Source organism: Ursus americanus, chromosome 22 (assembly GCF_024610735.1).
Source record: "Ursus americanus isolate L20-20 chromosome 22, mUrsAme1.1.p, whole genome shotgun sequence".
NCBI lineage: Eukaryota > Metazoa > Chordata > Mammalia > Carnivora > Ursidae > Ursus > Ursus americanus.
Window position 1 is genome coordinate 53,131,628 of NC_142148.1, and position 144,179 is coordinate 53,275,806.

General features: G+C 48.0%; 2 protein-coding genes and 1 long non-coding RNA gene across 4 annotated transcripts; all 3 read right to left on the reverse strand.

Moving 5' to 3' along the window:
- Positions 1-11,962: 11,962 nt before the first annotated feature.
- Positions 11,963-79,439, reverse strand: LOC148108189 (focal adhesion kinase 1-like). Its single transcript, XM_087853873.1, has 5 exons — positions 77,332-79,439; positions 65,924-66,053; positions 56,923-57,020; positions 22,162-22,388; positions 11,963-12,133 (listed from the first exon to the last, which is right to left on the reverse strand). Exons 4-5 carry the CDS (start codon positions 22,354-22,356, stop codon positions 11,963-11,965), a joined length of 366 nt encoding a protein of 121 aa, XP_087709999.1. The 5' UTR covers positions 22,357-22,388; positions 56,923-57,020; positions 65,924-66,053; positions 77,332-79,439.
- Positions 79,440-105,519: 26,080 nt separating this feature from the next.
- Positions 105,520-117,436, reverse strand: LOC123800935 (DENN domain-containing protein 3-like). The gene is made up of 6 exons (XM_045810882.2): positions 117,399-117,436; positions 116,372-116,486; positions 114,025-114,167; positions 110,946-111,057; positions 107,009-107,128; positions 105,520-106,653 (listed from the first exon to the last, which is right to left on the reverse strand). The coding sequence occupies exons 5-6, from the start codon at positions 107,117-107,119 to the stop codon at positions 106,162-106,164; spliced, it is 603 nt and encodes a 200-aa protein (XP_045666838.2). The 5' UTR covers positions 107,120-107,128; positions 110,946-111,057; positions 114,025-114,167; positions 116,372-116,486; positions 117,399-117,436; the 3' UTR covers positions 105,520-106,161.
- Positions 117,437-121,914: 4,478 nt separating this feature from the next.
- On the reverse strand, positions 121,915-125,332 carry LOC148108190 (uncharacterized). Of its 2 annotated transcripts, none has more exons than XR_015721170.1 (3): positions 125,183-125,332; positions 123,096-123,231; positions 121,915-122,202 (listed from the first exon to the last, which is right to left on the reverse strand). It is a non-coding gene; the product is annotated as an uncharacterized LOC148108190 (long non-coding RNA). The 2 variants fall into 2 exon arrangements; XR_015721171.1 differs by lacking the exon at positions 125,183-125,332 and adding an exon at positions 124,332-124,577.
- Positions 125,333-144,179: the final 18,847 nt, after the last annotated feature.

The following is a 144,179-nucleotide window of genomic DNA, read 5'->3' on the forward strand; positions in this document are numbered from 1 at the left end:
CATGAGAAATTAAAAGCAGGATTAGAGGGATCATTATTCAGTCCAGTAATGTAGCCCAACTCATCAGTAGTATTTCTTGCAGGACTATGCGCAAAAGAACAAGAACAAGTCTCCTCAATTTCATGAACTTATCACACACACACACACACACACACACACACACACACACACACACACCTGCGTTAGCAGATGTCACCTATCCGGGAGCTGAAGAAGCCACACCAATTCAAAGTCCCATCAGCCTGGGGTGTTCTGGATCCTCTCCACCCCCACCTCCACCCGGCATTTCTCTTTCACCGTGGTCACTGATATTTACGGCAGTAAGTGTAGAGAGGACTGGGAACACCCTCATTTGATGACTGGCCATTTTGGAAATCTCCTTTTGTGAAACACCTGTTTTTTCTAAAGAGTTGTCATTCCCCCTCCCCAACCCCCATCTGACCTGTAGGCATGCCTTACATATTCAGGGCACGAGGCCATTGTTAGACTCCTATCTTCTGCCACTCCAAGACCTGTCTTTCACTCTCTTGGTGGTATCTTGCAAAACTTATTTTAAAAATCTTTTTATTTTAATGTTATCTTTTGAGGAAGAAAGTTCATAATTTTTATGCAGCCCTATTTATTCGTTTCCTTTTTAGGAAATTCTTTTAATGTTTTGTTTATAAAATATTTGCCTACCCAAACGTTATAAGAAGATCTATTTTTTCTAAAGTTTTATTACTGACGTTTAAAAAAATGTAATAGTCTCACAAGGAAAACATGCAAACAAAGTAGTAAATACAATTCTTTTGGTTCAGTTAAGGGTGGAAAAAATGCAAGGTACACACAAGTTCTGCTAAGAGTCTTAAGTGTCCATCTTCATTAAAATACACAACTGCTGAACAACGAGTTTCCCTTCTACATCTACTCAGAGCGAGGTCAACAATTTACTGCAGATATTCTGCGTGGGGCGGTCATTTGTGGAAGCACACCAGAGTTCGTTTTGAACCGAGGACTTACCAGGCACTTCACATGCACTCTCTCCTAAGCCATGCAGCTGTCAGAGAACAGAGTGCAGTGAGCCACGCTTGGCAGGCCAGGAATCGGTGCTCTGCAAGCAGCAGCGGTCGGTCCCGAGCCACGCCTGGCAGGCCAGGAGACGGTGCTCTGCAAGCAGCAGCGGTCGGTCCCGAGCCACGCCTGGCAGGCCAGGAGACGGTGCTCTGCAAGCAGCAGCGGTCGGTCCCGAGCCACGCTTGGCAGGCCAGGAGACGGTGCTCTGCAAGCAGTAGCGGTCGGTCCTGAGGCTGCACGCTCAGGGTCAGACAGGACACAGGAGGCTTTCACTAGGAATGTCATCTCATTTAATGATAAGGAAACAGACTCTGGATCAAACACTGGGCAGCCTGGCTGCACACCCCTGCTGTGACCAGCCAGCACCCTGACGATGCTGACGATGGCCTCAACGGACACATCATGACTACTCAGGGCCTGACAGTGATGGTTATGAGGACGTGACCCACAGCCTCCTTGTAGTCAGCCATGGCCCTGACAGAAGCAGGAAGGACGTGGGCTCTGCACCGGGACCGCCTGGGCTGGGACTCTGGCTCCGTGGCCCATCCATGGTCTGCCATCACCTCTCTGCACCTTGGTGTCTTCGCAAGGTTGTCGGGAGCGCAGAACACCGAGCACATGCACCGGCACACAATAATCGCGGGCTCCACGGATTACTTATCACCCTAGTAGTCACTCCACAAATACTGACTCCAGCACCAACCCCATCCTAGGTACAGCTCCCGGGGTTGGGAAGACCCAGTGAACAGAGCAGGCAAAGTGCCGGCTCTCTAAAAGTTTATATACAATTTGTGGTGAAAGTCAGACAGCAGATACACAAACATCCGTGGGCTGGCAGGAAGCGTGACAAAGACAAATAAGCGAGTTAAGGGTGAATAACAAGTGAGGAAGCATTATTCCACACAGGGTAGCTGGCAGAGGACACTCTGATTCAGTGACATCTGAATGAAGATCTGAGGGGAGGAAAGGAGTTGTTCAGTCATGTGCAGGGACAAGAGTTCTGACCTGTTGGAAGAGAATGGGCGACGGCCCTGAGGCTAGAGGATGTGTGGGAAGGCAAAGGCAGCTCGAGCCCAGAGCACAAGCACTGAGTAGGAGGGCTGCAGGGAGAGGTAGGATCGGGAAGTGGCAGATCACAGAGGGCCCTGCACGTCCTGACTACGGAGCTCGGAGCACTGGGAGCACAGCAGGGTCGTCACACGATGTACGTTTCTCAGACCAGGCAGGTGACAGTGTGTAGGACAGACAACAGGGCCCAGAGGAAGAAGCAGGAGGCCCGGAGGCGAGCACAGTACCCTGGCTGAGAAGTAATGAACCAGGTTAGTATCTCACCCTGTTTTCACTGATGGGAAAAACGCTTCAGGGCTTTAGGTAAGTGGCCCAAGGTCCCACAGGTAGGAAGAGGCAGACAGGGATTCCTCTGCAGCAAGTACATGCACAAATGCCGCGGAGCAGAATGAAACTAAGAGAAGGCCCCTGTGGCTCAAAAACAGAGGAAGAGAACTGACCTTACTCTTGTGCTGGCAGGCTAGCTCTTCAGATCGTGGTAAGGATTCTGGTCCCTGCTTCAATCGGTACAGTCTGGCTTGTCTGTCCCCCCACAGCCCTGCTGAACTGCCCAAGGTTGCCTGATCTAATCGCATTCCATCACCCTGGTTCAGTCCTTAAACCACAGCACCCAACCCCCACAGCCTACTCGTCCACGAGTGCTGACATCCCCACTCCCCTCTCGTCCATGAAACTTACCATTCTCCTTACCCTTCCGTTACCATTCTAAGAGCCTGGCTGCATCCTGAGACACATTTCCACTATTCTGCTGTCTGCCATTCCATGGATTTCTGCATAGCAGCTAAATATAACAGGCCTCAAATAAATCATCCTTTTGCTTCTTCTAAGAAATAACTTCCTATTAAGACCACTGACACTAACCTCCTCAATCTTACCACCAACAATGAGCACCAAGATATCCATAAGCTAATCAACTAATGGCGAGGTGGAGTAGGAAGTGTTTGGACAAAGAATCTGTTAACCTTGATACTGAGAAGGGTCAGCTAGCCAGTCTGTGTGTAGGAAATAAACAAACCACAATCTCCAGAAACAACACAGATATTGTTGTTTCTTGAAGGGTCCTGCAAATAACGTGGTACTGGACAACTCTTTCTTACAACAGACTTCCATTTAAAAATCCTCAAAGAAGGATGGAGATAGAAATTCATCGTTAGGAAAAATTGCAGCAGTAATAGCTGTAAGAAAGAATCATCAATAGTACTGAGATTAATGGGTGAAAATCAATGAGAAACAGAATACCTGCATAGTCTCAATATATCCCCCAGCACGTACTTCTAATTACAAAAGAGAAAACAGTAACTTCACAGTGGAGAAACCTGGCCAGCACCTTAAACCAAATGATCCAAGTGCAAATCACCTGTAAAAAGGAGTCGCCTCATCATCACAGACTTCCCGATAAGCTGTGCTGTGACGGCTTCAACAGCCTGGCTGTCGTACTCTTGCCAACAACACGCAACGTCAATATAACCATGAAAAAAAACCCCAGACCAACCCCAATTGGCAGACACGGTACAAATAACCAGCCACTATTCTTCAGAAGTGTCAAGTTCATGAAGGACATAGACAGACTGAGGAACTGTCCCAGATTAGAGAAGACGTAAGGAGACCGTGAACAGCCACATAGTATCCTAGACCAGGAAAGGGATGGTAAGTGGGACACCTGTGGAAATCTGAGTAACATCTGTAGATCAGTTAATAGCACTGTATCCATGTTAAGTTCCTGGTTTCAATTACATACTATGTTTATGAAAGTTTCAACATTTTAGGGGAGCGAGGTGAAGAGTATGCAAGGCTTCTGTCAACTATTCTTCCAACTTTTGATACATATTGAGAATCAAAAGAAATTCGCAGACTGATTGTTCCATAACCGTGGTAACAACACCCGTAACACCCACCAGAACCGCTCTCCAGCCAGCCTCTCTGGAGCCAATCTGTGGCCGCAGACCCACCGGAAACGGACGGACACTGACCTATCTCCCTGCTGCTCGTATCTGGTGCAGAAGCATCCAGTACATGTTTAACACCAGCAAACTGAAAGTCCGTCCTCATTTTAAAGGCATCACTTCCAAACCTGTCAGAGCGCTCCTCTCTTTGTTGTCTTTCTGCTTTAAATCTCAGCAATGCAGGATTACAATGAAAGACTTACTTTTAAATGAAGGCATGAGCAGAGGCAGTGTCATTTCAAGGTAACACAGGAAACCATGAAGCATAAATGAAAGCTTCCTAAACTATCATTATTCATTTTCACTTGTCATCTTTGAAAAATGGCACCTTTCCTCTCTATAAAAGACTTTTTCTCCTGCCAAGGTCTGAAACCAGTGGTGTCCTTGCAGAGCGAGGGGCTGCTACACGGCAGGGACAGAGCAGTGCTAAGTAGGACCGTGTCTTGGTAACAATGAGGAGGGTACTCTGCACTTGCTCGGCAAAGCCCCACAACACTTTCTCAAAGGCCACACGAGCCATGTCTCAGACCTGGCCCTCAAAGCCCTGGATTCGACAATCAAAAGGACTGGACCATTTCCCCCAAAGCTCAGACAGTCTATTTATACCTGACTAAGCCAAACAGACCACTCTACACAGGTGACTCCAGATACCCAAATTTAATTACCAAAATTTGGTTCATTAGAAAGATCTAAGTGCTAAACTTCGAAGTTGAAATATGTCTGGTGGAAATCTCTCAAAACTGCAGGACACTGTTTGCTGCAGTATCGATTAGGACGGTATTGTGACGTCCTGGGGTGTCTCCCTTATGGAGACTGGGGGGCAAGCTGCTCCTCCCAGAGAGGCTCTGGATGACTTCCCTCTGGTCCTTTACTTACATGAGCCACATTGTCTTACTTAACTGATGTGTTCCCAACAATATTCTTTTAGGTTTTTTTTTCTTCACTTTACAAAAGCTTATCATGCTGTATGTCATCTTCTGGGACTTACTTTTTTTTTTAATTAAGGTAAAATTCACATAACAAAACATTAGCCTTTTTATAAAGTGTACAGTTCAGTGGTACTTAGTGTACTCACAACACTTTCCTGGAAGACTCAATTCTGCCACGAAGTTACGTAGGTAAGATTCGTCCATACTGCTACACATCCCTACTGTTCGTTCATTTTTACTTGCATGACGTTCTTGCAACTCTAGCCCGGAACAGACACCTAAGAGTCTCTCAAGGACAAAATCTGCAGTGGAAGTGCATAGAGTGGGCAACGCCCGATTTTCAAGCTGTTCACCAGATGGCTGTACCCATTTACCTTCTCACCAGCAGTGCAGGCAAGAGCCTGCTGGAGCCACCGCCTCTCCACTGTCAACAACTTACTTTTGGCCACGCGGAGAGTGGCAGACGGATCGTGCGGCCCAGATTCCCATCTCCCTAATGGGCGAATGAAGCCGACAGTGGCTGCCTATGACTACTGGCCAGACTTGTGTTCTCTTTATGACGATACCGTCGTGTTTCTGGCCCATTTAGTGAATTGTCTGCAATTTTCATATCAACCGGAAGAACTCTTGACACCGTCTTTTGTTCATTACATATGTGGCAAATATCACCTCTCACTTGCAACTTGCTTTTTGCACTTTTAAAAATATACCTTTTGATATACAGAAGTTCTTTATCTTAATAAAGTCAAATCTGCTTTCTTTCCTTTTATAGTGAACACTTTGGGGGTATTAAATCTTCCTACTGCAGGACCAGAGACACAGTCAACTCTATTTTCCATGAAACTTTGTCTCACTTGATCCATCTCAAGTGGGTGTCTGTGTATTACTTGAGGTAGGATCTAACTTTGTTGTTCTTCCCACAAGGAGAGCCATTTATCAAATCAGCCCTTTCATTTCCCCAGTGGTGAGTCATGATGCCTCTGTGAGGTCACACTGCCTGCTTCAGTTACAACCCACTGTGTGCTGCAAGCTAGCTCACAGAGGTGTTTGAAGAGCTGAGGACTCAGGAGAGCACGCTTCTATCTCAGGATTACTGGACCATATCAACAGAGCCTATAGCAGAGAGTCCAAAAAGAAAAAAAATCTATGTTCAAAAACCTCCCGAGAATGGAGATTGACATCCAATTATTCTGGTGAGTCCTTTGACTAAGACCTTACTTCTCAAAACTAAAGCCAGGCGTGCGGCTGCCCTCACAAAGCCACCCATGAACTGAGAAGATGCCTGCTAGCGAGGAGAAAACACTATCAATCGTTCATTTCTTGTCCGACCTGTCTTACACAGGAGTAGACAAGAAATAGGTGAGTACATGGACTCCACTCTCTACCCTCCACCAGTGGAAGCTGTAGGATGTCAAGGAAGCTGTTAATAAACCTCTCAGAACAGCAGGTTTCTCACAAGTAAAGTGGAAAAAGGTGAGTACCCACCCACTTGATAAAACTATCATAGTAAGAATTAATTTTGGTAAAGTAAGCCAAGTGCTTCGCACAACGCCCTCCACATAGTAAGCAACATGTGTTAGTGTGAAAACACTGCAACGGACACACACTAGTAATGAATACACGTTACTATTCCACCATACTGTGTTTCCTCTTACTTGACACTCTCACCACCACTAATTCACTTCTCACTTAAAAAGTTTTTACTGGGGGGCGCCTGGGTGGCACAGCGGTTAAAGTGTCTGCCTTCGGCTCAGGGCGTGATCCCGGCATTACGGGATCAAGCCCCACATCAGGCTCTTCCGCTATGAGCCTGCTTCTTCCTCTCCCACTCCCCCTGCTTGTGTTCCCTCTCTCGCTGGCTGTCTCTATCTCTGTCAAATAAATAAATAAAATCTTTAAAAAAAAAAAAAAAGTTTTTACTGGGTGCCTACTACTTACCAGGCACAACTAGCTAGAAACGAGGCACAGATCAGACAGTAAGACCAAGGCCCTGTGGGAGAAAAGTCATCCAGTGGATCGGCAGTGGGCCCTACAGACAGAACGGTTGGAGAAGACCACAGGAAGAGGGGAGAGCAGAGCACTCGCCCTAAATGATGGGAGGTCTAAGCCATGCTGGAAACGGCAGGGGAGCACATTCACCAGAGTCCCAGCAGGTACAAAGACTCCAAGGAGCAATACACACTTGGCTTGTTCAAGAACCAGGAAGAGAGCCATGTGGCTAGGGTGGAGCAGGTGGAAAGTTCTCCAAGATAAAAGTCTGTCCCATTCACCAGGCAAGAAAGCTGGCGGCAGAGAAGATCCTGACCCAGTACTTTTGAAAAGGGAACACTGAAATGTCAGAGTGCAAGCCGCCGGAGTGCAGGAAGGGGAGTGAGAGCAAAAGGAGATGGGGCTGAGAGATGATCAGGACTCTCGAGTTGGCTCCACGGATGATGAGGAACTACTGGAAGCCTCTGCAGAAATGATTTACATATTTCCCTGGATGTGTATACTTTTAAAGACTTTTCAGCAAGTCCTATGAGCTCTACCTTAAAAAATCCTTGTATAACTGCTTTTCACTCCTTCTATTACTGCTCCCCCAAGCTACCAGCTTTTAGGATTTTTGTCTGGTTAGGCAAAAATTGGTTTATTGGTTTCCTGTAGGTCTATTGAATGAAAGTGTGATTTCGATGCCAAAGGCTGGTCTATAGAGACAAGAACGAGGAAAAAAGTTCACTGGAGCAGCCCCCAAATTTAAATGCTAAGCAGAAGACAGTGAATCGTCAGTAAAGTAGGAGGGTTGGGCACGCAAGAGGTGAAGCACAGAACATTGTTAGGTAAGAAATGACTGACAGCATCAGCTCCTAAAGGAAGGTGGACTGCAGTGCGAAGGGGAAGAGCCCATGGGAGGTATAGAAAAAGGCAGCAAGCCAGATCCTCAGCAAACTGGGAGTTTTACTTGGAACTATGAACTATTTAGGAATGTGTTTTCAAACTGATTAACACATTGCCATGTGCAGGCCTCTGTATTTCCATGTTAAAAAGGATAGTGAAAATCATAATTTAAAAATTGTTTACTATTGTTTGTTTTCTTTTTAATTATTAGGAGAGCTAAGTTTTAATCTTTTATTACTATTTTTGCTTTATGTATTTTGAGAAATGTTTTTAGAAACTTACAAGTTTAATTGTTCCATCTATTTCTACTCTTCATAAATTCTTGTGAAATGAGCCTTTTATTACTATGTGGTTGTTCTCCATATCCCTAAGAATGTTTTTCTGTCTTGAAACTTTTAAAACAGGGTTTTAATAAAGCAATACCAATCCCCTCATCCCCCTGGTGAGTAGGTAGGAAAATTCTTCTGTCTATTCATCCATCCATCCCTCTCCTATCTATCCATCCACCCATCTCTCCAGCCAGCCAGCCATCTATCCTTCTATCCATCCATCCATCCATCCATCCATCCATCCATCCATCCCTGTATCTATCCATCCATCCATCTTTCTACCCATCCATCCACCATCCATCATCTCTATCCATCCATCCATCTTTCTATCCATCTATCTATCCATCCATCTCTTTGTATCTATCCATCCACCCATCTTTCTATCCATCTATCCCCCCATCCACCCAACTTTCTATCCATCCATCTACCCAACACCCATCCATCCATCTCTCCAAACACCCATCCATCCATCTTTCTATCCATCCATCCTTCTATCCATCCATCCCCTTCTCTAACCACCCATCCACCCACCACCCATCCATCTTTCTATCCATCTACCCATCCACCCACCATCCACCCACCCATCCATCCATCTTTCCATCCATCTATCCATCTTTCTATCCATCCACCCATCCATCCATCCACCCACCCACCCATCCATTCATCCACCTGCGCACCATCCATCTATCTAAATAAAATTAAACAGAATAGAATGCCTCTGGATGAAAACCTTAGAATTCAGTGTTCTAGTGAGGCTGGGTATGGTTTTGTGAAGTACATATGTAGACCTATATGTACATAGTTCTGAGACACGTACATGTATATGTGTACCGCATCTTAAGGTAAAATATTTCTTCCTGTAAGTCACATAAAAATGTCTTCATCATCACTGTTTTAGATACCTGTCATAAAGAGCAGATAGCTGGACTCTATTTTTTAATCACACACTAACAATCTCTGACCAGTTACTGTTAGTCTGCTTGAGCTTATTTCCAAAGTCTAGTCTGTGACTCCTCTTTGTCCTGCTTTCCAGTCCCTTCCTTCTCTCCTTGCTGTGTGTCCCTAAAACTTACTCACCCACATATTACTTAGCTTATAAAATCTACTTCTAATGTTTCATGGCTGTCTTAATATACAATTTTTTTATTTTTTATTTTTTAATACATAATTTTAAAACGTGGTTGATAGCTTCAATTCTGACAGCCTCTCTTCTGACATGCATCCAGTATTTGGGTTCTACTTTTTTAATATAAAAAAATCAGTTCTTATCATTATTTGTTTTTAGAGCCAATGCTTACTTTGAACCACCCAATTTTTTCCCTAGTACTCCTTCTTGTATCTGAAAACCTCCTTCGGAAATCACTTTTCTTTCTCCTGAAATATGTTTGTAGGATGGCAAACTCTCTGAGGAAAGTACCTCTGTCACCCTGCTCTTGAATGGCAACTGAATCTGACGAACAAATACAGGTCGCCAGTTACTTTTTCTCACCACTTGGAGAGAAATGTGGAGAATTGTGAATTTTTCCCTGGTTGCTTTTAGCATCATCTCTTTTTCTTTTGTACACTATTTGACTAAAATCCACCAAAGTGTAGATTTATTTCATTAACCCTGTTTGGGATCTTACGTTAGTCCTATACCTGAGGACTTCTGGTATTTGCCACTTCTAGAAAATTCTCAGCTATTGCCATTATCTCTTTGGAGTATTTCTTTTTCCTCATTCTTTCTATTCTCTTTGAGAGCCCTGCCCAGAAATGGGTTGACATTCTCATTCTTCATGCTACATAACGTGTTTTCATACCTACCACATGTTTATCTCTGTGGGTTATCTTTTGGGAAAATTTTCTCAGATCCACACTTCTGTTTACTAATTTTTCAGCTATATCTAATTTGCTGTTTTATCCATCCAGTGGTTTCTAGAACTTGTGTTTGGCCTTTTTTCAAATATACTTGGTTCTTTTTAGAATAGTCTCCTGTTTCTTACTGACACTTTACGTTCCGCCTCCTTTGGCATGCATGGACAGGCAGTATAAAGCCTAACCCTCCCAGAAGCACCTACAGGGCCCACCTGTGCCTCCAGCCTCTTGTCCACACACCTTCACTGGTGCAGACAGTGCACTGTCAGACCACTTCTTGGAGCTAAAACCGCAGCAGTCCTCCTGAGATGGGCACGTTCATTGAAAAAGCCTGCACTGTGAAGTCAGCTACATTCAAGTCAAAGCTGTGTCCCGAGCTCTGTCCGTAATTGGAACTTAAATCAAGTTTGTTGCTTGTTTCCTCCGTCTTCACCTTATAAGACTGGGGAGAGCTATGTGACATACATATTTTACAGGCTGCAAATGTACAAAGAGTGCACAGCTGGCCTGGCGCCTGGCTCCAGCCACGCCTCGGTGACGATACAGCAGTGGCGGTATCTTCACCACCTCCGTCAGCGTCAGGTTCAGCACTGCGTGTGGCAAAGTTCTACCTCGCCCAGTCTATGCTTGCCTTACTTTTGAGGGTTCAGGCTCCATGAAAAAGAGTAGTGCCCACTCACCTTTACTTGATATCAAGCAAAATAAGTTGGCTTAAAAGAACAGAAACAGAGCTTGTATATGCAGCGGTCTACACTCCGCATCTTACTGAGCACTAGGGCTACTGTCATAATGCACTGTGCCTCTGACTTGTCCATATAAATTAAGAAGGTAATAGAATTGTATGGAATAAAAATACCTGCAGGTATTTTTAACTAACTTCTAGGTATTCCTGGCTTTTAAACACTTATTTGATTGACTGGCAAAAGAGCTGGAGGTCAAATCTCTGCTAGCCATTGATGTAACCCAACCAAACTATATTATCACGGAATATCCTGTTAGCTTGTCAGTTCCAGCTGTTTGATAAAGCTGAAAATACAAGCATATTTCTCTGGTAAACTGTAACTAGGACAAGATCGCATTTGACTAGAGATTTATTAACCTTCACATGTTTGTTTTTCTTTTCGAATGTGTCTTCTAATCGATTTGGGTGCTGAACTGAAAGTGACCAACACTGAGTACCGTCCCCAATCCACAACCACCTTTGTCTCTGTGACTGTGTCTACAAAAACAAGGGTGCCTGCGCACGGGGCTCACCTCCTCTCACACTCTAGTGTTTTACACATATGGTTTCCGGCTAACGTGTTGCTCTGCTTAACAGTGGAAAAAATTATTATTTTTTGGAGAGAACCAGAGAAAGGACAATTGTAGAGAATCCTTTTAATTCACTTTCAGTCACAGCAGTCTCACTAAGGTCAGGACGAGTCACTACCTCATTTAATTGTAGCACGTGAACGTCAAGTACACACCCAGTCCTCTCAGGCGAGCCGGAGCGTACCGGGCTCGCCAGCCGTGCTGCCCGTTCATGAGATAATTAGATGTGGTCTCCTCAGGGCTCAGGAAGTCCTGCTGCACAAAAGAATGCTAACAGGCCAGATAGGAAAAGAATGAGGAATTGAGCTCTTCGAGCCGAGGCTGAAACAAAGGAGTCCTGACAAGAGAAGTGTGACTAGCCAAAGGCCATCACCACAGAACCCCTGAGAAGCTCAGGCAGTCCAGAGTCGGTGGTGCCACAAAGACAGACGGAACAGAAGTCTAGAAGAGATCACTGGTTAATCATTACCAGCCAATTGTATTTACACAGGAGTCGTAATTACAATCAGTAAGAAAATTAAGCAAAGACGTTCATCCTCTTGTGTGTGATTTAATATGCAAACAAATCAAGTGTGAGTCACACCAAAGTAGGTATGTAATCTTACTTCCACTCCTCTGGTGGGTGTGCAAGTTCATACTTCTCCCTCACATTGGAGACACCTATATCCAAATGGAGCCAGTGAACCTCCTCTGACCGCAGGTGACTGAGGCGAAATCCATAGCAGGCCACGTGCTTTACTTTGTGACTGTCCACTATCTTCTGAATGATGCCCTAAAACATACCCCCCACAAAAATGACTGTTATAAACAAACAGAAAAAAAACAACTGTATGCTAAAAATTAATGCAATGTGCATTTCTTTTAGTTAGTTAGCAGAAATCTTTGGTAAAAAGAGTATCAAGTTAAATAAATTACTTCATTTTTCTCAGGAATCTTTTTTCTCAAATAGTATTTTTATGAACAAGGAAGAGTTCTGAATAAAACACAAGAGGCTCTTCCCTTTTCATTAGTGATAACCGAGGCACGGAAACGTAACATGCATTTCTGCAGCTCTACCTCTGCGGCACCCCCAAAACCTGACCAAGCATTCCGGCCGCCCCCTGGAGGTCACGTGCTGAGAACTAGACCTAAGGAGGGGGTCCCACTTTCTGAACCCAGGACAGCATACTGGTTTAGACCAGGCTACAACTTCATGTCATTTCTTAAGAAACACAGTTAGAAACATACAATGAAGGCCACGCTTCTGATAGTATCGATGATGTAGGAGAAGTTACTGGAAGCTAGGCCTACCCAATCTACTATGAGCTCTCTGTCGCTTACAATGCAGCAATCTAAAATAGTCCCCAAACCTAATGCTCCTGACACACGTGCCCATGAGTTCAGAGTTGAAGGCGGCAGGGAAGGCTGCCTCGCAAAGATGAAGCTTATCCTGGGACGAGGGCAAGGAAGCCGTAACCCCGAGTCTTGACCTGTGCTCTCACGGTTGTGGAGGTCTCGTGCGTACAGGGATGTAAATGGGCAGCACATATGGAAGACTCACATGGGAATACAGCAGAGACCATCCGCTCCCTTACGTGAAGGTGTGCTCATGATAACCACTGCACTCTTCTCAACACTTCAGGCCATTCATAATTTTTAATGAGGCTGCTATTAACATGCAAATGACTGCTAAAGAAAATCACTGTTTTTTTAAATTAGCAATTAACTGAAAGCATCATATTACTTGTAATATAAGGCACATCTTAAAAAGTTCCTACGTATACTAAATATGTCTATATTAGGGCATGATGCTGTTGATAATAAGAATGTTCCTATCCCTACTCATGAGAAAAGATAAGTAACGTGTCCTATATATGCAAAACCTGTCAAGGACCCAGTGTGTCCACACTAAAGGCATCATCACCTGCCCGTGGTCAGCCTCCCCTTCAGACTACTGGATCCCAGGAGAAGGTTGTGTATCAAGCACGGGAGAGTGACATCATCGGGGAGAAAGCACGGACAAAGGACAGGCTGGAGGAGTCAAAGGCAGATGAGCTCTCTGTGGGACAGGAAGGATGTGTGCAGCCTACAGATGTCTGGGTGAAACTGAAGTAAGCATAAATGTCCTTCCTGGCTTTTGATTCAAGGCCCAGAATTTCTGTCAGGCCACCACGAAAGACGCTGCAGGTTGTGTCTACCCAAGGGCACCCAGCCACGGGGCAGCGGGAGCCGAAACCCAGCCCGCCCCCTAGTCTTCACCTCTTGTGCTCTGGGGCAGGGGATCTGCCTAGGGGGAAGAGACAGCCATTTCGAGTAATTCTTTCAGCGGCAACTTCTGCAGCTTCTCCTTGCCAACAACACAAATCCCTGAGCTGCACAGGACAGGCACTGGCACCGCTTTCGAATTCCCACGAAAGCGCTTTGTCTTCCTGTCCCAGCTCTACCAATTCACTACCGAGAGCACACCGACACCGGTGGCCCTCACTGAAGCTCGGGTTTTAGCACATCTCTTTACTCCACAGCAGCTCCCTGCTAGCACAGACTCCAGAGCTGCCTCTCTGCTGTTAGGGCCGAAGTTGATGTTCACATCTGTCCCCAACCCTCTGTCTCAGCAGGTCTATCCTTCGGGGACAAACGGTTTCTTACTGTTGATGTACCATCCACAGTCTGAGGGAAATCCCACCCTTTCTGGATGCCCTCCCTGATGACCCCTAGCAAAGGTTATCTTCATGACCTCTCAAGGAATGGGCACACAGATGCCTACCTGCAGAGAGGCAAGTGTACGGACGCTTAGTCCAGAGCTGCGGAGCCCAGGGGAAAGACAGGCTCCCAATCTGGAGTTTTATGGGATAGATACAGTTTTAGTCCATTCACTTGATCACGCCACCTGAAGACACCCAGTGTGACCTCAGGTTGGGTTCTGTTGAACAAAGAGTTCCCATCCTGCAGGACCTCCTCATTAAACAAGGTAGCAACTTTCACTTTCCACTAAAAAATTAAAAGCAATAAACACACAGACATTTCCCTTTATTTCACGTTTTGCTTTTTCTTTATGCTTCCATACTGTGTTCTGTCCTGTTTCTCTAGAACTCCTGAATATCTCACTGCTGACTCAGTTTGAATGGTGGCCAAGATTATGAATACACAGGACTTCTATATTTGAAGCTCAGTACATACACTCAGTAACTTAAATAATTTTGAGAACCAAATAGTTGGTTCTGCATAACTGAAAAATAACTTTGAGGACTAGGTATTTAGTAAGGAATGCACACTCAAAAAAAAAAAAAAAAACCCCAAACCCAACATTACTACCATATGGAAAAGTATGCATGTATTATTTCTGGAAGACGTACATTCAGAAAAAGATCTCTAGGGAGATAACAGGACAAGGCTTTATAATTTGCCACTAACGGCAGCTGAATTACATTTAAATTTCTCATCCTGGTTTGATGTCCCAGGACAATCCTACCCTACAGTATATAAACCTACACTTTGCTACTCTGAACTATCCCTTTACTCATCTGTATCATATCCCAGAATTTGGAAATATATAATTTTCCTGATTAATTTTCACATGAGATATTCGCAGGAAAAGAATTCTTCTTGAGGATGAAAAGACACTAGCCAGTGTGTACACGAGGCTTCCATCTTATCAGGAACATAGCACGTAGCCTCAGAGCCATTCTACTACGGGTGGACAGTTATTTTCTTGTCAGCTTCCTTGCTCTAGTGGAGAAAGGGAAGTGGAGATGCACGCAATTCTGCTATGAACGAGCTTCTAGCTGGCATCGTACACATGCAGCAGCACTGCTTAGAAACAGACGCACTGGGTCAAAAGCTACTTTAAAATGTGACGTTTTGGAAGTATGGCCACCAGGGAAACTATACCAATTATACTTGGCACACAATGTTAGAGACTGTCCTTCACCTCATGCCAATGCTGGGTAAAATTAATCTTAAAGTGTTTATCGATGTGACGGACCATAGAAGGGGGGGCATTTCATTATTATAATTTACATTTCCCTCATTATATACTAGTGAGATGACACTGTACTTTCATTTCTAAAAGTTCTTTTTATGATTCTGCTTGGTTCCACTTGGTCACTTATCTTTCAGACTATGCTCTAGAAAGAAATAATGACCTTTCCACTGGTAGAAAGAAATCCTGCAAACCATTCCTTCATGTTCATCCACTCTTGAATGTTCACTCACTCTTTTGGTCATTTGCATCTAGCCTACATCTGGTGGTAAGACAGCACCCTTAGCCTCCAAAGCCTTAATCTAGAAGGAGAGAGGTGAGCATGAACAGTCTGTGGGGAAGGTGGCAACAAGATAACAAGAGATACTTGCTGTGTCTAGCTGTCTTCTCACAGTGATTTGCAAGATGTCTTTATTCTGAGAGAGATCTAAAACCACACACTGTGTTGTGAACAGTGCTCGTGTCTCTACTTCCCCCCAGGAGTTACAAGTGCACTCATCACTACTGATCTGTTTGTTACAACATCCAGCCGTTATTTTTCTGCGTCTCTCTTTCAGATGCTCCTCACAGTAAGGAAACTGACAGCTGTTACTGTCCTCGGCTCCTCCTGTGCAGGTCTTTCTGTACCACAAAGAAGGCGTGGAGATCCACACCCTGCTCTCCAACATGAGTGCAGCCCTTCTGTCGGCTCAGCACTCACGCAGAAGTCGGCCCCAACTCGGCCAAGACAAAGCACGCCTGTGTCTATCTGCTCCCTACTGCTGCTGTAACCAATAACCACACACGGAGGGGCTTAAAAGAACACAAACGTATACTTCTCCGTTCTGGAAGATCCCAAATCTGAAATGGGTCTCACTGGGCTAAAATCCAGGTGTTGGAAGGGATGTGCTGCTTTCTGGAAGATCTCGGCTGGCTTTCTCCAGCTGCTAGAGGCCCCTCTGTGCGTCTGCACTGCAGCCAACCCTTCATCCGCAGTCCCCTCCCTCGGACCACAGCCAGAAAAGGTCTGCGGCTCCTCATCTCCCCCATCTCAAGGTCCTCTTCATCTCGGTAACATCTTCAAAGTCCCTTCTGCCATGGAAGGTCACATATACACAGGTTCTAGATTAGGATGTGGACGTCTTTAAGGGCCATTCTTCTCCCTACCACAATCGCCACCTCTAAGCATCTAGTGATAAGAGAATTCTTTCTCATGCTCTTACTGTCCCATATTCTTCTTAACACTGCTTTTGAGTCTGTTTTTTTCCTTAAGGATTTTCTTTCTAGTTTCTTCCTGGACGATACTCTCCCTCCATTAAAGGAATAATTTAACTAAAATCTCTGTAGTCCTTTCCTGCACCAAAGTTATCTGAAAAACCATAATCAGTGTTCGAGCTTTTAAATGCGCATTCACCCGATCCTCTATCAGACAGAAGAAGTTTACGTCTGAGACACACATAAGGCATCTGTGACACCACCTAGCAGTGAACACTGGAGACCACGGGACTACCACACACGGAGTTCCCCAGGCAGCCCTCTGGGCTGAACTCAGGGAAAACTGCCCGCTGGCTGCCTTCCCCTACAGCCACTAGCCATTCTTAGCACAGCACTGTTCACAGAGCTCCTAACTCCCACAAACTCAGAGAATCCCACACTGTTCACGTGTCTGCCCACTCTGGTCAGCAAGCCGGTTTTAAATTGGTCAGAATGCTTCTCTCTACTGTTATTCTTCCTACTACCAGCTTGGTTACAATAGTTAGTCCTAATCCAACCAACTCCATTCACCTTTTAGCAAACTACAGGACTGAATTTCTTGTGTTCACTTCCTCTTGCAGGTTCAGGTAATTACATCACCTTCCTCTAGAGGCTCACGACGAGCACTGAAACCTCGCAGTGTACTACGTAGTCAGGAAAGGGCACTGGGCCTGTTAAACTTGAAGATAACTTTGAAGGTGACAAGAATATTGTCCAACAACTCAACTGCAACTTAATCTTTAGCAGCATTATATGGTATTTGCCCAGATTTGGTGTCTGGGTAGAAAATGGATTATTCTAGACCCTGTGATTTAAGGAAAATAGTAACAAGGTAGGAATGAAGGTCTAACAGAAGTTATCAGTAAGGACAGGTATGGTTTTCAATAGGTGTAATCTCTGATTATCAATTCAATTTCTTTTACGGTCATCAGTCTACTACTTTCTACTTCTGCAACCAATGTTCCTAATTTACATTTCTGTCAGAAGTACTCCATTTCATCTAGGATTCGTGTAGTTACTCCAATGGGGCTCTGTCAAGCACCAGTCTGTGTGCCTGCTAGGCCCTGCTGAAGATGCCGGGGACAATACCAGGAGGCAGAAAGGCCCCTGCTGTCACAGAGCTTATGGTCTAGGGAAGAAAGCAGAGAATAAAAGAGCAAACCAATCAAGAAACAAGACAATCTCAGCAAGGACCAATCACCATCCAAATGGGGTGACGGGCAATAGAAAAGGTGGCAGAGAGGGAGCTCTCCGGGGCTGGGAGGCCGAGGGAACGAGGGCAGTCACTGGAAATAAGAACAGGCCACAAAGAGCCAGATCCTGTAGGTCCTCGTAGGCTGCTGAAGGAATCTGGCTTTCCTCTGAGAGAAATGGGGAGTTGCTGGAGGTTTTGAGCAAATGACTGATTACAAGACTGGCATGTTAGAGAAACAGCGCAGGAAGCTGAAAGTCAAAGGGAGCGAGCTGGAGGAGAGAAGGTCATGGGGCGTGACAGGGAGAGGAGAGTCAGGGGCTTCTGAAGGACCTGAACGTTCACCCTACATGAGACAGGAAGCCACAGGAAGGTTCTGAGTTGAGGAGTGACACGCTCTGGCTATCGTTTTCATAGGGTCACCTGGTTGCTGGGCTGTGAACAGACTCAGGGGTTCCAGGGGGACAGCGGGATGTCAGGAGACCATGTGGCTCGAAGAAGGTGTCGCAGTAGGGGTCAGATGAAGTGGGAGGATTCTAGGTGCATCTGGTGACCGTGTGGCAGGACCGTCTAACGTACTGGGTGTAGGACGTAAGCAAAGGAGGAGGAACAGATGATTCTAAGTGTCTGAAAGAAGGGAAGCCCTCAGACTGACACACAGTCCTTTCAGAGTCAGAAGCGTAGAGACGGAGGAGAGGGGCAGATGCAGCTGGGCGGCACACAGGTCCCAAGTTCAGAGGGAGACCAGTCAGAATGAGGGCAGGTGTGGAAAAGGCAGAGCTGGATTAAACGGTGGTCACAGCTTGAAGAGACCAAGAAGATGGAGGAGAGGTGCACGGGGGCTGCACGGAGACCACAGCACGGTGGTGACCTGTGGCCGCCTGCATCCCTACAGCACTTCTTTCTGGGTTCACGGATCTGTTCTATTATGTCTCCTGTTTTCTTAAAGACAGCCTGTGGGATTAACGGTCTACACCCTTATTTCTCTAAAGACATCTTCATTCCCAGTCTTCATGATTGGTAGTCTGTCTGGAAGACTTCTGCGGTACAACTTACTTTCCTGAGCCCTGAGAAGATGCTGTTCCAGTGTTGTCCTGCATCCAGCATTGCTGATGAAAAGTAAATGTCATTCTGTTTCCCAAGTAGGGGATTCCTCTGGTAGAATCTGGAATTTTCTATACACCCTTATTATTCTGAAGTACCACTACAATGTTTCTAGATGACCATTCTAATTCAATATAGTCCAGCATGAGTTAACCCCAATCTGAGCTCCGGAGCTGCCTGGGGCCTGCTACTGACCCGGGGCCAACGCTATGGCCGAGGTAGGTGATGTCTGCCTCCGTGGGCTGCTGCTTATTTAGGGGCAGGATGCACCAGTCTGCCAGCACTTGGCAGGAATCATGACCGGCGTTATGACTCGCACCTGATTTTGGTCGCATCTGGGCAGCCACACCAGTCAGGTTGAGGCAGATGACGTAGACAGAACGTGCTTACGTGCCCATCTCACAGACCCCCCCCCCCCCGCCCGAAGAAGGTGCTGGGCCTCCTCCTACACAGGTGGCCACGTGGGCCAGGGATGGCCTCCGAGTGTCCGAGGCCATGAGGCCTGCACCTGAGACACTGCTTTGTACGCTTTGCCTATAAATGGTGGAGTCCTAGGAATCCTTTCAACAACCAAACATTTAAATTAATTAAAGTAGCACATATCTGTAAAAGGAGTAAAATTACTAACTGCAGCATGAGAAATAAAACCTCTATAATGAATTACAACAAGAATCCAGATATTTTCTCAACATCTCCAAAGGTGCTGGTTCTTGAGTCAAGCAAATTACTTTCTACTGAGCACAACTGTCTAGCAGAAATGAAAATGCAAGCTGTACATGTTCCTTTAAAATTTCTAAAAATAAATAAATAAATAGAAATGGGTGAATTCCATTTTAATAACATTTTATTTCACCTACTATATGTCAAGAACATGATCTTTTCAACAGGCAATCAAAACAGGTTATTAATGAGATATTTTACCTTCTTTTTTCACACTAAGTCTTCAAAACCTTGTATTTTTACACTTACAAGACATCGGCTGAGACTGGCTACGCCCGAGTGTCCACCTGCTGCACACGGCGACCGGAGCAGGCAGTGCAGCAGGGTGGGGTCTGAATCGAATTATTCAGCTCCTTTGGGTTGTTTTCTAATATTCAGTTACTTTGGATAACAGTAAGTGATCTCTTTTCAGAAACTGGGCGGCCTGGCTTCCTCTTTGCTACCATTATTAAATGGTCTGTTGCTTTCTACCAAGTGCCTATGCTTCCACTCTGAACTCAGCCCCCCACCCCATTTCTGCCGGAGGTCACTGGGCCTCAAATGCTGCCACGTTCCTTCCACTGTACCCCTAACGATATATGCCGGTTCCTTTATCTGTAGTGTTCCTTGTGTGGTGCTTCTTGGGGAGAAAGACTGCATGGACATGTGCTTCAGTACTCTTCTGTTCAGTTGTGCAAATCCATTACTTTAGAATTAAACTACTGCATTTTCAAATGTTATAGCATTAAATGAATGTGAGTGATGAATAACGCCCACCTTCCATCACAGGAAAAGCTGTGGTGAACCAATGCCAACTCAGAGTTCTTTGCCTCAAGGTGAAAATCATCAACTGATGGGACTTATTTAATTTCAAACATTTATCAATTACTATGAAGTAAAACCACCTGGTTCTCAGGCACATGGATTTGCTCATACTGATCTTCATAAAAGTCCGACAAATATGTTCTCATAACTTAGGAATGTGAATCTGGTTTAAGTTCTTCTTCACAATATAAATGTTTTCATCTGGTAAGTTTGTAACATTGGCTAAAGGCTTGACATGTGCCCAGGGATCATTGGTTTTCTCCTTGATATGGATCCTCTTGTGTATAGTAAATTTGATACCAAAACACCTTTGTCGCGGAGCCTTTCCACGGTGCATTTTCAGTTATAATCAATCTTGAATGTTTGCTAAATGTCTTGTCAAATTCACATCTCTGAAAGGGCTCCCCTCCTGTACAAATACTCGGAAGTTTATTAAGGCTAATGCAGTGCTTTAAGAGACTTCCTCATTCACTGTAACTGAAATTCACAAAGACTAGAACATATACTAAGAGCCTTCCCGTAAGCTCTACATTTGCAAGGTTTCTCTCCAATATGAATCTTCCAGTTAACATTAAGGTAGAACACTGGCTGCTGGCCTTTCTACCAAGTGACTCTGTTTATAAAATTAAATATAAAATAAAACTATGGGAAAGCTAGAAAAAGCCATCAAGCTTCATAAAAAGTTGAAGCTTTTTAAAACAAGAGACTACTATATTTCAATTATACCGCAAGTAGATGTTAGTACATATTTAAACCCTGAATGAATTATTCACCTTTGAATAATCCATCTGAACAGTGAGTACTGCAATATTATAGAGGTAATGGAAATTACATAGAACTTCAATGTAATACTGTGCCCTTCAATCTAAATTCTGTCAATCCCTTTAATTTGCTTAAAAGTACTTAAGGCATATAAGTTTAAGAGCAGCAGATTAAATAGCTTCATTAGTATAAAAAGAAAGGGGGGAAAAAAGATGTATCTGTTCATCCTGGCATTGGACACTGTCCTCCTTAGAGATGAACACGGAGTAGGCAGAGGGAAGGAAGGAGCAGTTTCTCTGTAACACCTGGCCAAAGTAAACACCTGCTGAAAACTGGCGTCCTGAACTCAGTTTTCTGAAACCACACCGCTACCCTCTCATCCCCCACTCTCAGCAATCTTGGCCCACGAAGCGCCTCTCACCTCTCTTGGCCACGATGCTCACTGACCGCCCACAGGCTACCACCTACACTCAACATTACTCACACAGGCAACCTCGCCACCAGGATTGCCTTGGGAAGCACACTCTGCACTGCAACTAAGGCCATGGGTGTCTCCTCCCCACCACAGTAGACAGTAAGCTGTATGAGCAGGGACCCTTTATATCCCCAGAACCTTGACAAATGTCTGGTGTGTGGAACCAATCAGTTTTTGAAGAACCTATCCTATCTGGAGTCATGCAGATACCTTCAAAATTCACTTTATAGAAAATAATTTATTTCCTAAGTATTAGAGGTTGTTTTAATTGCTTTGTTCTCTTATGTCCTAAGAAGTTTAAAAAAAAAAAAAAAGGAGAGAAAAACATCAATAGCATTATATGAATAACATGATTCAGTTATTATTTTCCTAAGATATTTTACAATTAAAATTCTGTCAGTCACATATTAAGTGAATAAATAATATAAAGAAAAAGTTAACATCACTGTAATATGGCAATAAAAATTTTTATCTTTTTTGGTGTGTGCCATTAACCTAGGCCCATGTAACTTTAATGTCCATGAAGGGTCTCTCCCAGGAAAATGCACTTACCCTGACATCGGTAGCATCTCCATGCCTGATCATACTGGCCCAAGTGGCTGGCTCACTGCTGTTTTCAAAATAATGAAAGACCTTCAACACTCGCTCCATTGCCCCAGGGGAACGTTCCACTCCGGTACCCAGGTGAGTTTTGGTACTCGAATTTGGTGTGTGATTCAAGTTTGGGTCAAGGTAAGCAGCTGCCATTATTTTGCTAGATGCTATGTATCTGTCATACTCTAGAAGGGGGAAAAAAAAGCTGTCAGTGTACCATATTTGAAATCTATTAAAATGTGGTTAAAATCTATTAAAACATGATATACTGATCCTTATATTAACAACACTGCTCTATGTTCTTCCCCTGTGGTCATGTCATATGCAGAAGGTGAGCATCGGGAGAGCAGAGACCTGACTGACCAAGATAATCGCTGTACTCTCCTGCACCCGGAGCACTACCGAATTCACGATAGCATAACAAATATTTGTTAAATTTTCTTAACAAATTAAAAGACCAGGAGTCCTATTTTAGCTCTGTCAAAAATTCACCATGTTATCTATGAACAATGTCACCTCACCGTCCACCCTTTTAAAATCATAGCCTTTAAATCTGTGGGAAAACCTCACAGGAAAGCCAAATATGTTAATTTTGCTGACTACTTCTGAAAACCTATACATGAGATGCAAGTTCTTTCTTCATACAATAAAAATGCAATGAGTGGTCATGACACATACTAGGCACTGGTGACAAAAACCCCAGAGTTAAAACCAAGTCCTCCCACTTATCCAGTCCCTCAGCAGGAGGAGAGTCAGACAAGTCACAACTGAAAATAAAACGAAACCAGAAAGCACAAACCAACCACTGTCTGGTCTGTCGGTGTGATAGGAAGACTTCCATTTGAATGTGGGGCAATAGCTTGGCGAACATGAACACTCCCACTGAGAAAAGTCAGGTTAAAAACCAGACCAACGGGGCGCCTGGGTGGCACAGCAGCTAAGCGTCTGCCTTCGGCTCAGGGCGTGATCCCGGCGTTGTGGGATCGAGCCTGACATCAGGCCCTTCTGCTATGAGCCTGCTTCTTCCTCTCCCACTCCCCCTGCTTGTGTTCCCTCTCTCGCTGGCTGTCTCTATCTCTGTCGAATAAATAAAAATCTTTAAAAAAAAAAACCAAAAAAACCAGACCAACGTTTGGAGTCCAAGATGTTGTGAGGCAACCAGGACAGCAGGGGACATAGGTGGAGACATGAAGAGACACTGAACAACAGCTGCCTCTTCCCAAAGGGCATTTGCCAATTCTGGGCCTTCAAGAGCCTGAAGATCCAAGAAAAAGCCACCAATGAGAGAGAAACCGGCTGAGCTTTTGGCAGTGAGAGACCAAGTTATGAGCATGGGGACCCTAGGACTCTGGTGAGCAGGACAGGGTGGAGAACTGAGCCACACACTCCGCTAGTTGTCCCTTTAAGATAGTTACCAATCCTGAAACCAAGCCCAAAGGGAGCCATTAGAAGCTCAGTGAAGCTGAAGACAGGCAGAAGAGACTAGGAGTCCACCTGGGCCCAGCAGACAAAACGGGAACAGCATGACAGACAAACTCAATCTAACCAACAGAAAGCACTACACCCAAGCGCAATTCACCTCCGCAAGAGAAGTACCCACTAACTACGCACAGGAGGCAGTCACTAAAATTGACCACGTGGCGGGTGAAAGAGCAAGATTCAATAAATATCAAAGGACTAAAATTATTAAAAGTATATTCTGTCTCTAGCATTAAAGCTGGACAACAACAAAATAATTAAAAAATCACCAACTGTCTGGAAAAAAATCACCGTTTGGAAATTAAGCAACATATTTCAAGTAACCCATTAGCCAAAAAGAAACTCAAAGTATTCTCAATTCAACAATACAATTAAAAAGAAAGATCAATACTACATGCAGACAGAGCTGTGATTAGAATAAAATCTACGCTTTTATTATTTTTTTTAAAGACTTCATTTTTAAGTCATCTCTACACCCAGCCTGGGGCTTGAACTTACAACCCTGAGATCAAGTGTTGCACGTTCCACCTACTGAGTCAGCCTGGCGTCCCTAAGATCAATACTCTTAAATGCATGTATTAGAAATGAAGATTGGAAATTAATCATCTAAATATCCATATTTCGCAGTACAATTTGGAAGTTGAACAAAATCAAGGTTTGGTTTTTTTTTTTAACAAGAATAATGCAACTGATAGACCTCTAGCAAGACTAATCAAGGAAAAAAAAGATAAGGCGAAAACTAATGACAGCAAGAATGAAGCAGAACAGATAACAGAATGTTAATAATAGGAAGTAATGATAGAATATCAGATATTATTAAGAGAATATCATGACTATGTCAATGAACATAAAAGTTGAGATGCATACACAATTCTTTTTTAAAAGATTTTATTTATTTATTTAACAGAGAAAGAGAGAGCACAAAAGCTGGCAGAGGGGCAGAGGGAGAGGGAGAAGGAGGAGGAGGCTCCCCAGTGAGCAGGAAGCCTAGCTTGGGGCTTGATCTCAGGACCCTGGGATCAGGACCAAAGCCGAAGGCGGACACCTAACCGACGGAGCCACCCAGGTACCCTGAGATGGGGCATACACAATTCTTTGCAAAGTACAACTTAAGCCCAAGCCATTAGAAACTGCTGCTGTACGAAACCAAAACCATAAATATAAAGCCTATTTAAATAGACCTATTCCGTTAAAAATGGTCAATCTGCAATTAAAATTCTTCCCACAAAGGAATATCTGAATTCTTCCAATAATTTCAGGAAGAATAATATTAATCTTACAGAAATTCTTCCACTGAACAAATAGGGAACATTTCCCAACTTATCTTATGAAACCAGCAAAACACTGATACAAAACCAGTCAAGGACAATATGAGAAAGGGTACAAATCAATCTTTCTTATAAACACAGGTGCAAAAATCTTAAAAAAAAAAAAAAATCAGCAAATGTCATCACGCAATATTTCATAATGTATCATGACCAAGAGGGATCCGTCAGAGGAAGGCAAGGGTGGTTAAACACTCAGACAGAGGTCTCTGTTTGCGGCAGTCTTCGTCACACTGTCAGAGCACGGGAGCCACGAAGACACCCTACAGCAGGTGAAAGGATAAAAAACACTGTGGTCTATCCAGGCAGTGGAATATTTAGTGCTAAAAAGCAATGAGCTACCAAACCATGAAAAGACTTGGAGGAACCTTCAATGCGTATTACTAAGTGAGAGAAGCCGATCACACTATATGATTCCAAATACATGACATTCTAGGAATGGCAAACCCACAGAGACAGTAAAAATTTCAGTGGATGCAGAGTTTGGGGGGGGCAAGGATGAAAAAGTGGAGCAAAAAGGACTTTTCGGGCAGCAAAAAGATTATGTAGGACAGTATAATGAGGATACATGTCATTATATATCTGTGCAAACCCGCAGAACGTACACCACAAGAGTGACCCTACAGTAAACCGTGGACTTCGGCGATAACTGATGTGTCCATGTAGGTTCACCAGTTATAACAGATGTACCACTCTGCTGGGGGATGCTGATAATGGGGAAGTGTAGCAAAAAGCCTCGCTTGGGACTTCTCATTCCATAGTTGAGACCTGCTCAGGCATCAGAGCTCTGACACTCAGCACACTGCCCCAGGCAGCACTGCGGGGAGGGTGGGGGAGGGGGGTGCAGGGCAGGGCTTCCTAAAACGGAATGCTAATCTCGCTGCTGACTATCGGAGCCTCGGCTCTCCCTTGAACACAGGAGATAGACACCTTATCTGCTCTTGAAAGAAGTAGGGCAGTCCCAAGTCAGGGTGTGAGGAAACAAGGTGCTGACAAACCTTGGAGTTCAAGCTGAGCCTCACCCCACAGTCTGATATAAATACTCCATAAAATAGCACAGATGCAAGAGAGGAAGCAAAATACTCCCAGAGTTCCCTAGATGATACTCACTATAACACACCAAGATCCCACCAAGACAGCAAACTGATTCTCCTTGAAATATGCCAGCCCTTTAATAAAACTTGAGATGTCTGCCAGAACATGAGAGAAGGAGCAAAGAATGCAAACTGATACAGCTCAATTTTAAAAACTTCAGACATAAACAAGTTTGGAGAGTTTTTAAGAAGTTGGTGATGACCCTAGTTACAGTAAATCCTTAAACAAACTAGACTGCTGTAAAATCTTTCCTCTCCCAAATGTTGTTCTTTCATACAAGATTTGGGTTTCTCTTCTCATCAAGAGTCTAATCTGAATACACTAAATTTCCTATATTGATTTTACTTAACAAAGAGCTAACGTTACTTAAATATTTAATGTTATATCAATACGTGACGGCCTGTATTTTCCAAAAGTCGCTGTGAAAGTGCCTCCTGCTCCAGTGTGACTCTGCCTCTCTCTTCCACAGGTGGAGGCCACGTTCCTTCCCCTCACATCTGGGGGGGCTCCTGACTCACCTAAGAAACATCCCGCGCCAGGTATTAAGAGGCAAACTAGGTTCCCTTGGTTCTCTTGGGCTGCTCGCTCATGAAACCCAACCACATGCTACCCAGAAGCGCAAGAAGCCCGAGAACTGAGCTCCAAGAACCAAAGCCTGAGCTGAGCTGCCCGCTGACAGGCAGCATCGAGTTCCGAGGCCCGTGGCAGAGCCAGCCTCCGAGTGGGCCCTCTGGCTGCCCGCTGTGCCTCCTGAGCTCCCGCCACATGGAAACAGCTGTCCCTCTGGAGCCCTGTCCAGACAACAGATTGGAACAAAATAATTCTTGTCATTTTAAGCCACTAAGTGTTGGGATGACTTGTTATCAGCAAAGATAACTAATATCGCATGGATCCCAACTAAAGGAAGCACAGGTGGTTCTCGCTTTGCACAGGAGCGTGGGGCCTACGATGACTTGACAAAAGTGGTTTGAACAGCACTTGCCTTCTTCTTCCCCTCGCTCTATGACTAAAGACACAGAGTAAGTATCTTTCCAATGCCTTGGCAAACTGTCATGCTCCTTTCTAAGTTTTGGGTCAGCCTCCATCATCGTAGCCTCGTACATTCAGTGTCAAAAGCCACCTCCGAAACCGCCTCTGCTACGAACTTTCTTGCCACGTCTCCTCCTCCGGAACATCCTCTTTTTTGTCACAACTCTCTTCCTCACTTGTCAATAAGTTCACCTTTATTTGCAAAGCTCCTCTGACCACACAACTAGAAAGTCTGGCTCCACAGCAAAGTCAACATTCCTACAGTCAGCTATGTGCTTCTGTGACCGTCTCAGTCAGAACGCTGCACGGTGATCCGCACGGCGCAGGAAGCTTCTGCCGCACCGCACACCACACACTTACACTCTCCGTTACTTCCCGCCGCACGGCTGGGATTTCTGCGTCCGCATCACCTCCAGCTGTAGCACGCAGAGCCTGCCCAAACTCCACACACCGGCTTTAAGAGCTGAAATAACTGCTGGGTCCACTGGCCAGAGTAACGCAACTAAGTCCGCTGGTTCCTGGGGCGGCTTCATGCAAGCCGAGGGCTCGGCTGCTCCCGCTCCACGGTCACCAGCTTCACAGGACCTCGGCCCGTTCGATTTCACTTCCAGTGTGACCATTTCCTGCTTCAACGCTGCAACTCATCTTTGTTGTCCAATTCCCTCCTATGATGATCCATTTTTGTAAAATGTCACAAGGGTTTATCCCTGGCAAACAAGAAGGCACCACGACTACACATTTGCTGTCTGTGTATAAACTGAGTAACAGACACAGGGTGGCCAGTCAGCAGCAGACTGGGAAAGAGCTACCGTGACCGGCCGCTGGTCACACTTCACATCTGTTGTTTCTATAGTGATCTGCAGACCGAGTCTGTACTTGATGCAATTGCCCACAGGTGATAACCTGTGTTAACTAAAACGGAACCATTCTGTTGAGGACGGGCATTATTTAAGCCACAGAAACTGATATTCGTACATACTGGAACCATGCAAAGCATGGACTGCCGGCATAACAATTCAACTAATATCTTCATTACACAGACTGTTTTTTGGATTTCGGATAATATGGCAAACTATGTAAATCATTTACTTTACTTGAGATATCACTATAAAAATTTTAATGCTATATATCTGATGAAAATATTCAACATTAGACTTTAATATCAACTATAAATTAATTTCTAAGACTGCTAACACCGAGACCTTGAAAGTAATTGGTGAATAATTTTTGGAGACTTAAAAAAATTCCTAAGGAAATGAGGAATGGCAAAATATAAAGAATACAACTGTGCTGAGTTACATACAGTCTTACTTAATTCAGCCAATTTAAACATATGTTATTTGTAAAACCCACATTAACAAAGTGTTGTTAAGATGAACATGTTTTAAATCTAAAGTTAATGTGACAAGTGTAGTTAAGTCATAGCAGTTAAGTCATCATAACCTACTTGTGTTTGTTTATGTATTTATGTTTTAAAGATTTTATTTATTTACGAATGTAGGTTATGGGAGATTACTGACTCAATGAAATGATCCAATGTCAGAATCATCGGCATCCCCGAGGGGGTGGAGAAAAACAGAGGTCTAGAAGAGATATTTGAACAAATTGTAGCTGAAAACTCCCCTAATCTAGCAAGGGAAACAAACATTCGTGTCCAAGAGACAGAGAGGACCCCTCTCAAGCTCAACCACGACAAACCTACGCCACGTCACGTCATAGTGCAAATCGCAAATATTAGATCCAAGGATACAGTATTGAAAGCGGCCAGAGCAAAGAAATTTCTCACGTACCAAGGCAAAGGCATCAGAATTACGTCAGACCTGTCTACACAGACCTGGAATGAGAGAAAGGGTTGGGGGGGGGGCATTTTAAAAGCTCTTTCAGAGAAAAACATGCAGCCAAGAATCCTTTATCCAGCAAGGCTGTCATTCAGAATTGATGGAGAAATAAAGACATTTCAGAATCGCCAGTCATTAACCAATTTCGTAACCACGAAACCAGCCCTACAGGAGATATGAAGGGGGGTTCTATAAAGGTAAAAAGGCCCCAAGAGTGATACAGAAAAGAAAGTCACAACCAATACAAACAAAGACTTTACTGGCAACATGGCATCATTAAAATTCTATCTCTCAGTTCTTAGTGCCAATGTAAATGGTTTAAATACTCCCATAAGACGCCACAGGGTTGCAGACTGGATAAAAAGAAATGACCCATCCATTTGCTGTCTACAAGAGACTCATTTCGAACCCAAAGATGCATTCAGACTGAGAGTAAGGGGATGGAGTTCACGCAAATGGACCTCAAAAGAAAGCTGGGGTAGCAATTCTCATATCAGATAGATTGGATTTTAAACTAGAGACTATAGTTAGAGATGCAGAAGGGCACTATATTGGGGCGCCTGGGTGGCACAGTGGTTAAGAGTCTGCCTTCGGTTCAGGGCGTGATCCCGGCGTTGTGGGATCGGAGCCCACATCAGGCTCCTCTGCTGTGAGCCTGCTTCTTCCTCTCCCACTCCCCCTGCTTGTGTTCCCTCTCTCACTGGCTGTCTCTATCTCTGTCAAATAAATAAATAAATAAACCTTAAAAAAAAAAAAAAAGAAGGGCACTATATTATTCTTAAAGGAAGTATTCAACAAATGGATATGACAATTATAAATATATATGCCCCCAACAGGGGAGCAGCAAGATACACAAGCCAACTCTTAACCAGAATAAAGAGACATATAGATAAAAATACATTAATAGTAGGGGACCTCAACACTCCACTATCAGAAATAGACAGAACACCCTGGCAAAAAATAAGCAAAGAATCAAAGGCTTTCAATGCCATACTCGACGAGTTGGACCTCATAGATATATATAGAACACTACACCCCAGAACCAAAGAATACTCATTCTATTCTAATGCCCATGGAACATTCTCAAGAATACACCATGTTCTGGGACACAAAACAGGTCTCAACCGATACCAAAAGATTGAAATTATCCCCTGCATATTCTCAGACCACAACGCTCTGAAATTGGAACTCAACCAGAGGAAAAATTTGGAAGAAACTCAAACACTTGGAGACTAAGAACCGTCCTGCTCAGGAATGACTCGATAAACTAGGAAATCAAAAATCAACTTAAACAATTTATGGAGACGAACGAGAATGAAAACACAACGGTCCAAAACCTATGGGATACTGCAAAGGCAGTCCTAAGGGGCAAATACACAGCCATCCAAGCCTCACTCAAAAGAATAGAAAAATCTAAAATGCAGCTTTTATATTCTCACCTCAAGAAGCTGGAACAGCAACAGAGGGACAGGCCTAATCCACTCACGAGGAAGCAGTTGACCAAAATTAGAGCAGAAATCAATCAATCAGAAACCAGAAGTACAGGAGAGCAGATCAACAGGACTAGAAGCTGGTTCTTTGAGAGAATCAATAAAATTGACAGACCACTGGCAAGACTTATCCAAAAGAAAAGAGAAAGAACCCAAATTATTAAAATTATGAATGAAAAAAGGAGAGGTCACGACCAACACCATTGAAATTGGAAGGATTATTAGAAATTTTTATCAACAGCTATATGCCAATAAACTAAGTAATCTGGAAGAGATGGAATCCTTCCTGGAAACCTATTAACTACCAAGATTGAAACAGGAAGAAATTGATTTCTTAAACAGGCCAATTAATTATGAAGAAATTGAGTCAGTGATAAACAACCTTCCAAATAACAAAACTCCAGGCCCGGATGGTTTTCCTGGGGAATTCTACCAACCATTCAAAGAAGAAATAATACCTATTCTCCTAAAGCTATTTCAAAAAATAGAAACAGAAGGAAAGCTACCAAACTCATTCTATGAGGCCAATATTACCTTGATCCCCAAACCAGGCAAAGACCCCCTCAAAACGGAGAATGACAGACCGATTTCCCTAATGAATATGGACGCCAAAATCCTCAACAAGATACTTACTAATAGAATCCAACAGTACATTAAAAGGATTCTCCATCACGATCAAGTGGGATTCATACCTGGGATGCAAGCGTGGTTCAATATTCGCAAATCAATCAGCGTGATACATCATATCAACAAGAAAAGACTCAGGAACCATATGATCCTCTCAATTGATGCCGAAAAAGCATTTGACAAAATACAGCATCCTTTCCTGATTAAAACCCTTCAGAGTGTAGGAATAGAGGGTACACTTCTCAATCTCATAAAAGCCATCTATGAAAAGCCTACAGCAAATATCATTCTCAATGGGGAAAAGCTGGAAGCCTTTCCCTTAAGATCAGGAACACGACAAAGATGCCCACTCTCGCCACTATTATTCAACATAGTACTAGAAGTCCTTGCAACAGCAATCAGACGACAAAAAGGGATCAAAGGTATCCAAATCGGCAAAGAAGAAGTCAAAATGTCTCTCTTCACAGATGACATGATACTCTATATGGAAAACCCAAAAGAAGCCACTCCCAAACTATTAGAAGTTATAGAGCAATTCAGTAATGTGGCGGGATACAAAATCAATGCTCAGAAATCAGTTGCATTTCTATACACGAATAACGAGACCGAAGAAAGAGAAATGAGGGAATCCATCCCATTTACAATAGCACCAAAAACCATACGTTACCTTCAAATTAACTTAACCAGAGACGTAAAGGGCCTATATTCTAGAAACTATAAATTACTCTTGAAAGACATTGAGGAAGACAGAAAAAGATGGAAAAATATTCCATGCTCATGGATCGGAAGAATTAACATAGTTAAAATGTCCATGCTACCCAGAACAATCTACACTTTCACTGCTATCCCGATCAAAATACCGAGGACATTTTTCAAAGAACTGGAACAAATAGTCCTTAAATTTGTATAGAAACAGAAAAGGCCCCAAATCTCCAAGGAACTGTTGAAAAGGAAAAACAAAGCTGGGGGCATCACAATGCCGGATTTCGAGCTGTACTACAAAGCTGTGATCACAAAGACAGCATGGTACTGGCACAAAAACAGACACATAGACCAATGGAACAGAACAGAGAACCCAGAAATGGACCCTCGGCTCTTTGGGCAACTAATCTTTGATAAAACAAGAAAAAACATCCGGTGGGAAAAAGACAGTCTCTTCAATAAATGGTGCTGGGAAAATTGGACAGCTACATGCAAAAGAATGAAACTTGACCACTCTCTCACACCATACACAAAAATAAACTCCAAATGGATGAAAGACCTCGATGTGAGACAGGAATCCATCAAAATTCTAGAGGGGAGCACAGGCAGCAACCTCTACGACATCGGCCAAAGCAACCTTTTTCATGACACATCCCCAAAGGCAAGAGAAACAAAAGATAAAATGAACTTATGGGACTTCATCAAGATAAAAAGCTTCTGCACAGCCAAGGAAACAGTCAAAAAAACTAAGAGGCAGCCCACAGAATGGGAGAATATATTTACAAGTGACACTACAGATAAAGGACTGGTATCCAAGATCTACAAAGAACTTCTCAAACTCAATACACGAGAAACAAATAAACAAATCAAAAAATGGGCAGAAGATATGAACAGACACTTTTCCAATGAAGACATACAAATGGCTAACAGACACATGAAAAAATGTGCAAAATCATTAGCCATCAGGGAAATTCAAATCAAAACCACACTGAGATACCACCTTACGCCAGTTAGAATGGCAAAAATAGACAAGGCAAGAGACAACAATTGCTGGAGAGGATGTGGAGAAAGGGGATCCCTCCTACATTGTTGGTGGGAATGCAAGTTGGTACAGCCACTCTGGAAAACAGTGTGGAGGTCCCTTAAAAAGTTAAAAATTGAGCTACCCTATGATCCAGCCATTGCACTACTGGGTGTTTACACCAAAGATACAGACGTAGTGAAGAGAAGGGCCATATGCACCCCAATGTTCATAGCAGCAATGTCCACAATAGCTAAATCGTGGAAGGAGCCGAGATGCCCTTCAACCGATGACTGGATTAAGAAGTTGTGGTCCATATATACAATGGAATATTACTCAGCTATCAGAAAGAACGAATTCTCAACATTTGCTGCAACATGGACGGCACTGGAGGAGATAATGCTAAGTGAAATAAGTCAAGCAGAGAAAGACAACTATCATATGATTTCTCTCATCTATGGAACATAAGAACTAGGATGATCAGTAGGGGAAGAAAGGGATAAAGGAAGGGGGGAGTAATCAGAAGGGGGAATGAAACATGAGAGACTATGGATATGAGAAACAAACTGAGGGCCTCAGAGGGGAGGGGGGTGGGGGAATGGAATAGACCGGTGATGGGTAGTAAGGAGGGCACGTATTACATGGTGCACTGGGTGTTATACGCAACTAATGAATCATCGAGCCTTACATCGGAAACCGGGGATGTACTGTATGGTGACTAACATAATAAAATAAACAAATCATTAAAAAAAATAAAAATTTTATTTATTTGACAGAAAGAGAGAGAGAGCACAGCAGGGGGAGGAGGAGGGGGTAGGGGCACAGGGGAGAGACAGAAGCAGACCCTGATGTGAGGCTCTATCCCAAAACCCGGAGACCATGACCTGAGCCGAAGGCAGACCAACTGAGCCACCCAGGTGCCCCCACTTGTATATATTTAAACTCAGAAACAGAGAGGTGGCCACTGGCCAACACTGTCATCTATAAAAGGAGGAAAACCTAGAAACAATCAGAAATAATCTTTTCCATGGATCCAATTAGCTAAACACCTAAAACAAATATGAAAGAGATTCTATCTTGGGATCCAGATGGAAAACTGATCTTTTCCTTTCTGAATATTATAGTAACTTTCTACATTGGACATTTCTAACATTGCTAAACCCTTCTCATTTTTTGTACTTGACAAAAACCAAAACTATACAACTGCTTTGTCAATTTAGAATATTAAAAATAATTAAGGCATACCCTGTGCTGGATTTCCTAAATTTTTTTAAAGATGTATTTATTTATTTGAGAGAGGGAGGGAAGGGGAGGGAGGGAAACATGTGAGCAGGGTGGGGAGAGGGCAGAGGGAGAGAGAGGATCTCACACAGACTCCCTGCTGAGTGCAGAGCCCAACAAGAGGAGGGATGCAGGACTCATTGCCGGGCTCAATCCCATGACCCATGAGACCATGAACTTAGCGGAAACCAAGGGCTGGACATTCAACCATCTGAGCCACCCAGGTGCCCCTGGATTTCTAAACTTCTGATTGCTATGTTACGGAAGCCACCTCTGTGAGCTCGGGTGGCTGCACTGATGGCTCTAACAGGCATATGTCCTCCCATTTAAAGCCTGAAGCCTGTACTAACACCTGTGAAGGTAAAAGGAGAATCCCGGAGGCCCTACACACAACAAGCAGGTCTTATGTTTCTACTATTTCCGGTATCATGAAACAGTTGTCCAGTTCGATTTAATGAAGCCAGAAGGACTTCAATCAGATAACCCAACTGACCCTACCAAAACTCACAGATACTAGACATCTTTATCTTATGTTGGCTCAGTCTACTAACCAGTTCAGTGACCGTTCCAGTCCTCTCTGCCCTCCTACTATCTTTCCCTTTCCCTGTCTTTCCAAAACAAGCACATTAGCGGACAATCTGTCCAACTGTCTATTTGATTCTCTACCCCTACAACTTTCTAACAAGGACCTTAGAACTGAAGCTAGGAACACAAATGGTACTGTACTTCACCCCAAATCTAAGAATCACATTTCCTTTCACCTCCGATACCAGAATATTATTAACCCCAAGACACCTAAACTAGGCTCCAGGCGCCACTAACTAACCAACAATACTGGTATTTCCCTGAGCCCCAACAGAGCTCAGGGACTCTGAGGAATCGGGAGAACACGTGACCCCGAGGATCAACAGTCTGGGCCAGCAGCCTTCCTCAGAGAACTACACCGACACTAGTATGGCTCTATTTAAATTCTCTCAGGGTATCTGTATGCCCCACCGAGACCAATTTAATTACAGACTGACTGTTAAAAGCCAGGTATCACATGCAATAGATGTATATCCTCTCAAAACATAACCACCCAACTATTCTTTGTGGAATCAGGTGATCGCCCCCAGCATACCTGATCAAATGAACTCTGCAGTTCCTTGTATTTAGTAACGGTCGGAGGGTCTGAAAACCTGTAGTTCCCCGGTCTGTAGGAGGGTCTCTATGCTGGCTAGGAGCTCCCAGCCGAGAGCACGGGACCATGTTACCGGTAGCTACGGCCCACGGAACACGACACCAGCCCAAGCTCTAAGGGCTCACCTCACCAGCAAAAGTTCATCGGCTCACAGGCTTAGATGTTATAGTCATTCTCGACCATTCACTGGATAGCCAAGGCGGAACTGTACAACAGGTATACTGGGTCAATAATTTAGAAAAGGGGAAATAACTGACGGATACGAGGGGGAAAAAAAGTCCACTTTGTTATCCAAGACGGACCAACCTGATCCAAGAGACTTTTTCTCTCAGGCCTTAAGCGAACTAGAAAACCAGCCATAATGAAGGTTCCCCCAGTTTCTCGTGACTGTTGTGTTAGCATCTTCTTCTGTGTTAGGTAGCTAGATATTTAAATATTGTAACAAAGCCACTGTGCTGAGCTAAGATCCAATTAACGCTACAGTAACAAAAGGAACCGAAATGGATAAAAAGGTGGTCTGGAGAAACCATGATGAGGAAAATGGCCCAGAAGTGGCCTAACTAAAGAAGAAGGGCCTCCAAGAGGCCACTAGCCGAAGTCACCCAATAGAGGAACATGTCACGCACACTGCACTGTTTCTAGGAGCACCCGCAGGGAACTGAGGCTGCCTCCCAGACGCCATCCATGTGCTCCAAGCAAACTTCGATAAACTGCAGCCAATCAGCCAGAGGTCAGATCAAGACACAAATGTAAAGGTGCTGCTTAATAATTTCCATCTTCTCTATTCTAACAGAACAATAACATTTAGTGATATGAATGCTGAAACAAACTGGCCTATCCATACAACAGAGCAGAAGAGCATTCAGCCATAACAAGGACAAAGTCCTGGTACCACTACACCATGGATAAACCTTGACGTCATTGGGATAAGTCAAAGAAGCCAGACAAAAGGCCGTATGTTGTAGGATCCATTTATATGACAATCCCAGAAGAGGCAAATCCAAGGGGACAGAAAGCAGGTACGTGCTTGCCAGAGGCTGGAGGGAGGGAGATGAGGAGTGCCTGGCTATGGGTATTGGGTCTCTTTTTGGGGTGACGGAGCCGGAGAGCGGCGATGGTCGCACAACCCTGTGTGTATACTTAAAACCACATGGAGAATTTCACGTCACATGTGAAATTCTGTTATGTGAAATTTATCTCCATTTTTAAAATTTATTTTTTTTTAAGTATAGTTTTTCTATGGCTCCAAAATCTTAAACACCAACAATGCTAATAAGCGTGGCAAAGATGTGGAGCAAATAGAGCTTTTCTATGCTGGTAGCTGGGCTATAATCTGATACAGGCATGTCGGAAACGATCTCTGCTACAGCTGGAGAGCACCGGGACACACACTACAAGCAGCCACTTCACTCTTAGGTACATGCCGAAGAGACACCCAGGCGCAGGGCCACCAGAAGACGCATGCAGGGGGCGCCTGGGTAGCGCAGCGGTTAAGCATCTGCCTTCGGCTCAGGGCATGATCCCAGCGTTCTGCGTTCGAGCCCCACATCGGGCTCCTTCGCTAAGAGCCTGCTTCTTCCTCTCCCACTCCCCCTGCTTGTGTTCCCTCTCTCGCTGTCTCTGTCAAAAATAAATAAAATCTTTAAAAAAAAAAAAAAAGACGACGACGACGCATGCAGTATTCATAGCTGCGCCATTCACATAGCTCAAAACTGGAAACAACCCAACCATCCATCAATAATAAAACAAACTGTGGTATATTCTTAAATGGAATACTATATAGCAATGAAAAATGAGGAAGTGCTACATGCAACAACTTGGATGAATTTCACAGACATTATGATAAATAGGCAAAACAGAGTCATGGTGACAGAAATCAAAATGTTGGTCACCTTCCCAGGGATATTGATTGAAAGGAACCATGAGGGAGGCTGCTGGGGCTGGTGACGTTGTAAACACTGATATGGAAGGTAGTAGTTAAACCTATACCAGGATACACAAGATGTATGCATTTTACAGTACACACACACACACACACACACACACACACACATTTATTTACAAAATGAGAACAAAAATTTTTCCCAGAAGACAAATGACCAAAAGCAACATGCCATGCCAAATGCACTGGCTAAAATCAACTGCCTGAGCCACAATTATCAACCTAACAAAGAAACGATTCACGTGGGCACATTTCATAAACGGCAACTGTTCTTGATTTTTACGTTTCTGCCTAGGCCTCTCTTCTAATTGTACATGAACATGTTATTGTGCAAAACAGGTAAAATGAATGATGCTTGCAAATACCAAATTACCATTCATTTACCATCTTCTATGAAAGGAGTTCTTTACACACGTACTGACATACATATGACAGAGATCTTTGAGAATCTGTTGAAAAATATGAACATTTTCAAGAGAAAATGCATATACATTAAAACACACAAAATTTTGTATATGATTGAAAAGTTCATGGATCCCCTAAAACTCAAACTTGGACCCCAGCTCTAAGACCAACAGTCCAATCAACGGAGGCAAATGTCTGCCACTGCCAACACTCATTACAAACAAAATTACTACTTCCTGGGTGACTCTACATGCAAGGAAGACATAGGTCATCTCGTTTAATTTCATTTCCACCTCAACTGCTAGAGGTGGGTGGTGCTTGCCTGGTTACAGCGACATAAAAGTCTAAGATGAAAGACGCTGCATGTTCCAAGGACATAAGTCTCCTCCATGGCCAGGTGGTGACAGTGTGACACTGGGGCTCTGAAGTCCTTTCAGTTAAGGTACACCATACATCTAAACACTAGGGAGCCCTTTCACCCCCACCTAACAATGTTCTCTGCCCCTGAAACCCTCGACCTGGGGGAAGCAGCCCACTTTCATCAGTATGCACACATGCGTGTGCACACACACAACTACTGTAGTCCCCACACTAGGAGTAAAAGAGTGTACCCTGATGGGTGCGGCACATCTTGTCACACCTATGGCAGGAAAGGCCAGAGAAATCTGGCACATCCTGGAACGGGGCTTCCTACTGCAGCTTCCCCGCGACTGACTGGCAATGGGAAGAAGAAGGCAGGAAGACATCTTTTTCCTTATCACTCAATCAATGGTAGCTAACGTGATGAAAAGAAATAGAGGAAGTATGGCCAGATGGAATGGGTGGACGGCCGGTGGGAGCCTGGATTGGTGTGTCTGTGTCACACGACAGGACCCCCAGGTTTCCTGGAAATCACAGCAGTAAGGGCTGTCCCCTTAAAGCCAGGCTGAGGAGGTCCATGCCTGGTTCCTAATTACTTCTACTGAGCACATCAATCAATGATACACATTCTCGAGCACATCTTTGTTACTAATTGCAAATCTCCCAGAGAAAAGAAACACAGCTAAAGTATTTTTCTATAATATTACTTTATAATTGAATTATATGTTTAAAAATGTAAAATAAAACAGAGTTAATGCAGGCGTTCAAAATCCATGCAGAAAACGTACATTAACTAATTCCTCCAGCACTGCAACATTTCTGAGCTTGTATCTATCATTGTGCATACTGCATCCAAACACTTTCCTTACAAAGAAACTATCTCAATACGAGGCCTTCGAAGAGCGGAAAAATCACGCTTGTAGCCGGGGGCAGGGTGCTCCTCCGGAACCTCTTCTCTACAGGCGTGAGCACTTGGCCTACACCGGCTTCAAGCACCCACGTTCTCCTCGCCATGTTCCACAGCCGTACTCCAGAGCAGTCTTCCCTAACAGGGCTCTCATGCTTCCCCCACTTCCTTGCTACCTCCTGTTCTTAGTAATGGTTCAAGCTTGGCTCCTGGATCCCCTGTGATGAGCCCTGCTAGGCAATGCGCCCTGTACTGGATCCCTGAGCCCTGGGAGGGTTACAGATGCTGAAGCGTCATGTCTGTTCCCCTGAAAGCACTTTCCAACTTGAAAGAGGTGTGACAACAGCGCCTAGCCCTCTGTGATGTCTAGAGACAGACAGGGAAAGCTCCTTGTTACCAGAGGAAACGAAGAAGCTGCACCCAGTGGGCTAGGAGGTAAACCGAGAGGCTGAGAGACCAAGTCAAGGAAGGAGGTGCCAAACGCACGACCTGGTCAAAGGAAGAACCTCTCTCTGCACCCCAGTGCAGTGATGGGGGGAGGAAATGCCTGCTGAGAGGGAGTTCCACAGAGCTTATAAAGAAAGGAGGTGCAGGCAGGACACGCAAGGAACTCATGGCATTTTGCTGAAAAGGGAGAATGAAGACATGGGGACCCACCTGCAGAGAAGGCAGGGACTTCTGCTGGCCCTGTGCATGGCACATGAAAGCCACACAACAGATATACCAACTGGAAACAGGTCAGGTCAGGTTTTGCAGATGTTCACTGAATACATGACTAAAATCTCACTGTACTCGAACACAGTATATACTCAGCCTCTACTAAATAAGAAAAAACCTGGGGCGCCTGGCTGGCTCAATCTGTAGAGCATGAGACTCGAACTCAGGGTTGTGAGTTCAAGGCCCACATCGGGGGTAGTGTTTACTTAAAAAAAAAAAAAAAGGCAAAATTGAGTCTAGTATTACAAGACAAAAAACAAAAAGCCTTTTACTTAATATTGCCAATGTGCTAGCCACCTAAGCAGTTTTTTATATACATTACTCACTTAATGTAATCCCGATACAAATCCTAACAAGTACACATTAACCCTCCCAACACAGGAGAGAAAAACGAAGACATAAAAATGAGGGAGGAGCAGGGTCTGGATGGACCACCCTCCTCAATAAGCAGCTAGAAAACTGCACAGAACATGGGAAGCAGCTGCTTTTACCCCGACACACGCAGCACCTCACCATGACCTCTGAAGGAGGGGACAGATGGAGTGAGACCTGGCTCTCTGCCAGGGGGCAGTTTCTGGACAGCAGCACAGGGACGGTAACCCAAACAGAGCCTGATGAGCTCAAGAAGAACAGAGAGGCAGGACAACTAGAATTTGCCAGAAGTCGTGCAGAGAAAAAGTTCCAAATTCTCCATGGAACTCCCCTTGAACATTTGGGTATTTGAATTCATTCGTTCATTAAAATAGTCCTGTCCAGTGGTTCACAAAGAAAAAATTAATGTTTTTAATGGGCTTGGATCATCATCTTAACATTTCAGTCTCTTAAAACTAACTCCAGAACTTAGTGTGAAAAATTAAGTTAGGAGGGGCTACGGTATCACAGTGCTGAGACAGAGGTCTGGGCTGGCTTCAAATCCAGCTCCACGAACATGCGGTTAACATGCCAACAGGACATTTAACCTAGTTGTGAACACCAGTGTGCTGACAGCAGGACAGCAGTGACTTCACAGGACTATCACACGGATTGAATATAAAAACATATACAAAGACAATGTGATCTAGAATGTGCTACATACACAACGAGGAAGCCAATGCCAATGATTCATTTGGTCATGAACACTTGTCCACCAGGCAGCAGGAACTGATGTGCTCGGTCTGAGGGTCTGATCTGCAACCCCACCCCACACGGCAGCTCCCAGGAGTAGCCTCATCTGGGGGCGCAGACAGTGAGCGGCTGCACGACTTGCCCCAGACCCTGCGACTCCCTGTGCTGGCTCACAGTCTGTCTTTCCCTTCCGCACTAGACACCCGCCAATCCGAGGACGGTCCACGGACTAGCAGCACAGGCATCCTATCATCAAGAGGCTGTAAGAGCCCTACCACAAACCTACTTAAGAAGAGTCTGTGCTTTAGAGACGCCTCGGGGGGGGCTCAGTTGGTGAAACATCTGCCTTTGGCTCAGGTCATGGTCCCGGGGTCCTGGGATCGAGCCTGGAGTCAGGTGCCCTGCTCGGCGGGCTGCTTCTGCCTCTCCCCTCTACTTGTGCTCTCGCTTGTGCGCTTACTCTCTCCAATAAATAAAATCTTAAAAAAAAAAAAAAAAAAGAATCTGTACTTCAACAAAACTACCATGAGATCCCTATGCAAGTTTTGTCTGGGAGCCACAACATTAGGTACCTGTATCAAAACAAAGAAACGTTCTAATTTTCTTTACTGTATTTATTTACTTCCCACCTACTCATTCATCCCCTCGCCCCAACCAAAACGTATTATAGTAGACTATAAGGTGCTTTCCTGGGCATCAGGGTATCAGGACAGACTGATACTAGGAAAGAGACAGACTGGTCATCAGGACAGAGCAGGACACAGGAAATAGCCCCTGCCCCTATGGCCCTTATAAGAAAGACCAGCACAGACAAGTACATGAAGAACATGGTGTTAGGGGTGATGCCGGGAAAACAGGTACCGCCCAGACATGGGGCATGGTCGAGTTCCTAGAATATGAGTTCCAAGCCGGGATCTTGAGAATGGGTACGTCTAAAGTTACACCCAACAAAAGACATGGCTGCAGGTGTATGTTAGTGATCCAGGGAGTCAATGCAAAGGTCAACACGGCTTTAATTCAAACAGCAGAGAAGCTAGACAAGGCCCAGCTCCAGAGGCAGGTGGGGAGCCTGAACGGTCTTAGGATTTGCACCTGGGCAGCAATTAAGCCCATACAGACCAATCTGAAAGCTTCTGTTATAATCCTGACAGCACTAACTATGGCCCAAGAAGTGGAAAGATTTGAGAGCTATAAAAAAATCAAGAGGACAGGGAGTGACTAGATTGCCCACATACAATTAAAGGAAAGTCAGCAACCATTTTTCTTGCTCAGGTAACTGAGTGGAAAAGTGATACCATTCCATGGAGATATAGAACACAAGAGGGGCAGAAACTGTCAGAGAAATGAGGATGAGCAAGAAACAGAAGAGTTACTTCGGTTTGGTATTTGTTACTGGGAACAATACAGCCCCACATGCCTGAACTCATGCGAATAGAGATGCTTCCTGCTTGGAGTCAAGGAGTGGGGAGCAGGGAGCTGGACTTCTGGAAGCTAACTCTGGGAAACGGAATAAGGCTTGGTGGACCCCATCTGCTCTCAGGCTGGGGGGTGAAGGGGGAGGCATCTGATATTCTGACTGGGGCACTTTGAAGTCTTTCAAAAAAACCCTATAATTTCACAGCTATAACAGAGTCTTTGTACTCCTAAGAAAGAGACGTAAATTTACCTTTGGGAAAATATTTCCATAGGTTCTTTCTTTGGCGAGCATTTTGCAAAAGCAAAACAGCATAATGACAAAGACTCCCAATGTGGAGTTAAACTGCTGTGCCTAATAAAAGAGCAATTTCCCTACTATACAAACACTGACCTGGACCTCATCATGGTAAAAGCTGCTCCTGAGACAGGAAGGTTTGCATCTAGACTCAGGGCTTCCAGAGGTTTCTGTAGGTAATTGTTGATGCAACATTACCATGCCAGGACTGTTCTAAAAACTTAAAAATGAAATAATTTAATCCTCATAATAACCTTATTTTGGGGGGCGCCTGGGTGGCTCAGTAAGTTAAGTGTCTGCCTTCGGCTCAGGTCATGATCCAGGGTTCTGGGATCAAGTCCCACATCGGCAAGGAGCCTGCTTCTCCCTCTGCCTGTCCCTCCCCCTGCTTGGGTTCTCTCTCTCTCTGACAAAATAAATAAAATCTTAAAAACAAAACAAAGCAAAAGACCTTCTTTTTCCCCACCTTCCACATGTGGGAACAGAGAGAAGTGACCCGCCCAAGGCCACATGCCTCCTACATGAGCCTCACAGCCAGGCAGTCTACCTCAAGACTGGGCTCTTGCTTGCCAAGCCCTGCTGCTGCTGGATTCCCATCCTCTCTTGAAAACACTGTCACTGGCGGGTCTCACTCCTGCGTGGCAACACACAGTGGAGTGGCAACAGGTATTCGCCCATCATGTTGTTACCACACACCCCTGTCCTGGGCCAAGGGTCAGCTGGATATGCTATTGCTACTGCCCGCTTTTCCATGGCCACAATGCTTCATGTAGTCATCCAGCCATGCCTGTCCCCCAGGGGCAAATGAATGTGCCACACCACCCTTAGATTAGTTAAGTTGAAAATACTTACTTTACCAAGTACTAGGCTAGGCACTGGAACAGATGTGTGGATATATATATATGACCCTACCCTGCAGAGCTCTCAGCCTAGTCAAGGGAGATACACACATGTGACTAATTACAACTGTAATAAATATTACTAAAAAATGGCAAGAGTAGGAAGAGTTGTAAAGGAAGAGACCTCACCCCTTCCACAGTTAGAACGTCACAGCTGCACAGGTGCCGCAAGGCCGCAAGGAGGCTGTCTTGCCACGGGAAGGGCGGAGGAGGAGAGGCCCAAGGGGTAGCCACGGGGCTTCAGTATCCAGGAACCTGCAATCTGGAAACCCTTACCCTTTGCTTCCAGAAAATGTCCTTGTATCAGATCTTTGATGATTTAATCCTTTTGTCTCTTTCTACAACTCTTATTATTTGGATGTTGGACCTTCTCAACTCATCATCCTACTTGCTTTCTTTTCTCCCTCATTTTTCTTTCCTACACATGTTCTGAGAGATATCTTCCACATTATTTCCCACTGCTCTTACTGAGTTTATGTCTACTTTGGTGCTTTCAATTTTCCTCTTCTTTGAATGCACTTTTTGAAAGAATTCTAGGGGTGCCTGGGTGACGCAGCTGGTTAAAGCATCTGACTCTTGGTTTTGGCTCAGGTCGTGATCTCAGGGCTGTCGGAGCGAGCCCTGCGTCAGGCTCTGCGCCCAGCAGCAGAGTCTGCTTGGGACTCTCTCCACCTCTCCCTTTGCCAACCCCCCAAAAATAAATAAATAAATCCTAAAAAGAAAAAAAAAAAGGATTCTGTTGGTCTTTCATGGATGCAGTTCTACTGACATTTAAATTTTTTATCTTCTTTTAGCTTCTTTCTGCTTGTGGTTTCCTCTTTGTTACTCAAAACTGTTTTCTCTCTCTGTTTTGGCTTCACATTTTGAAAGCAAAGGCTGTCTTTATTTTTTTTATCGAAATATAATTGGCATACAACAAATTAGTATTAGGTGTACATGTAATGATTTGACATTTGTATACAATATGAAATGATCACCATAACAAGTCTAGTTACCACTTGTCACCATAAAAAGTCACCCAAAAAAAGAACTTTTTTCTTGTGATGAGAGTTTTTAAGATTTACTCTCTCGGCATCTTTCAGGTATACACTACAATATTATCAACTACAGGGAGCATGCTGTACGTTATAGCCCCACAACTTATTGATAACTGGAATTCTGTACCTCTTGACCCCCTCACCCATTTCGCTCACCCCTCCAAGCCCCCCTTGAGCAACCACCGTTCTTTTCTCTGTATCTAGTTTTATTTGTTCGTTTGTTTTGGTTTTTTTGGTTCCACTCGTTACTGAGATCACAAGGTATTTGTCTTTCTCTGAAAGATTAGTCTTATTTCATGTAGCATAATGTCCTCACAATCCATCCCATGTTCTTGCAAATGGCAAGATTTCATTTTAATGGCGGAATAATACTCCACGGTATGTATTTATATGTGTGTGTACGAACGCACACACAATCTTCTCCACCTATTCACTCATTAATGGACACTTGGGTTGCTTCCATGTCTTGGCTATTGGAAATAATCCTGTAGTACACATATATCTGTTCAAATTAGTATTTTCACTTTCTTTGGATAAATACCTCATAGTGAAACAGCTGGATCATATGGTTAATTCTACTTTTAATTTCTTGAGGAACTTCCATACTGTCTCCACAGTGGCTGCACCAGTTTGTATTCCCACCAGCAGTGCATGAGGGCTCCTTTCTCTCCACATCCTCAGCAACACTTGTTATTCTCGTCTTCGTGATCACAGCCATTCTGACAGGTGTGAGGTGATACCTCACGGTCGTTTTGATTCGCATTTCCCTGACGATGAAGGATGCTGGGCATATTTTCACGTATCTGTTGGCCATCCGGATGTCCTCTTTGGAGAAATGTCTACTCAGATCCTCTGCCCATTTTTTTCAACACTTTTTTTTTTGGTATCGAGTTGTATGAGTTGCTTATATATTTTAAATATTAGTCCTTTATTAGATATATGATTTACAAATATTTTCTCCCATTCTTCAGGCTGCCCTTTTCTTGCCCTTTGGTTGATGGTTTCCTTTGCTGCACGGAAATTTTTAGTTTGGTGTTGTCCCACTTGTTTCTTCTTGCTGTGCTGCAGACGCTGTCTTTAAACACCTGGTTGTCGAGGAGCCCTGTACATGCGGGCGACCTGATGATCTCTGCGCTGAGCAGAGAATCAGCTGCTTGGCTAGAGACCCCAGAACGTTAGTCTGCCTTTTCTCTTGGACCAGTCCCCTTATAAAAGAACGTTTCCATCTCCTGCTAAGATCAGGTAAAAGACTCCTCACAGGATTCTGGGAGCCAAAGAGAAAGAAAGTGTGGCTAACTTCACTTAATCCCCAATTTTGAGTGCAAGAATGCAATTTCCAGGGGCGCCTGCGTGGCACAGCGTTAAGCGTCTGCCTTCGGCTCAGGGCGTGATCCCGGCATTATGGGATCGAGCCCCACATCAGGCTCCTCTGCTATGAGCCTGCTTCTTCCTCTCCCGCTCCCCCTGCTTGTGTTCCCTCTCTCGCTGGCTGTCTCTATCTCTGTCAAATAAATAAATAAAATCTTAAAAAAAAAAAAGAATGCAATTTCCATAGTAACGCTGTTAACAACCTACGATGGGGAAAATAATGTACTACAATAGCATTTCAACTATTATGGCTTTGACGACTTTCAGTGGTTAGGCAGGCACATCCCTTGGATTATCAAGACTATTAAAGCATCTCTGCCTTGAGCCATCCATTTACTTTCTATGGGCAAGACACCCTAGAGATTATAGGACACCTAAAACTTCACCTAAATCACACAAATAAACCTTTAAAAGAATGAGCCCAATCTAGTCCCTGAGCCTATAACTGAAGAAGGCTGTGAATTCTACCGAAGAGACAAGTCTCAGTGACGGTTCCAGAGGCCGTGACTTCTGAGCAAGATCCCGACTGAGAAGCAGTGCGTGTTACTAATGTTAAAGACTATACCTGCCTCCCCCGCTCCCAACAAGTGACTCTTAAATTATTAGAGGCTCCTTGTCTGCAGAGCACAAGCAGTAACACCCACCATCCTAGAGGAGATAATGAAGGTAGAGTGCTTATTACCAAGATATATTAGAGACGATGTCAGCATCCAATCCGCGGCAGCAGTGCTTAGGAGGGATAACCTGAATTCTCTAGGCCGATGAAAGGGAAATGCTAAGATTGTTTTCAAAATGGAAAGCCTAAAAGGCCCCCCCCATTTAATTAATACTTCAAAAGTCCCATCATAGCCCTAAAAAGCATCTTTCCTGCCACACTTCAAAGCTTTATGAATCCTTGTCAAAAAAAGAAAACAACAGACTATCATTCCCACTATAATACTATCTGGTATGTTTGAAATCTGTAATTAAACCCAATGACCAAATGAAGCACAAGTGTTCCAAGAATTTTCCGCTAAACCTTGCCCTATAAAAAGACAATATGCATTTTTCTAAACTGAAAATATACCAGCAGTACACCATTCCATCATGATCTTACATAAAAGTTAAAACAAACAGAATACCCGACAGTCTGATATTATCTTCTCAATGATTCTGTCAACTTTACAATAGGTAAGATTTTCACAGTAGAAAAGTAAAGTTAGTATATGATATTCTGGAAGTATTTTGTTTCTCTTAAAAAAATTTGAAATGGTTAACAAAACAGACCTTGGGGGAAATACAACATACGGCCTCATCCTGCTTAACAAGGTCCTAAGTTTTTTCCTTGGTTTTTGTTTGTTTGCTTTTAATATAAGACAGACTACGTATATCTTTCAATACAACATTTTTCTGACCAACATAAATATAAGGAAAGTTTATATTCACGTCCCCTAAACTCATTACATAACATTAAACAAGACTGTGTGAAAAAGTCTCAAGCTGCAATCCAAATAAAATCTGCAGGTCACTGAAACCACCTACAGTCTGAAAAGCAAGGTGTCCGAAAATCAGGGGAACCCTCCCTGTGGAAGTGACTGCTGCAGAGCTCTTTCTTCCGTCAACATCCTGACACCTCTCACAGCACCGCACAGAGACATTACAGTATAAGCGATGGGGGTGTAAACACAGCTCCGGTCTGAAATGTTTCCACCTGCAGCATCAGCCACTGACGGAAGCTCATCAGATGTTCCCAGCAGCAGAGCCACACAGAAGGAAGCACTGGGCCTCTCTGGCACCCGCTCCAGTCCGACTCTGCAGGAGCCGCCCTTCATCCCCTGAATCCCTGCCCAGCGGCTCTCGGCCCCCTTCCTCAACATTCAAGCCTCAATTCTTCTCCTTGCTCCCTGGTTCTAGGAAATGGTTTCCTTTTCTGTTATAAGTTTTTGTCTGCATTTTTTTCTAACAAATTCCTTTAACGCTGTACCACTTTATTACACGTGTAATATTAGGGTATTTTTAAGCATTTAAAATCTCGTATCTCAGATTTTATATATACTCTTTTCCCTGGGCTTTAGGAACCTGGCTTAAGATACCGTGTTGATGCGTCTGATCTTCCCTTTCCAAACTGAGCACAATGCCAGACCTCCAGAGCTGCATCGCTGCGTGGGGGCTGCACACACGGTCCAATTCTGCTAGTCTGGACTGGAGCCTAACGTGTGAGATGCACAAATCCCGAGCGCAGAGCTCCACGGCTTTCTACATGAGCACACGCATACATGCGTGTGTGCATCCCCATCCCTGGAATACAACTCCACAAGACATAACACATTCCTGTTGCTGCTTTACAGCCCTTTGTGACTAGTACCTCGCCACCAAATGGGACTAAGACTCCCAGTACTGCCACGAGAGATTAGTGTCCCTAACTTTACATACACTGGTCATGCAAACGGAAACGTAAGGGGACACCTCCCAGCTTGTTCTATGAGAATGGCGGTACTTGAAATGAGAGCACCACAAAAAGGTCACAAGAAAAAAAATGACAGATTGATACCCCCACGCAAATAGATACAGATTTCCTAAACAAAATATTGCCTATCGATCTAACAATATATAAAAGGATAATACAACATGATCAAGTGGGATTTACCTCAGAAATGCAAGGCTGATTCAACAATCGAAACGTAATTCACCCATTATTTTATAAAACAGAAAATTTCTACAAGCAATTCAATACACACCGAAAAAGCACTTGACAAAATGCAACACCCTCTCACGATTTAAAAACAAAAACAAAAACACAACACCTCTCAGAAAACCAGGAGTTAAAAGGAAAATTTTTACATTCAGCGGAGGACCTCTACCAAAACAAAGACAAAACGAGGACTAAACCCTACTCGACACTGAGAACTTGCTCCCTGAGGCCAGCACATGACAAGAACACTGTAATGAAGGTGCCGGTCAAGGCGAGAGGGCAAGACAGAGAAATAAAAGACATAAAGATTGGACAGAAAAGGTTATTTTCAGATTACACGAGCATAGATTTCTTTGGATTTTCTACTTGCTCCAGTAAACCACCAGAACCAATAAGTGAATTTATATTAAGGCCACGAGATAAACGAACAAGATGAACCACTGCCACACATAAGCCAAGCGCTGCCCCTTACAACAGCGTTGGAACAGCACGAAGCCCTCCAAACTGAGACGTACCGCACACAACTGAGGGAGCTCACAGACCTCGCTACCTGGACAGGTTGACCAGAAGTCACACTATTGTTCACAGGCCAGTTCGCCCAAATCGATGCACAGATGTGACAGGGCCCCAGGTGAAACAGAAGGGAACCCGAAGCCTGTCAGCTGCGGAAGCTGCTGTCACTGGCAAAGCACCGCCCCCTGACCAAAGACTCCGCCGCAGACTGTGCGCAGAGGGCGACACGGACACACACTCCGGAGCGTCAGAGCACAGGAAAGAAGCCAACGGCACGCTGGTCTTCACGCTCAAAGGAAAAACTTACCACCACTGCTTGGTTTTCAACATCAAACTCCTATACAACATTTAGAATAGGACTCATTTTCTACAACTTTTCAGGAGAAAGGTATAGAAATGCCGACATGTATCATCTGAAGAAGGTAAAGAAGATAATGTAGACGGGCATATAAACCTCCGCTCTGGGAGCTGCAGTCAATCACACTACCATTTATACAAATATTACTCAAAGGCAAAACAAAACCACTCAGTGATAATTGTTTCAAAATGGATTTTTCTCTTTAACTGAAAACAGATAAAGTTATGAAATACAGAAAACTGTTAAATTTACAATAAATTCCTAATAGTTTGAACAATTACAGATGAATTTGAAAGGAAAGATTTGTGAAATCTGCTTTAAAAACTCAGTGTCACTAACCATTCAGGCACTACAAAGAAGTTTTTTTAATTTTCACAAAAACCTCCATGACCCTTCTCATCTGCCTCTAGTGATGTGAACCTCTGTCTCTGCAAGCAGACAAGGTGACTAAATCCATCAATCTACTCATCGGCTCACTACAGGAGTCTAGTAGTGTGAGGCCCTGGGGGTGCAGCATTAATCTGGAATGAGCAGTTCCTTGCCTGGTGGGGGGCGGTGCATTTCACTGCAGGACAGCAAACAGCGCAAACAAGTAGACCCCAGAGTGTGCCGGCTGGTGAGAAGGGCGAGCAGGAGCGGGCGCCGGGACAGATGGGGACAGTGGTGCCGGGAGGAGGGTGATCGGGGGGACGACACACTCTACGGGTTCATATAATTACTGCTCAACCAGGAGACTGGGGGCGGGGGCCATGACAGACGGACGGAAGCCTGCGATAAAGCATCAGCTGGTGCACACATTTCCTGGCGCGCGCTACGTGAAACGAAAGGTCCTACGTGAAACGAAAAGCTCTAAAACTGCACATGAAAAGAACACGGGGAAACCAGCGGCTTCTTCTCCAAACACAATGAGGAAAGTGAAACAATCTGAGAGACAAATTATAATACCCACCATATTATTTCTGTGCATGAGGAAGTTGATGTTAATAATATCCAAACTAGGGCTGAAAGGGGGCTCACTGTACTCTCTCGGTTAAGACCTCAGAAGCAAAGGTGAGCCCTTCACGGAGAACACGCTGGCCAGGCTGTGCTCCCGTCTCTGTCCAAGCACTGCCCTACTGCGGTGCTCCACCCTGCACCATGTGTTCAGTCCCCTAGCCCAGCCCGCCTCTTTGCAGCACCAGAAAGGCCTACTTAACACGAACTCCCCTCTTCTGCACACCTACCACATGCTGGGGGCGCAAGCACATTCCACTGACGCTTACCAACAATTCGGATTGACAAGGAAAGGAGCACACACTAGGAATCTAAGCTAGAATGGCTTGGTGGTTTCCAGGGTGTCCCCAGGTACAGGGGAAAGGCACTGGTGACCAGGCAGCGGGGGACAGAGGTAGACAAGGTGTGCAAAGCCAAATGGTGGGTGAGCCTCCCAGGAAAAGAGAGAACAGTGTCAAGTGGGTGGACAGGGATAAGACAAAAAGGCTGGAACCACACCTGGGGAGCACAGATCTTTAGGGGCAGGGTAAAGGCTTACAAGAGCCCCGCCCTCACCCCTTAGAGACAGTGGGCGGAGGAGCAAGCCTTCCCTACTCACCTCTCTCCACGAACCTTAACGCAGCCTCCAACTATAATCAGCAGGAAAGCCCATGTTTGCCTAAACACTCCACACACAAGTTCATTTCCCAGTGCCTTTGCCCCCAGAATTCCTACAGTATGGAAGACTCTCCCCACCGTCTCCACCGGCATGAAACAGCACCTCCTTTAGAAAAATGCCCCAGATTTCAACAATTCGGGATTATTTTCACTCAACAATCACTGAGTGCTGATAACATGTCAGATCACATGGATTCAAAAAGCAGTAACGTTAGAACCTGGCCCACGAGAACTGACAACCAAGGAAGTGAGACAAGCAAATAAAGAAAGTTGAATGAGTTACCAGCTAAGCCTGTGTGTGCAGAGCTGATGCACAAAGATGCCAAAGCCCAGCCCTGTGGTCCAAATGAGAGAGAGGGAGACAGGCAGACACACACACACACACACAGCCATGCCCTAGGGCAGAACCCTCAAAGTTTCCCCTTTAAAAAGAATGAATGTTCCAAGCAGAAAAGGAGAAACAAAAGCATAACGGGGGGGGGGGTGGCATGAAGAGGCACCAGCCGGCAGTGCTGAGGCTGGAGCCCTTCAGAGCCGAGCTGAGGGCGAGGCCCGTGCAGAGGAGGCAGTGTCTCACAACATCGCTGGCATCAGGGCAAGCGGGGGACAGACTGGAGCTCAGCATTCATTCTCACTGAGGGGCTACTGTGTGCCAGGCACCACGAGCTGTTCCCTCATGCTGGGCACTCATAAAACTTCATCACTCTTCTGGAAAGCATTTAACACCTTTTACTGTAAACGTATAGATGTCCAGATTATTTACATAAATACAATTATAAAATAAATTCACACGCTCACATATAAATGTATTTTTAATCTGTCTTCCCCACAAGTCAATTAGCAACTTAAGCTGTCAGACCGGATGGCCACGATCCCAGAGGAGTGGCAGAGGCCCACGGAGATTAATTCCCAGGGAAGCGATCAGGCCCTGGGAGCCCAACCGAGGCCCATCTGTTGAGAGAGCTAGAATGCGGTGTGTGCTGCTATAGGAAGAGACTCAACCACCAATCTACAACTCGCACCACTGCACGATGACTGGCTAGGCCGCCTCAGTGACGGGATATCCATAAAGATTTTTCCATGAACAAATACATGGAATCAACAGTTTAAGATGATCTCTTGGATTTAAGTGTCATGATATATTCTATGCTCAGGTTTTAAGAAAATATTAAAATTTATGACGGGGGACCCTGGCTGGCTCAGTCAGTAGAGTGTACGACTCTTGACCTCGGGGTTGTAAGTTTGAGCCCCACATTGGGTGTACAGATTACTTAAAAAATAAAATCTTTCAAAAAATAAAAAATTTATGACAGATGTTTAACGATCTGAATTTCACATTTTCCATGGAAATCTATTTAAAGGTCTTAAAGGAAGAGTCAGTAACTAAGTTAACATGTACCACCTAGCGAGGCGCCACAATACAGGCTTTGTAGGTTAACAAAAAGTAACCGATCTCGTCCCGCTCTGCTTTTTCTCACCTTCTCCACCTGGAATGCCTTTCCCCAACTACCGCGAGCCCCACTCACCATGCCCGGACCTGCTCTCTCAGGAGGACACCGTCCCCCTCCCTCTGAGCTCCCCATCACTGTCTTCCCCATCAGGATTCTCTACCTGGTCTCGCCTGCTCCTGCAGGATCTGCCCTACGCACCTCAACCCTGCTACCATGGGAGAGTAACCTGTCCAGCATGCAAGAAAACAGATGTCCCTGGGGGTGAAGACAGAAGGAATACACATGAGCAGATGGCAAATTTTATTAAGAGGCCTTACTGTCAGGGAGAGTGAGAACTCTTAAGAATATCAAGCAAACAGAAAAAAAAAAAAGTGGCAACTGTTAAGCTCAAGAAAACAGGAAAACAAAAAGTTGAACTAAAAGGGAATATAATCATGCTACATTCACCAGCTCAATAGTGAGCAACATTAACAAAGTCAAAACAATTCGCCAAATTATGGTTCTAAACAAAAATTGTGCTACAACTATGTGGGGAAAGATGGGAGTTCAAAATGTAACTTTTTCTAAAAGTGACGCATCGATGGCCCTGCCTCTACATAGATATTGCTGGGAACCGTGGACAGAAATGCTACAAGAAACAGATAAGCAGGATTCCAGGCAGCTCTGGGAGGCGGATGGTGGAGGCAGGACAGCAGCCCGCTGGGTTCTGCATGAACCATTCAACACTGTTTTACTTTTGAACACATGCACGTACCACCCTCTGATAGAAGTGAAATTTCTAAGTAAGAAAAAGAAACAGAATCTCTAACAGAAGCACTTCCAGCAGGACATAAGTGTTTTCCTACAATTTTACAACCACGCTACCCCCTTTCCCCTTCAACAGTGTCTCTCCACCCTCAGGACGCAGGGCAGCTGAGGACAGCGTGCATGGCCTGAGACCTGGCGTCAGCCTGCCGGCTCCGTACTCTTGAGAAAGCTACTGTAAGCTCTGAACCTGACCTTTCCCCGCCCGTGACATGAAGACACCACCACGGACCTCAGGGACCCGGCTGCGTTGCTCAGCACCCAGATGGTGAGTAAGTGTGAGGATGACCGTACACCCTGGACCTAAGTCACCCAGATGCAATCTGTCTCACTACCCTCTCCCCCTTCACACCACCGTCCAGGCGGGCTTTCATTCTGACCACGCCCCCCACACTGCGCCAAGCACTTGCCAGAGTGTCCTCCAAGTCGCCAAACCCGAAGGCCAAACCTTAGTCCTCATCATGACCTTTCCTGACACTTCAGAGAGTTGATCACATCCTCCTCCTGGACACTTCTTCCCTTCTTCCCATGGTGCCAGTGCTTGTGGTCTTCTTCACACCTGCTCTGTGCCAAACACTGCTCATGTTCGTCCTTGAGCACTCGATGGCAGAGTGATCCGAGGCTCAGGCTTGCTTGTCTTCTCTGTGCTCACTCCCTCGGTGACCACAGACCGTCACTGCGTTTTCATGGCCACTTCCAGCTCAGACTTCTCTTCCAACCACCAAATGCCTATTTACAACTGCCTACATGACATCTCTACTTGGATCCCTAACAGAATCACAAACTTAAAACGCCTACAGTGAGCTCCCCATCTGCCCCTCTAAACCAAGTTCCACCCACAGCCTTCCCCCCATCTAGTTGCCCAGGCCAAGAGCCTTCTAGTCAACTCAACTCCTCCCCTTTGTCCTCACATGCCTTATCCAATCTGTCAGCAAATCCTACTGGTTCTACCTTTGAAATACATCCAAGGCCCAACTGCTTCTCACCACCTCCAGTTTTCCTGCTCCAATCCCAGCCTCCGCTGCCGCTCACCTGGTTCCCTGAACAGCGTGCCGACAATCTCCTGGTTGTCCTCTACTCTCCCCCACCCTCCAACCCCCACCACCAGTGTCTATTCCCAACACACTAGCCTTTCAAACCTCAGCCGAATCTCAGGGCTCAACACTGAGGGAGGGACAGCTGGCCTCCGGAGCCGACAGCCAGCACCGCCTTACCCTAGCGACTCTTTGTTTGGACAAACAGCCCCAGAACCTCACAGTTCAATCTATGTCGATTGTTCTCAGCTGCCCTGACGCTAAATAACCTATCTTTATTCACCAAATGGGGGGTTTCAGATGGGTCTCCGGGCAACCTTCTTTTCTGTCTACTGCCTCCCCACACCCCATTAACCCTGAAAATAATCTCCATACATATTTCAGCAATTCAACTCCTCCAAAACTTTGCTTTGCTTTCCTAGAATTCTGATTGTAAAACACCTCCATCCCAAGTTCTGCCTTAAGAATGCAACACCCCAAAACAAATCAAGAACCAAGAACCTGATCCATCCTGCAGGGGCTCAAGTGGACCAGGGCACTCAGGTACATCAAGGGCCCCGGATCTCAGAGGAACACCATTAAGTCGATGCTGTACAAAGCCAGGCTTACTCGTGTGGCCTCACCAGTTGTCCAGAATTGGGGGAAACAATTATAGAAACACTGGTTATAAGGTATTTTTCCTGGGTTTACATATTTTCAAACGGGGGGGAGGGGAGGGGAGGGCCAAACTAGAAGCAGCAGATTATATCTCGGTGTTCAAAGTTCCAGTGAGCCAAGAACGGGCTCTCAGTTCCCTGTCAGGCCTTCGTTCCGCTGCACATCCCATTAAGAAGAAAAATTTTGTGTAACTTCTGCTAAATATGAAACTGTCTTGGGCTCTACCATGACGAACGATTTTTAATAGCTAATGCTGATGAAAAGTTATACTTGATATTCTCCCTCTTGTTTGGATCCACTAAGAAAAGAGAACTTATTTTGTGGCAAGCATTAAACACTACTTCATCCAGCATTTAGTGAAAACTACCCATGGGTCAAGCAGAAAACATGCAGAAACGAAATAACAAAATCTTTGCTCTTAAAGATGCAGAAACAGACTTGTACCCAATAAATATAGCCCACTGTTACAGGAAGAAACATTGAAATGTGCAGGGAGGGTGGGGAGGAGACAAGGGATGTAAACAGCTGGGCATGGCCTTCTCCAAAAGACAGCAGAGTCACACCTGGCACAGCACACAGAACAGGTGCCTCTCATAGCCAAGAAAGGGTAGAAGGAATCAGAAAAAAGGAGCAAGACTTCCAGGCCTTACTTGGAAACTGAAACTTCGTGACACAATTTCCCTTCCCTTCCCTAATACCTAATCCTGGCAGAAACAAAAGTGGGTTTGGGGGAGAAAGGAGAACAAAGGAGGAAAGTGAACTGACCCCCAGAAGGAAATGGAAAAACAATCCAGGGTCCTGCCCCTTGGACATCTAAGACAAACACACTTGCCAAAGTCAAATTCAACGTAATTATAATGATTCTGAATTCTGAATCCATGAAGTCTAAGTTTATGGGGCTTTTACACCAAAGCAATGTATTGCTAAAATCTTACCAATGCTAATACCACAAGACAGATTGATGAATCTTCTATCAACGATCTGTCCTCGATTTACCACTAGGCCTACCAGAAAGAGCAGTCTTTGGAAATAAGACAAACTGGAATAGAATCTCAATTCTATAACCTCCCAACTGTGGAGTGCAGCACAAGTGCCAAGGTTACAAATTAACAAATCACAAATAACCCAATCTCTGGAGCTTAGTTTTCCTCTCATTAAAGTGGGGGAACTGCCACCGAATAGCAATTGCTAACATTTGTGAATGCTGAGCACATTTCACATTTCTTATGGCATCTTCACCACAACCCTGGGAGAGCGGTCCCATCACCAGCACCCTTTGTCAGAGGAAAGAGCTAGGTTTAAGTAGTCAGTGAAGAGGGGCGCCTGGGTGGCACAGCGGTTAAGCGTCTGCCTTCGGCTCAGGGCGTGATCCCGGCGTTATGGGATCGAGCCCCACGTCAGGCTCCTCCGCTATAAGCCTGCTTCTTCCTCTCCCAGTCCCCCTGCTTGTGTTCCCTCTCTCCCTGGCTGTCTCTATCTCTGTCAAATAAATAAATAAGATCTTAAAAAAAAAAAAAAAGTAGTCAATGAAGAGTTCGCATGGAGAGAAAGCTAGGTTTCGGTAGTTAGAGAAGAGTTAGTAAGTAAGCAGCCAAGCCAACATCTGAATCCAGAGCCCATAAGAATAAAACACGAGTAAAAAGCACAGGCTCCAAAGCCAGACTGAGTCTGAATCCCAGCTTTGCTTTTTACTAACTTAGTAACCTTTAACCTCTGTTTCAGTTATGCAAATGTGAAACGGGCAAAGTGTAGCCTCATTCAGGGGATTACTGCCAGAGACTCACCTAGGAGCTGGATGGCCCAGTGCTGACCCTGTTGGGCCACTCTTCTAGGGCACATGCTGCTACTGTCACAACTATCAGGGACAGGACTGTCATCCTGCCTGCCTCTCTCCACACATAAAAGGCACTAAACAACTGATACTTCTTCCCTCACCTACTCTGCAAAATCAACTAGCTTTTATTTGTTTCTAGTATATGTCAAAGAAACCTTAAGACAGATGAAAGAAAAATCAAAACAAAAGGAAAAACCAAAACACAAATGTAGCAAGAGAATTATACTCACAGTTCTGAAGGCCACGATACCTCTGTGAAGAAATCAAACGTGGGTTTAAAGGAAATGCTCCCGGTTTCTCTTTCCTCTTTCCATAGTCCTCAGAGAACCTGACAAGGAGAGACAACATGCGCATTAAAACCCCCTTCCTTTCACTTCTTGAAGCTCTACTGAACTCACCCCTCAGCCAGTTCCATCACCTCCCACACAAGCCTACTGGGCAACGCCTGGGATGAGGGGTGAGAAGAGGGCACCATGTCCCTGTCTTCAAACCTATTTCTACTTAAGAAACACACAGGAAGGAGTGCCTGGGTGGCTCAGTCGTTAAGCGTGTGCCTTCGGCTCAGGGCGTGATCCCAGAGTCCTGGGATCGAGCCCCACATCAGGCTCCTACGCTGGGAGCCTGCTTCTTCCTCTCCCACTCCCCCTGCCTGTGTCTCCTCTCTCACTGGTATCTCTCTCTGTCAAATAAATAAATAAAATCTTAAAAAAAAAAAAAAAAAAAGAAAAGAAATACATGTCAAGCAACTGGAAACTATTCAAACATATCAAAAATCATAAATTAACAGGGTGTGGTTGGCTAATAAGTGCATGATACAATGACAGAGTATAGACATCTGTTCCACTGCCTTCCATCAAAACTATACTAAAGAGATATTTTTTAAAAATGTTCTAAACAGGGGCGCCTGGGTGGCTCAGTCTGTTAAGCATCTGCCTTCAGCTCAGGTCATGATCCCAGGGTCCAGGGATGGAGCCCCAGGTCAGGCTCCCTGCTCAACAGGGAGTCTGCTTCTCCCTCTCCCTCTGCCCCTCCCCGTTTGTGCTCTCTGCTCTCTCTCCTGTGCAAACACTCACTCCCTCAAATAAGTAAATAAATAAAATCTTTTTAAAAAATGTTTGAAACAGCACAGGGAGAACTGAAAGGAGAAAAAAGCCAAGATTTTTGAAGTACTGAGGAAATCTTCTAACATGGAAGATTGAGACCCAAACAAAAAAGTAAAAAGAAGAAACCTGGAGGAGACAGAAACTATAACAGACTGAAGTAGAGTAAAGGAGGCAGCAGGCCCAAGAAAGCCAGGTCCTAATTCAGCAGTGGAACACACGGGAACCACTTCCACTTGCACAGCAGTGTCCTAGAAGACCAGAAGTGGCAGCAGCAGTGTAGACAGAACGGGGGTAAAAAAGGCATAGCCCCAAATACAGAGGAGCCGGGGAAGGCCATGGAAGCTGAAACCAGAACCTCAACACCAGGCACAACGTGATGCCCCCTCACTCTGAAAGAAGATGGGAGGGGGCATTCCCCGGAAAAGTAGAGGCGTCTATGGACTGAAGTCACCCTGCCCAGCTGCACTGAACAGAGCTGGACTTAATGACCGTATATACAGTGAACAGTGAATTCTCCAGCTCTCCTACAACAGACCACACACGCACACCGCTGGCTTCCAGATTCTGAAGTCAGAATTGTGCCGGAAAGAGACTGGAGAATATTTCTGGGGAATCTGATCAGCTCCAAAAGACAGATCTAAAGATACTAACCCTGGGGACCCCCAACACATGGCCCACCCAGAATACCCTGATGTAAAAGTCAAAGGGCCCCACCACGTCAGACAGGAGAAGGAAGGAAACAACCTAAAAGAAACAGAGACTATACAAACTATCAATAATATAGAGGTAAGACAACACTGCAATCAAGAAAGAAAAACAGGATGTTCTTCTAGAAAAATAGAAAAAGAGCCCTTGGAAATCTAAAGAACCTTTCTGAAATCAGAAATAATAAACTAAAGAAAAGGTTAAGTCAAACTGAAGTCATCTCCCTGAATAGAGAATAAAAAGACCCCCCCCCAAAAAAAAGGCAGAAAAGGAGGAGCAAAGGAAGGAAGAAGAAGAAGAAGAAAAAGGTATTAAGATAATTACAACCTTTGCCCAGGACAGCCAAGTTCTGGATAATAAGACTTCCAGAAAAACAAAATAAGGAAAAGCAAGGGAGAAAACCTCAGCACAGTAATGCCAAAGAGTATTCCCAGAACTGAAAACTCCCAGGTACCAGAATGAAGGGACCCGCTGAATATGCAGCACAGTGGATGAAAACCGACCACACAAGGTACACCATCACGATATTTCAAAAGACTTGGACAAATTGTAAAACTCCTACAAGCTTCTAAAGATGGGAGGGGGGAAAAGTTACATACGAAGGAAAATGAGAATAGCTTCTGAATTCTAAAACAGTAACATGAAAACAAGAAGGCAATGGAGCAATCTTTGAATTTATGAACAAAAATGAATTCCAATACAGAACTCTGTACCCAGCGAAACCATCAATCAAGTTTCAATCATGCATGGTCCCAAAAGGTTTGCCTCCTAAGCATCCTATGTCAGAAAGCCCCTGGAGAAAGTCTTCCACCAAAACACGAGCATCAACAAAAAATGAGCAAGGCATGAGCTTCCATCAGAAGGGATAAGGGAATCCCCAGGACGACGATGAAGGGAGATTCCAGAATGGTGGCTGTGCACCAGGAGAGAGGGAAACAAGTCCAAGCCGGAGCAGTGTTGCTCAAGAGGAGGGCATGCTGAAGGCTGTCTTCAACTTGTCCAAAAACACTGTACTATCTTTTTAAAGTAATTAACGCCACCAAAAGGAAGAAGTCAGTGAAGAAAGACAAAGACAAGAGTTGCCACAAACATAAAATCCAACTCTGGACAAAAGCCAAACGATGAGAACAAAGGAACATCCAGGGACAACACAATAAAAGACCGAAGGAGCAAGCAGCTTGGAAAAGAACAGAACAGAGATCTCCAGGAAACTGTCTCCCAGAAATCAAATGTGAAGAAGAGATGAGTCTGTATGACCATGAAGAAAAATTACTAAGAGGCTACTGGATGGTATGGGGAAAATAGGTCTGGGGTAGGGGGTAAATTACAATAGGTATAAAAAGGGTTAAGAATGTGGGGGACTGATGGGGCACCTGGGTGGCACAGTGGTTAAGTGTCTGCCTTCAGCTCAGGGCGTGATCCCGGCGTTATGGGATCGAGCCCCACATCAGGCTCCTCCGCTGGGAGCCTGCTTCTTCCTCTCCCACTCCCCCTGCTTGTGTTCCCTCTCTCGCTGGCTGTCTCTATCTCTGTCGAATAAATAAATAAAATCTTTAAAAAAGAAAAAAAAGTGGGGGACTGAAGAAAGATAAGTACCCATCATAATGCCCTGGGCGCACCTCTATCACAGGACTTACCCACTGTACCATCATCACTGACTGACTTCTCTGTCTCCCTCCCTCGGCTGCAAAGACCTTTTGGAGAGGATCATTTCTCATCCAGTTATCACCCTGCAGAGTCCAGTACAACGCCTGCTACAAGAGTATACACAAAAGTAAAGGGTTTTTGTATTTTTTTGCATTTATTAGGGTACTATCTACTACATATACCTGCTATCCTCCGGAGAACTAGAATTCAAAGACATATGGACCTTGCTTGCCTTTAAATTTAAAGAGTTTCAACTTTTTTTCACACCTGAGAAAACAAATATTTCTCCTATATCCTCACTCTCCCCAAAAGATGAAAAGTTCACCAGGGGCTTACAGAACTTTAATAGTCCGGCTATCACTAATGGATATGGAACCCAAGACCTGATGACACTTGGTTGACATTGTACGCATTGTGTAATATGAAAAGAGTGCCGGCTTGGGTATCAGGACACCTGGTTTCTAGTACTTTAGAATTACTCCTTTTGAAGAAGAGGAAATCCCAACTCCTTGATATGACCTGTCGGTCCCTGAATGATCAAGCCCAGTCTGACTGTCATGCTATCTCCCGTGAATCCTACAAAGCAGCAACATTAAGCCATTTTCGGTGTACAGAACAACCTGTGCCCTCCTCGACACCTCCTCCACCTGGACCTTCTTCCCCGGGATGACCTGGACACATGTGCGGTGGGAGCCGTGCCCTTCCCCCAGGTGAGACACCTCTCTCCTGTCCCCCTCAGCACGCCTTCACATGACACCAGTATCTGTGGAGTCGCTGACAAATGCCATGCACGGCCCCAGGACACAAGGCAATAGACGAGAGAGACGCAGGACTCTCCGGTGGTGGAGCTTCCCGTGCAACAAACTAGAGCGGATGTTAAATCTGGCCTGTCAGTGTCTTCCTCCACCCAAGCAGCAAGATTCTGGGGACAACGACAGCCTAAGTTCCGCAGCCTCAGCACCGCCATCCCAGACAAATATTTAAAGCACTATTAAATAAAACCAAAGTGAAGGTCAAAAAGCCCCAGTGCCTGCAGCAGGTGAGTACCATTTGCTCTTTAAAAGCCCTCTTTTTCTACTGTCGTTGTTTGTTTGTTTGTTTATTGCCTCTTGTCTGTTAGGAGTATAAACCTGAAAATGTCATTCAGGGAAATCTTGCGAGTCCGCTGGAACTGGCTTTATTCTCCTTACTAACCGCAAACACAAGACAGCCCAGTTACTCCCCACGTCTGGTTTCTGTTCGCCACTCTATAACCAACAGCGCGCACTGGACCGAACACCTAAAACACACGATCAGAACACATGCACTTGATGCGTGAATGAACTGATGATGAATAAATGAGCGTATACACTGGCTTTGAGGGCCTTATAATTGCTCCTCACTTTAGTTTCTATTTTAAGGAGAATTCAAGCAGATAGCAACACCGCATTTATCAACACTGGACCTGCTGGATGTCTGCCATTGGAACTGCGGGCAGCTTAGGGCCACGTCCAGCATGGAACTACTAAAATACAAGCATAACAATTTGAACTAGTTCAACTAGGGCAGAAAACTAGGTGTTTCCCCAATCCTATAATTAAAATGCTTAAATTCTTTTGCTCCAAAGAAAAATTAAACTTGGCTCATTATACAATGAAATAAATTGCCAGCTCCTTGAAGGTATTTGTAAGATGGACAATCTCTACGTTTCTGGCGTAAGTGGGGACATTTATACGTACACGGGGTCCTCAGGCTACTCTGAACTCTCTTCCCCCTAACATGCAAATGAGAATTTCCCACCAGTCACAACACACTCTGAATCTATGCTTCCTGAACAGGTAACATACTCCACACGATCACTTTGCTTCTAATGGTCTCGTTTCAGTGCACAGTCCAACCTGGACAGTCCCTGACACCCACCTCTCACTCACCCGGACAACAGTGACAACCTGCCATCTGCGGAGGGTGTGGTGTCATAGCAATCTCTCCCAAGTGCTTTACAAGCACCAGCTCTGGAATCCTCACAGCCCTAACTGATTACTACTCTTGTTCCATTTTGCATGTGAGAAAACAAAGTCCAAAAAAACTTAAGACATTTTCCAAGGTCACACAGCAGACAAGGGAGAGAGAGATCAGGCATTCAAACACCAGCTTACCTTAGAATCACGATGCTATTCTGGCTTCCCAAGTTACCCAGATCTTATTACTGTTAAAACAATGGACATGATTTGGGCTTTCCAAAGCAAACATGACAGAAAGATTCTTTCTGAAGCTGACTAACAGTCAACATGACACACTGCCATATTAGAAGATCTCTGGCTTGAATTAACCATGCAGGCTGAGCCCCTGGCAGGAAATGGTCCGCTTGATGCTAACTGCCAAATAAAGCCCAAAACCACTGTTTCTCAATGCACAACATTCTAACCATTTAAATTATCTGTGAAGGTCTCTAATGTCCAAAATATATAACCACTTCACACAGGTGTCCCTTCCTCTAAGCTCAGTGTACCAAAGGTTTCTGCACTCAGGCAAGCCGTAGTAACCTGTACTCTGAAGAACACAGGTCAGAAGAAACTTTCTGAAAAACCAAAAATGTATAAAGAACGCAAACATGATTATGAAAGTTATCTGGGCAAACAAAAGCTTCTTTACGCTTCAAAATAATTTTCTAGTCAAACACATTCTAATACTAGACAGTGGAGCAGCTCATAGGTCATAGGTCACTGCATCCCATTCATCTGTGTGCCAGCGCATGGAACAGGGTCTGCGGTCCAACCGGTAGTAAGCTACTGATGATGTGAATACATTAGGGAAATGAAGAGGCAATATTACTAATTGCTGAAAAACCGGTATTAGGAACAACAACAACAACAATAAATCGCCCGTTCTACATGCAGAGTACACGGTGAATACCAACTGCTTGCACTTCTTAGATACGCTGGTCAAACTCATCAGGGAATAAGATTAGCTTTTAAATCCCCACAACAGAAATAACTACATCACTGGGAACTGTATTTGCTGAACCTCAGGCTGATTCTTCTCTAACTAGCCATGTACTAAGAACTATGTTCTGTCACATTTGTCAAAGAGTTATGATAATCTCCACTTAACAGATAAGAAAACAGATTTAGAGCTTAAGGAACCTGGTCAACATGCAAGGAATAAGAATCGAATCTGAGGTTCAAAGCAAGACCTATCCAACACCCATCCTCTTAACCACCATTCTGTTCTACACTGTAAATAATATCCATAGAAAATTCCACTGCGCAAAGGCTCATTAAAAATACGAAAGAAACACTATTCTACTCAAATTAATTAATAGGCACAGTTAACATATTCAAGACAAGACAACGCTTCAATTGTACACAAATGAACGAATGGGCTACTAAGGTATACCTAAGGGTCATTCTGTCTACCTGAGAGAGGCACCAAAGGAAGGACCCATGAACCAAATGCATGCAGTACTTAGCAGGAAATCTCCTGCAAGGCCTGGGAGTGGTAAGTGATCAAGAGACACAGTCGTGCGGGCATCACTGGCCTCGGTGGAACTGGAGATCACTACCTGGACAAATGGAAGCAGTTTGCAAAGCGAAGGGTCCCAGATCTAGGTAAGGAAGACGAAGCACATTCCCTCCTGCCTCTCCTAGAAAGAGCAACTAGGAAGGCTGGAAAGAGTAACTGCAGAAGCTCTCTGACCACTCTGAAAAGTAAACTGGAGCAGGGGGATTAGGAAGCAAGACTGGATTTAAACCACGACCAAAATCAGCAGATTTCAATACAATGGAAAGTCTCCTTGCATGATATCCTAAATGGGGAGGGCACACCCCAAACTTATTCAGCATAGGAAGAACCAGAAAAGCGTCAATTCCCGTGGGAGGAGAAAATCAACACAAGCCAATATCAAGAAGGGAACAAATATGACAATCAGCCCAGAGGGACTTTAAAACAACTACTGTACAAATAATTCCACAAACAAGCATACACAAAACATACTCGATATCGCAAATTCTTCTTTTCCTTTTCTCTCTTAAACCCACTGGCTCTGGCCCCCACCACTCCACGAACTTCTCCCTCTAAGACTACCAACGACCTCTGCACTGCTCAATCCAATCATTAGAGCCCAGGGCTCGTCCTTTCGACAACTGACAAGAGCTGATCTCCCACTCATGTTCTCGTGATTTTCTTCTTACCCCACCGATGGCTCCCTCCTTCCAGAGTCGCCCAGGGCTCTGTCCTTTCTCCTCTCAGCTATGCTTACCTCCCAGGCAAGCTCATTCAAATGCTGCTTCTATGCTAACAAAGCTAAAACTTGTCCCTCCAGCTCAGCCCGACTGCCTGGCCTTGCGCTGGACTGACCGCTGTTCACTCTGCACCGCAGCCCCACCGCGGCCTGCTCCTGCGCATCACCGAGACGGCAGAGCTACTTCTCCCAAAACCCCTTCCCGCTACAGCTCAGGGCGGCGGGCAGGGAACGCTAATAAGAGGCAACGTGGGCAAAATGAAGAGAAACATCATTCTCTTCAACTCTGCCAGCCCTCCCAGAGGTAGGGATGGATTCTAATTCCCCGTACGACTAATTGTCGAGAATGGCCCGGGTTTTCCTGACCAAACCCTGGCAGGTGTACCCTCTGCCGGGCCTGCTTGTAGGCCCCTTGGGGAAGTGGAGCATCACCGAAGAGAACTCAGTGAAACGTCCGACACCTCCAAGCCCAGGTGCTGACTGGCCCGCCCCCTCCACAAACCTTCCTACACACAGCCTTCTCCGTTCACGACAACGTCCGCCTTCCAGCTGCTGAGGCGAGAAACAACGGACGTCATCCCTGCCGCCTGTCTTCCTCCCACATTCCCCATCCGGTCTTGTCAGCAAGTAATGTTGGTTCTTCCCACAAAAGAGGCCCAGACGCTGTCCCCTCGCCATCATGCTCACCAACACCATCGTGACCGGAGCCACCATCCCTCACCGAAATGACTACAGCACTCCGGAACAGGCCTCCCCGCTCCCAGCCCTGCCACCCTAGCACACACGCTCACCACGGCAGACCGATTCCAAGCCTAGATCAGACGGCATCGCTTCTCTGCTCCAAACCCTAAATGGTCCCTCATCTTACATGGATGACAACAGAGAGTCAGTGAAGGAACGAGGCGAAGGACTGAGCCAACTGGTGTTCCCCACACTGCTAGGCTGTTTGTTCAAGGGGTCAATGGGACTGAAGAAGGGGCCTCTGAGGGCAGTCAGTGTGGAACTGCTGGTGAGAACACTTTTAAAGATATTAAGAAAACCCTGATTTAATACAACCTGGAGTAGAATCTGCTAAGACACATTATAACTGATGACAGTAAAAATATCTGCAGAGCAGAAAAAGGGTTAGCTGGAAAATTTACAATGATGAAAATATAAGTTGCTTAAAGCATTTAAACTATGGTTATTCAGTCTATCATTCATGAGCAGGAGCTTTCTGGAAAGTATTCGAACCCATCATGTGTTACTGAGCCAGTAGTACCAACGACAACCTCATGAAATAGCCTGACTTGTCCTACCACACTGCAGTTCAATGGTTTGTGCAAGGCTCTGTTGTGACTTTTCAACCGCAGAGCCAAGACTGAAATCTACTTGAAAAAGACCCCCCCCTTTACTCATCACTATTACCAAACACTCAATTGCTTCGGAAATTAGCTTTTGCTCCTACATGTTAACATTTCTTCATGAGCTCAGCCTAAATTGACAAGGCACAGCAGCGCTCATATGAGGGACTTCGGGCAGTGACGGCATTTCAGTGGCTGCAAGCATCTTACTCACAAGCAACGTCCGACGCGGCCACACGGCTCCCCCGCCGCCACAAGTTAGAGCAGCGCCTGCTGACTCACTCGGAGGAGCGTGCAACTCCTGACCTCAGGGTGGAGTTCACGCCCCACGCTGGGCATAGCGGCTAATTAAAAATGAAAAAAATTAAAAGTTAAAGAGAGAAGTGTATTTATGTCCCCACACAAACGTGTAGCAGATGTGTTTTGAGCTCAAACTACAGTTCCAGCGGCATTTCTCAAACCTCAATGCAAGTACAATGAAAATTCACGTATCTCAAACCCACTTCACCGAGCAACTGAGGCACTTCCATCAGACCATCCATCGGAGAGAGGAATCTGCGCTGTAATGACGTGCGGAAAGGCAAACATCAAAAAGAATCTAGTGGAATTCTATCGATGTCTGCCAAACGATGAATACACTAAACTGAAATGATATGCTCCCGAACTGGTATCAGTGTGCAAGAGCACCTACGAGTATGCAGACACTGTCAGAGATGACATCTGTAACCTTCCGTGACGATCAGCCCCGAGACTGAACATTTGTCATTGGTTGTGATGATACGGAACACTACCTGTGAGCTCCAATTACAAAACATGTTATCCAACCCTCCCCCGAAAAAAAATTCCATTCTTATTAGACCTGTATTAAAATATATATACATACTCAACTATTATTTGAAATTCTGTCAATAAAAATTTTATAGATATTAGTGTTCTCTCCTGTTATGTAAGTACTTACATAATATCCTTCATTTTGCCTCTTAGTCTGCAAAACCTAAAATATCTACCATCTGCCCCTTCACAAAGAAGCCTGCCGATCCGTTTCAGTCATCTTCCCCAGATCTTCTGACCACAGGTACAGCTAAGGCACATACCACATATCTTTAACTTCTCAGCTGTTTTTTTCTTTTTAACTTAAGTCTGTCATTTTACCTTTATTCCTTATAAATTTTACCTTGTTGATTTTAGCACTTCATTACAACCTGTCGAAGTATTTTCAAATCCTGATTCTAAAAATGAACGGTCTCCCAGCATTAACTCCTGTTCTTTACTCAAATTCTTGATGAAAACATTACGACAGGTGTCAAGTATGACACACTTCTGGAGACATCTTCACTTGGGTGCAGAAATTCTGGTATTTTAGTTTTGTGGCAAATTACACTACATGTGGTTGCAATGTATCTTCTACCTACAAGCAGTAATTTCTTTTCTTTTTTTTTGGAAGATTTTATTTATTTATGTGACAGAGAGAACACAGCAGGCGAGTGGGAGAGGAAGAAGCAGGCTCCCAGCGGAGGAGCCCGATGTGGGACTCGATCCCGGAACGCCGGGATCACACCCTGAGCCGGAGGCAGACGCTTAAGGACTGCGCTACCCAGGCGCCCCAAAAGCAGTAATTTCTTGAACTCCCTAGTAATGACAGGAATAACAATTTACTTTCTAGGCTGTATGCAGGAAAGGATTAAGCTTGCCCCAGGGAAGATTTGGCCATTGCCCAGCTCCTGGGAAGTCACCTCTGAGCCTTTGGAATCCCCTGCCTGATAAGGCGGTCTTTGTTTAGCTGGGGGCCTTCGGCCACACCAGACAGTCCATGCTAACAATTTGATTTCTGGTGGAGCCTTGCGCCACACACGACACCAGTTTGATCTCCAGAGGGACTGGAGACTAAACTCAGCCATGTAGGCAGTGCCTATGGGACAACCCCCAATACATATCCTGGACACCAAGGCTCAGGTGAGCTTCCCTGGTTGGCAGCATCGGTGCTGGGAGAAGTCAGCACACCTGCACTGCGAGAGGACAACTAGAAGCTCATGCTTGGTCTTCCCTGGACTTCGCCCGGTGTGCCTTTCCTTCACTGACTTCTGTCCGCATCCTTGCCCTGTAATAAACCATAACCATGAGGATAATGGCTTCTCGCAGTTCTCTAAGTCCTTCTAGTGAACCACGGAACCTGCAGGTAGTCTTGGGGGCCTCCCAAACTCTAGGTCCTGATGATTTACAACGTCCTTACAGCAACACTACAGCAGTGTTCTTTCAGCACGAGGAGATGCTAGTTTAAAATGCAGGTGACAGGGGCGCCTGGGTGGCACAGCGGTTAAGTGTCTGCCTTCTGCTCAGGGCGTGATCCCGGCATTATGGGATCAAGCCCCACATCAGGCTCCTCTGCTGGGAGTCTGCTACTTCCTCTCCCACTCCCCCTGCTTGTGTTCCCTCTCTCGCTGGCTGTCTCTGTCTCTGTCGAATAAATAAATAAAATCTTTAAAAAACAAATAAAATAAAATAAAATAAAAAATAAATAAAATGCAGGTGACAGGCGTCCACATCAGCAATGATCATCCAACATCTCTGTGGGATAACACCAGGCATTTGCATTAAAAAAAATTTTTTTTTTGAGAAAGAAAAAGCCAGATCACGAGGCGGTGGGGCAGGAAAGGAGCACAGAGCCTGACACAGGGCTGGATCTTATGACCCTGAGATCATGACCTAAGCCCAAAACAAGAGTAGGACGCTTAACTGACTAAGGCACCAGGCCCCCCTGCCTGCATCTCTCATATACTCTCCTTGGTGATTCTTACATACACTACTTTCAGGACCACTGACGTACCCAAAAGCTTCCTGAGGCAGTGACCGTCTTTTTTTTTTTTTTAATTTACTTACTTACTTACTCACTTATATAATCTCTACACACAACGTGGGGCTCAAACTCACAACCCCAAGATTAAGAACCACATGCTCCACCCACTGGGCCAGCTAGGCACCCCAGGACTGTCTTCTTTTTAATGAATCCCCATCAGGACAAGATGCTCAAGAGTCAAGAGTGACTCAGGACAATGCTCTAAATCTGGTAGAGAAGTGAGAACAACTGGCATTATTAGTCTTCTAAAACTTAGACTATATACACGTGTGAGATTTGTTTTGTCATTCCTCAAATATCCAAGACAATGTAGAAATAAATGACTGAATGCAAACCACAAGTTACTTGGATACAGTGTGAACAACGGATTCAACGGTGTCCATTTCTCACCCATTTTTCAATTACACCCATTTTTTTCAATCTCCTGACAGTTAATAGGAAACCTGAGTTTTAGAAGCTGTCTTCATACCCTTCTCATCTACTAAAAAGATCACCCGTGAGCTAAAGGTCAAGACAGCTGAGAGAATCTTGAGAGTTCTCCTCTGTCAGTATCAAGGAGCCATTTACCCAAGGAGCCTTACCCTGTTATTTCTTCCTCTCTACAGTGGGAGCCCCGGACCAGCTGATCCCTAAATTTAGATCAACCTCTAAAACCCTAGACTACCTAAAACAATAAAAATAAAGGAGGCAAACACCCAGTGGAAAAGTTTAGAATTTCCAATGAAATAGTTGAAAGGGCAGACTCAAAGACGAAAATCAAACATCAACTCTTCACCAACCAAATCATCAACCGTCACCCGACAAAAATTAATTCATATGTAGACAACTTGCATTTAAACTAAGTTACTCCTGCTACCTCTTTTATCAAGTCAATTCCTTAGGACACAACTAATGTATTTTTCCCAAAGCAGAAAGCAAAGCTTTTTTTTGCCATGACACAGCCAAGGAGACGCCAAACTTTTTACCTACACTGGAATCACAATTATCCCCAGCCTGAAATCTTAAGGGTGATATTTTAAACAGCCTAGGGGTTTTCACTTCTAACGTCTACACCACCACTGAATTCCATCATTTCTTAGATCTTTGCCATTCATGACACTTGGCCCTTAATGGAGGTCACAGTCCTGTCAACAGGAAAAGGGAAACTTTCTCAGACATAAACCCATTTCCAAACGCTCCCCTCTAAGCCTCAACTTCTATAGGGCAGCCATATATCACCAAAAACAGCAAATCTCTGCACGGACTGCTATAATCCAGAGTCTGTAATTCCTAAATTACATATAACGCTAATGTCAAACACGAACCAATCCAGTTTAGACTCCAGGACACCACATTCATCTGCCTGGTGCGAACATAAACCACCAGCTGCCCAGTTCCTCCTGCATCTGTTCACGGAAGAGCTAACTGTAACAGGACGAGTTAGGTACTGTCTTACAACTATTAACTATCAACGCACTTCTGAGCGGACAGAAAAACTACACTCCTTTTTGGAACTAACACAGCCAACTAAAAGTGACACTGGTCCATCTCTCAGAGCCATGGGACTGTTAAGATATTCCTAATAGTTTATAAACTTTAGCTTCATCTCATGTACAACAGCATGTTGAAACATCCATGCCAACGAGAGTCCCAAACTCTCCTGGCTGGCCTTCTATGTACAAAAACCGGGCCTTGTTTTGTCTCTCGGAGGCCAGGGGAGACATCTGCACTGCTGGCTGGTAGACCTCGGTTGGTACAGTTGGGCTCAGGTGACAGCTTCATGTGCCTGTGTTTTATGTAGCGGTCTGGGATGTATGACACTTAAAGTAACAGTCCTGTGATTTGGATGCTTAGCTTTCCCTTACAGCCTCACACCCGGGCAGAGTGTCAGACATCCACAGTCCAATAACAAGGAGTGCCCCCGCCTTGGGCTGGGCTCACTTTTGATAATGGGATGAAAGCCCAAGCATCCTACCCCAGGAAAACAGCTCATGTGCATACACACAATTCTGCGTACCGCTTCTGGGGTTCATGGACCTAGGAGACAGCATTTCCTCCTTAAGCAACAAACAGTCTGATCAGTAAGCACTTAAAAACAAAAAGATCTTCATGGACTTTTCACCAAGGGAGAAATCTGGGAGCCATCCTGGAATTGCTCTGGACACCCCCTCTCTCAGCCCTGGCTCTTCATTTCCCAGGTCAGAGCCTGGAGACTGGCTGAGAAACAGGCTTCAAATCACCCTCTCTCCAGTTCCTCAGTCACGCCCTTAATTAAGGCCTTCTTCACTTGTGTGTACAACGTAATTGTAGAATTAAAAGGACACAGGCTGTTAGATTGGACCATCTGAACTTTGCCCATCACTTTACTAGCTGGGCGACAGACACCGGGCAGCCATTCCCTTAATGACAAAGGCTTGGCTCCTCTCCCTTCTGAAGCGCATGACTGCAACAGCTCCTTGACCGACCCTTGTACTAGTTAACCACCCGCTTGTCATAGGAATCTGCTCCCGTCAGAATCAACCACACGCTGCTCTGATCTTGTCAATAGTATCAACCCTACCTCCTTCTCGACCCAACCCTTTCTGTACTCCTAAACACTAGTAAAAACATCCAGTCTCACAGACCCCAGCCTCTCCCACCTCTGCACCGTTAGAGCGGGCATGTCCTCCACGAGGCCCTGCCTGCTTCCCACCTTCCACTCTCTTTCTACAGATCCCTGCAGACAGCCAGACCTGAAGAGGTCACGGCATCTGGTCCACAGCCAGTTTCTGTATGGTTCTGGGCTAATCAAGGTTTTTACCCTTTTAAAGGTTGTTTAAAAAAAAAAAAAAGGCAGCTATGTGACAGGCCCTATGTGGCCTACAAAGCCTGAAATGTTTACTATCTGACCTTTAACAGAGAAAGTTTGCTGACCTCTGAGCGTGACCGTGACGGGGACATGCCCTCCAGGTCCTCAGAGCACTCTGCTCTGGCACTATCACTGTAGGCATCACACTGCACGCTGACTGCCTCACTCCCCTCCTGTCTGTGCCCCCGGGGGCTGACACTACACCAGGCACAAGACAGGTATTTAATACTGATGACGCCTCAACAACTGGGTCCACGTATACACAGATTTTTTTTGATACATGCCGCATAGTAAATGTAGTTTCTCATAATTTTCTCAACATCCTCTTTTCTCTAACTTACCTTTTTATAATACAGTATATGATACACATACAAAATATGTGCTAACTGCCGATTCTCAACTATGGGGAAGGGTCCGGCGGCCCGCACTGTTCAGGGGTCAACTGTCCTGGCACTTTACATGTGTACACCATCCCACATAGTAACTGCACGCAGAGCTTCAAAGATCACAGATACTAGAGTTTATATAGACAGTACCAGAAGTCACGTGACTAAAGGCAACGCACCAGTATTTGTACCTCAACCTCCTGTTTCCTAGTTAAGATGCTCTTTCTACTAAAAAGACCTGCGTCTCTACACAAACTATGATACCTAGACATCTTTGATTACTAATACCTGAGACTTTAGCTAAGGGTAAAATTTAATTTTTGACTCGCTATTTAATTTTGATAATTTTTAAATTACTGCTACTTTTTGTAAATTAAAGAAAAAAGAAAGAAACAGACACCCTAAGGAAGCACTAGGCAGGTATTTGTAAATTAAATATCAGTACTTAGTGGTTTTCTACTCAGTGCACCACAGCCTCCCATGATCCCACCTATACCGGTCTGAGAACCCACACCACCTTAGAGACAGGCTCCATGATACGCCTGTCAAAGAGGCTCAATCCTCTGTCTAGCTGTTCCTGCTCTAGGCGGACTTTGGAAAAAGTCAAGAGTCCGGCCAGCACTGTGTAAGAGAACGCTCCATGACGATGAAAATGTCCCATCTCTGCACTGTCCGAGGTGGTAGCCACTAGCCACACCTGCATACTGAGCACCCAAACTGGGGCTAGTGTCACTGTCAAACAGAACTTTTCATTTTATTTAATTTTAATTTAAAGAGCCACACACAGCTAGCAACGACTACAGGAGACACAGATCCAAGTCTAGACTCCAAACACTGCAGTGAAATAAAACACACTTTTCCCTGTATCCTTAACTACAGGCTATGTTATCTGGCCCAATCATTCCCCTGAAAAAGACTAAAAAAGATGGACAGAATACTTTAAAATCTTAAAATCAACCAGAAACTGACAAGACAATAAGGAAAGAACAGGCCAAAATTAAAGTGAAATCAGGAACCCAAAGAGATGAACAAGCACAGAAAGCACCTCTGCCCTGCAGTCATTTGCCAATTCTAAAAATTTTCAACTTTCATTTTTACAACCATTCAGGGAAAGAGGAGTAAGAATCAAAAGCTGGGTCCCTTAGGGTGTTTAACCAAAAACACTACCTCCAGAAGCAGGGCCCTAAAGGCTACAGAGCTCAAGATAAAAGACACCAGAGATGAGTCACCTCTCCAGTAAAATCACAGCACTGGGCGGTCCAAAATACCTCAAGCCTTAAACCTGCTTTAAACTGGTTGAAGCAAAAAAGAAAAAAAAAAAAAAAAAAGCTCTCAGAAGGAGCTATATCTTCATTCTATGCCTCAATAGACTCCTACAAATAATCAGAACTAAGTTAAGAATCCTACAAATAATATCCTACACCATAAATAAAAATGAATCACAGACCTAAATGTAAACCTGAAACTTTTCTAGAGGGGGATGGAGGGAAATAAAGGAGAAAACCTTTGTGACCTAGGATTAGGCAACAACTTCTTAACTACGACACTGAAAAACCACAGTCCAGGGGTACCTGGGAGACTCAGTCAGTTAAGTGTCTGCCTTGGGCTCAGGTCATGATCTCAGGGTGCTGGGATTGAGTCCCAAAGGCAGCAGGCTCCCTGCTCAGCGGGGAGTCCGCTGCTCCCTCTCCCTCGGCCCCTCCCCCATCCCGCTCTCTCTCCCTACCTCGAATAAATAAATAAAATCTTTAAAAGAGAGAGAGAGAATGCAAAAACAAACCATAGCATGAGAGAAAAGCACAGCACACATCTGACAAAGACTTGTATCCAGAATATATAAAGAACCCACCAATAAGAAAAAAAATTTAATAGGCAAAAGATTTGAACACCAAAAGATACACAGGTGGCAAAACCACAAAGAAAAACCATTACACACCTATCGGAATGGCTGAAAAGCTAAAAGACTAACCATACCAAATGTTGCCCCAACGATCCAGCGTGACTGGAACTCTCACACAAAGCTGGGAGGAATGTGAAATGGTTCAGCCATTCCAGGACAGAGTTTGACACTTTCTCAAAAAGCCAACATAGGCCTACCACAGGATCCAGCCATTACAGTGCTAGACCCAACCATTTCCAGGAAAAACAAAAGCCGATGGTCACATGAAGACTTGAGCAAAATTATTCAAAGGCTTTATTTGTAATAACTCAAACCAAGAAACGACTCTCCACACACTGATCACGTTCGACGTCATTCCAAGCAACAGCAGGAAGAAATTCCTTGCAAGTCAGCAAGGGATTCTAAAACAGATACAGATCTGCAAAGGGTCAAGGAGGGCCAAGGTATGCTTAAAAAGGAACCAAGTGGGAAGAGTTCCACAATAAGACCTGTTATAAAACTAAAATAATTGAAGCAACTTAAACTGGGCAGTACCAGTGGAATTCAAGAAAGTCCAAAACAGATGCACATACACACGGACCTTTCATTTCCAAGAAAAGGGGCACTGCAGAGCGCTGGGGGAAAGATGCTCTTTTCAATGAACGGTGTTCGGACAACTAGCCTGTCCACAGGTTAATGAAGCTGGATTCCTTCTTCAGATTATGCACCAAAACCAATTCTGAGAGAATTACAAAGTTAAAGGTTAAAAGCACAAGTATAAAAGCATTTAGAGAATAAATGAGGAACTAGTTCATGACCTCAGGGCAGGGAAAGACACAAAAAGCTTACAAAGGAAAAGACTGACAAATGGCACTAATTAAACTTAAGAACTTCTATTCATAAAAAAAAAAACACACAAAAACCACTGAGTCAGTGAAACTGCATATGACAAAGTGGGAAGAGACAGCAGCAAAATACATAACCAACAAAGAATGTGTGTTCTGAATATATATAGTCTACAAATCAATTTAAAAATAACCTAATAGAAAAATATGGGCACTTCGAAAAACAGTGCATCCGAATGGCCAGTAAATGTATAAAAAGATGTGCAAACTCACTGTAACCAGGAAAAGGCTATTTAAAACCACAAGGCAGCAACACAGCAGAAACCACCAGAAGGGGCGGGGCGGGGCGACTGACACAAGACCAGAGCAGGGCTGAAGCAGTCATTAGAGAGAAGACTGGGGGGCGGCTGGAGCCTCCCAGCACAGCGGGGAGCAACAGGAGACTCCCTCACTGAGAGGTGCTCCAGGCCAGGCGCTCTGATGTACATTTAGTGGGGTCACAGTCTATAACTGACTATAAACTAGAACTTTAACTTCACTTGACCAATGTAAGGAGAAAGAAACTGTTTCAGATCACTTTTTCCCACCAGCTCATTCCTTTTATTTTCTCCATCACAGGGCTGCACCACTGACTCAGTCTGATGGGGGCCAGAAGAGGACGTGGAAACATCCTTTGTACTTCGCGTCCACATGATGGTAACCTAAGTCCACCCGTCTGTCCCTAATTCTCTTCTCTACCTTAGTAACAACTTCATGTACTTCAAGGTCACAAGGCCCCCTCAGCAGGAGCACAGACTCTTCTTCAATCATTAAACCAATGACTGAGGGCCAACCCACTATAGGAGGAGGAGGAAGCTGTGAAGGACCCACAGATCCGTACAGGATAATACAGAGTCCCTGTCCCTGAGCTCACAATATTCTATTTGCCTTCAGGTGCGTCCAACTCTGCATAAGACATAGCAGAAAGTAAGCATATCACCAATTCCATCTTTGAACACTAACTTTTATCTAGCTCTGATCTTAGGGAAAAAATAAAGGACAAAGGCAAAACAATATATATTAAATTTAGATATGACTTTAATGCTAGGCATAGAATCAATTCACACAATACTGTTTTAGTAGTCACCCCAAGACTTGGAAATCATCCTGACTGTAATATAAGCAAGCCAATCTTTCAACACCAAAACAAAACCACCAGGGAACACGTGCCTTGAGCACCCACATATACACACTTTCCTGCTATCTGCCAAAAACCACAAGTCCAGGGGCCATACAAATTGCTATTTCAATGCAAAATCATTTATTTAAAATCCAAACCAAGATTCAAAAGAATTTAATGACCTCAGCATAAAACATTCAAAATCCCTAAACAAAATTAGTTGTGAGGTCTTCCCAAGACTCTAGAAAACCTGAAAAACATACTGAAAAAGAGTCCTGAAGTGAAGGCAATCTCACTAGCAAATCTAAGTGGTCAGAAGCCAAACACATGCCTCTGCCATTTACGACTGATTTTTTGCCTGCTACGACTTGCATTTCTCTTAAAACACTCTCAAGTAGTGGTTGACAGACATTAGCATGCAACAGAAGCTCCTGGACAGCATGTTCAAACAGACTGCGGGCCCCACCCCCCGAGTCTGATTCAGGAGGTCAGAGGTGGGGCACGAGCACAGGCATTTCTAACCCGGCCAAGTGATGGTGATGCAGTTGTACTTTGAGAACCACTGCAAACAACCAGTTTACTGGTTTACTGTGGTGTGCGCACGCACGTGTTTCCCTTCGCAATAAGCAAGACCAAGGGGAACTTGCTGAGGAAGAACAAACTCTTTTTTTTACCCAAATACTGACTTTTCTTGCCTGAGTGAAGGTAAGTGACCTGTTGCTCAAAACGTTTACTCTGAACAACAACGTAAAAGACTCTCTAAGCAGATCATCGGAAGGCCGGTGTGTCATGGAACTGGCATTACAGTGTTAGGAAGATGGATTTTTTTTTAAGATTTTATTTATTTATTTGACAGAGAGAGACAGCCAGCGAGAGAGGTAACACAAGCAGGGGAAGTGGGAGAGGAAGAAGCAGGCTGCCAGTGGAGCAGGGAGCCCGATGTGGGGCTCGATCCCAGGACCTTGGGATCATGCCCTGAGCCGAAGGCAGATGCTTCACAACTGAGCCACCCAGGCGCCCCTGGGAAGATGCATTTTTAAAAATGGTTTCAGGGCATAATGTAAAACCCTTGTAAAGTACATGATGAATCCAACTGATTAGTAAAAGATACATTAGAGCTTCTAGACCAGTCATCAAGGATCTTTTATAAATCCCAACTTCCTAGGTCTTCAGAATATAGAATGAGTCCTAACGAACACATGACCAATTCCTACAAAATTAATTTCTAGAAAAAAACATTTGAAAACCATAAAGGGACAGAGAAATGCCTTTTTCCCACAGCTCAAGTTTCATGATATTTATAATCTAAAATAAAGCAGACAAAGATAGAAACAGATAATCCAAGTTCTCCCTGGTATCAAGTCCTACCTGGTTTGTAAGTAAGGTTCTTTACCAAGGCAAACAAAAAACAGTGGACTGCTGACTGATGCAGGAACAGTTCTCCAACAACGAATGAGCCTGGGTTCTTTCATTCAATAAATATTGTGTCAGACACTGGGGATGCCATAGTGTGTAAAACAAAGTTTCTGCCCTCGTGTTGCTTAAATTCTATAAAAAGACACACAATGCACTACAAATATGGAAATGTATAAAACCACGTCAGCTCTTTCTTCAGTCCATCAAAGACAAACACATGGTGCTTTGGTCACAAGTAGACCCAACAAGCACCTACCGTTCACAGCACAATCCAAAGCACCAGATGGCAGGACTTTTAAGATAGAAAATGGAGGCAGAAAGGAGATCCTAGGCACAGACAGCCCATAGATACAACTTTTTAGGTTCTTCTGAGCCTTGGTTTTGGTCCACTGGCCCTAAATAAAGGAGGACAGAGTACGTCAAGTCTTAAAAGCACGATGGAAAATTCTAAATCGGCGAGAACGAGCACATTCACTTCAGAAACATTTATAGAGCAGCAATGTGTTAGAGATTATAAATTCTAGGATTTACTACAAGGGGATGAAACCTGCATGAGAAATTTACAATTTACTTTTCCCTCACATTACACCTTGCTTCCCACAAAACTATATTCATAAACACTGACACCCTCCCCCCCAAAAAAAAGTCACCAATGAAAAAACTCTGTAACAATGTAGAGGTAGTGTAAAGCACAACCTTGAACAAATAAGAAGCGTCAATCACTGCACTATGCATTATATATTTGTATTTAACTGATTTTAAATTAACTTAAAATAATTAAACAATTTTGGTATGTTCATTAAAATGTTTACCTACACCATGTTGGCCAGATCACAGCTTCATGATATGAAAGCGTCAGATTCAAACAGAAAATATAATTATTTCAACTCTCCCAGACACGGTACTTACACCTGCATGCTACTCACTCCCCCTTCGGAAGGCTGGGTTCAGATCTGTGAGACTACTGCTGCTCTAGTCCTGTCTGGTCCTAGAAGCTGCACAGAGAGTTCAGCAGGCCCAGCCAACAAGGACCTACCCCTTGTGGGCCAAGAAGCCCACGGCAAGCTCCTCGAACTCCAAACTTCCAGTGTCTCCTCTGCAAAAATGAGGATAGCAATACCACAATCAATGGTTCTCAGGAGGAATAAAGCAGAAAAAGCATGAAAGCAATCACTTCAGGTCTGGCACGTGTCATCTCCCAGATTTAATTCATCGGTAAAAAGGTAGTGACACCTACCAACAATACACAATACCCCACACATAGCAGTAACATTACATCTCCTCCCCTATCAGTGGATAACATTCACATGTATGACTTTGGTCATTTTTCTTGTTCTGAAAAATGAGTTTACAGTAAATGCCAATGTATATCAATAAGATCTAGGCAGAATTTGTTTCGTTCAATACAAAGCTTGCAAGGAAAGACCTTCATGTCCTGACAAATAAGTAAACTCTGTGATGATGCTACTTGTTCCCTTCTCGGAGGCTTTCAACTGCTAAAAAGTGGCAATAGTGCCACCCAGCCAAAAACATCTATTTCATATTTTCCTCTAAAAACCATTTCATTAGTATTTATGCAAATAAGACCATAATTAACGGCATTTGCTAAAAATCTCACCTATCCTGAAACTTGAATTACATATGCCTATCTGAATTTTATTTCCATGATAGAGCCTAGCAAAAAAAAACAATACAACTGTTAAGACAGGAAGAGAGGGGGTTCTTCTGGTACTTTATAATCAGAAACACATTTATGTAGTTCTGAATGGTAAGATTTGGCACCATTCCTAGAAATTAATGCCACAAAGTGGTAGACAGCAATTTCATTTCTCCTACACTAGGTTGCCTTTTGGTAGTCATGAAATGGAAGAGAGAAAAAAAAAAAACCTTGCACAAATATTAGCAGAGAGAAAAAGCCATCAACGGTTTAAATAATCCACTACGAAACATGGTTTTCAGAAGAGACATAAAAAAACAACTACTTAAGGCAGCTGGCTGAGGCACTGAAACACAGGTACACCCAAACAGGAGCTGGAACCGCGCTCATCCTCTTCCACCGAGGATCCTTCTAAGGACAGAGATGCGACTTCAGATTTGAATGCTTACTGCACTCACAAACTTCCTGGAATTTACTACTATTCACTCAAATAAGGTCATTTACTTTGCCCAAGTTTTTAGAATTTGCATTTTAAATAATTTCTATAGGCATCAGTAAAAATTCCCAAAGACCCCCACAGCAATATTTTGCTAATTATTTAAGGGATTTTAGTAAGGACATACAGTAACGAAATAAGTTCTTAAGCTCGAGCTTTAAGACAAAATAAACTACTACAGAAACTAAACTTTACTGGTTTACAAGCCAAAAAAAACTCCTCATTTCACAAACGATAGAATTTTTAATTATATTGAAATTTAAAACAAGATTTTAGCCGAAAACTGTCTAAACTGAAAATGTTTACTTTCAAAAGTTAAAGACTTACATATTAAGACTTTGACTCTCATCTTTCCTGTGTTACCCTTGAGACAAGTATTTTCTCAAAATTAAGACACTTAAAAATACAGGAAAAAAGGTTTCCATAAAATCTTTAGAGATAGAGAAGTAGCAACTCAAAACTAACATCCAAAAAAGAAGAGTCATGTTCAAAATGACTCTTTACTACACGATAGAACATATACAGTACACAGAAGACACTATAATTTTTCCTGCGGGAACTAATCAGCATTTTTTTAAGGGGATAGCTTTAACAATACAATTGTTATTTAGACAATTTCTCAAACTTCCCAGCGAGAAAAGTTATGTGACTTGCTGAAGAACCCAATTTTAAGAATTGGGATGTCAAGTTCTCTAATTTCCAACAATGGGCATGGAGTGCCAGAGAAACGATGTTAGTGAGAAATGTTCTAATGATCTGCACTGTGGCTCCTAACTTCTGGTTTCACCGGACACTTCCACCCCATCGCACTCATGGAGCTTCACTCCTAATCACGACTCACCTTCAGCGGACCGCCGGCCTGAAAAGAGGCTGAAGTCCTCTCTCCTGTAGGGCTCTGCCCCAGGACTCTTGGCCCCAAACCTTAAACACTAAGTTCTGGATTCAATGTCTTTATTTATCCAAGGACTTGCTTCTTGATGCATCATAACCTCTGAACAATGCGTAGGTCCTTTTATTCAGTGTATATACTCAAGTCTTAGGTTGATTGTGGGATCCTTTAAAAGACAGCAATGGGTTTTAAACAATCTTTCCCCAGTTTTCATTATTAAATCAGAGTATATGATAATCACCGGAAAGATATTACTTAAAGAATGTGTAACATGGGATCTTGCTGCTTCGACAACATTTAGCACACAAATGTATTCAAGACACGAGTGGTAGGCTCATTCAGTGTTTCACCTCCAAGGACAGCCACAAAGAGAAAACAATGTACTCATAAAGACACCGGAACGCAAACTTTCTTCAGAAGTTTCATGTGTTTAAATATTGCAGGATGTTAAAAATTATCTCCAAAGCACAATGGCATGAAAAAATCACCTACATTGGATCTCAACAAAAATAAGGTGAATGCTAATTTGCAATGTATCTTTCCATCACTTCATCCACCTTTCAGGTTTTCAAGAGATGAGACAACTGACCAGAGTTCACACATTTCCAAGAGAAGACTGCTTCCATTATGAGTTTTACAAATAAAATATTAAGAGTGAGGCTCTGGTATTTCATTTCAAATAGTAATGGCCTATTTTTCCAACCACGAAAATGTTGACATTCTACCTAAGAATCCCAGCGTTGGTCGTCTTATGTACAGATCCCCAAATCCTTACACCGCCTTCAGCTTGAATGTATTTCAACCAGTTCCCATAATTACTACATTACTATTATCTTAGTCTCACTGCCAAAAACCCAGCTGCAGGCTAACCATGCAAGAATGAGACACTGTTGAAATGACTAAAAAAATTTGTTTACCCTTACTGCATTAAGCTAAATCCTGCAATTAAATAAAACCAAGTAACACACACACCCCTCCTCCTCCTCCTGAGAAAAGAAAGGAAAGGAGAGAGAAAGAAACAACAAGTCCTTCTTCCACCTAAGCCAGAAGCAGAGCTGGGGGCTGGGTTGGGAAGAGGTAAACTTGGAGGCACAATGAATCAACGAGGTCTCCAGGCCTTTCGCCCCAAAAACCACAGGGCCACAGCAAGTTGAGCGCCAGCTGCGGGGAAAGAGCTGGCCCGGATCCGGGTTCGAGGCTCGCCCTTCCCTGCCGCAGGGCCAGTGAGTCCCCATATCGGGTCAGGGCTCTTCTCCCCCCTCCAGGTCCCCAAGGATTTCCCTCTTCCTCCTCCTTTCTCTCTCCCCCCTTTTGTCTTTGAGGCAATTGGCCAGCTCCCAAGGAGGCCGGCTGGCCTCCCCAAGCCCCCGGCCTCCCTGTGCGCTCCGGCCTCCAGCCCCTCCGTCTCTCCGAGACCCCCGAATCCACCAACTTCCCCATCTTTCACGAACCCCCCCAGGCCTTCTCATGTCCCCCAAACCTCCCCGTTTACCCGAGCCCCCGGCCTCCCCTCGTCCCCTGGCCTGCCGGAGCACGCCGACCTCCCCACAAGTCCGTCCTCCACCCATAGCCGTTCTCCCAGAACACGCCCCCTCGTCCCCCTTCCCTGGCCTCTCCTGTCCCCCCCGGCGGCCTCCCCACATCCCCGTCCTCCCGGAAACCCCCAGTCCGTCCCACATCTCCCGACCCGCCCGCGCCCCGATCCTCCCCAGAGTGCCGCCCTCCCCGGGCCCCTCCCTCGTCCTCCCCACTTCTCCGGCCTCCCCACATCCTCGGCCTCCCAAGCGGCGCGCGGGAGGGGTCCGTCTCCGCCTCATCCGCGGCGCGGACCGGCTGGTTAGCCCCGCTCGGCCCTCCGCCCGCGGGCCGCGGCCCTGCCAACCCCCAGCACCAGGAGCCGGCCCACCCGCCCGCTTCCCGGCCCCCGCCCCCTCCCCGCACTCACATGTACCGCGCGGGGCGCCGGGAGGCGAGGGCAGACCACTGCGAGGCGGCGCCGCGAACCGACGGGCGGCGCTCCCTCCAACGCCTCACGCCGCGGGCGCACAGCGCTCCCGGCGGCGGCGGCGGCGGTCCCGGCGGCGGCGGCGGTCGCGGCGGCGGCGGAGGCGGCGGCGGCGCCGGCTGCGGCGGCGGCAGTAGCAGCAGCAGCAGCGGCGGGCTTGCGCCCTCTGGCCGTGCTGCGTAGGCGAGGGCCGCGCATGCGCGGCGACCGGCTGAGGAGCGCTTCACCGCCCCGGCGCGCGCCCGGCCGCGTCCCCGCGCCGAGCTTCCGCCCCCCCCACCCCCCCTCCGGAGGACCGGGCATGCGCCCGGTGGCCCGCGCATGCCCTGCACAACACGGGGCTCCGGTCCCGAGACCGCGCCGGACAGTCGCGCGGGGCATTCAGGACGGCAATGGACTGAGCGAGCCTGTGGTGGCCGGGTCTGGGGAAGCCTCGGCGGAGGCCGGGAGGCGCGGCCCGCCGAGCTGAGGTCCCGGAGGTCCCACTGGCGGCACTCTGGGCCGGCGGGGCTGGACCGACCTCGGGGAAGCCCTCCCACCCGCTGCCCTGCCCCCCACAGCCCGGACGCGGCCTCTTTGCAGGGCCTCCCTAGCCCGCCGCCCTACAGCCCAGCCCCAGGGCCGGAACCCGCAGGGTCGCGCCCCCCGGTGGGCCGGGGCCTGGCCCGAGTCCTCGCGCGTGTCTTCGCCAGGCTTCCTGCCCACCCCGAGGAGTTAGGTGTCCCGGGACCCTCTGCACACAGGAGAGTGAGGCTCACATCAGGGATGTGTTCCGTGGCATCACAGCTAATGCTGGGCTGTACTTAGATTGAATCCTGAAAGACGGCCTGAAAGAGGCTGTGGGAGGTGGCTGGAGGTAGACAGATGTGGGGCCTGCGTGCTGGTCCCTGGGCTGCAGAAAGAAGAGGAGGACCCCGGGGATCTGGGAGTCACCAGGCCTAGGGCAGCTGAGCAGACCCAGGACACCAAGTGGAAGGGGCAAAAATGCACTCGTCCAGGGGCTTCTTCAGGCATCCTTAGGAACCTGGCGTTTGTTCTTTAGGCCGCAGGCAGCCTGGGGAGGGTTTCAAGCAGGAAGTAATATCTGATTTGTGTTCTTAAAAAAAAAAAAATGGATAGGAAGGGGCAGGGCTACTTTCATCTTTATGGCGTCACTTTGATCCTCACCACAAGCCAGGAGGGTCCTGGGATGGATCCATGCATTGGTCTCCCTACTCAGAGGGGAGTCTGCTTCTCCCTCTCCCTCTGCCCCTCCCCCTGCTCTCTCTCTCAAATGAATAAATAAAATCTTTAAAAGAACAAAGGTAATAAATATCCCAAACTCATCATTTCCTGATGGCTTTACTACATACTGCCATCATCTACGCTCTCGTCTGTTGTATCTTTACAGCAGAAATCCACGGAAATGACGTGACGAGCCGCTGACATCTCTTCCTGACTGTTCAGTAAGGGCAGGCTGGGAGCTTGAAATCAGCCACGGTGGGAATATGCACCCCATGGAGACTGGCACACGCCACAAATCAGCACCCCCCCCCCGCCGCGGGAGCCTGTTATATTTACCAGCATTGCACGGTCTATGTGCTGCATGGTGAGATGACATACAGTCTGGAAACAATGAGACAGGGACATTTAAAACAAAGCTTCATTTTAGTCCAACGAAATGAAATGCGTTCTGAGCACCTGCGAATTCCGTGCCCACCTCTCGCTTCCTCCGCCGTTGACTCTCCGTGATGACAGCTGTGATTTGTGAGCACCTGGTAGATGCCAGGCGTATGAAGTTGTATTCTCTTATTATCACTTTCCGGTTCAGTGTGAATATTGTCCCATTTCATGAATGAGAAAACGGAGGCACAGAAGGGTTAAGACACTGCCCAGGATCAAACCTTTTGCACCCTGCCTCAGGGCCTCTTGTCTGGCTCCGTGTGTACCGTCCCCCTTTCTTGCCCGAAGCAATCCAGAATCTGCGACTATGTCATTGGACATGTCGTTACTTTAAGTTCCAATTGATCTTCATATCCACTTGTTCTGCGTTTTCTGAAATGTCATTTATTCTTTGGCTTGAGCGATTTTCCTTTCCATCTTCTCCACTCTCTGCGATTGCATTTAATGGCAACGTTGATAAAGCCCTTTTCTTTAGGGTGATCTTGCCAAAGCGAGGGGTACTTTATAACCTTCAGCAGATAATTAATGCGTGTGACAACCCACAGACATTGCACACACTTCAGCAGGACGATTGGGAGGAGTTCACAAGCACCTGAGCTGGAAATAAATTACAGGGGAAAGGCCTGCACCCCCTCCCCCGGGAACCCACACTCCGAGGCTGGCACCTCCTCCTTCCCGCAGCATCCTTGTTAACAGTGTCGGCAGCCAGCATGGTCACCGTAAGGGGGAAACCGAGGCAAGGAAGTGCCTCACCCAGGGCATCAGCAAATCAGCACCAGAGGTGTGTGGGACACAGGAGTTCTGGGCAGAACCCAGCCAAGAACGGGGATTACCTCATGCTAAATCCAGTGTTTGTTGAACGACTGAATGAAGGTCCCTATGTACTCCTTTCTCCCCGTGAATATGTACAGCGTGTTACCTTTGACCCTCTGACTGTGGTTAAAGTGAAGAGAAAGAAAAGAAAAGAGAAGAGAAGAGAAGAGAAGAGAAGAGAAGAGAAGAGAAGAGAAAAGAAAAGAGAAAAGAAAAGAAAGAGAGGTTTTTCTTTGTGATGAGAACTCTCAGAACTTGCTCTTCTCACACCTCTCAAATACACCATAGAGCAGTAATGAACTGTAGTCCTGGGGTGTACTGTAAATCCCTATTCCTTATTGATCTGAAACTGGAATTTGTACCTTTTCACCATTCACTAAATTCCCGCACCCCCTCCGCCCTCTGCTTCTGGTTACTTCAATCTGATCTCTTTTTCTGAGTTAGTCTTCCCCCTTTTCTCTTCTTTGTCTCAGATTCCACAGAGAAGGGAAAAATAGCTCTCTGTCTCTCTCTCTAGACAGGATCAATCTCTCTCTCTCTCTATGCTTCTCTACAGAAAGTCTTTGCCCTGTCTCCCTTATTTCACTTGGCATCATGCTTTCAAAGTCCGGTACTGTTAGCACACTTAGCGGGATATCCTTTTCTTCTGGCTGATTCCTATGCTATTCTCTAGGTACCACTTCTTTCCCTACTCAGCACTAAAGGGCACTGATGTTTTCCGTGTCCTGGCTATTGAAAATAATGCTTCTTGAACATGGAGGTGCAGGTAGTTCTCTTTTTAATTTTTGGAGGGACGTCCACAGTGTTCTGCATAGTGACAGTACCAATGTGCATTCCCACCAGTGGTGCCCAAGGATTCCCTTTGCTCCACATCCTCACCAGCATTTGTTATCTCTCGACTTTTGGAGGGTCGCTCTTCCCGCCAATGTGATGTGATGTCTCATGATGCTCTTGGTTGCATTTTTCTGTGGGTTAGTCATGTTGAGGAGCGTTCACTGTGTCTGGGGCCCAGGGACACGTCTGCATTAGACCTTTAGTTCCTCGTTTAGACACACAGGGGGTGCAGAAGCACTCTTCTGGCTGAGGTGCGGGTGCTGGAATCGTAAAGAGGACACCATGGGAGTGGACAGAAAAGGAGGAAAGGGAGGGTTCTGAGGTCCTTTACTCTGCCCAGGGAGCCAAGAGATCCTGCTCCTTTGCTCTGTGACTCTGCAAAGGCACTGCGTTGAGGACCCCCGAGAAAAGGCATGGCTTTTTTTGCTGGTGTGCCTGCGTGGGGCTGTGCCACCAGAGCTGGAGAGCTGGATGCAGGGCGCTTCCTTGTCCATGGTACCTGGTGAGTTCTGCTGGAGGAACTGGAGCAGGAAGAGTCAGGCAGAGGCCATTGTGGTTGTCGCCCCTGCCCAGAAACAGCTTGAAAGTTTTAGTAGCATTCTGCAGTCTAGGTGCTTAAGAGGGGAGGTGGGCTCCAAGATCTTCTCAATTATTCATTGAGTAACTACACACTGAGCACTGCCCTATGCCAGGTATCTTGCTGGGCCCGTGCGCAGAGCTGAAATTACCTAGGGCTCCTTTGCTTTAGGAGCTCCCAGTCTACACATGGACCAAAGCTCCAAAGAGAACGCACGTGAAAGAAAAGAGCAAGCGCTCTGTACTAGGAATGAAGTGTGCTACGGAGGAAGGCTGGGGAGTCACTGCATGGAAAGATATGAAAGGCCTCACTGAGGCTGAGGTTGCTGAGAACAGATTGACCAAAGGGAGCTAGACCTGCGCACGTCAGGGAGCAGCGTTTCAGGAAGAAGTGACTTGTGCTGCAGACACTCAATAACAGAAGCCAGTTTGGCCAGAGGAGTGAAAAAGGCAGCCAGGGTGGCTGCAGGGACACTAGGAGGAGAGCAGAGGGGAGGGAGGAAGGCAGGGACAGATGCTGAGGCCTGGGAGACTGTTACTTATCTAGAGTTGCCCCGGGACTGCATTGCCCTGATACCCTGCACGTGCAGGTGCATCGCTTTAATTTCTAACAGTATTTGTGGGTGAAGAATGCGGGCCCAAATTAGCATGGTTCCCCAGGCTCAAGGTGTGTCAGTGGCTGCGGCTGTGACCAGGGCCATACTGGAAGAGGATTTTGTCATGAGTTGGCTCACGTGACTCGGGATGCCATCTGGACTCAGAACCTGAGTTCCTGTGTGTCTTTTGGCCTTGGCACTGCCTCCGTTCTCTGTCCTGTGAGCCTCTGTAGATGGCAGCTCAAAACATCGGTGCTTGGTTCTGCTTCAGAGAGAGAAGAAGAAGGGAAAGGGAAGGAGTGAGTAGTGGAACATGATGGAAAGTAACTAGGGAGTGAGAAACTCTTTGCATGACATGTAGAGAAGCTCTAGGCATGGTACTTCATCACGTTGAATATGTCCTGTGGGTCAAAAGCCAGTCACTGACCACTTAGCGGTTACAGTCTGATGCCTATACCACAGGTCAGGATCCCTGGGAGCCATGGTGAAAGCCGCTCCCCTCATAGACCCAAACGAGGTAAAGGGGTCTCGTTCTTCATATAACGGGAAACAATTGCATGGTTTTACTATAGAGGATGACAATGCCTGCATCTTCTTGCTTTTCCAGGCCATCATGGTGCCCACCTTAAAATGAGGCCAAGAGGGAAAGTGACAGTTGCAGTATTACAGGGCTGGAAACCAGGCCTCTTCTGAGCGGCCCTCCATGCCAAGTCCCACCCCTTCTTGTAATTCTTCCATCTTGAAAATTGTGCCTCAGATACACAGGGGACCACCCCACACATGTAATAAATACTCTTATCCACAGACACCAGAGGATGTCCCAAGGAAGTAGATTCTAGCCTGATCCCCACACTGCAGGCTGGGAAAGTGGGGACTACGTGAGAGACGCAATGACATAGGACACACAAGTGCGCAAAGAAACATAGAACGTAAGGTCTGAATTCAGCTCTGCCTCCTGAAGCTTCGGACCCTAGTTCCATTTCCAGAGAGTGGTGGCTATGGCCTTTTTGGCTCATTGTGTCCAGTTAAGGAGATGACATGGGGGAGAAAGCTAAGCAGTCAACTGCCAAGAAGGGGCTCTGGATAGGTCTGACTGAACACATGGTCCCAGGGATTAGAATCTTGAAAGAGTGACCTCACTTCCTCTGTGATAGGCCCCAACTGAACTTAGAACTCTGGTAACCGGGCACCCAGATTCAAAAGACAACCTGCTCTCCAGCTCACTTGGGTGGAGACATTCGAGAGAGCAAGATGTTCTCTTGCTGCCTTCCTCCCTTCAGGGTCTCTGGGCCCAGGCAAGCCCAGAGAGAGAGACTTGCAAATAATTGTAGACGTCGGCTCAGCCCGCTTTTCCGAGCCCTCTGGACATGTGGCAGGAGACACCAACAGGTAACACAAGGCAGCTCAGGGCAGCCCACTGGAGAGCAGGCAACAACTGTGATGTCACCTCAGCAGGCCCACACCTCTTGCCCCTCATTATGTGTGTCCCTGTGTGTGTGTTGGGGTGGGGGGCTGGTTGTCTATGTGTAGAGAAGGGGACAGAGGATGTGGGACACACCCTTCCTGGGCAGAAGGAAGCTGCCAGGTGTTGGAAGCCTGGCCCATCTTTCAGGTTCACGCCCCAGGTCATAGCAGGCAGGATGAGAAGCTGAGCACTGGGGACCAAGCTCAACTACCTCGATGTTAATCACGAGCTCTAGAGTTTCATCCGGCTACCTCCTTGCTCGATGTCTTTTCAGCTGCCCCTTTTTGCCTCAACTGGAGAACAGGATTTCTAATGGGGGTGGCCCCTTGTGGCAATGTCCCGGGAGGACACTAATGTCTCTTGACCCCATGTCTATGGGGCACTGCATTTTCAGAGCTGCACCCAGGAGGTCATCGAAGAGCTGGTCTGGGACTTCAACTACAACGCCCTAGACAAGTGGCAGGTGCACCAGGCCACCCAGGATCAGTGCCGCTCTGAGGTGAGAATGGGAAGAGGGTTCCACACGCCCAGGGCCCCCACACAAATATGGGGACAAACCTGGGGCCCTCCCATGGTGTTTCCACATGAGTGCCCCGCAGGCCCAACCACAAAGTCATCCCAGTATCCACACCTCCACCACCAGCTGTGGGAGAAGGTAGGAAGACACTCTTCCCATAGGTGGGAATGGTAGAGAATAGTGTTCGTGTTTTTTGCAGTTTGGGGCGTGGGTTATTCTGTTTCATTCTGTTTTGTGTGACTTTTCCCGCAGCCATGAGTGTCTTTGCATTTTGCTACTGTTTTCAGTATTTTCTTGACTCACCCCAGCCATCCTGTGTAGAACCCAGCTCCACTGTCCTTGGAGAACGTGTCCAAGGCCTTATGAATCCTCACCCCACACAGGGTGATTGAACATAAAAGGAACGGTGGGATGAAGCCATTCTATATGTTCCTCTGTAACGTATCACCTCTCAGAACACATCGACTCATTGTATGTCCCCCGGGTCACAAGCTGTGTCCTCATATGTCTTTTTGGACCTCCGTATGGGAGGTTGTCTGCCGCCGTGAATCAGCCTTTCAAGCACGGATTGGGTGCAAGGCCTCTGATGCCTCCTGGCCCAGGTAGTGGACTCTGTCTTTTCAGAGTTCAATCCAGGCCATCTTTGAGGAGCTGCTTGCTCCAAAGGCTCAGCTACTCCATCTCCCTTGACAAGCAGCAGGTGCCTCGGCCCACAACAACATCCAATGCTGGTCTGGGGTGAGAACAGGTCCAGATTGATGTCCAATCTCAGGACCCACAGATGATCACGGCAAGGCCAGAACCCACACTAGAAACAACCAGCTCCCCTGGGGCCTGCCGAGGAAGGTGGATTTCCCCTGAACCTTTCTCCCCACCTGAGGAACAGACCAGGCCGCAGCAGCCTAGGGAAATGCCATGCATTCCATGCTCTGGACAGTTCTCAGGCCCAACGTCTATGATCTCGAGCAGCGTTGGAGATGCTAAGCCTGTGCTTTCTCCTGTCTGCAGTAGGGATGTTGACTGATGACTCAAAGGCATACAGTTCTTAATAAAGCCTATTCAGAGAGAGAAAGGCTGTGGTGGCTCAGCTAACAAGATGTGTTGAAGTGACCAATGCTTTCTCATTTCACCCCTAAAGGCAATTGTACTTTCAAGCCTAGAGCCTTTTTCTGGGTGGGCCCTCAAGTCCCTTTTCTTGCACAACTTCCTGAAGGGATGGGACTCTCTGGTCTGAGCACCAGACCCTGATCATCCTGGTGGTTCGTGGTGTTGAAGCTGACTCCATTGCCCCCCACACCCCCCTTCTCTACCTGGTGGGAAAAGGAATCATCCCTGTCCCTGGATGAGGCCCAGACGATGCTGAGGCTCCGAGAAGGCACAATGGAGCATTTCGTACAGTCCCTGGTGCCATCCTTCCCAGATGGGAGCATCTCAAACACCTCAACGATCTTCTGCATGTACGAGATGTTCACTTCAGCCACACAGGTCCTGGGCCAGCAGTTCAATAGGTGAGTGCCCACCCCATGCACAGCACAGGGTGAGCCTCCCATCTACTGGGTGTACATCTCGGGAATGGCACCACCCCTCTCTGACCTTCCCTTTCCTCTTCTGAAACGTGGGGTGGTTAAGAGGATGAACCTCATACAGTTACTGTAGGAAATCATGGGAGGAAACATGGCACGGGCTACTCTGGTGCTTGGCTCTGTAGAAAGGGCTCCTGGACGTGCTGGGCATCTTCTTGCTTAATAGTTCTCTCTCTCCGGTCAAGAAGCTCTCAAGTGCAACCCTCACAGGCCGGTGGCCCTTCTGGGTTGACGAAAGGAAATGCAAAGCAGGCAGTTTCCCCATGTGCAAAGGACTTCTGAGATTCCATCTAGATGGTTCTGGTAGTTGTCCTTTGTGTGAGCAGCTCAGGGGCACACTGGGAGCAGGCAGACCAGCCCACGGGCCACTCAGGATTTGGAAAGTGCGGGCTGGGAAGTAGTCGTTCAAGAATGTATATTAAGCACTAGGAATGTGAATGGAGAGAGGAGATACAGTGTCTGGGTCTCAGTTCTATTCAGAGGGTCAGATAGGCACTCTGCACACCCTAAGCATGCATGTCCAATGGTTGTTAGATGTGACATCTTCGTAGCCTCCTCTAGCTTTGAAAGGATCCACCTAGAGCTGGATCATAGGACAGATGAAATGATCAAGTAAAACTGGGACAGGGGTTTGGGTCCAGAAGCAGGGCTGGCTGCCTCCACAGAGCAGGGTGGGGGACTACAGGGGTGCTGGCTGGGGAGGGATTTGCCAAACCAGGGATCTCACCGATCTCTTGATTTCCAGTGGGTGGGCTTCATCTGGGGGGCTTCATGTGAAGAAGCAAATGAGTCAAAGAAGGCTGTGGACGGGGTCCCGGGCCCTCTGGGCGGCAGAGCACAGTCTGGGCTCAGTGGGTGCCTGAAACACCCATCCCTTTGACGGTCCCAACTTGCTCTGCCTGCCCCTCCCTGCTGACCACCCCAACCGGGGCCAAGAACCGAGGCTGTGCTGAGCCGACCACTCACAAATCTGCCTCCAACCTGAGCCTTGATACTGGTGTGCATGGAGGATAGAGTAGATCAGGCCCATGGCCAGGTAGAGGAGAGGAGAAGTGGAAAAACCAGACTCATTCAGGTTTTCTGGAGGACCAGGCCTCCCACTACGAGGGCAGCTAGAGAGGGGTTGGAAGGGGGCTGGGGCCATCCTCTGGGACCCATACAGAAAGAACGGTGCTGTGGGAGTAGCATGTGCAATGCAAGGCCAGGCCTCTGACTCTGCTCCACATATGACTCTCCCCAGCACCCTGTCTCGCTTCTTGGGTACCTGGCCTGACCAGAATTTGCAGGCTATCTATCAGTCCCTGGGCCGTGACCGTGTCGAGATCAAGGTGGCCTATGTGCATGGGGCCATGGTTCTGAAGTGGCATGCCTGGGACCTGACAAACCATGTCCCCCTTCTCCTGATGCAGCGGGAACTTCTGGCGCTCACTGAGGCAGAGGTGGAGGGTAAGGGGGATGGCAAGCTGGGAAGGCTAACTGGGATGGGGTTCATGGGCTGGGTATTCCTTTCAAGGCCATGGGGTCTGTCCTGGTTTTGCAAAGGCATCCGGAAAGTCAGTGATGTGGATGAACCTTTCTCTGTCTCCTGCCCCAGTGCCAGCTCCAGGGCTCCTTCCAGCGGCAGAGCCAGGAACAGGGCCTCCTATAGAGCTAGAGGCGACCCCAGCTCTGTGTCAACTGTCACCTGCGGTGTCAGAGCCAGCCTCCCCTCCGTCAGCTGTTCCAGAACTGCAACCCGTGCTCCCATCTTCTGCATGTGTGCCGGGTGCTGAGCGGCAGTCAGCTGGACCACCCTTTTTGCTGGAAAGTTTCACTCAGGCAACAGCCACAGAGCCCACCGCGGCCCCAGAGGCTTCCTGCCACCGCTGGGTCACCCCAAAGAACCAGCTGGGTGAGGAGAAGCCCGACCTCCTGGACTTCCCTCCCAGGCTGGTGGCAGAGCAGCTCACGTATATGGATGCGGTGAGCAGCTGGGCTCTCAGGGTGGGCCAGGGGCAGGCCTTCCTTCTGCTCTCACCTGCCCCACACCTGCCTTTCCCTGATGTGGACTCCTATGGTCTGGGACCAAATCTCAGCTCCACCACTTCCCAACCCTGTCAACCCATCAAGGCTCTTAGCCCCAAGCTTTCCCTATCCAGCTGCGGACTGTAGCGAGAGACCATGATAAGCACTGATACGGAGGTACTAGGGAGAAGAAATGAGCCAGAATGGAGAGACCAATGGGCAGGCCCTGGTCCCGTGGGTGGAGGAGGGCAGCTCCCTGTGTTCAGTCAAGTCCATGGGTCACCCACTCATGTGCCTTGGAGGATGAGTACCCTCAGCATTGATTAGGCATCTGATGTGTCCATGAGGACAGGGCAGACGGAAGAATGTGTGGTTGCAGCTCCCGTGTGAGAATGTGCATCTGAAAGGGGGGGAAGGACCAGGGGGATGACCAGTTGGAGGGGAGGGGAAGAAGCCCCCTTGGGTTGGACCACCTTGCAGTGCCACCTGGAGCTGGGAGTTCCTGAGCATGATCAGGGTGCCAATGCCCTCCTTCCTTCCCTTGCTCTGTTTGCTCCTGGGTCATTGTGTACTGGGTTCCCTCAGGGAAAACAATGGAATGAAATCCACGGTCTCGAACCAGGCTCAGGCCAGATTCTCAGCTCCCTGAGGTCCAGCTCTGACCTGTGACCCCCACGTAGGACATGAGTCTTGCATGGGAAATGGCTGGGTGAACCAAGGTCCGCCTGTTCTCTAGGAGCTGTTCAAGAAGCTGCTGCCCCATCAGTGCCTGGGCTCCGTCTGGTCCAAGCGCAACAAGCCTGGCAATGAGCACCTGGCACCCACAGTCCGGGCCACTGTCGCCCAGTTCAACGGTGTGGCCAAGTGTGTCATCACCACCTGCCTTGGCAACCCAAGCATGACAGCCCGGGACAGGGCCATGGTGGTGGAGCACTGGATCAAGGTGGCCAAGGTATGCAACGGGAAGCCCAGCCGAGGTGCTCTCCTGAGTCTCGGGCACTGCTCTTCCCTTGATCAGGTCTCAGGGTGGAAGGCCCTGGTCTTTGCCCTAGGGACTGTGCAGTCCCTAGGCTCTTTGGTCCAGGGGCATGCTGACCTCGCCTTGCATGGCCCCATGCTGGGATGCTCCGTTTCTGCCTGGCTCCTTCCTTGGAGTGAGGTAAAATCTTCCTCCTCCTCTGGGCCTCACGTGTGCCCTTCTGCAGGTCCCTGGACAGCGGCTTCCTCCAGCAGGAGCACTTTCCCCTGAGGGGGACTGAAGCTTGAGAGCCAATAAGGTGCTGGCTCCCCAAGTGACAGCCCATTCTCTTCTCTCCCCAGGCCTGTCAAACCCTGAGGAACTACTCGTCCTTACATGCCATCCTCTCGGCTCTGCAGAGTGTCTCCATTCACCGCCTCGAGAACACGTGGGGGAAGGTTTCCAGGTGAGTAGGCCTCTCTCCATGGAGGGACCAGGATGGACGAGGGAGCTCCCAGAGGCTTGTCCTCTTCACCGTCAGGCAGCTTGGACCTTCTGGGAGGCGGCAAACCCCGACCACAGGACCTGGGCTGGTGGGTGGGTCTCTCAGCCTCCCTGGTGAGGAGGCCACCATGCCTCCCACTTTAGAAATCAGTTTTGCCAAATGTCCCACACGTGGCTGAGCTGCATTAAATCTCTTCACGTGTTTCCTTGACAGCCACTAAGCTCTCTGCCCATTTGAACCCCAAATTGACCCAAACAGCGTTTCTCAATGAATATGGGAAGGGAGGCCCAGGACGAGCCACATGAGAGCTCCCTCCCATGTCCTACAAAGACCTTAGTGCTCAGAGGATCCCAGAAGAAACCCTCAACCAGGCAGGTTGACACTCTGGGGTTCTCAAAGAAAAGGCACTCGCACTCAACCCTGCCACATTATTCGTCCATTGATCCTGCCTCCCTTGCCTCTCTTCAGGAAGCCATTGAGGATCTTTCAAAAGCTGTGCAGCAAGGACACCGCACAGGGCAGGAACCTGCTCATCAAGGTAGCCTGGAAGGTGTAGGTCTGGAAAGAGAGGAGGGGTGGGAGGGAACAGGGTCCTGAGTGGATGTAGTCGGGAATGGTCTGAAGCATTCCTTGGGGAGGGGAAGCCTTTGTCATGAATGTGGCGACAGCCTAGGTGAGGATGCCGTTGGTGGCGAGGGGGCAAGCAGGTGGTGTCCAAGCAGACTCCCTAGCCTACACACCCTCTCACTCTCTGTCGACAGCTGGTCCAGGTGGGGGCCTCTACAAACCTGGAGAGCCCAGAGGACAGACCTGTGCTCAGTGATGGGGTTGGGCTGGGTTGAGGGCCACAACAATGATGAGAGTAATAGGACCCTGAGTCCTCAGGAGACCATGGGAGATAGGTGGAGTTGTCACGTTTCCCGATGAGAAAACAGGCTCGGGGAGGCCAGGCTGCAATGTCAAGTTCACACATGGAGTGAATGTTGGAATGAGATTGTTCTGGAATCACTCACGGCCTGCTTCTGGATAATGGGGCCTCAGGATCAGTATGAGTTAGGTCAGATGTCTAGGTTCTGAAGTCCAAGATGGTGGGGGCAAGTGGCCTGAGGGTATGATGGTCTCAAGGAACTTGTCCTTGGTCCTGCAGGAACGACCGTCCAATAGATTTGCCACCCTGGTGATGGCCCTCCGGGGAGCCCAGAAGAGGATGCAGAAGAAGGTGAATGTGCCTGAGGCCCAGGGCCTCCAAAGTCAGAGGAGGAGGAGGGCTCCTCCCTGAGGGCTGGAAGCCTCCCAAAAAGGAAAGATCAGGAAGGGGGGGGCATCCTTCCCACTCCAGCTGCGGCTCCTGGGGCCACAGCTTCTACAATTCTTATTTCAAAAGAACCAGGAGGAGGGTCCAGAAAGGTCCATAGAGAATGGGTTTTGCGGGTGGAGAGGGACTGGCCTAGTGCTCCATTCCCTGGCATTTTTGAAAAGCAGGCCCTGAAGGTGATGAGGAGTCTGATGTTCTGGGGGGGAAGGGAAAGGGAACCCGTGGGGGGAGGCTGCTAAGGGTCCTAGGCTGCTCCACGTGAGCCCATGGGGTGGGCTAGGAGGCTGGAGCGTTTTCAGTGGGGGGTCCCTGTGGACACCAGCGAGCAGGGACTCATCCCAACCCTCCCCCTCATGACACAGGGTGTCGTGCCTTTCCTTGGCACTTTCCTCACCGAGCTGGTGATGTTAGATACCGCCATGGAGGACTATCTGGAGGTGGGTGAGCCTGAGGATTGTGGGGGAGGGACCAGAATCCGGAGGTTTGGGAGCAGAACGCCCCTGTACTGAGCCCTGAGCTCTCAGGACTCGGCAAACCTCCCATCATGACAGCCTCACGGCTACCCTGTGAGCCTGGGGGCTGTTGCCCATCTCAGGGATGAGCGAGGTGAGGCTGCAGTTAGGCCACGGCTCCCGGTGCCGAAGACTGGTGAAGCAGCAGAGCTTCCTGAAGGCAAAGCTGCATGAGGTCTGTCTGAGTGGACCTCAGCCTCCCCCGGTGAGTTTGCCCGTGGGGGGAGAATGAAGTCAGGACCCTCCACGTCAGCAAGCACCTCAGTAGCCGCAGCAGCCCCTTCCTGCCTGAGGCTTCGGCCTCCCCTACTGTCTTCCGAGAGGGTGGTGCTGCAGGGTCCCGACCTGTAGCCAGTCCATCTGCCCCATGTCCTCCTTTCTCTGGACCCCAGAGCCTGGCCTAGATCCCAGGCCCACTATCTGTGTATGCACGGCCCCCTCATGGGTCCTGGCCATGGTGCAGCATGAGAAGGGATGGGAATCAAGTGCTCCTAAGAACCAGGGGCCTCATTCTGATGGACTTTGTCTGCTTTCCAGGGGAATGAGATCAACCACCAGAAAAGAAATAAGGTGAGCATATGTGGCGCTTCCCGCAGGGAAGGGTAGGGAGTGGGCCTCAGAGATGTCCCTGGGAAGAACATTGCTTGGCTCCATGCCCTCCACCTCACATTTCCTGGGATCCCTTGAGAAGAAAGCAGTGCAAGTCCCATCCCGTTAGGAGATGGGGACAGAGCATGGCATCCAGGAGAACTTCCCGGAGGAGGGGCTACTGATATTCACCTCTGAGAACAGGTGGAGACCAGATGAATCTCTAGGCAGGAGGGTGGCCATGTGTGCCAGGACCTGGGATAGGTCCCCGGTCCCGCTCCTCAACCGTCACCAGGTCCTGCAGCTCCCCCCCCCACCCCAGGCTCCCTATGCATCCTGTGCTTCTCTGTCTGCTCAGGAATACCAAGTCATGACGGACATCATGCTGCTCCAGGTGGCTGCCGAGAATTACACCCTAGAGCCCGAGGATCCTTTTTGGGCCTGGTTCCAGGCTATGGAGCCGCTCAGCGAGGCTGAGAGGTGAGGCCCATCAGGAGCTGGGTCGGTGAGGTTCGGGGTGGACTCTTTCTGCTGGCCACTCCTGGGATCCTCCTTCCCTGGGCAGCCTCAGGCCTTGTTGCCGGGGCGCCAGACTCCAGCTGTGGGCAAACACTGGCAGGGACTCTTGAATGGAAGCTCCTGGGCAACTCACAGGTGTCCCTCTGTCCTTAGCTACACCCTGTCCTGCCAGCTGGAGCCCCGGTCCTAGCTGGTCAGCAGCACTCAAGAAGGAGAAGAACTGGCCGCAGTCAACCTCAGGGCTGTGCAAGTGTCCAGTGGCCCTGCAGGGATTCCTCAGCAGCTGCATCCTTGCGCCCATTTTCTCCACACCCCTTCCCCCCATCTATTTCCTTATGTAGGGGGCACCATTTAGTTGTTTTAAATAGTACCGTGATAGATTTGCATGTTAGGAGATTAAAGCCCTTGTTTTGTTTTAGAGCCCATGTGTGTGGTTTGGGTCTTTTACTTCCTGCAGTAATGGAAAACTTGCACAGACTCTCGTATTCGTTCCTGACCTAGGAAATCTTCCAGAGTCATCAGCTACTGTATGTGGGAGGAAGGAGAAGTGGCAACCCTTCTCCCTAGCCACTGGAGGGCACCCCAAAATCCCCCTTACTCAGAGCACGGGTCCATTTCAGTCAATGAATTTGGGCAAACAGCAGAGACAGCCCCTCAGAACTCCTGAGATTTAGAGGTTGCAGGGACTTTCCCAGGAATAGCAACAACCACTGAAAGTGGGAGTCTTTAAGACTTGTACGCCCCAGAACTCCTTCCTGCCCCAGGACTGGGGTTGCCTTTCTCCACTCTAAGGCCAGGAAGACTGTGTCCTGCTTCTTCCATTGAGATGCTTTTTTAGTTTTGTGTTTGGTTTTGAAACTTGTCGTATTGTAGTTCAATCTCTGGAACTGCATCAGCACCTAGTGGGGAAAAACACGGAAGGAGATCAAATCCTGCATGTGAAGGGGACAAAGGCAGAGGAAGATAATTTGCAGATGGACTCAGGGCAGGCAGGACTTTCCAGCCTCAGTCTCCCCGTTGGCCGTTTACCAAGTTTGGAATCTTTCTGGGATTCTTGTCAATGATCTCTGGATTCCCTTTCCTGCTTGTTTTGTGTGTTGGGAGAAGATGGGAGGGGTACCTTAAAGGGCACACCTGAGCCTGGTTCCATGAGCATCTATGCTGACCTAGGAGCCAGGATTTCCAGTCTTCGTGCATCTCCTTATGCAGTTCTTCTGAAGCAGCAGTTCCCTCCAGGCCCCAGGCTCTGTGTCCGATCCATGGTAGCCACTGTTCCCTGGCTGGCATCTGCTGGATCAGGGATGGGTTCTCTCTTGCCAGGATAATGGGAATTTTTTTTTAAATTTTTTTATTATGTTTTGTTATTCCCCATACAGTACATCATTAGTTTTTGATGTAGTGTTCCATGATTCATTGTTTGCCTATAACACCCAGTGCTCCATGCAATACGTGCCCTCCTTAATACCCAGCACCGGCCTAGCCCAATCCCCCACCCCCTCCCCTCTGAAACCCTCAGTTTGTTTCCCAGAGTCCATAGGGGAAGACTTTTTTAAACAAACCCAATTTGATGAGTTTTGACACATGTATATACCCATGATAATGAACATAGTCATCATTCTCAAAAAATTCCCTGATGCCCTTACAATCCTTCCCTCCCCCAACCATCCCGTCACCAGGTAATCACTGGTCTACTTTCTGTCTGTCTGTGTTTGTTGGTTTATTTTTATGCAAGGGTGCTCTTTATTTTTTTATTTAAATCCAATTAATTAACATATAATGTATTATTTGTTTCAGAGGTAGAGGCCAGTGATTCATCAGTCTCATATAATACACAGTGCTCATTACATCACATGCCCTCCTTAATGCCCAGCACCCGGTTACCCCATCCCCCACCACCTCCCCTCCAGCAACCCTCAGTTTGTTTCCTATGATTAAGAGCCTCTTATGGCCTGTCTCCCTCTCTCTCATCTTGTTGTATTTTTCCTCTCTTCCCCCATGATCCTCTGTTTTGTTTCTTTAATTCCACGTATGCATGAGATCATATAATTGTCTTTCTCTGATTAATTTATTTTGCTTAGCGTAATCCCTCCAGTTCCATCTACATCATTGCAAATGGCAAGATTTTATTGTTTTGATGGCTGAGTAGTATGCCATTATTCATACCACGTATATATATTCCATTCCATATATACCACATCTTTATCCATTCATCTGTCAATGGACATCTGGGCTCTTTCCATAGTTTGCTGGTGTGGACATTGCTGCTATAAACATTGGGATGCAGGTGCCCCTTCGGGTCACTATATTTGTATCTTTGGGATAAATACCTAGTAGTGCAATTGCTGGGTCATAGGGAAGTTCTGTTTTTAACTTTTTGAGGAACCTCCAAATTCTTCTCCAGAATTAGGTACCAGTTTCCATTCCCGCCAACAGGGCAAGAGGGTTCCCCTTTCTCCTCATCCTTGCCAACATCTGTCATTTCCTGACTTGTTAATGAGGTGGTATCTCATTATGATTTTGATTTGTATTTCCCAAGTGATATGGAACATTTTTTCATGTGTCTGTTGTCCATTTGTATGTTTTCTTTGGAGAATGTCTATCCGCGTCTTCTGCCCGTTTCTTGCTTGGATTATTTATTCTTTGGGTGTTGAATTTGATAAGTTCTTTATAGATTTTGGATATTAGCCCTTTATCTGATTAAGACATTTGCAAATCTCTTCTCCCACTCCGTCGGTTGTCTCTTGGTTTTGTCGACTGTTTCCTTTGCTGTGCAAAAGCTTTTCATCTTGATGAAGTCCCAATAGTTCATTTTTGCCCTTGTTTCCCTTGCTTTCTGTCACTTTAGGTTAATGTTGCATCCCCTGGAATTTTATATACACGGAAACAGGATGGACAGTATGTCCAGTATGGTTTGTTTTACTCACCCTAATACTTTTCAGATTCACCTTTGTTGTGTGCACCAATAGTTTGTTACTTTCCATTGTTGAGGAATATTCCATTATATGGATATACTAAAATTTGTTTATCCATTCACCGGTTGATGAAAATTTCAGTTTTGTCCAGTTTGCTTTTCTACATTAAGCTGCTATGAGCATTCATGTTCACATCTTTGTATGGACATACGCTTTCATTTCTCTGGGAATGGAATACCTAGATCGAATGGGAAACACATAACTTTTTAAAAAACTGCCAAATTATTTTCCCAAGTGGTTTTACACTTCTATCAGCAGACAGGGCACGGGATGGGGCCACTTTGCCATCACAAGCGGGAAACTGTGAGACTGGACCCTAGAGCTTCAGGTGGGGAAGCAGCCTCGAGAGATGGGCCTTAGCCAGCCTGACCCGAAGTTCGATGAGTGAGTGAGTCTAGTCCTTTTTTTTTTTTTTAAGCTTTTATTTGTTTATTTGAGAGAGAAAGAGATAGAATGGGGAGAGGAAAGTGGAAGCTGGGAGAGAAAAAACAAAGCTGAGAAGATGGGAGAAGTGGGAAATCTCCAAGGGCAGTCTGCTCACCTTGCAGACACCGGAAAGCGGGCAGCCTTCTGTGCTGAGCACGACACAAAATCTGCAGAGAGAACACTGCTTTCGTGGGGATTTAATACTGATAATGACTTTTGTCCAGCCCACGATAGAAACAGGTCCAGGGGAGCCCCTGCAACTGCATTGTCTTTGCTAAACCAGGATGCACTGCCTGTTCACCCTGGAGAGAAGGTGAGGGAGCCTCCTCTGGACTCAGAACTGGTCCTCCCCTCCCCCGCCCTGCCTTGGGAGGCTGAGGAGCTCAGTAACTGAGAGCACAACTTTGGAACCACACGAGCTGGGTATGAATCCTTTCTCTGCCATTTACTTGCTGGGTAGACTTGAGCTGGGTAGTCATCACCTTCTGGCCTCAGTTTACCCATCTGGAAAATGCATTTAATAGCACTTATCTGATGAGTTGTGACAATGAAATGAGAGAACCAATGGTTTGGGGCAGAATTTCCCAGAAAATGTACATCTTTTCTTCTCTAGAGGCTGGTGCAGGTATGTGGGTGCTCTGGATGGAGGCTAACTTGAGCCCTAGCTGCAAGTTTTCCAGGCCAAACGGGCATTTCCGGTTAGGAAGATGGGAGTTTGTCCCCGTCCGGGACCTGCTGAGTGCTGTAGAGGGAAAGGGTTTCCCCTCTGTGTGTTGGGGGGGGGGCGGGTTGTGAGTAATGGGAAGTGGGTGTGTGGCCCAGACCTGAGAGCAGTATCCCTGGAGAGCCCCACGGGTGAGGTCCTGGGGTCACTGCTATAGGCGGCTTAGCCCCTAGGGCTGAGCCTCTGGACAGGGCCTGGAAGAGGTCCAGCTAGTGTGCCCTGTATCCCAGACACCTGGAACGCCATGGCGGGGCAAGGAGTGGGGAGATCTGTGTGAGCAGGTGAGCAGGAGTGGCTGGGGCACCCCTAGCTCCAGCTGAGGATGAAACCACACCTGGGGCAAATCGTTCACATGTCCCCTCAAAAGAGCTGCATCCACTGCAGGCACTACTGGGGGGCATGACCCTTCCCCCCACCCAGAGGAGTTAATAGTCCCACATTCCAACATCCCTACATTAAATTCCTGTGGGAAGTGAAATTTCAAACATATTGTAAAACGTCCATCAGCAGCCTAGTTCTGAAAGTCCAGAATGTTCCCTCCTGGGCAAGGAGCACATGGTGGTTGTGGCCCATCTTGCTTTTACGCTGGCCAGAGTTGAAGGAGGGAATCTGGCTTCTGGTCCCTCAAATTGTCCCTCCTTTGTTATGCTTCCCCTTTGAGCATCTTCCCTAGGGGTGCCCCCTGGCCCCTTCCCTTCTGCTCTTGCAGCCTCCCCCCTCCCCATTTCACTGATGAGGAAGTTTAGACTCAGAGAGGTAGAGCAGTCCCCTTAGGGCCACTGGGCTGTCACATGGGGGAGCTGGGGTTTGAACCAGATTGGTCGGACTCCTCTCTCTGTTCTTCTGCAGGGTGTCCCTCTTCCCTGACCAGTCTCCTGGTTCTGACCACCTGAGGGCCAGCATCCCCGGAGGGCAGGTGGCACACCCATACCTCCCAGTGGCCCATCTTACTGGATCTTCGAGTGCCCCGGGCACCAGTTTCCTGGATCCCACTTTTTCTCATTCCAGTGTCTCTGTGTGGATCTGCAGGCTGGTCAGCGCCTTGATGTGGGCAATAATGTGGGCTTCGGTGTGTCCTTGGTGACACCAGCTTCTTACCGCCCACCCTCTTTACTGTGCACCCACCCCCAGTCTTAAAGTGTGCTTCTGTTTCCACTATGAGCAAGTCCCTCCTAGGGACAAGCCCTCATCAGACTAGGGAGGTGGGAGGGTGCTTTTCAAGGAGGAAGTGCTCCCAGGATGCAGCTGCTTTGCCAATACACAGGAAGCCCTTCCTGAATGCTTCCCACAAAAGGTCAGCGCTCAGCCTGTGTGGCGCAGTGCAGGAAGGGGAGAAGCCGCATGGTCTTGTGTGTTTTGTTTTTTTATGTGGGGTCTGAGCATAGCAGAGGCTGCACAGGGAGAGGGAGGAGTGCATGCTTTGCAGTGGGACAGACTGCAGCTTTGAGCTCCAGCCCTGCCACCTGTTCCATCGCTTGCATTTTTCCTTTGTCACGGTTTTCACAACAATAGAATGAAGATGATGTTAACATGCCCGTGCTGCAGGGCTGCTATGAGGTTTGGAGACTGTGGACACAGCATCTGACCCACAGAGCTGAGGAAAATCAGCTTTTATTAACACTGCACTCTGGGCGGTCCTTTGAATGATCGCCCCTCCATGATCAAGATGAACAGTAACCTGTACAGGAATGCTATTGCTACCCCATGATACTTATGGAGGGTATATTGTGCCAAGCACTCTGCCGAGTGTTTGACAGGAACAGTTCATTTTCTCCCCACAACAACCTAAGGTTATGGAGCTTCTCTGTAACCTCTATTAACAGATGAGCAAGGACGTTATGCCACCTGCTTAGTGTCTGACCCTGGGGAACAGTTGAACTTGAGCCTGGGTCAGCTTCACTGTCCATGGACTCCTGAACCTGAGCTCTTGGGCACCACAAAGTATGCTCAGGGGATGAGGAGGGTCTCGGCTGCACAAACTGCTGCTCATCTCCTCCGTCTACCTTTCGTCCTCTTTGTATCTGTTTGCATCACTTTTTGTCTTGCCCTTTCCTGATTTTCTGCTTTTATTAGGCAGAGGAATAATCAAAGCCGGCCTCCAGAACATCAGTTTTGAATGCATCATGATAAGGTTGAGGTCATCAAATGTGTCAGTTATCCATGGCTGTGTCACCACGCTAACATCTAGGGCTTAAAACCAGAAGTATTTGATTTGCTCGTGATTCTCTGGTTGGCTGGTTGGGGCTGAGTGCATCTCCACAGTTGTGCTGGTCTGCCTGGGTCTCTGGTGGCCGCAGCTGGCTGACTACTTGGCTAGGGCTGGGTGGTCAAGCACAGCCTCACCCACGTGTCTGGCAGGTGGCAGCTTGTCAGCCAGGGAGGATCTGCACTCTTCTACGCAGCCTCCTCACCAGACCTGCTTGGACTTGTTTAGAATCAGGTGACAAGAAAGCCAGACCATCTCCTGCAGCTTCGGCTCAAAAGTCACACCACATCCCCTGTGACACATTTTCCTGGTCAAAGCAAGTTACAAGAGCCATCCGCATTCAAGGGGTGAATGACTGGATTCAATCTCCTGTGGGGAGCAGCGTCAACAAGTTGGTGGCCATTTTTAGTCTACCAAAGCGCCCCCACCGCCCTGCAAAGATCCCCTCACTATAATCCCCTTTGTCCCTCCACTCCCTTCCCTGACTCCCACTCCCTTCTTACACTTTAAATAACAGTTTCTTACTTCCCATCACCCAAAGCTGTACTCAGTTACTCCACAATATCTCATTATGTGCCAGGGACCCAGAAGTGAACAAAGTCCCTGCTTGAATGAATCTAACGTTCTGGGAGAGGGACACACAACCAAGAAATAAACAAGCACACAGTGTAGGGCTGTGGAGGACAACAGCTGCTTTGCAGAACAACAGAGCAGAGTCAGGGGGTGGGGGGTGGGGGTTCCTATTATACACAGAGTGGTCAGTTGGCATCTGATGAGGTGACACATAAGCCTCAAAGACATGAGGGAGTGACACGCTCCAGAGGGAGGAGAGTTCCAGGTGGAGCAAACTCTGGGGACCAAGGCCCTGGGGCTCACATTCAGAGACACACTTCCTTGCAAACTTGGATGGAGTTAAAAAAATTCTACAAATAACCATAACACATTTCATTAAAGAACAACAAAAACATATATAGTAAAACTCTTGCTACGCAAAATTGTTTTATTTTACCTGCTTCTGTTACAACTAGAGTCAAATGATACCTTCTGAGGACAGAACGGTGGGTTACCTTTTTGGGCTTCAGGAGTTCACCTTTGAAAAGGAGTGTGGCCCTAACCTGCCTCCTGGCTTGTGGTGAGGATCAAAGTGACACCATAAAGATGAAAGTTGCCCTGCCTCTGGTTTCATTTCCTACCGCAAGGTTGTCATTTTTTTTTTTTTTAAAGAACACAAATCAGATATTCCTTCCTGCTTGAAACCCTCCCCAGGCTCCCTGCGGCCTAAAGAACAAACGCCAGGTTCCTAAGGATGCCTGAAGAAGCCCCTGGACGAGTGCATTTTTGCCCCTTCCACTCGGCGTCCTGGGTCTGCTCAGCTGCCCTCGGCTGGTGACTCCCAGATCCCGGGGGTCCTCCTCTTCTTTCTGCAGCCCAGGGACCAGCACGCAGGCCCCACATCTGTCTACCTCCAGCCGCCTCCCACAGCCTCTTTCAGGCCGTCTTCCAGGATCCAATCTAAGTACAGCCCAGCATTAGCTGTGATGCCACGGAACACACCCCTGAGCCTCACTCTCGTGTGTGCAGAGGGGCCCGGGACACCTAACTCCTCGGGGTGGGCAGGAAGCCTGGCGAAGACACGCGCGAGGACTCGGGCCAGGCCCCGGCCCACCGGGGGGCGCGACCCTGCGGGTTCCGGCCCTGGGGCTGGGCTGCAGGGCGGCGGGCTAGGGAGGCCCTGCCAAGGGGCCGCGTCCGGGCTGTGGGGGGCAGGGCAGCGGGTGGGAGGGCTTCCCCGAGGTCGGTCCAGCCCCGCCGGCCCAGAGTGCCGCCGGTGGGAGCCCCGGGACCTCAGCTCGGCGGGCCGCGCCTCCCGGCCTCCGCCGAGGCTTCCCCGGACTCGGCCACCACATGCGCGCTCAGTCCCTTGCCGTCCTGAATTCCCGGGGCGACTGTCCGGCGCGGTCTCGGAAGCGGAGCCCCGTGGCGTGCAGGGCATGCGCGGGCCGCGGGGCGCATGCCCGGTCCTCCCAGCCGGGGGGCAAAGCTCGGTGCGGGGACTCGGCCCGGCGCGCGCCTTGGCGGTGAAGCCCGGCTCAGCCGGTCGCCGCGCACGCGCGGCCCGCGCCGACGGACGCAGCACGGCCCCGAGGGTGCAAGCCCGCTGCCACCGCTGCCGCCGCCGGGCCGGGACGGCTGTGCGCCTGCGGCGTGAGGCGTGGGAGGGAGGGCCGCCCGTCGGTTCGCGGCGCCGCCTCGCAGTGGTCTGCCCTCGCCTCCCGGCGCCCCGCGCGGTCCGAGTGAGTGCGGGCCTGGGGAGGGGGCCGGGACGCGGGCGGGCGGGCCGGCTCCTGGAGCTGGGGGTTGGCAGGGCCGAGCGGGGCCAACGAGCCGGTCCGCAGGGCGGATGTGGCGGAGACGGGCCCCTCCCGCGCGGGGCTCGGGAGGCCGAGGATGTGGGGAGGCCGGAGAAGTGGGGAGGACGAGGGAGGGGCCCGGGGAGGACGGCGCTGTGGGGAGGACCGGGGCGCGGGCCGGTCGGGAGATGTGGGGCGGACTGGCGGTCTCCGGGAGGACGGGGATGTGGGGAGGCCGGCGGGGGGACACGAGAGGCCAGGGAAGGGGGACGAGGGGGCGGGTTCTGGGAGAACGGGGATGGGTGGAGGACGGACTTGTGGGGAGGTCGGCGGGCTCCGGCAGGCCAGGGGACGAGGGGAGGCTGAGGGCTCGGGTAAACGGGGAGGTTTGGGGGACATGAGAAGGCCTGGGGGGCTTCGTGAAAGATGGGGAGGTTGGTGGATTCGGGGGTCTCGGAGAGACGGAGGGGCTGGAGGCCGGAGCGTACAGGGAGGTTGGGAGCTTGGGGAGGCCAGCTGGCTTTCTTGGGAGCCAGCGGATTGCCTCAAAAACAAAAGCGGGGAGAGAGGAAGGAGGAGGAGGAGGGAAATCCATAGACGGGGCGTCTTCCAGTAGGATGGTCCACAGCATTACTGAACAACAGAAGCTTAACCAGAGAAACACAAGATCTGGACCGGGACACTGGCTGCTGGGGTCTGCCAAGCCCTTCCCCTGTGCTGGCGGGTGCGGGGTGGTCCCCACACAGAGCCCGGCCCAGGAGGACATGCCCACTTTAGAGCCAAGGAGGCTGAGGCTCAGTAAGGGCTGGCACCTCACTCAAGGCCACAAAACTAGAAAGCAGCCACGGCCAGGCCGGTTAGCAGGCTCCATCAGTGCCGACACCCACACTCTCCTCGCTGGAGCCCCGGGAATTTAAGGGGACTGGCACGTGACACGGGGTCCCGGCGCCCAGAACCCCCCAGCCTCGAAAACACCCGGAGGACTGCAGCAGGATGGTGCAGACGTGCAACAGCACCCCGCGTGCGTGGAGCCCAGAGCACGAGCCCCAGGGACAGGAGTGCCCACCCTCTCCCTGTGGCCAGGGCACGTGGCCCTCCCTGCAGGGCCCTTTGGAAGCCCCTCTCCGCCAGTCCCCACAGGGGTCACAAGGATCTGACATTCTACAGCAAATGGCCAAGGCCTAACCTTGCTGACTTCTTCAAAGTAGTCGAGGTGGCAGCCCATGAGGAAGGACGTCGGTGCCATGATGAAGTCTAGCATCTGGCGCGACAAGACGGGCACGAACGTGTGCTGCCACTGCAGGGGGTACAGGTAGGCCAGGAAGCACTCAGCGACCAGCGGTAGCAGCGCCCAGCTGGAGGAGAAGAACACCATCCGCTGCTCCATGAGGAGGCACGTTAGGATCTGGGGGAGATCAACGACACCGTGTACACACCTCTGACCACGCGCCATGCACTGAACATGCGTGTGAATGCGCCACCAAAACCACGTGGAGCCTAGGTCTCACCCAGTTTCCCTGCTGTTTGCCAAAACGAAAGCCCCTTTAACCCCCAAAAGCACTGCTTGTAAATGGTGTGCACAGTCCTGAATGTCTGCTTGAAGCCAAAAAGCAACTATTCCCAGTGTGTTGTGGAACATTCGGAACATTCTGGAATGTTCTGGAACACACGTGCCCTGGAATCACCCTCCAGACGATGACAGCTTAGATGCCCCACCAAGCCAACCAGCACGGACGCCCCAGGTCCGGAGGGACGCTTACCTGCCGCACTTTCTCGGGCCTGAAGCACAGCAAGGGCAGGTGAAGGTCCAAGTCGATGACCGGGCTCTCAGGGTCCACGCGGGAGGGAAACACGATCTGTAGTGGCTTCATGTTAAATATCTGTGACGACCAAGTTCCGTAATTAGTTCAGAGAGCCGCTCCCAGCAGAGGCCGAAATGCACTGAGACTCTCCGTTCTGGCACCGAGGGTGTCTGACCTAGGATACGTGTTTGAAGACTCACGCTATCCCCGTATATGTCACAGAACCAAACAGTCCAGAGACACACAGAATTGCTGAGCAAGGCTCAGACGTGAATCAAGTACTGAATGTCTTTTTCGGCCAAACTTCCCTAAACTCTTTACTTCATTAGCAGACTGCCCATCGGCAAAGATAAACTGACACCTGGACATCTGTCCCGATCAGCACAGGTTCTAAGTCAAACACGATCGGGTTACTCTCAGAACACTTACTGCATATTACAAATTCTCTTAGTATTTTCAACGTAATTGTCAAAGCTCTTTAAAGACGTGCACTTTAAGAAATCGCTGAGAAAGACTTTATTTTTCTCAATGATGGTATCTCAAAATTACACTTTGATTCAAATTCAGTATCTGCAGAATGCCCCTTCTGTGTAAAAGGACGCGGTAGATGGAGGGGGACGGTAGGGGCCCCTCCACCGAGAAGCCTTCCAGCTCATTGGCAAGTTCGTTCCTGACCGTGGGTGTCAGCCTTTTGGGGGGCACCCAGGAGCGTCCCTGGAGCCCTGGGGACCAGCAGAACGGAGTGACCCAAGTGTGAGGAGCACCGGGCCACAAGCACAGAGAAGATTCGAATCTGAGCACAGAGAAGCTCCCGCCAGGAAAAGTGTGGAAGGGGACACACGGAGAGATGCGGAGCACTGGCTGGAGAACAAATGTTCGCCTTCCACACGTGCTCACACCTGCATCACCACGGCTCTGCGTGAACGCTCGTGCAAAGAACCTGAGGGCAGGAGAAGCCTTCTTTCTGCAAGGGCTCCCCGACGGCACCGTCTTGTCACCCACTGGCCCACAGAAGCAAGACACATCAGAATCAAGGCGGACGCGCTGTGTGGACAGTAACATCCTTTTTATTTAAAACAAAACACGGTAGAGCAGAGTTACATGCTCCCAGCGGTGATGAACTATGAATCATTGTAAAGTTTATATGAAAAATTCCCCTCAATATTTCAAAAAATAAACATATCGACCAGCTTCCCAACTACAGGTAGAAACTAATACAAACACCAGTCATTCTACCAGGGACGCTGTTGGGCCCCCGGGATGCCAGCAACCTCACGTGCGTGAGACCCACACCCTCTGAGCTGGGCTCTGCTGTCCACCCCACCTCTCAGGTGAAGAGACTGAGGAGGGAGAGAGATTTCGGGGAAACACTTTCCAAAGTTCAGCTTTGACTGTAGCCCCACGCAGACAATAGGATCCACGCACAAAGCAACACAGGAAGTGAGTCCGGTAGAGTGAGACGGAAAAGGCGCATTTCACGTGCACACCCAGCGACTTGGCCGTGCTCTGAAAGCACGTAAAATCAGACCCGCTGGTGGGCAGAGAAGCGGCAGAGCGGGCCCAGGGACGCGGGGTGTCTGCTGCTCTCGGGCCGGTGGTCCAGGCGCCGTCCGCGAAAGGGCACCGAGCCAGGCCTGGTGGAGGCTGGGCGCCACCGCCCCTGACGCAGACAGGAGATGCCCCACCCGGCGCCCACACGCTTGATTCACAGGAACCACAGCTCCTGACCACTAGCTACACAGCATCTCCATCAATGTTTGCTTGTAGTGGGTTCTGGAATTCCATGCTGAATCGGCTCCGGGGTTAGAGAAGAACCTTGGCCTTGGGTTTTTCCAAAACAAGGAACAGCCACAGTGGTTCAACACTCCCAAAGATGGGTCAGGGCCACGTATCAATGAGGACCCCAGAGCTGGTGAGGCCGCACGAGGGGGATCACAGCGGCTAGTCTGAGCCAGACTCGGCTCATTCGGACAAATGCGCAAGAACCAAGACGCAGGCCCTGCTCTGTGAACAGGACAGGCTAACGCCGAAACACGACCCATCCGTTCATTCATTCACTCGACAGCTGTGGGAGCAGCAGGCATGGTAACAGCGTCGCAAACGCAGCTTGGAGGCCGATGGAGAAGATGGACATTGAACAAAACACACACGTGTGCGGGCCCTAACTGCAGACCATGCTGGGCTCTGCAGGAAGGGAGCAGGGCACAGAGAGACGGGTGGGAGGTCACACAGAGGCCATCCCGAAGAACCTGACTTCCAGGAACAGCATAGGCAAGGGCCTGGGGGCAGCACCTGCGAGGGACTGAGGGAAATCCAGTGTGGCTGGACAACAGTCAGCAAGGGAGTGAGGACATGAGACAGAGCAGGACACTGATACAGGGGCTAGGGATGCAGGACTGCGGCAGCTACGCAGCGAGAAGCCATTGTGGGCTTTTACGCACAAGAGGAGAGTCCAATGAATAGATGTTAACAGTCCCTGCAGCCACTATGCAAAGGATGAACTGAATGAAGGGTCAAGAATGGACGTGGCCAGACCAATGGCTCCCCAAGTCACGCAGGTGGGACCCAGTGGCCCTGCGTGGGGTGGTGGCCGTGGCCAACTAGAGGCAAACGCCGGGAGCTGGCCGGTCAGGGATGAGCCATGGATGGAATGCAGGGGTGAAGAGAAGAGGCATCAAGAACGACCCCCAGGAAACTTTCTCACGGGGGTGGTAAAAGTCGGAGAACCAAATGTGAGCTCATCCAAGACTCCGAGGTACAGAAGATGGGTATGGGCGCGGTTCGTGCATTACTCATGCTCAAAGGCGGAACATAGTACATACGGTTAACCCTCAAACTGCCCTGAACTCAGCTTTGTTCACTGCTTAGCCGGTCCTCAGGGAACACTTGTTGAGTGATTAGAGCAAGAACAGAAACTTTGATGACTTCACTGAACCATAAAAAAATACCAATTATCCACATAATAAAGATGAGAGCCTTGCACAAAACAAGAACCCAATAAACGTCCCTACAAAGGTTTCTGGGAGCGGAACCAAGGTCCTGGGGCAACTTGCTCTGTCTCTGGGCCTGGAATGCATCTGGCAGGGTTCCCTCCCCCATCCCACACACTGTAGTGTGATATTAAAAATATACATTTTAAGTTCATGATCACATGTCTCCTGCGAAATAAAATTAATTTTTCAACTGTGAATAATAATCAATACGTAGAGAACCGAGATCTCTATGTCTAAGCTTCCAGAAAGGACTGAGTGAAGCAGAGTCGACATCTATGACCTTCTTCCAGACACTAATCTGGCAGGTGCTTGTTTGAGAACGAGGAAATGCCCGGTGGTTGCGTCAGTCTGGAAGATGCCAGGCCAGACAGGTGTCATCACAGCTCAGCCGTCTTGGCCCATTACTCGGCAAAGGGGGAACGTGGGCTGCCTTTCTGCAACTGTCCTTAGCCCGAAACCCTCAAGTGGTGAAAGAGCCAACAACATCTCAGGACGAGCGTGCCAGGGAACCCAGACCCACGGAAACGCTTGGCCACTTATTCAACAACACGGTGGCACTGGGAAAAACCAAAAAATAGGAAGCCAGGTACTTTTCATTAATCACCCCGGACAGGAGAAAACATGAATCAGTTTAATACAATACCCAATATTCCAGACAAATAAGCCAAATGAGCCGGTGTGTTAAGCACTAAGGGGGCCCATCACCAGCTCCACACCACGTATCACGGGCCGCCCGGCAAACGCATCTCTAGAAACAGCGTAATTAGATGATTCTGTAAGGAACCTGAGAAGCGTAATTTAAACACCCTGGAACGTAAGAAACAGTTTAAAACATTAAACCCATCGTCGACATAGGACTTTTACTATTCATAAAGAAAAGACAAAATTCCAGATTTAATGACCAAATGAAGCGGTCCAGGCGGCGGGCTAGGTGTCAAAGACAGTTTTGCAGCAAAATCTTTTATGTGATTGTCAACTTCAAAATCTTTACAGAGCTTCAGATGAGTCAATAAACTAAAATAAAAAAAATCAAATCACAAAATAAGTATGAGTATCCAATTGTCATCTTAGCATTTCTTTTTTTATAATAATTTTTTATTATGTTAGTCACCATACAGTATATCCTTAGTTTTTGATGTAAAGTTCCATGATTCATTACTTGCGTGTAACACCCAGTGCTCCATGCAATACGTGCCCTCCTTACTACCCGTCACAATGGAATATTACTCAGCCATCAGAAAGAACGATTACACAACATTGCAGTGACATGAAGGGGACTGGAGGACATCTTAGCATTTCTAATCAGCGCTGACCTGTCTGCCAGTGCCGGCAGCCCCAGGGCCTTCCAGGCTGGGGGCGGGGGAGGTGGCGGGAGGACACTGACGACAACCCTAGGCCTCAGACAGCAAGGTGAGGCTGCCCAGGGTCAGGACCTGCCTGCAGGGGGGCACAGGAGAGGTGGAGCGTGGGGGGATGGGGGCTGGTCATGTTCTGTTTCTTGCTGTGAGTGCTGGTTACACAGCTGGAATTCATGCAATTTTCTGTCTGGGTCATACTTCAGCAGCGAGTAAACATCTCAAAGGAAAGTGCTTGGCCACGTTTGTTTCCCAAATGCATTCTGACTTTTGAAGTACGGTTGGCCCTTGAACAATGTGAGGGGTTAAAGGTGCTCTCCCCCACGCAGTTGAAAACCTGCATAGAACTTCTCAACCCCCCAAAAAACTTAATTGCTGATAGCCCGCTGCTGACCTAAAGCCTTACCGACGACACGAACGATCGATTAACAGGTATTCTGCATGTAATATGCATTATATCCTGTATTCTTAGAATAAAGTAAGCTAGAAAAGAGGAAATGTTTTTAAGAAAATCCTGAGGAAGAGAAAATACATATATAGGACTGTACTGTATTTGTTGAAAAAAATCCAGGTGTACGTGGACGCGCACAGTTCAAACCGCGTTGTTCAAGGCACAGCGGCAAGTGACTGAAACGCATGACGGACCAGCAGGTGCCTGGGGGCAGGCGGCTGGGAAGTGACCACAGGGTGTAAGGGAACTTTGGGGCGTGGTGAAAATGTTCTCTGTCTTAATGGCAGTGGTGGTGACATGGTGTCTACATTAGGCAAAATTCAGCCAACTGCCCTGGAAACCCCACCTCTGTGCCCTGGGGCGGTCCCCGGCCTCACTCGCCACAGCAGGGCCACAGCAGGGCCCACGCGTGTCCCGCAAGCCAAGCGCTTACGCTGTTACTTTAAGTAACAAATCATAAGTCCGCCTGGGGTCAGTCAGGGCGCCTAGGTGGCGCAGTCGGTTAAGCATCTGACTCTTGATTGGAACTCAGGTCGCGATCTTAGGGTCATGAGATCAAGCCCGTGTCAGGCTCTGCACTCAGCATGGATCCTGCTTGGGATTCTCTCTCTCTCTCCCTCTGTCCCTCCTCCCTGCTCTCTCTCTAAAAATAATAAATGAATAAATCTTTAAAAATAATAATAGCTCTTCCTGAAGTTAGTGTCAGGAAATGGAGATAATTCAATATTCTTCCATATTTTAATTATTGTCAAAGAATAGTATCGAGTTAAAAAAAAAAAAACCAGACTCTCCATAATCTAATTCCCCAAATACAACTAAGCATTCTCTCCCAATTTCTGTCCACACAGAGGCCTAGTTTACACGCCACCATTATAGCAGAAAAACAGATTTTAAAAATCTATAAATCTGTATTTATAAACTGCCTTTTGCATTTCTGTCATCTGTTTTTCTGTTTTCTAGTTCGGGTCATTTAGCAACGACCATCAGGAGACAGAAAACTCGAGGAGCAGGGAAACTGAACACGTTTTTCGAGTTAAATGTTCCTTTGCATTAACGTCTAGCAGGATGGTATTTGTTGCCAGTCACACGTGAATGATCACGCGTACAAAGGCCGAGAAAGTGAAGCAGGTGCTGTCCTCCCCGCAGGCCCGAACCCGTTCCGTTCGAGAAAGGGTGGCAACACCACCCCCAATTCACAGAAGAGGAAACGAGATGGGTGCACAAGCCACCTACCCTCAGGTGCTGAAGATTACCAGTTAATTAACGAAAAGGGACCCTGTCCTAATTTATCATCCTATCACTGCCCACGCCCGGGCAGACATGCCCTACTGAGCACGCAGTCCCGGAGGGAGACCCGGCGAGCGCTCTGTTCTGTGTCGGGGGCAATAAAACGCGGGCTAGACCCAAACTATGGGTAAACACCAGCCACATTTTGAAAACTAAAACATTAAGGTGCTGGAACTTGAGCTCCGAAGGTGGTGAGTTTGGTCAGGAAGGATTCCTGCTCGTCCCTCTGACCACAGTGTGAGAACCAAAATGATGGTCTTTCCAGAAGTCTGCGACTTGCCAGGGGTGGAGGGTGGGTATTACAGCATTAAGGCAAACCTCCGTTGGCCGCCTCTGTCGTTAACCAAACCACTGAGAATTCCAAGACTAGAACTTGGTGAGAACGAAAACCAGGCGGCCAGGGCGCGTGTGGCTGGGGGATGGACCGTGTCCACACGCCACAATCATCCCCCGACGACAGGCGGCAAGTGCGCCCGACGCGATTCTCTCTAGAGTTTTCAAAACTTCTCTACGTCCTCAGGCTTTCTACTCAATATCATCAGCATTAAGGCACTTCAAGATTCCACCCCAAGAAAAGATAATTCGTTAACTGTCATGAACTTAACAGGACTGACAGCAGCGGCAGCCTGATTTTCTCAGATAACAGGAGAAGAGCTATTTCTGATGGACGTCTTTTTTAAAAAACCAAACAACATAAAATCCTCCATACTAATTTTACTTCCCACAGTTTGGTTTCATCTTCCCTTGTCTGGCAGACCTTCCCCACAGGCTACCGCCTCGGGAAGCCTCTGGGCCTTCACGGGAGCTCCCATCACCAAACCAGAGCCCTCCCACCACCGCCAGCGCCAGGCGTGGCCTCGCAGACACGCGGGCACCGCACGGGCTCACCAGGACAGGCAGTCCTTGAGGGCGTTGTAGTAGGGGAGCTTGGAGACCACGCACACCGCGAACGGTCCGAAGCAGCCAGCCACGCCCGCGGTCGGCCAGGATGGCTCCCAGTGCGCCTTGCCGTTGTAGAAACACGACTCGTCCTGGAGAGAAAGCAACAGGCCCGTGTCACCCTCCGATCCAGCTGGTCCCAGCTTCTATCCTCAGCAGTGTGGGCCTCTGCAGACAGAAGCGAGAGGGCAGGGGCCCAGACAGCATCCTGCTCCCCCGCCACCCGGCTGGCGCCCCCTCCGGTGTCACCGCAAGTCCCAGTCAGCGTGGATGCCCCCCCTGTGTCACTGGGAGTCCCAGTCCTCGCAGATGCCCCCCTCCCCCAGTGTGTGATGTGCTGAGGTGGCAGAGACAATGACACGTCCCAACCCCAGATGGGAACACAGTGAGAACACAGTAAGACACAGAAGGGGCCATGGGCTCTGCTTACACAGGAAAAAACCTCCAGCACTGGGCCATATGTGTGTGTGTCGGTGGGGGAGAGGGGGGGTTCTCAGCTGGAGAAAAGTACCGGCACCGAGATTCCAGAAGGCACAGACCACTGCAGAGCTTACGAGTGGCGCATCACTGAGGGCCACAGTCTGGCCCCCGTGGAGGGTTGTTTGGGGTTTTTCAGTAGGGACGGCGGACCGTGATAACAGCTCCACCTGGGGATGGTGTGAACGCGAGGGTCTTGCAAGAGAGGGGGAGAGCCCGGCAAGCAGTGGGCACGCCATTCGTCTACCCACCAACCTTGAACCAAGGCCCTCAAGTCAGTGTGCTGGGCCCCCAGGCAAGTCCCCTCACCTCCCTGTGCGACTGCCTGCTCCCTCAGCGGTAAAATGGGGATGATGCTGAGAGTTCCCAGCCCCGTTCGCTGTGGATTAAATGAACGACTGTGCAGGAGGGTCGTCGGCACCGGGCTGAGCACACGGGCAGCTGGCATATGAGGACCACAGTGCCATCTGCACTCCGGGCGGGGCTGCGCGTGCAGTCCATGGAAAGACAGGAGCGCAGGACAGGGCGTGGCTGGTCACTGGGCACGAGGGGAGGTGGGGAGGCCAGCATGTAGGGCCCAGAGTCACCCCGAAACCACGCAGGCACTGAGAGGATGGGCGAGGGGTCACGCACACCCCAGCAGCCAGGTGTAGTGGGGGAGTCACAGGCAAAGCAGAGGCTGTGACCTTTTTAAAATGTATTTAAGGATAAGAGAAATAACATGTACTTCTCATAGCGATCACTTCACAGACAGGCTCCCAAGCACCTTCCTGAATAATCCAGCCTCCCATCCTGTCTCTGCCGGAAGCGCTGGCCAGGGAGGGGCAGGAACTCGGCCCCCGGCTCGTCTCCCACCCCTACCTAACCCAGGCAAGCAGGCAGGCTGCCAACGCCGCAGGCCCAGCAGCCCGCACACACGGCCATGAGGGGTGGCCTCCCCGCGCTGCCCACTGCCCACCCTAGTCCAGGGGTCCAGGGGACACCTAGTCCAGACACGGAGGTCGCGCACTCAGACATCAGCAGAATGCTGGACTCCCACAGGTTTCCGAGGCACATCCACAGGCGTGAAGGGACAGAGCCCATCGAGTTGAGCCTTATGCCGTGACACTTAGGGATAATTCTCCCAGCACACCTGGCCCAGCCTCTGACGGCAGAGTGGGGAGGAACAACCGGGCAGCCACCGCCCCCTCGGTGTGGGATTCCTGGACTTCCCCAGGGTAAAGCACTGCTGCTTCTGGAAACCCTCTGGACACAGGCCGTGGGTCACCCCGCCTCTTCAGGTGCACGGCGGCCCCTGCGACCTCCAGGGGCCGGCTGGCTCGCACTCGTGGCCCTGCCGGGCGGGGGAGGGCCAAGTCATGCTCTGGAGGCCCAAAGCCGTCACCCCGCATACAAGAACACAAATGTCCCTCCACGGACATGTGGGAAACAAGCTGTGGCTCACATACACTGGGTGGTAGGACTCGGCCGTAAGGACAGAGGTGCTGCTGCCCCAACGTGGATGAACTCTGACCCCATTCACTGAGTGCACGAAGCCAGACACAGAAGCCACATGCAGCCTGAGTCCACTGACACCAGGTGTCCGAAGCAGGCAAACCCATGTGGGCAGAACGGGGGCCGGGGGCCGGGGGCGGGACTTCCGGGGTGATGAATGTCTTTTGCAACCAGACGTGGCAGGGGCTGCCCGCCAGCGGGAGTGTATTTAGTGCCACTGACCCACACACGCTAAAATGATTACAATCGTGGTGATTGCGGGAAGCGTGTTTCAGCAAAAATAAACACCAGCAGATTTCAGAGGGAATTCACGGCAGTCACGTACGTGCAGGGGTCGGGAGTACTGGGCAACCACGGCATACTTCTGTTCCCACAGACATCGGTCAGCACCAGGAAGTGGACACAGTCCTCCTTCGGTTCGGAGGCCACGTACACGCCCCCTGCGGGTAGAGAAAGAAGAGGAAATCTCGGCACGGCCCCGTGGCATCCACCTCCAAGGCTGGGCTCTCCGTGAGCCCACTTTGCGGCCTACAGAACCTGTCCTCGCCCTGCCAGCTGTGGCACTTGGGGGGTCGGGCCGCCAGCCAGCCGTGGCCCCCTCCGTCCCTCCGTGGGTGCCCATTTCTCAGCCACCCTCTGTGCTCTGCAGAATTTAGCGAAGGAACATAAGAACAACCGCAGACAAACCCTCTGGGGTGTGCCTGGGGGAGGCGACCATTTCTGAGCATGGCAGGTGCAGGGGTTGTCCTAGCTGTCCCCGGGTTGTAATCCCTGAGACCGGGAGACAGCAGCCATTCCCGATGGAACCTCCCAGACAGGGAATGACGGACGGGAAGTCCCTAGTCTGAGTCTTCTACACCAGCCACTCAGCGTTTCTCAAAGACCAGTGGAAAACATGAGGGCCACCCACTGCCGGGAACAGGCCAGGTGGGGAAAGCATGTGAGCCCGGGCTACAGGCCCCGGGGTCCCCAGAAAACAGGGGCCAGAGAGCCCGGCGGAAGTGCACTCTGGGGGGAGATGCTGCAGGCTAACTGGACTCATCCTGACCCACCGGCCGGACCTCTGGAAGACGGGCCTGTCAATCAGAAGTGAAAATCCTTGGAAAGCACCTCTACCAACCGTGCTGGCGATCCCGACAGCCCTTCGTCTGGGATTCGCTCTCCAAAACATGGGGGCTGCACTATTGGGCTGCACGTCCTTCAGCTCCCAAACCCCCAAGATTAAGAGAACTGAGACCTGCAGTTTGGCCTCGGGGCTGCCAGGGGTAACCAGCCCCCCCGTCTGTCACCCTTTCTTGACTTGGTTTCTAGAAAGCACCATGGGGGAGTTGGGAAAGCAGGGCGGGGGATACCTGGGAAGCAGAGCTGAGGCAGGCCAAGCAGGTCCACACCGTTGGGGACACTAATGTCTTCAGGAGGGAGGCCCTTCCAGGGCTCCGTTTTGGGCTTGTCCCTCTTCTTTCTGAAGGAGCGCCTTCTGGTCTTGCTCAGAGTCGCGGAGGGGGCGCCAGCCATCTGACTGTCATCCTTACTGACGAAAGGAGGCACAAAAACCGACAGGACCTCCAGATCGAGAGAAGAGGGGCTGCTGACCCCCTGCTTCAGGGACACCTAAAGGGAGTAATACGAGTAAGCCAACAGCGCTTACCCTTGCTCCGCTGTGCGCCTTCTGTCCAAGCACCCACTGTCGCTCTGTTCCCCTTCGACCCGCCAGAGTGCCGGTTCCGCACCCACGTGTGTGTGTGGCCTCACCCACCAGTGGCCCAGGACAGGAAGGACGGCAAAGAAGCTGCTTTTAGGGACCCATCAGGCCATGCGTTCAGGCAAGTCACCCACAGCACAGGGTCTGGCTCTCCGGCTGCCCCTGGGCACACAGCCCGGCAGTTGCCAGCCCAGGACTGACAGGCAGACCTCAGTTCACATCCAGCTCTGCTTGGACTGCAGCAGCGAACGCCGCATCCCTGAGCTTCCCTCTCAAGGGGGCAAGGTCGCAGGTCAAAGGCTCAACCCCAGCCCCCACACCAGAGGCCCCAGTGCCCTCCCAGGTTGGGGGGGCCGCATACTGTCCAGCCCAGTACAGATGGGGTGCCGGCGTCATGCCCCATGCCAGTGGTCCTGTTGCCACTGACCTGGGGACACGGACCGAGGGGTGAGAAGAAGGACTGCCGGCCTCAGAGAGAAGAGACACACCCTTCCTCCAGCAACCAAACGGTCACCCCAGGTCTACACAACAGGGTCATTCAGCCTGAACACTTTCGAACTTTAACTTGGTACCCGATTTTTACAAAACCTTTTGTCTTTTCAGTCTTCCCCCAGATAATATGAAGAGCACGGGCTCTGCCTCCGACCTCCGTTCTGTCTAGCTACGATGCCTGAGACGGGCCACTCCGCAGAGGCAGTTGCCGGGCTGCTCCCCGAGCTCCCAGAAGAGGTCAACAGGCCGTGACAGAGAAACGGGCAGGTCAGCTCCAAGCTAGTGGAGAAACAGAAGTCAGGGGCAGGATTCGCTGGGTGGCAAGCATGTGGGAAGGTGGGAGGATGCCGGGGTGGGGTGGGCTGCGCGGAATCAAAGATCTCTGAGGGACTCAGAGAGGGCATGAGGAAGGACATCGTTGTCACCAGGAGAAATGGAATTGTCACCGGCAGGGAAGGGACAGCCAGCATCACCGTTTCAGTAAGAATCGTGGAGCCAAAGGGGAACTCTTACCCTTGAGAGGATTCATACAAGGAACTCCCATCAGTAAATACACTCTCTAAACTCAAAAAGCTTATTTTTATTCTGTATAATTTAAATTCAGGCAATAATTTCTTTACATTTGGAAAAAAGTTTAGTACCAGTGGGAACAAAGACCAAACATGGGAAATCCATAGTACTGGATAATGTTTACATCTTTGTGTATCAGGCATGAAAGGAAACCACGTCTTGAGTTCTATAAAACCTTTCTAAAACTTTCCTTATCACCATCCAGCAGTTCGGACCTACTTAACTATGAAAGTATGCACGTCCGCTCCTTCCTCACGTCAAACATCACATCGGTGAGCACTGGGCACAGGTGGTCACAGCGTGGAGCCGGCCCCTTGCCTGCAAACCCCCCTCTGCTCTTCCCCTCTGCCCTGACGCTCCTGGGTAGGGCCCCGGCAGACCCCTCCTTCCAGGCTGTGACCCCCCCAGGGCTGACTCCTTGCCCCTCCTCAAGTGCCCCGCCTGGCTGGCAGTCTCCACACTCACATGGTGTCCTCACCTAGGGACGGCGCCCAGAGTCCCACTGCCAGCTCAGACCTCTTGCCAGTCCCAGACCGCACCCAGCTGCCTCCAGACATAAGGCGGGTCCCTTAAACTCACAGCTTCAAAAATTAAGCTCCTGCTGATTTCCCTAAAACCCAAGCTTCCGCCCATATGCTTGCCTGTGATAAAGACAGTGACCCTCGGGTCTTCGGAGCCACCAACCGCAGAAAAGTCTCTGAAAGCAGCCCCAGTGCCAGCCCAGCTGCGCACCTGCAGACCAAGCAGCCACCCACCCCGGGACTTAGAGCAGCTACAGACTCCACAAACTAATCCTTCAAGGGTTCTGCCATGAGAATGGCATCGCCTCCTCCCGCCCGGCCCAGGGCGCCCGACCCGCACTGTCCACTCTCACAAAGGGGGGGCACCTGGGTGGCTCAGTCGGTGAAGCGTCTGCCTTCGGCTCAGGTCATGATCTCAGGGTCCTGGGATGGAGCCCCAGGTCCGGCTCCCTGCTCAGCGGGGAGCCTGCTTCTCCCTCTCCCTCTGTGCCTCTCCCCTCCCCGCTGTGTTCACTCTCTCTCAAATAAATAAATAAATAAATAAATAAATAAATAAATAAATAAATAAATAAAAATCTTAAAAAACAGAACACATGTGACCTCATCACCTGCCCCAACGGGCGGTGGCTCCTGCCACTGGCACCAGCTTTTTACCCCTGCAGACCCTTCGATGGATCCAAACCAGCCTCACACACCATCCCTGTCCCTCCACCAGCATGAAAATGGAATCTGTTTCCATACATTACCGTTATTACCACGTATTCCATGTATGTGGCACACGTGTGCTACGTCACAGGGCAGGACGACGACCTGCATCGTACGCCTGAGCAGCAGGCCAGCCTGCTTCCAAAGCCAGGGTGCCCCCAAAGCCGTGCCCTGCTGAACCTCTCGGTCTCCAGACACAAGCGCCCATGGTCCAACGCTGTGCTTTTTCCCTGCTCTCCACTCCGCTGGACTCGTGCTCACCCCCTCCCCGCTCCTCCTCTTCACCAGGGATGCCCCCTCCACCCCCACTGGAGGGAGACTTTCCTCACCTGCAGCCAGGACAAGGCGCCTCTTCTAGACCATCAAGCCCCTGGCTCCTCACCTTCTTCCACCACCTCCACCTCCCCTCCTCACCTCCTACAGCACCTCCTTCCATCACCTTCACCTCTCGTCCTCACCTCCTACAGCACCTCCTTCCATCACCTCCACCTCACCTCCTCACCTCCTACAGCACCTCCTTCCATCACCTCCACCTGCCCTCCTCACCACCTACAGCACCTCCTTCCACCTCCCCTGCACCTCCTCCCTCGTCACCTCCTACAGGACCTCGTTCCACCACCTCCACCTCCCCTCCTCACCTCCTTCAGCACCTCCTTCCACCTCCCCTTCACCTCCTCCCTCCTCACCTCCTACAGCACCTCCTTCCATCACCTCCACCTCCCCTCCTCACCTCCTACAGCACCTCCTTCCATCACCTCCACCTCCCCTCCTCACCTCCTACAGCACCTCCTTCCATCACCTCCACCTCCCCTCCTCACCTCCTACAGCACCTCCTTCCACCTCCCCTGCACCTCCTCCCTCCTCACCTCCTAGAGCACCTCCTTCCGCCTCCCCCTGCCCTGGCTCAGCACCTAGAGCACTGATGCCTTCCACGTTGTACTCTATCACCTTCAGAGCTGTTGGTGGGCTGGGCCGGGGACTGTGTGGTCTCTCTGTGTCCCCACATTCAGCCAGCCGACGGCTCTCAGCGGAGGTTGCTCATCCATTCACATCCTCGCGCTCCGCGACCTCTTAGAGCGCAGCAGTCCGGATGCTGAAGGGAATGCGGTCATCATGCTAACGGCAGGAGACTACCTCTCGCCCCGCCATTTATCTAGTCCCTTAAAGTAAGATGGCCTAAATTCAGCCAACTTGGCATTTGGCCATACATCACACATCTGTTTTTCCACCGAACGTATGTCCTTGCGTCTTTTCTGGTTGGATAAGCAATGCAGTCTCATGTTAAAAGCTAACGACAATACAGGAAGAATAAAATACATAAGAATAGAAAGGAAAGGCCTTCCCCCTAATTCCACGAAAGGGTGGGTAATACTATGCACAGCGGAGATTACAGCCTTCACGTTTCTTATGTGCGTATATATCAATATGATTTGTCCCCCTACATACAATCATCTCCTTTTACTGGTTCCACTAGCTTTTTTCTCCACTTCAGCATATGGGGTGGCTGATTCCCTGTCACAGCTGTATGGTGCCACACGGGGACGACGCAGTAACAGCCCTACCGAGGGATAGCTGGCATGCTCTCTTCTTCGTCACACGCACAACCTGAGCAAAGGCAGCGGTGAACAGTGTCTGCCATACATACGTGCACGTGTCCGACTGGGTCATCAGAGTAAGTTCCTGAACGCACAGTCCTGGATCCCAGAGCATTGCAACGGCCCCTCCCCTACGGGCGAGACAAGGTCTGTTCTCACAGCCTGGGGACAGTCACTCCTGCTCTTCTCTCGCCCACACTGATTTACTAACCCCTCCCCGGGAACAACCATTTCAGTCCAAAAAACCAGAGCTAATTAAAAAGTGAGACACACACACCCTAACTGATAGCATCACAGATTTATTTCTTATTCTTTTTTTTTAAGATTTCATTTATTCATTTGAAAGAGAGAGAGACAGCCCGTGAGAGAGGGAACACAGGCAGGGGGAGTGGGAGAGGAAGAAGCAGGCTCCCAGCGGAGGAGCCTGATGTGGGGCTCGATCCCAGAACGCCGGGATCACGCCCTGAGCCGAAGGCACACGCTTAATGACTGAGCCACCCAGGCGCCCCCACAGATTTATTTCTGTTAGATTATAGAGCGGCACTGATCTTCACACAGGATGGGCCATAATCTGTGAAATAAAACAGAAAACAGATTTGTTTAGCGCTCTAGAACTTGCTGTCCACCACCGTTAATAGCCACGTGGCTATTGAAATTGAAATTAAAATTCAATGAAGTGTAAAATCCAGTTCCTCAGTGGCACTAGCCATGCCTCAAGCACCTGGTAGCCATGTGTGGCTAGTGGCCGACACACGGATGGCACAGATGAAGAACACTGGCGTCATCACTCAGAAAGTTCTGGTGGACAGTGCTGCTCTAGAAGCCGAAAGCCTGGACGCTCTCCACCAAGAACCGCTACAATGTTGCCTTCACACCAAGAATTACGCCAGTGACCTACTCGAGGCACGGAGCTCTCGGCCCACTCGGAGGGTTAGTCGTAGATCCTTCCACACCCCACGCCTCGTCTCCACGGCAACCACGGAGTAGAGAGAGATGTACAAGCCAGAACCTCCCATGGGGTGGACGTATTCTCCAAGTCTTTGTCACTACCCTCACAAAACACCACCCATCTAAGAAATGAAATGGAAAGTTAGGACTCCTTACTACCCTACCAGGAAGTGGAATGTTTCTCATACCTCCAGGCTTGTTTTCATCTGTCACCGAGCAGGAATGCGTCAACGACAGAGAAATGGTGATTTTCAGAGTTATAAAAAAAGCCTCAGACGTTAGAAATAGAACTGCTATAACAGCAGAGTGGCCAAGTGAAGTCACATGTTTAGGTAACTGTAACGTCAACATCGGCCTTAAAGGAGGCTCAGCCCAGGAAGTTGGATCCGTCCCGAAAGGCTGCCTTTTTCCTACTCCAAATATTTGCGCTCCACCTCTTGCTGAACCCCTAACAGAATCAGCGTGTAGGATAAAAAGGGTAATAGCTAAAATGCAGAGTAGCAAACTGCCACTTGCCTGGGAAAGCCGTGGCCTGTTTGGGGCAGGAAAGCACCACCGTGCCATTCACCCTGCTCTCGAGACACGTCTCACCCTGGGGCAACCAACATGCATGCCGAAATCACCCAAGAAGCAACTGAAACCAGGTCATTTCCTATCAGAAGAAAAAGGAGGCAATGCCATTGGCAAATTAGAGGCAGGGAGATAACTCAGTCGATGAGGGTCAGAGGAGACAGAGGTCAAAGGGGATGCAGACATCACCGGGATTTGGGGAGTAAGAAAGGAGGAGGGAAATGCAGAAACCATCGAAGTTGGCTCTGTATGAAGTTAAGGGAGACAGGTCGCCTGGGTGGCTCAGTCAGTTAAGCATCTGCCTTCTGCTCAGGTCATGATCCCGGGGTCCTGGGTCCCTGCTCAGCGGGGAGTCTGCTTCTCCTTCTCCCTCTGCCCCAGCCCCTCTCCTGCTCTATCTCTCTCTCCCTCACTCAATAAATCTTAAAAAAAAAAAAAAAAAGCTAAGGAGACTACCAAGACATTAAGAGACATTTATCCAGTTAATTTGAGCAATATCTAGCTTCTCCTGATGACCTCAACCCTTTCCGCTGCACCCCTAAATACTCGGGTGCCTTCCTGTGCCTCTCACTGCTGTTGTCCAGAATGAGATGAGGACTTGCCCAGGTAACTGGGCGGTAGAGCCGGAATCTCGGAGTACTCTGGGCATCACCACTAACCAGAGAAAAATCCACAGATAGAGTCATATGGACATCCTGGACCAAGAGAAAAAGAGGGCCACAAACCAATTCAAAAGAAAGCCTGGGTTACACAACCAAGAAAAAGCAGGGGCACAGTAAAGAAACACAGAGAATGAGTGTCCAAAACTGCTGCTTTCCGGGAAAAGGGTTTGTCACTCTGGCTGCTAGCACACAGAGAAAGAGAAAAGGGCCCCGGGCGGGGGGGGGGGGGAGTAGGCAGCCTTTTCTGCAAGCGAGAAAAACAGTTAGGTTTCATCGCAAAATGACTAAATGCAGAACATTTGAAAGTGCCCCTTACATCTAAAACCCCAAACCTCACGATGCTGTGCCTGGCACAGCACCCACCACCGAGGAGACAGTAAGTCCGGGATAATGAATGAAATCCTTTCTTCCGCCACGACGTAACCCCAGGCGCCCCGGCGCACCCCCGCCTTCCCCCATCAGCCGCCTTCACCCTGCCCAGGTGTGCTTCCCGAAGCCGGAGCGGCCGAAGGCGGAGCACCTGGAGGCGCGTCCTCCGAGCCCCCGCTCTTCTCCGGCGAGGGCTCCCCAGTCCGCAGACCCCCGCGACTCCTCCGCGGCCAGGACAGCCAAGGTCCCCGCACCGGGCGGGCTGCGGTGGAGGGGGGGTCTGGCCGGAGCCCCGAGCACCGCCCCCACCCCGCAGACGCCCGGGATGCCGGGGCCAGACCCGCGCTCCGATCGTAGCCGCCGCCCGGCCGCGCCCCGCCTCCGTTTCCCCACCGGCCCCTACCTGCTGGGGGCCGCGGAGGCTGTCCCGGGAGGGCCCCAGCAGCGGGCACAACTCCAACAGCCCTGAGGACAGCGCCAGGTGCTGCGGTGCGGCCTCCGCCATAGCTGCTTGGCTGCTGCGGCCCGCTGGGCGCACCCCACTCGGGCGCCTGGGGCCGCCGACCCCGACCCCAGCCCCGCGCCCCGCGCAGCGCCGCCTGCACAGCACCCAGGCGCCCCACAGCCAGCCGCCGGGTCCCCGCAATGAGCGGTCGGTGGAGCGGAACCTCCCCGGGGGAGGGGCCTCCTGGGGTCGGGGCCTCCATGGGGGCGTGGCCGGCTGCGGCGCGCGGGGTCCGGTGGGGGCGGGGCCTCCATGGGGGCGTGGCCGGCTGCGGCACGCGGGGTCCGGTGGGGGCGGCCGCGGGGCCCCGCGCCAGGTCGTCATTTCCTTACCGGCTCGCGGATCCTGGCGCGTGCGCCGTGTCTGTTCGCGCGCATTCCCCCCATTGGCCCCGCCCCACCGACAGCCCCCTTCCCGGGGAACGGAGGGAAGTGGGCGGCGTCCCCAAGTGGCAGGCGAGGGCGCCCAGCCCCCGGGGCCCAGGGCGTGAAAGTCACCTGCTCTGGGGAGCCCCGGGCCGGCTCTACAGGGCGAGGAGAGACCTAGGCCTGGCGCGACCCCGGCTCTCGCTGCCTCCTGGAAGCCCTCCTGTGCCCTGGACTGCGGAGTTGGTCGGGCGTGGACGGCAGAAAAGGCTGGTGGGGAAGGGGTAGAAAGATCCATTCCTGGTTAACCCGGTTAACCTTGCTGGCTCTGTCTAGTGAGAGGTTGAGCAACATTCGGCAGGAAACCCCGCGGGGTGGGCACGGCTGGAATGGATGGAGCCTGGGAGCACAGAGATGAGGAGGGTCTGAGAGGAGACAGGGCCCGTACCTGGCCAGCTCCAGACTGGCCTGATCCCGGGGGACCGTGGGCCTCCCCCAGCCACAGACTGGGCCCAGGAGGCTGGCTTTCGTGGCTGATCCCAGTCCCAGCTCTGCCTGCCCGCCAACCTTGGCACATCCCTATCCCTCTCTGCAGGCCAGCATAAGCATCTATAAAACCGAGCGGGTAGGGCACTTCGGTGGCTCAGTGGGTTAAGTGTGTGCCTTGGGCTCAGGTCATGATCCTGGGGTCCTGGGATTGAGCCCCACATTGAGAGCTCTGCTCATAGGTGAGCCTGCTTCTCCCTCTACTGCTCCCCCTGCTTGTGCTCTCTCACTCTAGCTCTCTCAAATACATAAATAAATAAAATATTAAAAAAAAAAGCGGGAAATGATATGAAAGGAACTTTTCTAGTTCTAATAATCCATGATTCATTTTTTAAAAACCACAAATGTTTAATAATAATGTCAAACATCTGTCATCAGCCTAAGATGAAAAGGAACAAAGCAATGTCAGAATCACAACGGGGATGGGTGGGCCTGGACCTGGGAGTGCAGTATTCCTCCAACCTTCCCAGCCTGGTGAGGCCCTCACTGCCCACAGCCTGACTCGTGGGTTCCGAGTTTCACTCACTAAGTCACCTATTTATTGGCTGTGGGTCACTGCTGGTTCTCACTTAGGTCTGGCATCCGCGATCTCATTGGTAGTTACCAATGAGACAAGTAGTTACAGTCGCTGACTTCCAAAGCAGGACAGATTTTGCTCATACTTGTCTGGCTCTCTCCGTGGTGTTTTCGTTGTTGGTGGCCTCAGCACAGGGCAGAGTGGAGATACCCATGAACCCCCAGTGCCCAGGAAAGGCTCACTGATGCGGCTTGGAGGCATGAGCCACTCCAGGAAGGCAGCAAAGCCCTGGGCTCTAGGGACCTGGGCTGGAGCCTGGCTCTTGTGCGAGCTGTGGGACAGCCAAGCTCTTCACTGGCCCTAAGCCTCGGCGGCTTCCTGTTTGTTCAAATGCTGCTGGGTGTGGTCAGGACTCGGGGAGGTAAACACTTGGCGGCTGTCAAGAAGACCTAAGTGAGGCTCGGGCGAGAGCAGTGTCCCTTTTCCTTCAAGAGCTGCAAGGGTGGGTTTGAGGAAGGGAGCTTCTGGTGTGAACGGGTCCGGGCCTGGCTCCCGCCGTGCACGGGGCCTGTGAGGTTCTGCTTCTCTGGGCTTCACCCTTAACACCCGAGAAGGCCACAGGTCCTCCACAGGGCTCCTTCTTTACCCTGTGCTTTTCGGTGAGTCCCCAGTGCTCGTGCTGCAGACGCCTGCCCTGTCCTTGAGTGCTGATGGGATTGGACACAGAAGTGCAGATAACCAGCCACCAAAGGCACAGGTGGAAAAGCCACATGACGGCCATCTAGAGGCAGAAGATGCAGGCAAGGGAGAAGCGGGAGCACGCAGAGCCTGGCTAACGGGGCCACCTGCAAGGGCGTAACACCGCCCCACGCTGGAGCCAGGGAAGGGACAGGTCGGACTGGCTGCAGAGCTCGCTGTTACAGGGGCTCTTGCTGCGGGCACCCCCATCCCTAGGAGCAGCCTTGCTGCTCTGTCTCACTCTCAGGATTACTGTGAAGAGCAAAGGAGAAAATAGATATGAAAATTGTTTGTAAACCGTAAAGGACAGAGGCAAAAATAGGGGGATGGGCACACCGTTGTGAGTAATGCTGAACAACACCGAACTGTCGACTTCGAAAAGGTTACTTTTACGCTATGGAGTTTCATCTCAATAAATTTTTTTTAATGGAGTTTATTTTTTTAAAAGGTTTATTATTTAGCGTGTGCAGTGTGGGGGAGGGGCAAAAAGAAGGAGAGAATCTCCAGCAGATTTCCGGTAGGGCTGGATCGCACAACCCCAAGACCCCCACCTGAGCCAAAACCAAGAGTCTGACGCCCGACCGACTGCACCACCCAGGCATCCCTCTAACGGAGTTTAGGAGGACCCGGTCTCAAACTGTGCTATATAGCAGCACGCCTTGTGCGTTTTAGCGGTGGTTTAGGTGTTAAAATTCTTTTAAATATAGGGAATAGAGGGAAGCTTCATGACGTTGGATTTGGCAATGATTTCTTGCATATGACAGAAAAACACAGCCAATGAAAGAGAGAGAAACTGACTTCATCAAAATTAAAACCTTTTTGTGCATCAAAGGATTCTATTAAGAGCATGAAAAGGCAATCCACCGAAGGGGACAAATATTTGCCTGTTCCCTTATCTGTAAAACAGGGATGACCCCCACCTCACCGGCTGTTGGAAAAATTGAACCTACCGGTGACTGTGGAAGAGCCTCGTGCAGAGAGCGGGGACATTTGAATATTTACAAGTCCGACCCGGGAGGCATATGGGCCTTTCGAAGTCTGGGCCCCCATGTTGCCAGCCCCACCCCTCCCTGAGCCTGTCCTGCACTACCCAGACTTGGTCAGGGCCCCCCCACCAAATGCATGGTGCTTTCCGCCTCCCTGCAGGGCTGCCCAGAGCACACCTCAGCCGAGGGCTGCACCTGTGTTCTCCTACCTCCTCCCCCAGTGGGAGGGGCTATTTCCCTCCAAGCTACAACCCTGAACTCAGGGTTCCGGCCTCCTCATTCTCATACCCCTGCTGCAAATCCTGATTCCAATATGTGCTGTCTTTGACCTTGGGCAAGTGACTTTCTCTCTCTGGGCCTCGGTTTCTTGTCTGTAAGATGGAATAGTACTACCTACTTTGCAGGGTTGTTCTGAGGGTCCAGCGTCACATACAGCACGGTCCATGGTCAGGTGCGATCGGCATGACCTTCTGCTCTCATGGTTTATAGGAATCATCTACAGGGCCAGTCCTCTGACTTAATGGTAAGTGGACACTGGGTCATGTTGACATGTATAACCGTAAGCGTCCACACACGACAGAGCCGAAATGCCCACTGCAGCGTTCGGGTGCTCGTCACCATGTTCCAGCCGGTGTTTATTGTCCTCAAATCATTGCCCTTTTTACACCTCTGGCCGAGAGCTCCAGAGGTAATGTGAGTTTCTTCCATCAAGAGTTGAGGTGCCCCATTGCCCTTAAACCTGGTTGCAAATTATTTGACTCTTAACCTATGAAACTTTAATCCTTTGTGTGTGTGTGACACGTGTTCATGAGAAAATACATTTAAGCAAAAAGAAAAAGCTCACACCACCCAGGATAAGCAGTTAAGTTTTTGATGTACGTCCATACACACACATGCTCCGCCCACACAGTTTGGGATTTAGTCCTACATTTGTGAGCTGATACTAAACAGACTGCTGTGTAATCTGTTGTGTTTTGCTTTACAGTCTAGAATGAATATACTTTCGCGCAGATGTGTGAAATCTTCCAGTTGAAAAACAGACCTGGAGAACAGGTCAAAATACAAAATCCAGTGTGATGCTGGTAACAAGGAAAGGACCTAACACGAAATTCCACCAGATGATTAAAAGTAAAACAAAGGTCAGGGGTACCCCAGAAACGCTAACAGAAAGAAATCAGGGGCCAGATTTTCACATGAGGCAAAGCAGGAACTCAAGGCCTAGAGCACACACGGTGAGGACAGCTGAGGGAGTGTCTTGGCCTACGAGGCACCAACACAAACTTGTTTCTGACTCTTCTTCTCTCTTCCCTAAGCCTTTCGGGCTCAGCTACTCCTCTTGTCCTTTCTCCAGGGTCCAAATGCCCCAGGGGCGTGTCCTCTTTCCACCCGTGGCCAGGCTGGGTCCGCCCTCCCCGGAGGTTTTCTGTGTGACCTCCTTCTGCTCCCAGGGCATAGCTTCCGGAGGACAGGCTGTCTTGGCCTTTGGCACTTCATCCGATGTTCGCCTACCGAGCATTCTTCTATTTCTTTGGAATAAATTAATCCTGCAGGGATCCAGAGCATTTTCCTCCCCCAGCGCCCAGGAGAACAAGCGTTCTGGAAGGATCCGGGGCACTTCTTTCCTTCTCCAGCAACACGGAACTGCACTACAGCTAAAACAGTTAAATTATTTATTCCTCACAAAAGTCCTGAGCTGAGGGCTAGCTGGTTTTCCACGTGAAAATATAAGCCAGGCTTTGACTTTTCTTGGTAAAGTTTACATATCCATAAACAAAGAAAAACATGAGTCTGAATAAAGAGTTTTCTCCGGGGAACGAGAGGACCAGCACATCAGGAGAAAATGTTGGCTATGAAGAAGTCAGACGTGACCGCTCCCAGACCCAAGCTGTCCGAAGGCGCTCGCTGGGAAGCCGCTTCCCCTCCTGAGCCTTCGCGTGCTCGGTTCTATTGGGATGTTTACTGAGCACCTACTATACGTCTGGTTCTGTGATAATAGCTGGGCCCGCAAAGAATAAAATACAAGCCCTCCCCGGGCCTCCCCCCGGAGCTCCCTGGGCAGCAAGTGCATACCCAGGGAAGAGAGGGGGGCAGAGGCGCTAAGGAATCAGAGCAGGGCTCCGGCGGGGGGCTCGGGCAAGAGGAGAAAGCCCTGAGACCAGCCAGGAAGGTGAAGAGGCATTTTCCAGGGAGAAAAGGCCTGGAGAGCACGGCAGGCAAGGCAGTGGGGACGGTGTGACGTGTGCAGAGCCCCACAAGCAAGTCCTTGGGTCCCGCAGCTGAGGAGCTGGTGGGGAGGTCTGTCCTGCCGTTGGCTCTGCCCTGGCCCCAGAACAGCGTCCAGTGCATGGGCTCCAGCGCACATTGGGGAGGGATGAAGACAGCGGGAGAGGGGGCGGGGGCCAGGTTGGGAAGGCTCAGGCGCCATGCTCGGGAGGCTGGCATCTGTCCTGGGGATGGTGGCAAGAGGCTGAGGACTCGGCCCAGGAAAGACATGGGGCCAGTGAGGTATTTGAGGAGACTGACCCAGGCTGCAGGGCAGAGGCCGGAAGTGGGATCTGAGCTCTACAGTCATCAGGCTGGTGAGCGAGGGGTCCGAGTGAGCAGTGGGTGCAGAGTGGGGAGGGCCCAGAGTGAGGAACCCTTGGGAGGCAGGATGGCAGGACAGGGACGGGGCTGGGGGGGGGAGGTGTGAGTCCAGGCTTCTCCTCTGTGGCCCCACAGATGACGGGCCCCCGTGCCACCTCCCCAGCGTGGACAACACCGTCCTCTAGAGGCCTGATGTTCTGCCCTCGTGCTGGTCCGTCCGCTCCCAGGGCAGGGACTGTGGCTGAGATGCCCGCTCCCTTGGAGCCCAGCACAGTGATCGCACAGGAAGATCTCTCTTGTCGGGACCAGGCGGGTGAGCGGGGCAGAGGAGCCTCAGAGGGACCGATGACCTTGACGGACTTGTGAGCATCTAAATGGGGCATCCTGGGGGCTGGGTGTGTGTGTGCATGTGTGTGCACGCGTGGTGAGCAACTCGTGTACTCCTGTGCCTCGGGCTGGGCCTCTTTCGTCCGCTCCCACGGTGCAGAAGGACGGGGATTGCGAGAGAGCCAGGGCGCAGCTCCAGCAGAGGGGACGCGGAACGGCTGCACAGCCGATGAAGCCCGAGCGCCCTCCGGAGAGATGGGGTCGCAGCAAAGCCACGGGGCCGCCACGCCTCAGGGGGGCCGCCTTGCCAAATGCCTCCGACCTGCCCAGACAGCCCACCCTAAGCAGCTAGAGCCCCGCTGTCGAAAGTAGTTTTCTCTTTCAAATATTCGTAAATGAGAGGAAGCCATGTGTTGGTAAATGCTTACCGCCGGTTCACTCGGAGACTGCGTAATCTCTGAGCTCAGCATCTCACAGGGTTTGCACGGGTCCAAAGGGCGGCCCTTCACCCTGGCCTCAGGTCCAACAAGCCCTCCGCCAGGCACCCCCGCGAGCGGCGGAGGGCCATGTGTCGGGCCGGGCCCTGTGGTCCTGCAGGGATCGAGGCCATGCCTGGGTCCAGCCAGGCCTCACGAGCACAGGGTCAATGCTCTATGTCGTCAGTGGTGAAATGAAGTGAGAGTACTTCCCTCCCCTAAAGAGCAACATTCGGTCTGCACAACAAACATTTATTGAGTGTCTACTGTGTGCGGGCCGCCGTTGTGCCTGGCTGTTCTGGGGCGTAGTGGGGTTGAAATCGGACCTGTCCCGACATGGACCCAGCCCGGCTCCAGCAGGCTAGGGGCCCCCAGGCAGGCTCTCTGTGCTCTGGGCACGTTACTTCCCGGATCCCGGCTCTGCGTCGGGCACAGAGTAATAGGGGTTCAAGGAGTATTTGATGAAAAGAAGATCAAAGTCCCCCTGTCCACTGGTTAGGGTCCAGCTGGGCTGCAGGGTGCCTGCCCTTCAGCAGGGATCTCCCCGGCCTGATACTGAGTAAAAGGATAAAGTCACAGGAGAACCCCCGCTATGGCATCATTTAACAAAGTCCAAGCGTGGACAGGACACACCTTGGTAAGAGTATGAGGCAGAGCGGGGTGCTGACGCTGAGTGCGGGCCGGGCGCAGTGGCCGTCTGAGGGTTCAGCGGGTGGGCCAGCGGTGCCCGTGTTACAATTAGACATATTCTTTTTTTTTTTTAATGATTTTTTATTTTATTATGTTAGTCACCATACAGTACATCCCCGTTTTCCGATGTAAGGCTCGATGATTCATTAGTTGCGTATAACACCCAGTGCACCATGCAATACGTGCCCTCCTTACTACCCATCACCGGTCTATCCCATTCCCCCACCCCAAGCCCTCAGTTTCTTTCCCAGAGTCCACAGACTGTCATGGTTCATTCCCCCTTCTGTTTACCCCCCCCTTTTTTGCTTTTGTTTCTATTCCCATAGGAGATGTATCTAGAAAAAATGTTGCTATGGCTGATATGTTCTTCAATTTTTTTTTTCTCTCTTCCTGGGTTACTATTTTGGATGAAACTTCTGTGACTCTTATCTATGGACTCATATTTTCTAAGGCTTTGCCCTAGGATCTGGAAAACTTTTCTCCATTTATCTTCTACTTCATCTATTGAAATTTTTACTTCCATAATCATTTTTTAATTTCTAAAAACTCTTTCGTGTTTATCTGATTGTTCCTTTTACTCATAACACCCTATTCCTATTACATAGATGTATAATAAGTTTGTTCTCAAGTTCCTGTCTTTGTTTCTTTCAGAATCAGTTTTTTCTTTGTTTTGGTTTCTCTCTCTCTCTCTCTCTCTCTCTCTCTCTCTCTCACACACACACGCACACACACACACGTGCGCGCACACGCACACACACACGTACACACACGCACACACACACGTGCGTGCACACGCACACAGCTGATTTGCTGTTTCCTGTCGAGACAGCTGGTCAATATTACGTCCAGACGCTCTCCTGGGTGGAAAGTGCACCTGAGTGCTGTGACTGCTAATAGACAGATGTTGCTCCAGGATATTGTGAGGAACACTTTCCATTTGCCCTTCCTTCCACCCTGTCCCGATCCCTCCTGATCTCTGCCCTCCCAGTTGTGTTTGGTCAACGAGGCACGCTGGTAAGAGACGAGACAGAGAGAACAGAGTGTGGTCTGTGCGTTTACTTTCCTGTCTTCCTCCCCGCATGTTGTTTCGGGTTGTCTGTGCTCATCAGCAGAAGGTCTCAGATCTTTTCAAAATGACTCACCCTCCAGCTTTTGCTGACTGCTCCCTGCCCTCGTCTCTTCAGCTGGGGGTTATGACAGCCCTGCTGCTTCTGGCCTTGGATCTAGCACCATCCCCTGTCTTCCCAGTACCGCCCCCCCCCATGACTTTCCTTATTAGGACTCACCTTACCTTGACCTCCCTAGAAGGCAGAGCCAGAGGCAACATGCCATTTTTATCAGAGAGTTCAATCCCAGAGCAGAGGAATAAGGAAATGGGGTTAAGGAGGGGGAGCTGGTACTAGGAGACAGGATGATGCCGGCTGCCACTGAGTACGCTGGTTGCTCAGTCCTAAGAACAGGACTATGTTCTCAGATGGGGTGGAAGGAAGACAGGCTGTCCGGGGGAAGACGGGGGCAAAGGTTTGTCCACCAGCTCCCATCTCCCGTTTGCCAAAGAGCAGTAACTCCACAAGGTGCTCATGTCCCAGCACTTTCAGGCGGCACGTGGTGGGCTCCAAGCATGGTCTCCTAGTGTCCCAACTCAGTCCGCTCATTAGGCCCCAGGGTGAGAAGTAAAAGGTGTGCTGGGCAGGTGTGAGGCATGTGCTGGCTGATGGCACCAGTGCGGTGGTCCTAAATGTTGGACGACTGGCTCTCCATTTCCATGGTGTGAATTCTCCCCACGGCTGATTTCAATATAGATGCGGAAAAACGGTGTCTTGTATGGTATGTTCACCATAACGGGTACAATAGGCATCATACAGATACAATAGAATATACTCCAGAGTATAAATAATAGTAAAATGTAGCGAAATAGGTACAAAGTAATGAGTTTTGAATATTCACTGCCTTTGTTTCTTATATAATTTATTTAGTTGTAAGTTTATATAACTTAATTTTTAAATAACGGCTGTTTTAATCCTCCCAAGCCAGTAAGGACTGGCTCCACAGACGTTACTGAATTGCATCTGCAAAAAGGCAGTTGGAGCCTGTCAAGTGGCCACTGAAGCAGTGGCTGGACCAAGAAACAGTTGAGGCCCAGAGGACCTGAAGCAGTGTTAGAGGAGTCTGGTGCAGTCCCTTACAGCGAAGCCCACTGTGCATTATTCTAATTGGGGTGTCAGGACCTAATGACACAACTGAGTAGGTTTAGGCCAACTGGCAAGTTGCACACTCTGCAGAGGCCAGAATCGGAGGTTGTATTTGAAAAGCACCGACCACCACTCATGAGAACACACCCCTCCCAGTACCTGCAGATTTTTCAGAGAAGGGTCCCCCGATTTCGAGGGGGATTCTGCACATGGGAGATAGGGACTCTCAGGAGCAGTTGTGTAAACATTCCTCACTTCCACTGTGTCTGGCTCCATTCCTTACTCCCCACCTCCACCAGACCCGCCGGTTCACACCGAAGCCTCTGGAATCCCGACAACCAGTCCAGCCCCCATGTCCCAGCAGCAATCTCTTAGGGTAAAGTGGGCAGCGGCTTCTTTCTCTCTGTGGGTCCGCACATTTCCTGTGTTTGCCATTTTCAAGAAATGTGTTGAAATCTCTCAACTACCCGTCGCTAACTTTCTAGGTCTCTTTAATTTTATGGGTAAATTTATTTAATTTTTTTGTGCTATGAACCTGTTACCTCATTTGGGTGTTAGGAAGCAGACGAGACAAACATAGACGGTAGATTGTTTGCTTTTAATGGAGAAAGGGCTTCCATGTGATTAAGTAAAGCACGTGAGTGCTTGATTTTCACGAGTGTGACTACGTATTTATATCGTTATTTATGAGGGAGAGAAAAGCAAGCAGACAAATTAGTAAACACCTTTGAATTCACAAATGGCCACCTGTTCTCAGAGGATCCACGATAAAAATCTCGGCTCAATGAAAACAGTCAGTACACTTGAAATCTCCAACACGGACTTGATTTCTGACCTACGGCAGCTCAGCAAAGCTGACGTTCATGCTTCCCGCCTGTTAAATAGGCTAATGGTGCTTCTGAACGTGGCACGAACTTCAATGACCGAGATCGTTCCCAAAGATTTATAAACTTACACCTAAAGCCCTAAATTAGGACCTAACAGATTAAAAAGAGGGATAAAAACAAAGAGAAAGAGAGGTAGAGAGAGACTGAATCCTGTTGTGAATAAAGAGGTTTTGTCAATCGGCCGTAGAGATTATGAAGAATAAGAGCAAAATGACAAATCGGCCACAACTTCAAGCGACATCACTAAAAGTTTGCCTCATGTTTTCATCCAATTTTAAAATCTAACCTCATCATTGTATTAGTGAGGCACTTTAAGAAAAAAAAATTCAGGATGCCTGGGTGGCTCCATTGGTTAAGCGTCTGCCTTTGGCTCAGGGCTTCATCCCGGAGTCCTGGGATCGAGTCTCGCACCAGGCTCCTCGCTCAGAGGGGAGCCTGCTTCTCCCTCTGCATGCCACTCCCCCTGCTTGTGCTCGTGCTCTCTCTCTGACAAATAAATAAATGAAATCTTAAAAAATAATTCTTATTCAAGTGCAGTTACCATGTAGTGTCATATTAGTTTCAGGGGTACGATATCAACAGTTTACATTATTCAGCACTCATCACAAGCGACCTCTTAATCTCCTTCACCTATGAATTATCCAACTGAATTCCTGCTTTTCCTTCATTTTTCGTAGGAAATAGAGGCTGTAGACATTCACCTAGAGTGCTGATTCACCCATAGACTCATTTTCCTTTAAAGCAGCTTTTGTCTCTTTGAGAAGGGGTTTTCTTAGCAGGTGGGAGCTCAGACAGACTACGTTAGCAGCTACAGCCTGACTTCTTGACCAGGGGCTCTGGGAGGAGTCGCTCCAATCATATTGTTTGTGAAAGAGCTTTCTCTTCCTGGTGACCGAGATCATATCTTCAAAGTATCACATCTTTAAAATAAAGGTCCACGTGCCCGGAAGGAAGCTGACAAGCCCACGCAGCTAAGCGCTCCATCACCGTGTCCAGGAATGGAGCAAGGGCGTGACCCGCCAGGTGCCCAGAGGGAGCTGAGGCCAGACCCCACCTCCCAGCCCTGAACAGGGCCTGTCCACCTGTCCTGATTCCTGGTGCATATACTCTGAAGATCATTAGAAAGCTTTTTAAAATCCACCAAATGAAAAACGTATCACTGCCCCCTTGTTTATCTGTTCTCGTATTAGAGCAAATGGAGAAAACAAGCCTGGGGACTTAAAAGTGCAATAAGCCGGATCCTGGCAACATACACAGAGGTGGGCGTGACTATTTCAGCACAGGCCGGAGTGAATAAATTATCCATGTTAACAGGAAAATTACAGGCTAACTTCCATGAGAACATTCGAGTTTAGGTTCTCTTACCAGTTCCTGGGTGGTTTTTAAGGCATTCATAACCACGTATGCTGTTGGGCTGAAACAAACATTTTTGAACCTTAAAAAGTGACCTTTGTTTCTCCTATCGTTTCCAAATCTTAATAAACCATCAGTCTCCACTTTGTGGAAAGGGAACTCAAGCAGAGAAATGGAGTAGGTCTCCTAAAATTTTTTTCAAGCATAGTTCCAGGGCCTCATGGAAATGGGTTTATCAACCCTTGTCTGGGTTTCTGAGTTCAGACCACTGTCTACTCTCCTAATTAGTATGATTTCTTTCCTTGTAATGAGTCTGACACTTCCATTGCCCCATAAGTTGCTCAAGAAGACCTCAAGGATAATAGTAAGAGGTGGAACCAGAGAGTCTGCTGTCAGAGATCCTGCCCTAAATCGTGTTAAAAGGCTGGGTGAAGGAGCAATCAGGCTTGATCGTAGACCATCTGGGAGGAAGTAGAAAGTCACCGGAAGTGGCATGCTGGCAAATCTGGGCAGGAGTCCAAGATAATTGTCTGTTTGGTATTATCTTGAGGCAGGACTGAGAAATAAGTGACACAAAAGCTGGAAGAGAAGATGGGAGCCAAGTATGGAGACCCTTCAATGCCAACCGTATCCATTAGCAATTGGGTCAGCCACTGTGACAGAGATCCAAATTCTGTAGCTTCAGTATATTAGGTGGTAACTCTCTCATGGATAAGAAGTCAGGAGGTCGGCTCTCTAGAACTGGTATGACAGCTTCGGGAACCCAGGCTCCATCTACTTTTCTGATTCTCCACCCTCGAGGCTATCTGTTGGCAGTAGGCGCCCCCACCATCTTGTCCATGTTGTAGGTCTGATCCTGAGAAGGAGAAGCAAAAGGATGATAGGCCATGCCTCTTCAGGTGAGTTAGCTCCCCTACGAGAGTTTTCTTAAGGAAGTCCCAGGGATTCCACATACAGCTCTGAGACCACCCCTGGCTGCAAGGGAGGCTGGTAAGTGCTCTTTTCTAGCGGGGCATTTCTTCCTGGAATAAAATCAGTGTCCTAAGACATGAATGAAGAATGGATGTTGGGTAGCAGTTTCAAGCTCACCAGCCTAAGGAGCGCAAACCATTTTCTTCGGCAATGGGAAGTTGTTGGAGGATTCTGAGGAGAGAGGAGAGGGGATTGGGTCAAGGAGATGAAATGGCAGGGGGTGTGGGGAGAAGTGGAGAGGGGAGAGCAGAGGCAATGCTGTGTGGATGTGCACAGAACGGAACGTGGACAAATACACTCCAACCACTCATTGTCACCTGGGAAACTGAGGCAGCTGGATGGCACTGCTTTAAGAAATGCCATCCCTGCAGCTCTTGAGGTAACAGGGCTGACTGTTCACTGAATGTCTTTAGCTAGAATATGAAGAGCCAAGTCAACTGCCATGAGATTGGCAGTTTTATCTATCAAGCTCGGTGTCATTTCTTCTTTAACACAAATGTATTCCTTCCATAAAGCTACCCTAGAACACTTTCTCTTCTGTCCTTTGCACTCATTTTGACACTAATATAATGCCTTATAATTAAATCATATTGAAACCTTCTTCAATTTAAACTATGTACAAACAGACTCGGAAATTCTGTCATGCTTAGCACATCGGCACCAACTCATATGCAATTCGTAGTCACAATTGAACAGGTATTTAGAGCAGTGAGATGTTGATGAGCTTTATGACTCAAAAAACAAAGCCCAGATACGTGAAGTAAACACAGCAGTAATAAATAAAGAGGATGGGCTAACGCACACATGATTTACAATAAATCATAGACTCCATTGTTGGTCTGATGTGACATTTGAATACAGTTATTCTAATGTTTACAGGCTTATTTTAAGGTTTACTATCTGGATTTGGAATGTTGGGATTTCTGAGATGTTTCAGTGACTTATGGAGACAAAGGGATGGAGTATTTGAAGTCGGAATTGTTCTATACATGGCATGGTTTCCTGCCTTGGTTACCCACTCTGAGGATATCTGAAATTGTAAGGTTTATGTTTGAGCTACGATAATTTTCTTTCAAAAAGGGACACGTAAGTGGTATGATGTAGTTCGTAGTCATTGACACTGATATTCAAAGACTGGCACTATTGCAAGGAATAGTTAGAAACGGCCAGTTTTCAGGTCACAAAACACTCTTGAGGACTTTCGGGGACTGAGCTGTGTGAAAAAAGGCATCTCCGTGTTGGCTGTTTAGAGGTTAGCAAAAAATAAATCAACCCACAGGACACCTCATATCTGCCACTGACTCAGCCCCTCACCATAGGAAGACTTACATGTTTCCAATCCCACAAAGACATAACATCTTTTGTGTTTTAAAACCCAGGTCTTTGTGAAAGGACATGATTCCACTTCCAAATGCACATATAGAAGTAGAAAAGAATTCTTTTTTTTTGTAAGATAAAACACAGATTAAATATTTATTAAATAGTAACTTCTCAGCAAAAAGTTTTCATTTTCAGTAAACAACAAAATCGTATGTTAATCCATACTTTTCCATACCATATTCTTTTTTCAGAATCACAAGCAACATTTAAATATAAACCGTCACATCTAAATGAAAGGCTCTTCTGAATCATTTTGGCCATAACAGCTCTGAACAGATTACATACTGCTCTCCTTAGAACCTACGTTCTTCATCTTTACTTTTTTTTCTTTTTTTTTTTAATTAATAATATATTTTTTTCAAGATAAAAAGCTTCTGCACAGCCAAGGAAACAGTCAAAAAAAAAAAAACACAAAAAACTAAGAGGCAGCTCACGGAATGGGAGAAGGTATTTGCAAATGACACTCCAGATCAAAGACTAGTATCCAAGATCTACAAAGAACTGCTCAAACTCAATACACAGGAAACCAATAATCAAATCAAAAAATGGGCAGAAGATACGAACAGACACTTTTCCAATGAGGACATACAAATGGCTAACAGACACATCATTAGCCACCAGGGAAATTCAAATCAAAACCACATTGAGATACCACCTTACGCAGGTCAGAATGGCAAAAATTGACAAGGCAGGAAGCAAGAAATGTTGGAGAGGATGTGGAGAAAGGGGATCCCTCCTACATTGTTGGTGGCAATGCAAGTTCGTACAGGCACTTTGGAAGACAGTGTGGAGGTCCCTTAAAAAGTTAAAAATTGAGCTACCCTATGATCCAGCAATTGCACTACTGTGCATTTACCCCAAAGATACAGACAGAGTGAAGAGAAGGGCCATATGCACCCCAATGTTCATAGCAGCAATGTCCACAATAGCTAAATTGTGGGAGGAGCCGAGATGCCCTTCAACAGATGACTGGATTAAGAAGAGGTGGTCCATATAGACAATGGACTATTACTCAGCCATCAGAAAGAATGATTTCTTAACATTTGCAGCAACATGGATGGGGCTGGAGGAGATAATGCTAAGCGAAATAAGTCAAGCAGAGAAAGACAATTATCATATGGTTTCACTCATTTATGGAATGTAAGAAGTAGGAAGATCAGTAGGAGAAGAAAGGGAAGAAGAAAGGGAGGGTAAACAGAAGGGGAAATGAACCATGAGAGACTGTGGACTCTGGGAAACAAACTGAGGGCCTCAGAGGGGAGGGGGTGGGGGAATGGGATGGGCTGGTGATGGGTATTAAGGAGGGCACGTATTGCATGGTGCACTGGGTGTTATACCCAAGTAATGAATCATTGAACTTTACACCAAAAACTAGGGATGTACTGTATGGTGACTAACATAACATAATAAAAAAATATTATTTTTAAATAAAAATTTTAAAAAAAGATCAGCAGTCAATGAGAAGACTGCCACAGCTGATGATTTAGAGGGCAAGTTGGAAAGATGAAGGTAGAATAACAGAAATTCCCTCACATAAAAATGTTCAAGCTGTGAATTTAGATGGATACTAAGCTAAAAGCAAGGCAAAAAGCATATCAACGTGCTTGCCAACAGGTGGCACCAGTGTGTAAATGTGTGATGCCTATGTGTTTCTATGCCTGCCTTTCTTTGATTTGTTCTTTAGTTCTTTCTCTTTCTTTCTTCCTCCCTCCCTCCCTTCCTCCTTCCTTCCTTTCATCCTTCCTTTTTTCCATCCTTCCTTTTGATGGAAGGAAGAGAGAAAAGGCAGTCAGCCTTGGATGAACTTTTAAGGAGAGAGGGTGTCCAAAAAAGTGAGAATAGTGCCATGGATATCTACAGTTCCCTCCTGATAGATAATTGGTGTGGAGGTACTTCAGAGTGATGGACAAAGCCTTTGATGTTTCTGAAAGAGCAGCTTTCTACATCTGTACATTGGACCTAGATGTCATGAATACCGTTTTACTCTCATCAACCAGGTGCCAGATGTGGGAAAGAATACAACAAACCTGGGAGATCATTGCCTTCATTCTAAGGTTGTTGAACCTTTGCATATCTGGGAGGCCTGCGTGTGGGGAGTCTGGAAGAGGGATCATCAGTGATAACAAAGGGAAATTGGCATGCTTATTTAGGCAGACTAAAGCTGCATGAGAAATTGCCCAAAGGAGGAAAATTCAGCAGCATTAGAGGGTATCGTTACAGGTGATCATGCACCAAAACAGGGTTTGAAGCAGTTTGTGTGCTACCTGAGAAAATCCCATAAATAGGGGCCCAGATGAACCGAGTTAAAAATGGGAAATAGAGTATTTCACAACAATTCTTGGAGAGGCATATCTTTCTAGAGCTGCTAGGGAAATCACTACACCCATTACAAACCCTTGTTCTCATTCCCAGAATTCTGAAAAACTTTGCAACCCCTCTTCAGTGTCCAAAGTGAAGCCAAAGAATCTCAAAGGCAGTATCAGAAGCTGCCCTTACATGCCCAGCATGAGCTCAGCAATATGCAAATGCAGAGCCGGAAGTCTAAGTCTCTCAACCATCAAAGTACTTAAAATTTGAATTCCTAGGACACCACCTGCAAGAGTCTCTAAATGCCTGAGTAGATGGGAAGTGATTTATTCTCCCAGATGGAAAGGATTCTTCCCCAGATCATACTTAGCTTTGTCCACCAATTTGACCTCCTCAAAGGATTTGAAAAATAATTAGCATGCCTGCCTACCTCCAAAATATGTGCCTTCCAACATAAGTTTCCCTTATTTTAAAAAATTATTGGGGCCCCAGGCTGGCTCAGTCAGTGGAGGGGCTATTGATTTCAGGGTTGTGAGTTCGAGTCCCACGTGGAGTATAGAGATTACTTTAAAATAAAATCTTTAGGGGCGCCTGGGTGGCACAGTGGTTGAGCGTCTGCCTTCAGCTCAGGGCGTGATCCCGGCATTACGGGATCGAGCCCCACATCGGGCTCCTCCACTATGAGCCTGCTTCTTCCTCTCCCACTCCCCCTGCTTGTGTTCCCTCTCTCGCTGGCTGTCCCTATCTCTGTCGAATAAATAAAACCTTTAAAAAAATAAAATAAAATAAAATAAAATCTTAAAAAAATTGTTATCAAATAATTATATGACCTTGTTAAAAACTCAAATAATGCAGGAGAATATATAGAAGATAACAGGAGCCCCTGCCCTCCTATCTTCCACCCTCAGCCTTTCAACTCAGCCACCCTTCTAATCCTTTCAGCTGCTCACATCAGGGACATTCCTGTATAACTTGAAGTCTAATCACAAAGATACATTAAACACACCCAAAATGAGGGGGCATCTTATAAAATAATTGATCTGTGTGCTTCAAAAATATCAATGTCATGAAAGACAAAGAAAAGCTGAGGAATGTTCCAGATTGAAGGGAAATGACAACTAAATGTAATACATGATTCTAGATGGATTCTGTATGGAAAAAGGAAATTGCTGTAAAAGACATTACTGAACCAATTGACAAAATTGAAATGTGACTGGGGGATTCGATAAGAGGCTTGTGTCCAGATTTAAAAATCTGTATTTTTTTCAGATTTAGAATATTATAATCATACGGCGTTGTGTTAGATAAAATGTCATGTTCAGATTAAAATACTATATTTAATTCAGTATTTGTTATTATACCTAATTGATACTATATTGTATTAGATAAAAGTGTAGGTTCAGATTTAGAAACACTGTATTCAGGTTTAGAATATTGTGTTCATATTCAAGGTATAGATTCAGATTTTCTGAAGTTTATAACTAGTCAGGTTATGTAAAAGAATGTCCTTATTGTTAGGAAATACACACAGCTTTAAGAGATAAAGAAGCAGGTACAGCCACAATGGCAAAAAGTATGGAAGTTCTTTTAAAAATTAAAATTAGAACTACCATAGGATCCAGCAATCCCACTTCTGGGGATAGATCCAAAGGAGGTGAAATCAGTACCTTGAGGAGATATCTGCACCCCCCATGTTCACTGCAGTATTATTTACAAGAGCCAAGACATGGAACCCCGCTAAGTGTTTACTGACAGATGAATGGATAAAGAAAGTGAGATATATACATATAATTGAGATATATATATAAATGAGATAAATACATATTATATATATAATTTATAAATATATTATTCAGCCACAAAAGAAGGAAATCCTACCATTTGCAACAATATGGATGGACCTTGAGAGTTTTATGCTACGTGAAATAAGTCAGTTGGGGGAGGTCATCCAGAAGATACGACCACCAGTTTTCCCATGAGCTGGACCTTGAGAATCAGGGGATCCTCACCCCCTCCTCTGTTCTTAGAATGTGCATTCCACTTGCCCTTCCCACTTCCAGAGGCTTCCCTAAGGACACAAACTTGAGAAAGTGAATGTGGTCCTAAAACCATCTGGACAGTATATGTGACTGAACCCACTTAAGACCTCTGTAAAAACTTTTAAGATCTGGCAGGCAGGTGCAGAAATCTACTTATCTTGCTGCCACCGCAGACAAGCCTCATACGTAAGAAGTTCCTTTGGCGGATTAGAACTGCCACCTACCAACCTGGAGTGCCTGCCTCTTTCTTCCATCTTTCCCTACCCTCCTCATACAGTCCGATACAGATTTCAGATCTCACCTAGGAAGCTCCCAAAGGAGCTTGCAAACCAACACAGAGAAAAACAAATACTGTACAATCTCACTTACATGTGGAATCTGAAAACATGAAACCCACAGAAACAGAGTAGAACGGTGATTGCCAGGGCAGAGGAGTGGAGAAAATGGGTAGATATTGGTCAAAAGGTACAAACTTTCAGTTATAAGATAAATTCTGGGGGAGCTAAGGTACAGCATGGCAACCATAGTTGTCAATACCACCTTGCATACTTGACAGGAACTATGAGAGTAGCATTTTAATGTTCTCACCATAACAACAACAAATGGTAATGCAGTGAGGTGACGGATGTGGTAACTCACAATGGTTGACCCACCCAATGGTCTATGTCAATTATATCTCAATAAGGCTGGGAAAAAGAGATAAAAGGGCAGCTGATGTATGCAACTTCTCTTAACTGGTTCAGAAATATATATATTGCGTGTGGATAGTTTATTATATTTATACTGATAAGCCAAAGGAAGCAATAGTGATTACCTTATCTTGCTCAAATATCATTTCTGAAAGTATCTCCTGAGTCATAAACATTTCTCATGCACTGGTGTGCTGCCCCCTACTGCTGAAGGCCAGCTGGGAGTGTGACGTAGTAGGAATATTTCCAAATCGACCTTGCTAAAATTGTAGTTTTTTAAAATCTCCTTTTGAGCTTTTACTGCCACATTTCAGCCAGGAAACAATTTTGAAAGCTGGAAATGGTTCAGTCCTTTTGTCAGGCTGTGGTCAGATTTCACTTTGACCAGCTGCATGATTTCAGCATGGGCTTGACAAGACTACATGTAAAATGCCTGCTTGTTTC

Excerpts from the sequence above, each read along its gene's own strand:
- LOC148108189 (XM_087853873.1), bottom strand. The coding sequence starts at position 22,356 with ATGGCAGCTGCTTACCTTGACCCAAACTTGAATCACACACCAAATTCG. Across the intron at positions 12,134-22,161 it reads GAGATGCTACCGATGTCAGG|GGCATCATTCAGAAGATAGT; the intron begins GTAAGTGCATTT and ends GGTATGTTTTAG.
- LOC123800935 (XM_045810882.2), bottom strand. The coding sequence starts at position 107,119 with ATGAAGCCACTACAGATCGTGTTTCCCTCCCGCGTGGACCCTGAGAGC. Across the intron at positions 106,654-107,008 it reads GGCCCGAGAAAGTGCGGCAG|ATCCTAACGTGCCTCCTCAT; the intron begins GTAAGCGTCCCT and ends GATCTCCCCCAG.